This window comes from Meles meles, chromosome 2, assembly GCF_922984935.1.
Source record: "Meles meles chromosome 2, mMelMel3.1 paternal haplotype, whole genome shotgun sequence".
NCBI classification, from domain to species: domain Eukaryota; kingdom Metazoa; phylum Chordata; class Mammalia; order Carnivora; family Mustelidae; genus Meles; species Meles meles.
The window spans coordinates 96,586,471-96,730,649 of NC_060067.1; the positions used below are offsets into that span (position 1 = coordinate 96,586,471).

The 144,179-nt window shown below is 38.7% G+C and overlaps 1 protein-coding gene and 1 pseudogene across 3 annotated transcripts; both read right to left on the reverse strand.

Moving 5' to 3' along the window:
• Positions 1-10,448: 10,448 nt before the first annotated feature.
• Positions 10,449-99,814, reverse strand: UGT8 (UDP glycosyltransferase 8). Of its 3 annotated transcripts, none has more exons than XM_045998011.1 (6): positions 99,244-99,814; positions 65,008-65,831; positions 19,762-19,904; positions 18,194-18,270; positions 14,875-15,094; positions 10,449-12,751 (listed from the first exon to the last, which is right to left on the reverse strand). In XM_045998011.1, exons 2-6 carry the CDS (start codon positions 65,827-65,829, stop codon positions 12,388-12,390), a joined length of 1,626 nt encoding a protein of 541 aa, XP_045853967.1. In that variant the 5' UTR covers positions 65,830-65,831; positions 99,244-99,814; the 3' UTR covers positions 10,449-12,387. The 3 variants fall into 3 exon arrangements, with proteins under 3 accessions (XP_045853967.1, XP_045853965.1, XP_045853968.1); XM_045998009.1 differs by lacking the exon at positions 99,244-99,814 and adding an exon at positions 98,344-98,697; XM_045998012.1 differs by lacking the exon at positions 99,244-99,814 and adding an exon at positions 65,986-66,118.
• On the reverse strand, positions 56,670-56,846 carry LOC123937645 (annotated as a pseudogene).
• Positions 99,815-144,179: the final 44,365 nt, after the last annotated feature.

Sequence of the window (144,179 nt, forward strand, 5' to 3'; positions counted from 1 at the left end):
ACCTGAGGGGAAAACAGTGAAAGTCTGAAATAGTTATGGAGAGTGAGAAAGCCAAAATGGAGCAAATGAAATGATGAGTGTGCAGCGATGACAGTCCCACTAAGATGGAGATGGTGGTTCTTTAGTAGCATCAGTCCATGGGGCTGTTTGATCTTTTCCAGGATCATGTACCAATCCAGGCATGGGAAATGAAGAACGCAGGTGGTCGGCTTGATCCAGGATTGGACTTTTGTTACATGGGTACCACAGGAAAGTAGAAATAAGTGTTTTGTGAGTTCAGATCATGGATTTTTAAATTAGGGTTCAAAGGCTCAGGCTTATTATCCAAGAAAATGTTTCAGAAAAGACTTTTAGATTGAGATGAAAAGATGAAACAGTTATGGAACAAAATAACGATCAAATGTATGATAGGAGACTATCCAGAGAGTAGGATATTTGAGTAGAATGTTTCAGAAGTGGGGTATGGGTGACTTTAAAAAAAAAAAAAAGTATTTGCTTGGAGATGGTGACTGAAGACAAAGAAAAGGTCAATGACTTTGACAACATGAAGGAAATACGATACTCATTTGTCAGATGGTCCACCCAATATTTGGAAGTACTTTAAGAGCCACTAATCCAACTTCCTTAAAGAGAAACTTATGGTGTAATCTTCCTTAAATCTTGACCAAGTAGCTATCTTCCTAAGCACAAAATCACAACTCATAATAGAACCTCCTCTAGGAATTATTTAACTCCTATTCTCTAAAGTGAGTGTAAAAGTAGTCAGTGATACTTTTGTATTTTATTTAATGACTTTTTTGTGTCATTTGTATTTTTTACTTTTTTTTTCTTTCTTCTTTTTTCTTTTCAGAAAATAGTTGACAGGATTTGGAGAGAAGGAACTCTGGATTCCTTCTCAGTCAATCACTTGAGTGAAACCTCTAGAGAAAGGAGTGATGGAAGTTGTAATGAAACTTCTCTTAAGAGTTGACATTTAAATTCCTTTTCATTGAAGAGGCATGAAATCAATCTCAGTCCCACCCCCTCACCCCACCCACCCCCCATAACCCCCTCCCCACCAGCTACTGATGCCAGCTCCCAGGTTTGGCAGTATATTAGACAACTAAATCTTACTTTTTTTAATCCTCATTATGAATGTAGCCTTGGACTTAATATGCGACCAAACGTAATTCCAAATATCATATTTAGACTTACAAGTTGTAAATCTGTTAGAAGATCACACCATTATCAGCCTCAAGTAGGAAGGCACTCAAGTCTGCCGAATTTCCCCACTTTCTTTCCAAAAATGAATCAAGACCAAGGAAAAAAGTTTTACTTCCCTTCATCCCCAAGGAGGAGGAGTGTTGCTTACTGCCAGCTCCAAGGATATAACGGGCCCATTGAGCTAGAACAATCTAATTAAATCTGAGTAGTAAAAGGGGTCAGAAGACAGATGCTAGGGGCTCCAGGCACAAACCTGGAACTTCTCTTAAGACTTGGTCAGGACTCACTTCTTCGCCCATTGGCAGAGAGAAGTCATTGAATCTGGGACGAGAGCTAACTATTCAACTGATATAGTTGGATGTCCTGAGTGCGTCATTGACCCCACTTTGTTACCACATTTCTTGGTTTCTTTAGCCATCCTGAAGTTCAGTTTGCCTATCCTTCTCCCTCCACGCTTTCGGCAAGCTTAGAACCCAGGTGATCTGATTTGGGGACCCTGGGTTGGTGTTTGAAATGATGTTTTTGTGACATGGAGATTAATACCTGCTAAAGCAAACCCCAAACAAAAAACTTTAAGAAGAGCAAGTGTTAACTGGATAGTATGCATGGGTAGATTTAAAATCTCACAAAAGTTATATAACATTCAGTTTCTATATTTCCCATGTATTATTGTTACTATGGTAATTTCTCTTTTCTTACCATACACAACATTCCTCTGTAATCTCTGTAATCCCATTTAATTCATGACCACCAAGATAATCATAATCCTTATTCTGTCACTATTATTCTTGGGCACCCTGTCAGTCAGTATTCTTAGGCATTTAATTTTACCACGTTAGGTTAAAAAAATGTATAAATTATTGCCTTTGCTGAATCCATTCATTACCAGAACATACTCTCTCATATTTTAAAATGAAAAAAAAATTCTCATTTTACTTCAAACCAGCTAATAAGAAGGTGGACAAATTGCAGGTATTTCGCGGGTTTCGTAAGCCAAGCACAAGTAAATTTAAAAGTGTTATGCTTTGGCCTTTCTCTACAATTTAGTTTGATAGCGGAGCTTATGTTAAATAATCTGCAATGCAAGAAGCTTGCTCCTAACAGTTTTGAAAGCTGTGCCCTATGACCCGATGTCCAGGACTCAGGTATAAAAACAGGCATCCTGGGGAAAGTTATTGAATAGTTAATGCAATGCACATCGTGTCTGACAATTATAAAATGGAGATCCAAAGGGAAGACAGGTCAGTTAGGAATATTTTTTCTCAGCATGATGGTCATGTGTCCTTTACCACAGACACTCCTGTCAGAACAAATCGCCTGCGGGTTCCTGTGGAGCCACACTTTACCATGACTCAATGCCTGCCACCACACATCACACCTTCCAAAAATTACCTCCATCCACTCCTCCACCTGGGGAACTTCTCTTCTTTCTTTACAATTCAACTAAAACCACACCCGGGCAGAACTTTCCCTCATCCGGTAAGCTTCAATGCCACATTGTCTACACCTGCATTTCAGTGTACATTCCATTGCTTATTGAAACTGCTTACTTGCTGGTTTTGCCTCCTTGAAATCAGGGACTATGGCTTCTTAATCCTAGCATACCGAGGATCCCATACAGTGCCTGGCACTTTAGAAACACACAAAACAATGTTTGATTGTGTTTTGATAAAAGCAGTGTTTATAACAGTGAACTCGAGAAGATAATAAGAATTCCAACAAAGGCATGTTATTTAGTAGTGTTATAAATGAGGAAACAACATTTGATAATATGTAAACTAAAATAAATTTAAGAGATGACATCCAACTTAGCGTAAGAGATTTGGTAAGTTCAAAGCTGATAGCAAAAAGAGTAGGCATCTTCTGATGTAATATTAAGAAACGTTAGGCAAATAGGACATAGGAAATGAATGTAGTAAGCAAGGTAAGTCAACTACTTAGAATAAAAAGAACATTACAATTAGTCAAATGGATGTTTTCAGTAACATTTTAGGGGGAAATAAGATCCAACAGATATCAAAAACTGTAGTATACATGAAGGAGAATATTCCATTAAAATGTTTAAATAATAAATGAAACAAGTATAAAACAAGATACTTGAGTTTATAGTTAACTACAAGAGCACCATAAGAACACAAATAACAGAAGGATAATTATTAAAGTGAATAATAAGATAATTCAGAATATAATAAAGAGAGAGGACAAACTGGCAAAGGAAAGGAAGAATTGATTTGTTGAAGAGATATACAGCAAAAGCCAAAGTGGAAACTAATGATGACTGAAGTATGTGTGAGAAACGGAAAAAAATAAAATAAAACAACTACAATGAAGACACAGCACTGTTCTGAAGGGCAAGAGGTATTTGGATTGACATTCAAAATATGAGTTGAAATAAGCAAAGGCTTTCATTTTCATAGATCTTCAAGTGTTTTTCTATGGTTCTGACAACAATGCAAATGGATATTTAACTTATAACGAAATAGAGAGTCTTCTAGGAGAAGAGACACCAGAAGAAGAGCAACTTGAGCTATTTGATGCTGACAGTAACAAGATGTTCTCCTACCTTGAACTAATGAGAGCGTTTGGACTGACCGGTAAGGGCCTTCCAAGGCGGAAATGCCAGAGGTTCAGGGAACAGATAGCTTTGAATATTATAGCCCAAAGCTAGCAAGCCACCCATGGCTTACAATTTTTAGTTTACGAATTGGAATCTAAAAGGAAAGACTATTAGAAAACCTCAAAACTAACAAAAACATGGCATCCCATGCCATACACGATGATAAATGGAGTAACAGATCATTCAGCTTGATTGAATGAAGAGGTTAAGTCATCTGGAGGTTAAGAAAAAGCATTAAAATCTTCCTCTGTACTTACTTAAAGGATTTGAGGATGGCACTCTTAAGACGAAACTTTTTTAAAGCCTGAGTAGTAGAAAGTGATGCTGTAGAAGAAACTAGAAGGCTACCATTCATTTAATAGAATAAAAATACAGATGGCATTAAATCGTAGGGTATCTAAAGCATCTTGTAAAGTTGTAGCGTCTCCCCCCATCTGTTTGTTTTCTAGTTCGTTTTCAAAGAATCAATAATGGAAGGATTTTGAAAACATTTACCATAAATATTTAGTACTTTCTTAACCAATGATGTGGGGAACAGTAGACAGAAATATAGGTGTTTATGAAGGTGTCTGGTAAACTCAAAAATTTTTGACATAAAAAATAAGGGAACATAATTGAATTTAAATTAAAAAGAATAAAGGAAGTGTTTTTAGCTCTTAATTCTTTTGTAGACACACTGGAGCTGACATCTGAAACACGTAGATTAATAGAATAAGCTTGGCCATATAATTAAAATTCCATGTAATCAGATGCTAATTCAATCTCTTTAACAATTGAAGACCAATAAATTATTGAACTGCAGTCATATAAGCAATAGCCAGCAGAGAGAGGTTTGCCCCTTCCCATCTTGGTGTGCACAAACACCACCCCTCCCTACCTACTTCTCCTCATGGTAAAGCTTCGCTCTCAGGGATCATATCAGTTTATGTGGAAGCTGCACTGCTAGATTACCTACAACACAATAGAGCCCACATGCGTATAGAGAGCTGGGTATTACCGAAGTCTTGTATTTGCTAAATCCCATCGATTTCTCTGGGTTCTATATTCAAGATTTAAAGGTTCTTGCTTGCTTTCGCTCCTTTCCACCTTCTCTCTGGTGGAATCAATAAATAAGTAAAATTTTAAAGAAGATGGACTGCCATTCCAAAATGCAAATTGCATGGCTGGAGAAACCATCCATTCAATTCAGATAAGCCTCTCTGGAATATGACTGAAATATACCAAGTGGATGAAAATACATGATGAAAAGCAGACAAGGCATTCTGAGGCAGTTTCCTATCTGAAACTGCTGCTTCCTTCCCAGGTGGCTCTTGCTTTCTACCCACAACCTTGTTCATTGCTACAAGGGAGAGGAACCTGCTGCGACCCTAGGTTGAGCTACATTTTTGAATTCCTGCCACCTTTAAGTGACACCATTAAGGAGTCCTGGGCCTTTCTTTGGCTCTACCAGACAGCTGGCTGCAGTTATAGCATCTTCTGTTAATATCAGAGTTATGAGTGACACTGAATAAGGGAGAGGTCAAGAGAATGCATCCTGGTGCAGATCCTTCTAGGAGCACCAATAATGAACATAAAAGGCAGGCTTCCCCTGGAGAAAGGTAAGGTCTCTCTTCATGCAAACCAGTTGTACAAGAATTTTGACTAATTAAGTGGGGATTAAGAAGGGGTATGTGAGGCTTAACAGTTTCGAGATCACTGAGCTATGCCCGGAACCAGGTCATGGGGTCCCACAGCCGAAAGTGCTGAGCAGAGCCCCGAGGGAATGCGGTACTCACTCAGCCATGGCCTTCCTCCCCACACCTGTAAGGAAGCACTGCCTAAATATTTATTGTTTTGGATGGATCTTACATCCTAAAGGCATTCAGCTAGAGCATACAAGAGATTTTTCTGTTTTTTTTTTTTTTTTTTTTTTTAACATAGCTGGACATTTTCTCAATTTAGCCTTCTGTAGATTTAGGTTTCTTAAACTTCTAAATGTGTCTCCATAGTCTGTTAAAAACAAAACAAAAACATCATTAGCTATGTAAGCATGATCTGTGCACCATGCACCTGGGAATGGTAGGGCCACACAGGAAACACTGAACAGTGGAAAACCCGGGAGAAGAAACTAAAAGCTTGGAGGAGAGAAGTAGCGCGGGGGTGGAGGGGGAAGGGGGAGACCAAGTAAGGGAGGAAATCAGGTTATGAAGTACATAGTTTGAAATCTGGAACTGGAGGCTGACATACTCAAAGTTAATTGTTTTCACATATGCCAAAATCAACCCATCCATTCACTTGATCTATGAAATACCTGAGTAAGTTTCTTCCTTGCTTTCTTCTTCATGAGACACACCCCCCAATGAGAAACTGCCATGTGTCAGCTGAATTCATTGTTTGAGAGAAAATGCTACTCATCAGAGGAATCTAAATCTCAAAGTATTTTTCTTCTAGAATAGAAGATGGGACATTCCTGAAAGAAGATATTCAGAACAGTGGAATGATTTAATAAAAATTTCACCCTATCTTCACAACATTTTACCAAGACATGTTACGGAGTTACATCTTGAACTTGCTAGTTCTTTTGAACTCTCTTCAGTTTCAAAGACATTTTTGTTTCTTGAAATAGACTTTAAGTCCATATACTGGCCTTAAAAAATAGAGAAGGGATTTCTGGTTTGAGTTAATTTTTTAGAATCTAGTTTCTAAAGAACTGTTTGGTATAGTTAAATGCTAACTACACACATGCACACACATGCACAGTTAGTATTGGAATTATATATTAAGATATTTTTATCACTTCGATATATACATCATTAGTATTTTTTTTTCCGATTGGCCAAGGCTTCACTGATTTTGTTCACAATGGCAGTTTTAAGCACTCTACGACTGTCTACTCGTAAGTTGAACTTCCTGTTATATCCAGAGGACAGATTCAGGATCAGAAGCAGAACTGCACATTTTCATTGTATCATAGCCTTGGGCTTTTTTAGATACCTGGTCTCTAACCACCAGTTCCTTTGATTTGTGAACAAAATGCATTCACCCAGAAATATAATACCACAGAGTATCATCAACATGAAATTTAACATTATATGCAATTTACCTAAGATATTTATACTCAAAACTTCCAATTTCCTGCTAAAAGTCATACTCATAATCTTCACCCAAAATTTCATAAGGGTAACTAAAGCAAAATTAGCATAAATTTTAAAAATTTCCTTTTAAACGTATTAGTTGTTTGACATTCCAATGCAGTGCTATGGCAAGTAACAGAGTAATAGGTCCCTTCAATAGCAAAATTACGTTTGTATCTAAGATCTCAATAGCAAATTATTCTTGGTTACACTGTCTATTACTTATTTCTGACCTAAATGGAAAATTGATCTTAATATTAGGACTAAGGGTCCATGGCTTAGTGGAAATTACCTTTTAAAAGTAGGGATACTATATTGAATTCACACTAATGCTGTCTTTGTAATGAGGAATGATTGCTTACTCCACAAAACAGGTTACTGAAAGAGTAAAAACTAATTGTAGATAGAAACCAACATGGCATAAAATATTTTTAGTCATATAAAATTCAGTGAGAACTTCAGGTTTTATTAGTGAATAAACGAAAATGCTTTGTAATACCTGATATTGTTACTATTGGTGTTAGACTTCTTTGTGTAGATTTACACTATTATAATTGGTTTATTTGAATAACAATTTTACATGTAATTCTTATTTTTCAGTCCACTGGGATTACATTTTTCTCTTGAAAAAAAAATCTGCTGGTTTTTTTACACAAAGCAAATTGTCAGTAATCTTGTGGACTGTATGAATTCTTTCTTAAATTTTGTCTTATTACCCCTGGGGATAAAAATACATTATATGTTTATAAAAAAATAAAAAATAAATTAAAAATTTAATAAAAAAATGCATAGGAAAAGACAAACATTAAAAAAATATATATGTCTTATTTACCCAAAAATAAAGAATGTCAATTACATAACTATTGTGTGCCTTTCAGTTTCCATATTTTGACAAATAAGAGCAGCCATGCTCTTCTTCCCCTAGCTCCAACTTAACAACCCAAACACCCAAGTCTATGATAGGGAGCCTGAAACATTGTGCAGTTTGTAGAAAAGTGACAATATGAAGATTTTAATTGTGTGGATTCCTAAGACACTTATAAAATTTGTTAGAAAAATGTTTGTCTTCCAAAAATTTCACTAACATTTTTGCACAAAACATAGATTTTCAACACCAGCTGAAAATCTTACCCTTCCAGAAATAAGGAGAATGAGAAGCCCTTTACTGCACATTTTAGAGTATTTTCACCAATAGAATCCATATAATTCTTAAACTTTGTCACGTGAGATTTAATTTTTCTCTTTCAAATGTTTTTTATTATACCGGTTATAAATTAGCATTCTCTGTGATTTAATATTTAGAAACCGGCTGAATTACTTAGAAGCAAAAATGAAAATGAATTATACTTTCAATAATAGGACAGATTATGAACTATTCCTTGAAATGGTTCTGTCGCCTTGTTTTGGGTCTCTCATTTTTAAACCTTTTCTTTTCACAGTGGAGTCACTCAATTTTAGTAGCATTTTGGGCTTTGGTGAGGACTTGGGCTGTGGAGAGAGAAGACAGGACAACTCGGACAAACAGTGAGCCACTAGCACCTCAGACACCACGGGGGTGAAAAGACGACTCAGGAAAGGGTTGCTGAATAAATGAATGATACATATTTTTTCAAACAACACCTTTCAAAATCTCAAAGTGCAACACCGTGACAGAGGTTCGTCGATTCAGGACTAACAACCACAGATTTGAGTGCTCATTTCATGCTGGCCGTTATGCTAAATAGCCAAACACACACACAGTGTATTTAAAACATTTAGAATGGTGGCCAGTACAGAGAAAGCATGTGTGAGCGTGTATTCATGGTAAGTCCATGAAGTAATTATCACTAGCCAAATCAGAATTACAAAAGTTGAAGATTAATAACTGTTGGAGTTCGCTTCCAACATCAGGACCCAAGGACAACCAGAACTTGGGTTCAATAGAGAATTCTCTGGAAAAAAAAAAAAAATGATGAGGATGTTCCTGATTAAGCAAGTCATGCCCCAAGAGTTGTATTACTAACCGCCACCAAGCGAGTCGGTAGTGAGTGTGGGGTTCACTGTGAAGGGTCTTGTTGGCTACTCAGTGCTTCTACAATACCCCCATGTGTATCTGCTATAGCCATCAGCACTTTACACTGTAATTACTTATGTGTCCATATCTCCCACAAGACCATGAGCTCCTTAAGAGAGAGATGGACCTTGTCATTTTAAGTTCCCCTCGTATCTGGCATACTGTCCGGTGTGTCACGGGCATCCCCCGAATGTTGAAAGGAGGCCACTCTGCCCTGACAGTTCCTAAATTCTAGGATAAATAGATATTTTTTATTGAATTTACTTCAGTTGTGTTATTTCAGAGGTGGTGCTTACCACCTCTGGTAACATTTATAAATAGTAACAGTCCACAAAATGTTCTCCCAATAGAACGAACTTCCGTCAATTTCAGTGCATGTATTATACCCCGTAACATCCAATTACAATGTTTAACATGCTTAATTAGGGTGCAAAGCTGGAAGCAGGCCACTGAGGCAGGTTATCAGAATCTATCAGACCACTTGAACATGGATATTCTTACAGTCTTGGCCGAAGCAGAAAATGTGTGGAGTATAAAAACCAGGATGCTACATCTGACTCTGGAGTGTCTTACCACTACCAGTCCCTAGCAGGGAAGGAGGCAGTCAGAGGTAGATGGCAGATCATGGAGTAGGGCAGTCCTCTGAGGACCCAGTGTGGTGGATTCTCGCCCAGTTGGAAGGAGTGCTGTGTATCACAGCGTAGGGGTGGGTGGTAAATACATGGTTGGATAACGTACACGGGTGGTTCTTTGAGGACAGTATCCCTGAGCCTACAGAGACCTTATTAGAAAATGATCAATGTAGTACCTGCCAGTCTGAGATTGTCCTCACATTTTAATACAAAGTTTCTATGGTCTCAAGAAGAATCTCTAACTTTCAACTTCAATCACTAACCATGACTTTCACCCAAATATTACTTTCCTTCAATCCTGAACATTCAAATTCTGCCCCTACATCTATGTGGAGGGATATTAAAAGTTATGGTTCTAAAAGAAAAATGGGTTGATGTCTTAATTCTTATTTGCATTTGATATGATGATGACCAGCTATGAAAATATTTGCAGAGGCTCTTTTTAAAAATAAAATGAATAAATACCTTCTTGAAAACTTTACTTTATTAGAGAATCTAGCCCAAATGTGGAAAATTTAAAATCACTCTATTTACCAAAACTGGCTAACAATAAGCTTACTAGGAAAAAAGAAAAAAGACAGAGAGAACAACAATGATCAGTAAATGCCTACACTTAACATTCTTCTGGGATAATTTTAAGATCCATGTGGATGTACTTATAAGGTCAATCCCTCTATTTAATAGTAATAAAAAAATTCCCATATAACATTTTGTTTTTTTCACTCATATACACATATAAAAGTTGGGAAACATGTCTCAAAAACATGTTTATAATGGATATACATACTATTGTGAAATATAATCTGAATAAAAATTTTATTCCAACAACATTTCTCTATTTTAAATCATGTTTATTGTTTAAGTTTTTATCACAGTGGAGATTAATTTATGCTTAATCATCCATGGAGTGACTACTGTCAACTTCATCCAATTCCAAAAAAGTAAGTCAACTCATTCATACACTCTAAGTCTGTTCCCATCCCACCATTCATTGCCTGTGCCTTTTTTCCCTTTTAACGGCAACATAACGATAAGATTGTGAAAAGGTATAACTAATAGACTTATATGTATAATACTATTTCTTCAAGTATTCAGAGAGCAGTACGTCTGTCTGCATTGTACATTAGGAAACTATTTGTGACATAATTTCTAAGTAGAGGAGAGTGGCTCCTGGTGGGAGTGTAATGAAATTGTATGTCATAGTGTATGACAAGGATTTACAGCATTCTAGAATTTTCACAACTCTTCCCATGTTAGTGAATGTCATTAGGTGAATGTATGTTTCTACTCTCAGCTGTCAGACATGGGATCTCCAACTACGAATAAATAAGCATACACTCAACACGTGTAGTGCAAATGCTAAGTAAACAGAATGACATGGAATAAACTCATAGTTGCCAACTAGTGAATGGTTCAGCCGGGAGGTCCTGATTTTATGATGTCCGTGACGTGCGTCCTTATTCTCCAGTGAACACTGTCACTGTTCCATGTCAGCCACAGTGACTTGAAAACTCTACTGAGGTGGGGCGTGAAGAGGTGGGGCGTGAAGAAGTGAAGAGGGAAGTAGAAACTCATTTTCACAAGCAAGAGATACAATTTCTCTGTCACTTCTGTGAAACCGGTAAAGTCTATCTGTTAACAGAATCTCAAACCTCTCAAAGAAGGTACCAAGAGGGAGAACTGTAAATGTCCCATTTAATTAAATGTTGGCACCTACGTAATATGGATTGTGTGGCCCAGACAACAAAAAGGATGAAGAACATGTTTTTTAAAAGTTAAAATTTTGGAAAGATTAACACCTGAACATTCAAAAATTACATTATAAAAAAATCCATCAGTTACAAAAACATTCAAATAACGGCCCTGTTTAAAGATGCCACATAAGGAATAATCTTCAGTATTTTGAACAAAAGTCAGAGTTTTGTAGCTTTGTCTTAATTACGCATTTAACACAAAGTTATTCATTAAAATGAAATAGAAAAAAAACTACAAAATTCTTTCAGAGGAAAATTATTGGTAGGGGGAAAACAAAAGTAAAATGTGACAACCGATTTGTAAGTTTACTTAATTGCATGTATTTTTCCCCCAGAAGGGTCCACAGCCTATAAGAAAAAGAAAACAAAAACAAAAAGGCAAAACAAAACAAAAAAACTAACACAAACAAACAAAAAACCCCAAAAAAGTATAAAAACGGTGCCATGTATCTTTTCATTTTCTTCCACTGCATTCAGTTTTGAGGGAAAAGTGTTCTTTCATGGTAAAGTGTTCTGAGTTCACATATATTAAATTCTAGAAAAGAAACATTTGGAGCCTTTCAAATTCATTCTTAAATGAGTTGTACCTTCAACAAATATGCCAAGCAGCCACCTAAAAATTCTCTTAATTAGGAAACACACATACATACACACATGCACGCAAACAAACAAATCTTCTTCAAAGAAAAGAAACCATTCCTCATCTGGGACACACACGTATCAAGATTCAAAACTAAGGTCTGACACGGTCACTTAATTGATTTAAATAATTAAGGCTTCTAAAAGGTTCAGTGCCAAAACTCTCTGTATCAGTATTCGAATAAGATACATTTTTGCATTTTAGGTTTGTGCTTTTTACAGCCATCTTAATTCCATAGAATTTTGTTAGTAAGATCAGGTAACGGAGTTTTAGAATTGTTTACTGACATTTAACTTTTAGTAGTTGTTAGACTAAATTATAGTGATAAAAGTTGAATGACTGAACAGATTTGTTACTATTCTGTGGGCTGTTGGCTCATTTCACCTTCTTTTCATGTTTAATATGGCCATTTCTTTTGTACTTGCCATTGAGGATTCCATTATGGTAATGTCCATTAACTGTGCTATGCTTATTTCTAGACCACAAACTTTTGATTTTTCTGTAGATAAATTTTGTCACCCAGGACAAGAAAAAGTAGAACAAGGCAGCACCAAGCAAAAGCACAAAGGCTATATCCAGTAAAAAATACTGACAGAAAGAGATTTGATGGACGGCGGCACGTAGGTGATGGGCTCCGTTGTGACGAAGAATGTAATCTATCCAATAGACAGTCCGATTGACAGGGTGACCAGGCTGATCCTTGTGGATTTCTGAAAGCTTCTGGGCCCTCTGACGGTAGCTATGGAGCGGAGAGGGAGAACACAGAATCTCGTGTCACTATAAGGTTCAGTATTAGGACTTTCTCATTCTAAAAGTGAGGAAAGTAATAAAACCAACTATTCTTTATTAAGTACCTATTATGTGCCAAGCACTGTGTTAATGCTTTAAACACACTATCTTGTTTTACGACAATAAAATAAATTTTAAACAAGTGAGGAAAATGAACTCGGAGAGACTGAGTGAGCTGATTATGATTACAAAGTTGAGATTCAGATTCAAGTGTTTCTGACTCTAAACCCCAGTTTTGTTTGGTTTGTTTTGCTATACCATACCTCTTACCCATACATACTCCCTCTCTCCCTATGCTTTTAAATACTATTAGCCAATGAGTCTCAACCAAGAAGAGGTGTGTATTTATTAGATTCTAAACAATAGAGATGAGGAGAAATGCAGAATTTTGTCCCAACACCTTTTTTAAGCAATGAAATTTAACTTTGCTCTGATTTAAAATAACATTAAGTGAAGGTGTGAGGTTATTATACTTATTCAACAGAGGAAAAGGAGTTGAGAAACACCACTATGAAGCCATCCACAGATAACTGTCATATGGTGCATATATATACATATATATAGTTTTTCATTTATATATAAAATATATAAATAAAATAAATATATACATATATACATATAAAAATATATTAAATATATAAAATAGGTAAAATATGTATATATTTCATATATATGTGTATATGTATATATACATATATATGCATATATGTATATATATAGTGAAAATACCCTCTTAAATGGTTAATAGGAACTCAGAGTACCTCTGTATACTTGAAGACTGCACAACTGGGGTTTAATTGCAGTCTGACGTATGACTATAGTGTGGCCTCTGATTAGGCCCTGTTTGTATCTCAGAGAACACTGACAGAGGGATTGTATGTGGATAATCCAACCTTTTGCTTTTTTCTGTAGACCAAATCCAATCCCTGAAGCTCTGCAACTATCTTTCCCCCACCTCCAACAAACTTCACTTTGGGGCTCTATTTTACAAACCTTTCTTAAAAAGCCTATAAAATACTTAATCATTTTTCATAAAATCATGTCTTGAAAAACACTCAACTTTGAAAGAAGAGATACAGAACACAGAGGGATCCCCATACTCAGGCACCCCGGTGCTCCCAGTGCCAGAGCTGGGATCAAGACACTAGATCCTTTAAGAGGTCAGAGCAGGAAGGCTGCCTCTGAGCCCACTTAAGGCAGCATAAAGAACCTCAGTGGACCTGAATCCAGCCTTTTATATGGAAGCTGCATCATTTTCTGTGAAAGAATTTTTCTTATTGTCAGTTGTTTCTTAGACTATGACAATGTTTTTCAATCCAGTGTTTACCCATACCCTGCAGGTATAAACAGAAAAAGCATATAGCCCTCCAAATTCTACTGTCATATGAAATGCAAGATTAACTGAATGTCATATAAAAATGGGGAATACTGCTGCGTTGTTTTAAAACTACATGAGTCATCTCTCCAGACCCTTTGGGACTCAGTGGTTAACTGGGTTAACACAAGAAATCAAATATTTAACCAAATCAAATAAATAAAGATTCTGATTAGTCATGCACCTGAGTCAATAAATCTCTGTGTTTTGGTGATACTCGTCCTAGGGAAACCCAGCACCAGTCAATACAAAGGGCACCAGCTTTGGAATCAGATAGTCCTGGTTCAAATTTCTACTCTAATAGCTGTGCAACTATGGGCAAATTACTTAAGCTCTCTGAGTTTCAAGTGCCTCCTCTTTATAATGTCATTAATGAAAACAGATATTACGAGTATTAAAATGAGACACAGAACACAAAATTTGACACATTTTTAGGAACCCGATGACTGTTCCCACTGGAATTTCTCCCTCAATTTGGCAAATCCTGGTAGAATATCATTCAAGGTCATACCTGGCTGGCCGTATGATTGCTGTCTTTATTTTTCAAATTACATAAGATGTACAGAAAGCACCAGACACAAGAATCTAAAGGATATTTCTGTAACTGGTTTATTGACAACTTCTTGGTAATAATTGGTTACTGACAATATGCTGTGGTATTTATCTTTCATTTGCTTTCATATTAACTAAAAACTTACCTGGGATTATTGATAACTTTCACCAATGCTTCATACAGCTCTCCTTCAGTAACAGTCTTCCATTCTAGCAATATCCCCATGCCTTTTGCCTGGACCCGAGTCATAGTATCATAGTGGTCTCCAAAGAGTGGGATTCCCACTACAGGTACACCGTGATACATAGTTTCAAAAATACTATTCAAACCACCATGGCTCAGGAAGGCTTTAATATTTGAATGCCCTAAAGAAGGATTAAAAAAGAAAACAACTTACAGTACTATATATTATTCTAAGAGATCTTCCAGGAATCTCTTAAAAATCTACCCTATAATAAATATACATTTTAGATACAGATTTTAAAGGCATAAATTCACTGATTCCTCTTCTACATCAATTAAAATGCTTATTATAAAAAAACAATGAACTGATTTGTATATATTAGTTAAAAGCAATTTTTAAATAGCTAAAATTTATGGCTTTAACTTTTCCTCAAACACAAGTATCAACTGACTAGCCACATCTATTTAAGTGGCCAATAATAAATAGGAAGTCAATGAAAGCAAGAAATGCCAAGAATACCAGGGTGCAACCACATTCTACTAAAAACAGACAGCCACTTCTGGATACCCAAGAATTTATCCCTCTCTTTATATATATTTTTTAAAGATTTTATTTATCTGAGGGAGAGAGAATGTAAGAGAGCACCAGCAAGGGGAGCAGCTGAGAGAGAGAGTAGCAGACTCCTCACTGAGCAGGGAGCCTGATGTGGGGCTCCATCCCAAGACCCTGAGATCATGACCTGAGCTGAAGGCAGACGCTTAACCAACTGAGCCACCCAGGTGTCTTGGCATTTATCTGTATTAACAGCAGAACACACTTTGTAAAAAAAAAAAAAAAAAAGGTTAAGATGTGGGGCTGGACTCCTAAAGACCATGAAGAGTTTATGTGCTTATCCAAGGAGGAAAACTGTGCAGTACAAAGTATTTACAATATTCAAGTCATATCAGCTTCTGTGCTTCACAATTTTAGGGTCCAATTTCACAGTCTGGGGATATAAACAAGCAGGGGCTGACACATATAAAAATTAGTTGTAAGTGATGGAACATCATGTAACATCTAGTTGTCACGGAGATAAAAGAAGATAATTTATCAAAATTAATGAGGTATTTCCAAACCCAGATCTCCCCCTGAGCAGCCTATATTTCAAAAAGGGACCAAAAGCCTTGTGTAAGAAGTGTAGGACAAAGAAACACTGCACTTAGAAAGTGCGTGCCATGGTCAGAAAGGAACTACAGCTCACAGAAACAAATCTTTAAATATTCACACCCCAGGTACAGTACTGACTCTGGGTGTTGAACCTCCATCTCAGCTGGGCACTGGGACACTCCCACCCTATATCTAGCACGGTTAGTCACTCAGTGTCACCTCTGCCTATAGATGGCTTCTCAACTCAGCCCATCTAATGGACCTGCCCTCTCAGTGCATTTCAAACTTTCTTCTTAGCAGCAAAACCTTCTCTTTGAGTAAAACCTTACTACCAAGTCCTGCAGTGACAAATGAGACAATGCTGGTGGGTGGGAGGGCAGGGGGGAGTATGGAAGGAAGGAAGGAAGGGGAAAGACAGTGGTTCGGCTCCTACTTCTCATCCCGAAGGAATCTTCTGATCATGGTGAGGAGCCAAAAGAGGACCCACAAAGTCCTATCTGGTGATAAAAAGGACACTAATCTTGGCAAAGGCAGAGAACTAGGATTCTGAGGAACCCGGAAGAGCTATGAATTTGAGGAGGGCCACTGGGTGTGAACCACTGCATAGCTAGACCTCGCTGTACAGCCTCTCTGAAAAAACCCTTGAGAACAGCTCAGATGTTCTCAGATCATGGTATCACACTGTGGCCCTGAAGGAGCAGGCAGTCAAGATTCTCTTATTTCAATTTCTTGCTTCTTTCTACCTTCCATGGAATCTGAAGTCATAATAGTAAAGACATTAAAAAAAAATGAAAATGAGATACAAGTATTAAAAAAAGGTAAATTGCCCTGTTTCTTCTTCAATTTTGTCATTTACAGAATAATATATATAATGAACTAGATGAAAAAAATTATATAAGGAAAATTCCTTGCTGTTTTTCAGTTATAAAATTCAATTTGCTGGTTTTTAGGATGGGTCACTTTATTGCATCTAAAAAATACTTTTCAAAAGCCTATTTTTAAGAATATTATATAGAGCCACTTACATACCTCACCGTTTTTCAGTTACAAAATTCAATTTGCTGTTTTTTAGGATGGGTCATTGCAGCTTCTAAAAAATACTTTTCAAAAGCTTACTTTTAAGAATACTGTTTATTTTTTTTTTAAAGATTTTATTTATTTATTTGACAGAAATCACAAGCAGGCAGGGAGGCAGGCAGAGAGAGAGGGGGAAGCAGGCTCCCTGCTAAGCAGAGAGCCCGATGTGGGGCTCGATCCCAGAACCCTGAGATCATGGCCTGAGTCGAAGGCAGAGGCTTAACCCACTGAGCCACCCAGGTGCCCCTAAGAATACTGTTTAAAGACACTTACATAATCTGGTATATTTTAGTATTATTGAACAGATGATGGCCAATATTGCCAAAACTCAGTACCATTTTATCACTTCCTTAATATCTTAAAGCATAATATGGCATCATGTTTTCCCAGAAATTTAATGAAATTCGTTTTACTATCTATGCTTATTCAACAGTTAAATTACGTATTTCAAATATCTTAAAATAAATGCATAGAATTGTTATTTTAGTTTTCATCTGAGGGTCAGATTCTCAATAAATAAATAAATTATGTGTTTATTTAATAAAATGTTTCAAAAATGTCTGCTGACTTAAGGGGAAATCTAAACAGATGAACCAAACCAAGATAGGATGTTTATTGGCCTAAAGATGTTTCCTTGGCCTTTTGCTTCTCTTTGGTTTCAAATAAACGAGTAACTTTGAATTCTTCTGAGTTTTCAGATAAGTCTGTAATAAAACTCTCAACACAAATCTGTATTTTCATTGTTTTTACTACCTTTATCTGATTAGTCTAATCAGGTATAACTTTATTCACTGCCAGTTTATATAGCTTATTAAGTTTATTTTCCCAAGTGACTGGTCAAAAAATTTTAATTTATAGACCAAAGGATTATACTTGACAAATTACTTTCCAATAAAGACTTGACTTCTTGGCCTGAAATCTGAGATGAAGACACTGGATGACACGGCGACTCTTTCATAAACTACACACATATTAGAGAAGATGTCCACATGCAAAAATCACATTTATACAATTCAGATCCAAAAGCCAAGTAAGTACCTACATGCAGCTGACTTACCAAGCAGGTCATTTTGTGGTAACCATTCTATGAGCTTAGTGTTGTTTCCTAGATTCTTTGGTTTGGTTCCAGAAAACCTAAAATGTACATCATCAGACAATGAATCTTTCAAAAATCCAACTTAACTCCTGGTACAGACTCTGTGGTTAAATTATCAGATTTAAATAAATGTTACATGATCTTTTGTTGATATTTTAAGAAGGAAACCATGCTTTAGCAACAAGAAAATTTTGATATTCTTTTTCACATTTTCACTGATTGAGATTAAAAACAAATAAACGAACAAAAAGCACTTGGCTTATATTGAGATTTTCCTTCAGTTCTTCTCACCCAATTATAGTGGGTAAGGGGGTGGGGTGGGAAGCATCCAAATTAACCTGTTCTAGAAAGTCACTCTCCAGCAGGACCCAGAAGGAGAAACGCAAAGAAGCAGGGAGGCCCCGCTGGGCAGTGGATAGAGCCTAAGGAAAGGTGTGAGAATTGGAAGAAAGCAGGAAGTACTCTCCTCTAGCTTGGCCCCGGAGACAGGGGTTCTGTGGGCAAAGGATACAATTCAGTGGTTTCTTAAAGATCAAGATCTTTCCAAGATAAACCATGAACATGTTTAATGACTGAGGGAGTGGCAAGGGTCTGAACTGAGCAGACACAAACTGTCCTCAGCAAAGCAGAAGGATGCTTTCTGGATTTCCTAACAGAGGAATCACAATCGAACTGGCATCCAAAGAAGTCCTAAACGGTGGGGATAAAAATATGTGTCCATTTCATAGCTCAGATAGGAAAAGCGGGACCTAATCTTTACACAACTGTTATAAAGGAAAAACCTATAGTATTCAGACCCTACTAGTAATGGCTTGAACCTTTGGGGCCGATGTCGGTCACTGCAGGATCCCTGGATCCCAAGGGCAGTGGCAGGGACTAAAGAGATCCACGGTACATGGTGTTCAGGTCTGACGTTTACATGGTGGGCTGGGAAGTTCAGAGACGGACATCTGTTGGCAGGGTCTCCCAAAGGAAGCTGGGGGCAATCTATGGATCTGCTTTAACCAGCATTAACTGGCAAGTTACTGTGTTTTTAAAAACCCAGTCTCTTGGATAAATGAAATAAAAAAGCATGTATAAAGGACAAACAGTTCCATGAAACATTTTACCTGTTTATTCATGCACCCATCATTCTTTACCTCTTTCCAACACTGATGTGGAGGTACACAGAAGGTATCCAGAAATGCATGTAATTACAACAATTTTTTTTTAAATGGCAATAACTAAGAGAAGAAGAAACAGGATATAAAGCTGAAGGTAACATAAAAATGCACCCGAGACAAGGATAAATCATTCTGCATCAAATTTTCTTTGCAGGCTATATAGGCTTAATCTCTCTCTCTCTATCCATCACAGAGTCTCATAAATTAGTCCCTAGATTTTAACAGGCTAAGAAACAGAATGAGAAGTCAGGGGCATCCTGCTGTTCTTGCTTGGAAGCCAGTGTGCTGTGTGGACTGGGACCTGCCGGCTAAGCAAGGAGATCCCGAAAATCAGCAGTGAAGAAACAACTGGCATGATTACCTTACCTCCAGATCACTTTCTGGGGCAGTCTCCCCAGAGCTCCAGCCAGCTTGTTAGCAATGTCTTCGGACAGGTACTTGACACCAGCTCCAAAAGATACCAGGACAAAGCCATGTTCGTTAGCACCATTTACCCACCTCTGGAGATCCTATCAATCAAAATGCGGCAATTAATTTTATGAAAGGCCAACATAGTTCATAATCAGCATCATCAAGAGCCCAGTTTTTAAAAAGTATTCAGGTAATTTTCTTAAACAATTAGGGAGTAGCAGATATAAAATTTTTCTCTAAATAACTGCTTCTGTTTAAAACAGTTCATCTGACAACACTAACTGAAACAAGGAGGTTGAATGGCTAATTTGGTTAAGATCAACAAATAGCAACAAAAAATCAGTGTCTAATGGCCCAAGATCCCAGTCAGAAAACTGAAACATGTTTAAAAACACGGTCAGGGATAAATTTGTATGAGGAGGGCGCTGGGGCTGCTCAGTCCTTTAAGTGTCTGCCTTCATTTGGCTCAGGTCAAGATTGGATCCAGTCCTGAGTCCCACACTGGGTTCCTTGCTCAGCGGGGAGTCTACTTGTCCCTCTGCCCTGCCTGCCACACCCCCTTGCTTGTGTGCACTCTCTCCCTCAAACATATAAAATCTTTTTTAAAAAATTGTATGAGTATACAAGTGAAAGATGTGGACTGGACATAAAACAAAAACATGAACTACCACCCTCACTCCTACCCAGGAAGATTTCTGGTTAGGAGTGGGCTGGCTTTATCTCGGTCTAAGCTCTGTCATTTTCATCTCTAAGAGTCAGACTGTGTTATACGATAAGAAAGACAAGGAGTTAGCTGACAGTTCCACAGATCCATAGGCTTAATGAGTTGTACTCTTTCTCTAAATATTGCTCCGACTCACGGAGAAAACAAAGCACGCATGCTCTGTAGTGAGGCGTCCAGGGTTTCTGGAACTCTCTGAGTGGTTGCTCTCCTCACGGTGCGGGAAAATGCTAAATTCCAAACCTGTCCTTAGACAGCCAACAGATGCCGGCCCATAGCAGATCCGAGGTTAAGGAGGGACAACTCTAACACTGCAGGAATCACTCCCCTTTTGGAGGAAGACACATTCACAGATGTTTGCCAGTGTGGTTGACTTATACTGAAAATGAAAGCCGTTAGTTTTAAGCGATACTATCCTTGCTTTGTTTTATTCTGTAGGCACAAACTTGTTTTTATGGTACATCATCCCCTTGAATAAGTCTTTTGTCAAAGACACTGAGCTTCAGGTTCCCATATGAAAACTAACAGAGCCACAGCACTTTGAGGAACACAGAATTTCACTGCAAGGAAAACAAATGTTCTGTCTGTGGACAACACCTCTGCCGTAATGTAGGCACGAAAACGGGGGACAGGCCCACTCTGTGTTCACGATGGACAGAGTGAGCTGTTTCTCGGACCCTGCGGGTCTGTCATTCAAGATGAAGGAGTTTTGTCATCCATGTTCTTGGCATTTCACACCCCTTTCTGACACCCCGATTTATTGCCGGGCAGGGGGATGGTAACTGCACAGGAAGCACTGTCATCTAGAGGGCATCACCACCTAGCTCCATAGCAAGTATTTTTATGAGTATCAGCCCCCACCCCACCGACATCTTCCTTTCCTTTGTTTTTCTCCCTTTCTTTTATCACTTAATGAGATCTGTATTAACTACTCTATTGTACTCATTCTTAGCAGGAAAGAGAGGGCCACATTTTATGTCCAAAATGAGTTAGTAAGTAGTGTCACTGGATGACTGGGATGATGAGGGAAGGAGGTCACCCTTCCGGCTACTGAGTGGGTAAAACTGGTTGTGATTATTAATAAAGCTTTCAATTTACACTCTACTGCACTGACCAACAATATCCCACGTACTAAAAATATAACAGTGTTATCTGTGGATTCAAAATAAGAAACAAGAGCAAACTGATTTTAAATTTTCATTTTAGAGATGGTCCTAAGCCAGATGTACTTAAAACAATATGAACGCTGCACAGTAAATGACTGTAATACTATGTTTTATCCCTATGGTTTGTCTTCAAGTAATTTATCATCTAACTGTCCAGTTCTCTAAAGATTAAAATTTCAGGGTCAATGCCATTTTTAAAAAGCTTACATTCAGATATACCAATCCTTACAGTCATAATATTATTTAAATTTGCTTCCCAAGGACTTAAAATTCTTTGAGTTTGAACTGACTCTATGCAATAAATACTTAAGTTGTTCGTTCTTTGTTCTGCATGAAACAAAATAAAATCCATTAACCTATTTTTCTAGATTTTTTCCAGCCATACTCATTAACCATTTACAAGAATATATTCAAGTATGTAGCCTTTATTGATATGAAAGGGAGTAGAGAAAATTTACTCATTGTACTTCCCTTTAGGAAAAGCGCTCAGCATTTTTAGAAGATAATACTCCAGTTGGCTTAGAATGAGGCAAGGTGATTTCCAAATTGTTATTCCCTGGCCTGCCTGGAGGAAGAGGGGATGTGAAAGGTCAGAGAAGAAAACAGTGAGCTGACTAGGGTCCTGGACGGAAACCCTTCCCCATGATCTCTCATCTTCAGCCTAAATTCACAAAATGTTTGGTGTGGCTGATGTTTTATGGAAACACAGAGGGGCTGGGTTTGGGGTCTGGCTGACAAGGGAGACAGACAGCAGGAACAGCTGCACCAGACAGAGGCTGAAGGGATCCCGAATTTGCTGAACTCATGGTGAAGATTTGGGAACCGGAACTTCATGAAAAGTATGCCTGGCTCTCCGAAGGGTGGAGAGGCCCCAGGTGGCATCTTGTCTCAGTATACACAGGCAGTATTTTCTGGAATTTAAGATTCTGCAATTATAAAGTGAAACTGATTTAATAACAACTCTTAAAAAAATAACCTTCATAATAAATGTGTTCAATGTAAAAAAACAAAACAAAACAAAACAAAAACAACCCAATCCTGGATATTTAACACTGTCAAAGATAAAGGTATTTTAGAATGTCCTTGCTCCCTGACAAACACCAGGTAAAAATATAGAGTTAAAAAAAAAAAAAACCCTCATTTATAATATCAACAAACCATATACATCTAAGAGTAAAGTAAGCCTAACAAAATACACAAGATGTACATGAAGAAAAAGTTACTGAAGGCCAAAAAAAGAAAAACTAAGTAAGTGGAGAGACGTAACATGTGACAGGAAGGAAGAAACATCAATGTCCTGAAGATTTTGTTTTAATAAAATTAAGTTCAATGCATTCCCCACCTACATTCCAAGAGGACTGCTATGGAACTAGAGCAGAGTCTAAAATTCATCTGGGAAAGAAAATATACAAGAAAGGCTAGGAAGATTTTGAAAAAGAACAGGGAAAGAGAGTTTTCCTTGTAGATATCAGAATGCACTCCAGAATTTAGAGTCCTCTCTATGAAATATTCAGTTTTAGAAGAGACTGCAATGGAAGGGGCAGTAAGCTAGATTGCTGTCTACACAGAACTGAGCATTTCCATCAGTAGGCACAAGTCACCCATCACGGACGCAGAAAAAAGGAGGCTAGATCCCTCCACTAATGTAAGAGTTGCAGGAGCATTAGAAAGTCAAAATGAATTAGAATATATGAAGTATTTGAAAAAACTCCCCAAAAGATATTTTTACTGTTTCTGGGTGTGGAAGGCCTTCCTGGTCCAGTCACAAATTCCAGGAGTTATAAAGAAAACACTAAGAGATCTGACTACAAAACAATAAAACTTCTACAGTATAAAAGTAATTTTTAAAAGGAAAATAATAACAATAATAAAAAATAGATGCAGAAATATTTTCAATATACATAGTAAAAGATTTATATCCAAAACAAAATAATGAGAAAAGAATTTTCACAAACAACCTCAGGAAACACCCATTTCAGAGATGGAAAGCAAATGGCATTCACATGGAAAGATGCTTAGCTTCACACGCTAGCCAGAGAAACACAAATTCAAATTGTTTTCATCTCTTATTCTCTATAGTCTCCACAGTCCTCTGTTAGGAGTGTCAACATAAAATTTAATCCATTTTAACTTAAAAAAAAAAAAAGGAATGCAGTATTTACCCTTAAGTATTAATGTTTTGTAATTTTCTACCAACTTTTTTGTTTTGCTATAAGGATAAAATGTCTTTTCCTAAATGGCTTCTGGGTCTACTGACTTAGCACTTTTCCTACATTAAGATTATCTTTCAAATATTCATAGTTTTCTTTAGTAATTTTATAGTTTCTTTCTTTTTTTTTTTTAATCCTTTCATCATCCAGAATCTCTTTTTGGAGGAAAGAATGAGTTTGGGATCCATCCTTATTTTTAACCCTATGGAGAGCTAATCTTCTCAACACTTGAATATTTCCACTTGTCCTCATTAATGCAAAATTCCGCCCTCACAGCAGATTTCTGAGTTCCATTCTGTTCCATTCATCTATGTATCCGGTTATTCCTGTGCCTGGGCCAGAGACTTTTATTGACTGTTATAACACATTTTAATATTTGCAGTGTTAAGATTTCTCTCATTAATTTTCATTCTGGGGATTTTACCAGTTATTCCCGTATTTAGCATCTTCTTTAAGAACTCTTTTTTTTCCTTTAATTAGAAAACAGTGTATTATGTTAAGTTTTAAAAATCACAAGAGCTTTGTTTACAGTTGTTAAATACATCAAGGGACACACTACTGCAGCCCCCAAAGTAGTAAATAGTGCAGTATTATATTAGCGACTTTGATTATTTTATCGTTGCTAAGTTTGTGAAATTTATAAATATCAAGGAGAAACTTGGCGAACAAAAGGAATTTAATATGAACTTGTCATCGATCATTCTACTCCTATCTGCTCTCTACTGTGTTCAGTGAGCTCAAAAATAGCTTCAAGGTTACAGGTAACTGCATTTGTGGAAGCAAACAACCGACAAGCCCTAAATCTTCTTTTTGAATACCTCAACCGCCATTTTCCAGCAGTACCACTCCTTACACAGGTTAGGAGGATTTGCGCATACATGGACAAACACTTCATTTCACACACCGCATCCGTCAAAACAGCGCCATTTCCTTTCTGCTCAACGGCACGCTGCTCCACTAGATGGCGCAGCAAGCACGGAGCACGAGCGTCTGGCGTCTGCAGAGCGCTCCCCGGGCTTGGGACGGTCAGGACAGGTGCAAACCCAGAGCCTATCTCTATGGTATTTCGGGCTCCTTGCGTAAGGGAAGAACTCAGTCATTTTCCAAATCCAAAAGAGATCAAAGTTATCACAACAACGAATCAAATCTTAAGAAGGAAATCAGCAGTAGGCAGATGCTTCCCTCACTATATTACTATGAAAATTTCCATTCCTAAACAATTAAAATAATCGATTTAGATACTTATGTAGGATATAGATAGGTAATTTTTATTTTATAATTTAACATAATAATACAAATTAATTCTATAATTTTGTAGATATGATTATTTTTATTGAAGTTCTCTTTCAAAAGCTGTATTATATAGAGATATATCAATATGTAATACAGCTTATATCAATAATCTATCTATCTATCTATATAATAAGGCTTTTGAAAAGAGAACCTCACAATAAAAATTATCACTTTATCTTCTTGCTCAGTTAAGTTGTCTTGGTCCTTAATGGGAGAAAGTAGAAAAAGGATATGTGGATAACATATTCATCATAATCACTACTGTATGTTAATGTATTTGCTTTCTTTATCCATTATAATCATGACCTGGATATGCAATGATTTGTTTTCTAATACCGCCAGATTTCTTTTCACCAAATGCCTTGACTTGGTCATAGAGAGAATAAGGCCCTCTACCATGTTCCTTCTGTGGAGAGGTGTTCAGGACAAGCCAGGAGAAAGTAACCAGGCTCTGTGAGATGGGACAAGGGCTGGAACAGGAGCCAAGAGATGCACCAGAGTTAGACGGCGGGAAGCAAGTCGCTCCCAAAGCGTAAAATTTTTAATAATTTTACATCATGCTTTGACACGATGGAGATCAAGAAATGAAGGATGTGAAAAAATATTAAAAGAAGGAGTAGAGGGATGCCTGGATGGCTCAGTCAGTAAAGCATCTGCCTTTGGCTCAGATCATGATCCTGGAGTTCCGGGATGGAGTACCACATTGGGCTCCCTGCTCAGTGGGGAGCACGTTTCTCCCTCTCCCTCTGCCCCCCACTTTGCTTGCTCTCTCTCTATAGTTCTCTCTCTCTCAAATAAACAAAATAAAAAAAAAAAAAAAAAGAGGAGAAAGAAAGATGGTGAGAAACTTAGAGAAGACAACCATTGGGTAACTCCTTTTTATATGCCTAGCCACCTGTCCAAAAACAAAGAGAAGCCTCCTGTTAGCTGTGGTCAATGTGGAAACCTCCCAACCTCAGAACTGTAAAAGCAATTTTAAAAAGATAATCACTTCAGAACCCATGAAAGAACTAATTAAAAGTTGGCTAGTGCAGAGGCCTAGCTCTGGCCTGTCTAGGCTTCACCCTGAGGGCCGAGGAAATCTGGAGAGATCCCTAGGGAGATCTTTCACTGCTCCCTGAGACCTGGGGCCAGACTGGGTCGCCTTGGTTAGTTACTATCAAATCTGTCCTGATGGCAGCCTGTGACCCAAACCTACTCTCTTCTTTCCCACAAAATAGGAGCCTTGAGCCGGGACCAGCACAGTTGAGAAAGCAGCAACACTGCTTCCTTTGTCAACCGCGTCCATTCCGAGACGAAGAATGCCTGGACTGTGAGAGAATCCTACACAGAGATGACGATGGGAGAAGAGGGACCTTTTTTCTTGTTTCCAACACCCACATCAATAGGCCTCTTTTCCCATTTTAAAGTGCCCGACACAAAGAACGTTCCACTTTGGTCAGGTGGGCTGCAGAGAATTGGAATATTCATCTGCAAAACTCGGTAGGTAAGATAATAACGAACATCTTGATATAAATTTTTTAAAAAATATCGGGGGACCACAAACTTATCTTTGGCTACTGCTATGATAGCTAACGGAGACTTATTAAACAACAACAAAAAATGCCACTGAAGATATAAATATGAAAGTTACCATTCAAATGAAATGTACCAACCATCATTTGCACTGATCTGATTAGGAAAGGATTTTGTTCAAACCTCAGTTCCACAATTTACTGTGTGATCTCACTCAAGTCTATTCTCTCTCAAGCCCAGATTTCTCATCATTAAAAGTGCTGACGATATTCACAAGGTCAGTGCGAAGATTAAATGAGACCAAATATATAAAAAGTGCCATGTTAAGTAAAAATTACCCTGTTATTTTTCCCTAGACAGGATGTCTGATAAGCAACAGACTGAACAGGGACTGAAATGATAGCCACATTGACAAGAGCGGGGGAAAAAAGTCATTCTGCACCAAGATATTTTCTCTCAGTTCACCACGTTTGAGATTCTTCCAAAAAAATCTCGTTCAAACAAATAAGAAGTAGTACCAAAAAAAAAAAAGTTTTACATGCAGGATCAAATCTAGTTGTTCGTTTTTCAGAACATTCAAGAATTTCCAAGATTATCCAAAAGGCTTAAGCCACAACTAACCTAAAGAAGCACTACAGTGATGAATGTCAAAGGTGATGGTTCTACTTTTTAAAAATCTCAGAAGATGATTTTTTTATTAACACACTAACCATTCGGGAGAATGACATTAAGTACCTAGAAGCGTGTGTTCCTTTGCACTGGGATTCTGTAGCATCTTCTTTCTTTCTCATAAGGCTTTTAGTTTTTGCTATTACAGTTACAATGAAAAGTGGGCAAAATTTGAAACAATGATTTGACTTTGAAGAGAGTAAAGTTCTCAAGGTTCTGAAGAACCTCCAGAAACTGCACACAGTTGGGACGTCCCAGGGTTACGATCATGGCCAGGTACTGAGGCATGATGGAAAGTAGCCACTGGGTACATAATAATGAAAATCTCACCAGAAAAAGAAATCAGTCCCAAAAACAACATCTAAATCTTTGTTACAAAAAAAGTTAAAAATCCAGAGATTTCGGGAGAATGAGAGATATTTGAATATGCTTGTTTGCAACAGAGTGAGAATGAAGGGGAGGGATGAAGATGCAGAAAGAGGCGGCAAGTGTTTTTTGTGGACATCTGAGTGTATGGTGTACAGATGTGAGTTCCCCAACACACTTTCCTTCACAATCTGCTGTCAGCTAAGTGTTCTAAGTTTTGCTAGGGGGAAAAAAAAAAAGGTCATGGCTATCAAATGGTGTCCCAATAAATTAGGTGGGTTTCAAAGTCTATTTATTAATTCAATCAATACTATTGAGCACCTGCTATGTACCGTACCTGACATTCTTTTAGTTTAGGCACTTGAGACATAGCAAAGAGCAAATGAACATAAATTCTTATCTTCAGAGTTTACATTCCTAACGACGTGGCCATAACCTAATTTTCTATCCTTATCTCCCATCAGGTTTGGACACCTTATCAGCTCTTCATTCCTTCAGATGCAGCCTGCCCTCTGGTGCCTGAGATTTCCTCCTCACACCACAGTGATTGACCAAAGTCCTGACAAGGGATACTTCCTCTCTGTTGATCTCCTTTTCAGGAGGTGTTCTCTCTCAAGACACTTTCCACCTCACTTGTATGTGAATTTACACACAAGACTTTCTCTCTTTTTGGTGCTCACTACAAGAAATCAAGAAATTATAGTAATCTACATTCTTACACAGATGTTTAAGAATGTTTTATTTTTTTTTTCTTTCAGTTAGATAAACAAGATTATCTTTACTCTAGAATTTGAGCCAACAAAGAGAATGTTCAGCATTTTAAAGAAATGTCTCTTTTTTTTTTTTAAATTCAACTTTGGCTACTAAATTATGTGGCTTGCCTAGAGAAAATAAAGGTAGGTATGCCAGCCAATCTAGCTGTCTGTCTGCTTTCCTTACAAGAAAAACCCAAAACTTTTTTTGTGATTATCACACTGTTATGCCACAGAGACAGAATGAACAGGGCAAAATCCATGTCTAGGATGGAGGCAGATGAGTGAAACAGCTGTAACAAAGTGAAATGCATACAAGAAGAGATTATCATGGGGTGTTTAGAAGAGATGGGAGATGGGGAGGACCAGATGAGGATCTAAACCAGGGCTGGGCTGGTGAGAAGTGTAAGGAATAAATGTGTCTGAGTATGTGTTAGAACTGAAGACTTAAATGAGGGCTTGGGGGAAGGTGGGGTTAGCATGATTTTCAGGTTTCTGGTCTGGAATCACTGTGGAATTAACCAAGGGAAGAAACATAAAAAGAAAGCAGGTCTGTGCAGGGTAGAGGGGTTGGGGGGGGGGAGTGAGATGTGCTTACATCTGAACTTAATGAATTTGAGATTTCTGTGCCACTTCTGTTCCAAGTGGAACTATCCAGAAAGGAGTGGGAAATATTAAACTTGGGAGGGAAAAATCAGCTGCAGATATAGCTTTATACCTCAAGGGAAACACCTGAGTGTTATGGACAATAGGACTGGTGGTGTTCTCATTGTATCTTCCTCCCAAAGAGAATATGATGAAGAAATTACTGTAATTATTATTTTTTTCTTTCATTTATTTATTTGAGACAGAGAAAGAAGAGGAAGGCAGAGGGAGAGGGAGAAGTAGACCCTCTACTGAGCAGGGAGCCCTATGGACACGGGGCTCAATTCTAGGACTCTGAGATCATGACCTGAGCTGAAGACAGACGATTAACCAACCCAGCCACCCAGTTGGCCCAAAATTACTGCTGCAATTCTTGAGGAAGAGTGAGAAAAAGAGACTCTGGGTCTAGAATACCCAGCAAGATAAATTAGTAACACTTCTGTTCACAGCACTATTTAAAACACGGTCCACCAGTAAGTTGGAAGGTAAGAGTTGATGGTATGTGCCTACAGTCCTTGTCCAGGCCACCCCACAAAAGATCAATTTCATCCTCTACTCAATCTGGTTCCTTTGGGGGGGATTCCAAACCAAATCACAGTCTCAAAATGACCATGACTCTCATTCCAGAATGAGTCCAACTTAATCTGGTCATGGCAGTCCCCTGCTGGGCCTCTCCAGACCACCTTCACCCTGAAGAGAAGTGGCCAGGCAGAAAAGAAAAGAACTTCTGACTAGCAAAGTCAGCAACTTGCCCAAAGGGAGAGAATAAAAAACAAAACAAATCAAATTAAAAAATTTGTTTAAAACAAATTAAAAAATTAAAAAACAAAGTAAGTTTGAGGATCTTATCAATTTTGATATTTCTTAGAACTTGATAATTCCTGTATAAAATATCTCTATAACTCCCAGTTCAATCACATAATAGAGCTTAGAACTATAAAGTATGCCTTCACGATATGTCTAAAGTAAGTTGCCTCTGATTAAAATTAAGGTATGGGAAAAGTTAAATAGCATACAGCAAAAAGAACTGGAAAAAATTGCCTAGAAGCTGAGTATTCATTATTTACTTCTGTCAGAGAAGAAATGCAGTCATTTTACTCCTTGTACAATCTCATTTTATTAGAAGTTCTAACTATTCGCTCTCCAAAATATTAACAAACCTGTAATCACCACACTGAGAAATACAAATAAAGCTACTATTTTTTCTTTTAAATTTAAACTTCCCTCCATCAATTTCAGCATCTGTTTAAGACATTTAACTGCAGGCTGTTTTTTAAATGGTTACAAGGAATTGGTAAATAGTCTATTTGGTAAAAGCACTCTAGGGGACTATAAATTATTAATCATATGTGAACATTTTAGCAAGACATATGGGAGTTACATCGTCTGGTAGACCGGACCTTCCCAGCAATAAAGCAATGGCTGCAGCCCCATGTGTGCTTTCAGAGCTTGCCATTCCCCCGTCAAGTGAAGCTCTCTGTGTCTACTCCTCAAAGCTGGGACAGCTTGTGACTACTCTGATCAATACGGTAGAAGGAATGCTATGTGACATGAAAAGCTAGGTCATCAGAAAGGATACAGATGCCACCTGCTTCTCTCTCTCGGAACATGCATCCTTGATACCCAATCACTATGCTATGAGCTACAAGCAAATCCATGCCACGTGGAGAAGCCGCAAATAGGAGTTCTATATAAGAGCCCCCAGTAAGGTCTCAGTGGACAGCCACAGCCACTCTCAACAGCCCAACATCTGACTGAATGAGCCTGGGGATGATTCCAGCTTCTCCTTCTCAAGTCTTCCAGCCTTTGGGGGAAAGCACAGGCAAGTCATTCCTGCTGGGCCCTACCTCAATTCCTTGCCTACAGATTCTACAGGAATTAAAAAATGGTTGTTTAGGGTTGTTTAGGGTGGCTCAGTCTGTTAAACGTCTGCCTTCAGCTCAGGTCATGATTCCAGGGTGCTGGGATGGAGTCCTGCATCAGGCTCCTTGCTCAGCAGGGAGTCTGCTTCTCCCTCTCCCTCCACCTGCCACTCCTCCTGCGCTCTCTCTCTCTATCTCTGTCAAATAAATTAAAATCTTTTTTTAAAAAAAATGGTTGTTTAAATGTCACTAAGATTGCTCTTACAGCTCTAATAATGGAAACATCCCAAAGGATCTTTACTTGGTTACTTTCTCAAGAGTCACAGATGGATCTTAAAAACAAGGCTAACAAACTATGGAAAGAGCCTAGATGTCCATCAGCAGATGAATGGATAAAGAAGATGTGGTACACACACACACACACACATACACACACACACACACACACACACACACACACACACACACACACACACATATGAATACTATGCAGCCATCAAAAAGGATGAAATCTTGCCATTTGCAATGACATGGATGGAACTAGAGGCTACTACACAAAGCAAAGTAAGTCAGAGAAAGATAATTATCGTATGATGTCATTAATATGAGGAACTTGAGAAACAAGACGGAGGATCATAAAATGGAGAGAAAAATGAAACAGGATGGAACCAGAGAGGGAGACAAACCATAAGGGACTCTTAATCTCAGGAAACAAACTGGGGGTTGCTGGGGGAGGGGGATGGGAGGGGGGGATGGGAGAGATGGGGGGGGATGGGAGGGATAGGGTGGCTGGGTGATGGACACTGGGGAGGGTATGTGCTATGGTGAGTGCTGTAAATTGTGTAAGACTGATGATTCACAGACCTGTACCCCTGGAAACAATAATACATTATATGTCAATTTAAAAAAATGCTAAGAGATCCAATATGAAGTCGTAGAATCTCTTTCTCCGAAAAGACTGAGAGAATGGGAAGTAACTGTGGGCACTGAAAGCCTAGTTTGTGCTTTAAACCCATTTAAACTGCTTATTTAAGAAAATAAGATAACAAACTTGAGGCCCAAAGAACCTAATTCTAAGCAGTGGACCTACAGTCTACATCAAGATCAATAGAGAAAAATAGAATATCCATCTGCTATTTTTCCAAAAGAATTCTTACAGCCCTGTTCCCTTTTCAGGTATACTGATATTACCAAGGACTAAGTGCACTGCCCTTAGTTAACCTGCAGGCATATTCATTTATCCAAGAATTTAATAACAGTTAAACTTTTATTGGTCAATTTCTAAATGCCAGGCACTAGGTACCAGGAATACAAAAGAGCAAGATATGGTTTCCCACCCAGAAGTTCATAGTCCAGGTCAGGCTTCACTATCAGCAGCACATGAATGCTACCTTTGTCCTATTTCTTCCCTCAGTGCTGGGGAAATGGACACCCTTCAAATAAATAATATAATTTCAAACAACACATTTACATTAAGTTTCTGTAAATTATAGTTCAGCTTTCTCTTAATTTCAGAGTTGAATTCAGAATGGAATGGAATATGTCGCAACCAGCAATTAAAAGTTGTATGCAAATGGTTCCAAAACCAATTAGAAACACATTAATAGGTCAATTAAATAAAATGTCAAAAATTCTTTGACAACTAAAGAATCCCTTAAGTCAAAGAAAATCTTTTTTCTGATACTGTAATACTGGCGTTTGGTGTTTCTAGATTATAAATCTATAAAGAGAAGAATAGTAAATGCAGAAATTGGTTAAAACCAGTCAGATTCCTATCATTTCCTGGGTAAATCACTCAATAAGATCCTTCCACATCAATAATAGCATCAGAGTGCACCTGAGTCAGTTTCTCCCAAATATCTAAGAAAATGTGTATGAAGCTAGACAAAGACCAAATGTGCGATAAGATCACACCCTATGACCTCATAGGTATTTCCATTAGCTCCAGTGTCTTTCCATGCTGAGCACGAATACTGCACATGGACAGGAAGAAGGCAGGAGAGGTGTTTGGTTTACTTCTGTAGTTGCTTGGGTGAGTAATGATACAGACTGGAAAACTAGGAACCCATCTCCCCCTGACCCTCAACCTCACTCCCCTTTTAGATAATCTATTTCCACAACTATTCAGGAAGTGCAACGCCTCCTATGCAACAAAGTCAACCACCCAGAAGGGTATGGGCTATGGTGCACTGATCCTGGCATGAGTAGTTGTGTCATCTCAGGAAAAGCACTTCTGCCTGGGACAGAAACAAGCAGAGCCATGGTAACAGTGCCTGCAAGATGGTGTAATCTTTCACAGACTAACCTATATAAAGACAATTTACAAAACAAATCTCACCACAGCTAAGAAAGAACAGGAAGATCAGAAAAAGATAAAACTCCTAGCTGGTCTCAGCAAAGGCTGTATAAATGAAGGACAAACACCATAAGGCTGCATGGGGTTGTCATGCCTCTCAGTCCCTCTCCTGGTACTTCTCTTACAGGAGCACTCCATCAAATTATTCACACTCTCAAGTCAACTCTGCAGAACTAAAATTTGGATTCATTTGCTCTTCTCATTCACCAACATCATGACTTCCTTCCATTAATATAATTAACCACACTATGCTCCCAAATAAGTCTGTAGTAGAAGTCTACCTTTGAATAAGCAGCCCAAAATTTCTTTCTCAACAAGTTCTTTCTGTCCTTATCCCTAAACCCTCTCATAAAAGTTGGCTGCATAATCCAAACCAGTATACTAAAAAAGTCTTATTCAAGTACTCTCTACTCAATGCTCAAGTTCTTAATTGCATTTTTTAAACTTAATCTGTGAAAAAAAAATCTTCAGATTTTCATGGACAATCCAAGGCCAATCTGTTTCTCACTTTCTACAGTGAACCACATTAGATCATTCTACATTCTCATACCCTGTCCTATCACTGCCCACACTGACCACCTCATTCACTGGTTACCCTGCATCATGGTACTTTCATCTATCCCTACTGAACAGGAGCTACAAGGACAGATCAAATGCCACCTTCTACACCAACCCTTGAATTTGCCAACCTTAAGAAATTATTATTTGTGTCTCTCTTTGATAGTGCTTTATATCTCTTATTGTATTATTCATATATGGACTTACTATAAAATTATTTGTATACATGTGTCATCTCCTTTAGCAGACTATAAATTCCTTGACTATCAAAGCACCCAAAACATTGTACTGACCCTAAATCATGTATACTCAAACATCCATTAAATGCATAGCTGATAGCTTACATGAAATTTTCATTGTTTTGCTAAATCAAACCCATGCAAACATCCATCAACTTATACATGGATTTATTGCAAAGGTTCATTTGTAAATCTTTTTCTGAAATATATATACACTTTCACAAAGTGTTATTACTCTACATGGTATTTAGGATATTTGAAGTTGTATTTTAGGACTTCAGTATATCATAGATCAATTATTACTTTAAAAGATATCTGGAAGATGTCTTAAGAATCTAGTTGTGATGCATAATGACACTGTTCCAAAGGGAACTTTCAGACAACAAATTCATATTCTCTATTCTCATTCCTGGACACCAGTGACTGACAGACATGCTACGTATGTTCCAAAAAACCACTTCTCTGTATAGGTTTAGCAGTAAGCACTTAATGAGTTTATGAAACTGAGCTATGTTTGTAGCAGAGAGGGCATGAAGGAAACCCCTATCAGAGCGTGTAAGAATGAGAGCAATGAAACAAAATGAAACGAAAAGAATGTGAGCAAAAATGACGCATATATTGAAAACCAACCAGTATTTGTTTTAAACCTTAAAACTGTCCTGAATTTCTCACAAAATTAAAACATGGGAAATTTTATATCATAACAAGGAGACATGGATAAAGATAAAAACCTTAATACTCTAAGAAGATTCTTCAAATATTCTCAGTTGAGGAAAAATAGAATCAAGACTTGCCAAGTCAAATTGTTGACATATTTTTTTGATACATGGGATTTATTTTATTCTAGAAATATTTGTATGACAATCATCCACTAGATGACAAAGGAAAATTTGTATGACAATCAGCCACTAGAATGAAAAACAAGAAAACTAGATAAAAAACACTCCCTCCCCTTAACAGTTGTAACTAAAATGTTTGCTGGCAAAGATCTCAAGCATCTCACCTAGTTCCAAAAATCTAAGACCTGGCAAATTGAGAACAAAAGTATAGAAGGAACACTTGTCAGGAACAATAAAAAGGTAAGGAGTTTTTAAAGAATTGAGTTTCAGATAGAAAAGTTTATAGTAGAGACAGGAAATGGTAGAGTGAAAAAGAACTTTTTGAGCAAAGGGAAGGTCGTATTCAAGGTCAAAAAGCAAAAAGATGTTGCAGAACAGAAAGAGAACTTACGCATTTACAGAAGAAAAAATCATTTCTACCAGAAGAAAGAAATGAGCATGATCAGTTAAAGAGAACTCAAAGATTAACAAAAACTCCTGAGTTTATGAGATCATCCTGAATTCCGCTAACCTAGCAGATGATTCCAACAAATTCAGTAACACTTAAAATAGATTAAAATCAAAAACATCACCAAGAACTCAATCTTTTAATGGAACTAGAAACCACGGTCACAATATTGGACTGAATATTTCATAAAAATGTACGAACGCATGTGTATAATTTTAAAGTAAAAACAGACAAATTAATATATTGTATGGAGTAGTAGTATATATACTGCTTCAAAGCCTATGAACCTTTAAAAAATAGCTCATACAGATAAGGAATGTGAGAATGTTACCCAATGGGTGCTATTTGTAATACTGTAATATGCTCCAGGAAGAGAGAAGACACAGGTAATAAGGGCTCCAGGCCTGGCCAATTGCCAGTCATTCTGAAATAATACAACTCTGGGGGCAACCAAGGGTTGGAATCACAGCAAAGAATTTAACACCTGGGAAGAGGGGACTCAGTGATCCTAACAAACATCAGGTCCTCAGGGCAAATGCAGAATCTCCAAGTGAGCTCAATCAGGAAAAATCTCTGCATACCAATCCAATGCTGTTAAAAAAACAAAACAAAACAAAAGACAGACAAAAACACTGGCCCAAAACGTTGCTTTTAACCAACAGCTCATATACCATTTAAATCCGTGTTTACTAAATTTAAAGCAATCACATATAAGTCTGTATTTCTTGGCGGGGAAAACACCTAAGTGTACGAGGAATATACACCATACAGCCATAAAATAAATACATTACCCTGGGATGTTCATTTTCACCCATTAATAGCATCTAAATCCTTTTTTTATAACAAATAAAGGTATGTCATCGTAGAGGAGAAACTCGCTGCCTCCTAAAATCCACTTCCTCTGCTTCCTTAGTTACACTTCCAAGCGTTCACTGGGCATTACTGCAACCCAGTAAAGAACATTTTTCAGCCTTTTGAAGAAGCTGAGCATGAACAAGTGACTAGGCAACATTCCAGACAATGACACGTAAGCAGAGTGGGCCTTCCAATGGCTGAAACGCAGCAGTCATCTTGACCATGAGGATGAGAACAGCCTTCTGGGACAGTAGGACAGAGGGCTGGCCCCTGCTGACTGGTCAACACTGCCATACTACCCTGAACGGCCCACCTCTGTACTTCCTTTACGTGACAGAAAAATAACCACCATCGTGTATGGCTCCTTAGTTCGTTTCTGTTATTCGCATTCCTAATCCTAGGTGATGAAATCATAAAGAATGCAAAACAGAAGACTTCAAATAAATGTCCATTACTTCTGCTTGACGGGATGCTGCCTTCCGAGTATCGCACAGGGGACTGCATTCATTATTGTGTGGCGTGCAGGTCTGAGAAGTACTGTAACTGCAAAGTATGACTATAATACTAATTTTTAGGTCATCTGAGTTGCTTTGAAACTAGAATATTCTACCTGAACTATATTATCAATCCGGTACCTCAGGGACCAGAGGCTGTCCCTGAAAATCCAACATCATCCCAGCATTACAAAATTTGAAGACAAGCTAAAATTCATGTTCTCCCCCTAATTTATTTCACAGCTGAGGAAACTGAAACAAGACATTAACTGACAGGAGGTAATGTAAAAATTACTTTAAGTTCCTCAGAAGGATCATGTTACGTAAACTGAAGGTATTAATATCCAAGAAGTTCATAGAAAGTTTTTTTTCTTTTTTTTTTTTTTACTTGGTCAGTGAAAAGATACCATGTTGTATTCCATCCTCAAAGACTACATTTTACCTTTCTCTTTGCAGCCCACTGGAAGGAAGAGAAAAACAATGACATGCATAAAGAAATCTTAACAAATTCTGCAACTGCTAAATATTTTATGGTTTTTTTATTTAATTATTTTATTTCCTTTAATTCCTTTTTGTTGTTGTTGTTGTTTTTGTTTTTTGCTTTAGCACATAGGTATTAATCCACCCAAAGCACTGCTAATAGAATTTTTTTTTAAATGTGCTAACTGCTTCTTCCTTAGAAGTATATTCTTATTTCATTATGATTCATGACAAAATTCGATGAATAGTACATATAACTCAAATCTTGTTCTTGTATCATAGGCCAAGATTTAAAAAAATAGTAATAATAATGCTTTTCTCCCAATCTGTTACAGACAGCCTAATATCAGTCATTAAGTATCTAGATTTGACTAAAAAAAAAAAAAAAAGAAGAAGAAGAATAAATAAAAAACAGACTATCTGTGTGACTGAGGTTACATATAAATGAGACTACTCAGCATATTCATGACATAACCCTCCTTCCCCATCACAGGCAAGAAGTGCATACTCTTTTTTGCTAATACTATTCAGTTATTAGTAAAGGTCACAAATGGTGCCACATATTGACCTGCTCAGACTATGCTCAATATGCTGGCATGGCATTCCGTCTTATACAATGAAGATGAATAAAGCGAATCAAAACAAGGAAATCTTTCATTATATACTCCAGGTAAAGAATAGGCAAAGGTCTTTAGAAGAAAAAGCTGAATTCATTAGATTTGAGTCTTCAGGGTAGAAAACCACCCCAAGTGGCAAACAAAAGACACTGAACTGGCATACATTAACAATAAGCAAGGACCCCGTATTATGCAGAGGCTAGAACATCTGCTTGTGTTCACACATCTTCTGCCGTTCCGTCAATGGAAGGATGCCTGGCAAGCACTCAACACCATGCCTCTTCACGGGGAGTCCGCACCAAACAACATCCATTCGTATAATTTTCAAGGACCTCTGAATGCTTACTATCGTTCAAGAAATTCTACATTGCCTTTCCCAACAATTTTTGACCAATTTCTAGACCTTTTCATTTATTCGCTCATTAAATTCCCTCCTCTGTCATAGACTCTGAATTCCTCCCACAAAGTTTCCTTACTTTCCATCTTTTTTTTTTTAAGATTTTATTTATTTATTTGACAGAGAGAGATCACAGGTAGGCAGAGAGGCAGGCAGAGAGAGAGGAGGAAGCAGCTCCCTGCGGAGCAGAGAGCCCGATGTGGGGCTCGATCGCAGGACCCTGAGATCATGACCTGAGCCGAAGGCAGCGGCTCAACCCACTGAGCCACCCAGGCGCCCCCCTTACTTTCCATCTTGAAGATGGTTAGGACACCTCTGTCTGTGTGAGGAGTATGTAGTGGGTGTTTTCCACATCTTTAATTACAGCAGAAACTGTACATGACTTTAATGAACTAATAACCAGGTTAGGAACATTAATATATAAATACCTGAATGAATAGCTAGCAATATGATGATTCCCAGCAAAGCAGTGCATCAGAATGAGCAAAGGTGAGCACACCACTGTCAGCTATGGACAGACTGCACAGAGAAGTAGACTCAGCACTACATACTAAGCACCCAAAACCATGTCTTGCAGATATTTAACACTCAATAAACTTTAACTGAACCAAAAAAAAAAGGAGATAAAGGCCCTTAATACAACAATAGGACATTTTAGGCAGGTAAAGACTTAAAAATGTATAGACCACCAATTATAAGTTGCATGAGCACGCATATGTATGGAAGGCCTATAACATTACAAGTCCAGGGATACCTAAGAGATGAAATAAAGTGCCCACCTCAAGAGGCTGGGAAGAGGAGAAAATAATTACAATTCAAAGTGATGTGCTGAAATTGATTACGAAATTCAAAAAAGGATCCACGAAGTCTTTCAAATGGAGTGATAGTTAAAATCGGTAAGATTGGTCATTGAGTCAACTGCGAGAAATAACAATGGATACAAGTAAGCATGTAGGCCTGACTACAAGTCTCAGGTTTTTGAACTTGATCATTTATGTAAGGGAATGAAAGAATTTATCATTAGAGAAATAACTGCAGAGTGCTGTAGTACTTGAAGATTAATCCGTCTTCATTTTTAGGGTAGATTAGCGTCAGGGAAAAGGGCACTGTGCCTACAGAGGGAAGCAGGTCAGCAGGCTCTGTAATTGTTCACATGTGAGGTTATTGTAATTTGCAAAAACTGGGAGTGGACAGAAAATAGAACAGAAAAGGACAGATATCATTTCCAAGGAAGGAGCACCAGTATTTGCTGAAGCCAGAAACAAACATAGAAGGAGTTTAAGAAAGATGTATTTCATTTTTGACGTGCCACGGCTCCAAGAGTTTTTTCAGTACAACACTAAGAAAGAATGCCTACATTCGCCAAAGAGATTCCCTCTCTAAACTCTGCTATGTATTATGCTTGAAGGCTGAGTTTCCATCTGAGAAACTAATATAAAAATTATAAATGTGTTCATGCATCCCACGGAGATCACGGAGTAACTACCGCACATATATGCCAAATAACAAGCTCAGCACCACCAGAAAAAAATTAAAGCTTGACTGGTTTATTTATTTTTTATTTTTTGGATCTGTGAAATAGTATCAGACTCTAAAATAATGCCCTGAAGAAGATATTTAAGGACTAAGTATTATTAACTCACTCAGGAAAATACGGAAACATTTTTTTCTAAGCCCCACAAGTGCCTATTCACAAGCACTAAACGTTATATCATAAAACACACGGACTGCTTCTCCTTGATACCATATGACTTACCACTACTTTTTTTTCCAAGGATTTTCCTAATTGTCCTAAATATAATTCAAGAGGCTTAATTAGGTGCTTTATCATTCACCAATACCATGTAACTATTAAATTTGGGGCGCCTGGGTGGCTCAGTCGGTTAGGCATCCGCCTTCCGCTCAGGTCATGATCCCAGGGTCCTGGAATCTAGTTCAGCGTCAGGCTTCTTGCTCAGCGGGAAGCCTGCTTCTCCCTCTGCCTGCTGCTTCCCTGGCTTGTGCTCTCTTGCTCTCCCTCTCTCTCCTCTCTGACAAATAAATAAATAAATAATCTTGTTTTAAAAGTTTAAATTTACGTTGACAATATTTTTCTCTGAACATGAGGGCCTAATCAGCTAAGAGCTGCAATTGAGGTCACCGCCATTATCCTGCATCCAGACATTGTTTTTAGAACTTAATATAAATAAAACAATCAGAGAGAGTGTGACCATGCATCTTAAGTACGGGGCCCTGCCCTTCCACAGTATTTACCGGGGACCTTAAGCCAAATTATACAAACTAAAACACCATTAAAATAACAAGAACCAGAAAGGTCTTTTTGTTTTTCTTTCAAAACCCCCAAGGGTGATTGCCCATTTTGGAGAAAAAGAATCATTTAAAGGGACAACCGTTTCTAGTTTTGTTCTGATTGAAGTATGATACTCACCAGACACCACATACCTCAGAGGCCTATAGATAAAAATTCACAAAAGAAAAGCACCATATTCTGCATTAAAAGAAAAAAAAATTCTCTATCTCCAAGAGGAGAGTGTCTTTAAACAGGCAATTCCACCCTATTAATTTCTCTCTGACTTATCCTTTCATAGGCCTTTAAAACAACCTATTTTTTTAAATAAATATATTTTTCGGGGCGCCTGGGTGGCTCAGTGGGTTAAAGCCTCTGCCTTCGGCTCAGGTCATGATCTCAGGGTCCTGGGATCGAGCCCCGCATCAGGCTCTCTGCTCAGTGAGAAGCCTGTTTCTCCCTCTCTCTCTGCCTGCCTCTCTGCCTACTTGTGATCTCTCTCTCTGTCAACTAAATAAATAAAATATTTAAAAAAAAATAAAATAAATAAATAAATAAATATATTTTTCTCATGAGCCAACCTAAAGTCAAACAGCAAACTTAAATCCCATCGCTTACAAACTAAAATAGCTATGAAAGAGAAAAGCAAAATAAATAAAATGGAGTTTTATTTACTGAATTGTTGAGTGTTAGCTTATTCAGCTGTCTAAGCTGGGAGATTTATCATACAGCTGCTCATTCAAGTGAAGACACAGCAGTGTAATTTGGGAAGCAAAACAGTCATAGCCTCCCAAGTTGGTAAAAAGAATAGCTAAAGAATCTCATACTGCAAAGAACACAGCAATAAAATTCTAACTAAAAAAACTCTAACATAATCCTCATCCTGCTATAACTTAATAGCTACCAATTATTGGCATCTAGAATAAGCCCGTCCTGGCATTAAATAAGGTGCTTTACTCACTCTGCAGTCCTATTTAGACGGCAAAACATCACTACAAGGTAGAAAGTTTTCCATACATAGATGACAAAACTGTAGGCTCAAAATCCTAATATTTCAAGGATATAAATGGCTGAAACAAACAAACAAACAAACAAAAACTCCACCAAGGCTAATGCACGTTGAAAAACCTCATTATATTTCTGCCAGTCATTGCTGCATCTGACATTACAATTGTGTTAAATATGTGAGGTCCGTGTTCACAACTTTAGCAAGAGGAGACTATTAGCGTGTAGAGAGCACTAACTCTCAGAGCCATTTCGTTACAAAGCATAATGAACCCATTTCCTCCTCCTCCTACTGATGTTTATTTATTTTTCTTTAATGGGAATTTCAATATACTTAAAAACTATGAAATTTCCTCTCATTATCATTAATTTTAAATTATCAGTTACATAGCAGCATCTTTCAGTAAATAGGTGAATGGGAAATATGATGATTACTAATTTTTGCTTTTCTGTCAAACTGCATATGAAGATGAGAAGACTAATTCAGGCAATGGAGAAATTTAGACCCTATAATTCCTTCAAGTTTAACTGCATCTGTTTTAGGTTCAAAAGGTCTAATAAATCTCAGGCACATAAGGCTGGTTTAACATGCAAAAATACATTATTATAAGCTATCACATCAATAAGCTAAAACAGAAAAATCACATGATCGTATCAGAGATGCAGAAAAAATATCTGACAAAATCTAACGCACATTCATGATTAAAAACTCTTAGTAAACTAGGAATAGAGAGGTTATTTCCTCAACTTAATAACCTCCAGCTTATCTCAAACCTAATGGTGAGAAACTAGAAGCTTTCCAACTTAGATCAGGTACAAGGCAAGGATGTCTCCTCTCACTACCCTGGGTGGCTCAGTGGTTTGGGCCACTGCCTTCGGCTCAGGTCATGATCTCGGGGTCCTGGGATCGAGTCCCGCATCGGGCTCTCTGCTCGGCAGGGAGCCTGCTTCCCTCTCACTCTCTCTGCTTGCCTCTCTGCCTACTTGTGATTTCTCTCTGTCAAATAAATAAATAAAATCTTTAAAAAAAAAAAAAAAAAAAAAAAAAAAAGGGGGAAAAAAGTGAATTAAAAAATACAGATTTAGAAGGAAGAAATAAAACTGCCTTTGTTCACAGATGACATAATCAACCAACAAAATAACTCCCACAACTAGTAAGTGATTATATCAAGGTTTTAAGATACGAGGTTAATACACAAAAGTCAATTACTTTTCTAGATACCACCAATCAACAAGTGGAATTTGAAATTAAAAACACAGTACCATTTAAATTAGTATCACCAAAACTGAATTACTTTAGGTATAAACCTAACAAAACACATGGAAGATCTATATGAGGACAACCACACAACTCTCAATGAAAAAAAATCAAAGAGGGGCGCCTGGGTGGCTCAGTGGGTTAAGCCGCTGCCTTCGGCTCGGGTCATGATCTCAGGGTCCTGGGATCGAGTCCCGCATCGGGCTCTCTGCTCAGCAGGGAGCCTGCTTCCCCCTCTCTCTCTGTCTGCTGCTCTACTTGTGATCTCTCTCTCTCTGTCAAATAAATAAAAAAAATATATTTAAAAAAAAAAATAAAAAAAAAAAAAAAGAAAAAAAATCAAAGAGATACTAAATAAATAGTATTCCATGTTCATGGGCAGGAAGAATCGAAACTGTCAAGATATCAGTTCTTCCCATCTTTATCTATAGAATCAAGGTAATCCCAATCAAAATCCCAGCAAGTTGTGAGTATGAACAAATGATTTTAAAGTTTATATGGAGCATCAGAACACCCAGAATAGCCAACATAATATTGAAGGAGAAGAACAAAGTTGGAGGATGCTACCTGGCTTCAAAACTTACTATAAAGCTATAGTAATTAAGACAGTGTAGTACTGACAAAAGAACAGACAAATAGGTCAACGCAACAGAAAAGAGAGCCCCCCCCCCAAATAGACCAATATATAGTCAATTAATTCTCGACAAAGGAGCAAAGGCAATACAATGGAGCTAAGATGGTTTCTGAACAAATGGACCAGCTGGACATCCACATGCAAAAAAAAAAAAAAAAAAAAAAAAGAATCGAGACACAGAATTACACCATTCATTCAGAAGAATTAACTCAAAATAGATCACAGATCTGAACATAAAATACAAAATTACTAAACTCCTAGGAGATAATATAGGAGAAAACCTAGAAGACCTTGGGTATGGTGATGACTTTTTAGATACAGTGACAATGACAGAATCCATGAAAGAAAGAATGGATAAACCGAACCTAATTAAAATTAAAACTTCCATGAAAGATACTTTCAAGAGAATGAAAAGCCAAGCTATAGTGTAGGAGAAAATATTCACAAAACATACATCTGATAAGGGACTGTTATCCAAAATATACAAAGAATTCTTAAAACTCAACAATAAGGAAACAAATAACCTGACTTAAAAATGGGCCAAAGTTGGGGCGCCTGGGTGGCTCAGTGGGTTGAAGCCTCTGCCTTCGGCTCAGGGTCCTGGGATGGAGCCACGCATCGGGCTCTCTGCTCGGCAGGGAGCCTGCTTCCTCCTCTCTCTCCCTGCCTGCCTCTCTGCCTACTTGTAATTTCTGTCTTTCAAATAAATAAATAAAATTAAAAAAAAAAAATGGGCCAAAGACCTGACCTAACACCTCAACATTGAAGATATACAGATGACAAATAAGCATATGAAAAAATGTTCCACATCATATGTCATCAGGGAAACATAAAATAACAGGAGGTACTACTATACACCTATCAGAATGGCCAAAATCTGGAACAATGACAACATCAAATGTTGGCAAGGATGTGGAACAACAGGAACTCATATTCAGTGCTGGTGGGAGAGTAAAATTATACAGGCACTCAAACAACCTCATGGTTTCTTATAACACTAAATGTATTCTTAGCATATGATCCAGCAATCACATGCCTTAGTAATTATCCAAGAGAATAAAACTTACATCCACACAAAAACCAGCATATGGATGTTTACTGTGGTTTTATTCATAACTGCTAAACCTGGAAGCAACCAAGATGACCTTCAGTAAGTAAGTAAATAGGTATATAAACTGTGGTACCTACAGACAATGAAGTATTTTTCAACACTAAAATGAAATGAGCTGCTGAGCTATGAAAAGACATAAAGGAACTTTAAATGCATAATATGAAGTCAAAGACATCAATCTGAAAAGGCTACATATGGTATGATTCCAACTAGATGACATTCTGGGAAAGACAAAACTATAGATGGTCAGTTATTGCCAGCGGTTGGGTGAAGAGGAACCAACAGGTGGAGCACAGAGAATTTTTAGGCCACTGAAATGTTCTGCATGATACTATCATGATGAATACATACCATTATACACTTGTCCAAACCCAAAGACCATGCAACACCAAGAATGATCTCTTCTGTAAATTACAGATTTTATGTAATTATAATGTATCAATGCAGGTTCATCAATTGTAACAAACATACCACTCTGGTGGGGGATGTTGACAGGGGGAGGGAGAGGTTATATAAGGTAGGTGCAGAGCATCCAAGGAAATCTCCGTACCTTCTCAATTTTGCAGTGAATAGAAAACAGCTTGAAAAAATTAAACAATTTAATAATTTTTTTTCTCTGCCCTTCTCTTTCATTTTTCTATCAGTTTACTTCAATGGTAATCCCCTATTTTACGAATCAGTAAATACTGTCAATATATGTGGGTCTTATCTCATTGTAACCCCACTCATACAAAGGTGTATGAACAAGCCTCTGTCTAACAACAGTCAAAATTTGTATCCACCAAACATTCTTTCTTTCTTTTCTTCCTAATTAACATTATTATGGAATATTTACAGACCTAGTATTTTAGAAATAACTAAAATAATTTTCTCACCACTTGTATGAATTAGAACCTAGGATTATGTCATATAGGACCAGTTACCAGACCAAAATTTAATAAACTCCAACTCAAGTATCGCTTTATTTGTGGAAATAAAAGCAAAGTGAAATTGAGCAAAGAAAGAGACAGATCTCTTAGATGGCTGGAGGAATGAGGAAGAATAAATTAACAATTAAACTGAATTTTAAGATAACATTATTATCTCTGAAGATAGCAACGCCACCAAAGTAGGCCTTGTGTGGTTCTTTGATAGCAATTATTATTTAACAAAGATTCATTACAAATTATTAATTCGAATTTCATCCTTAGCCTTTTAAAAGGCTATTAATTTTAGGTATTAAATTTGGATTTTGCCTGTCAGGTTTTTGAACACAGCAACATCAAAAGCTTAGCAGAATTTCTCCACAGAAATTACTCTAAGATTGACAGTAAGAATTAAAGTGTCACAAAACCACGGCTTCACTTTTTTGGTGGTATCTTCTAGGATAGGTCTTTGAACTGAATAAAATCCAGCAATGCAGGTGTCCCTGTCTGGCTCAGTCCATGGAGCATACGACTCTTGATCTCACAGTCATGAACTTGAGCCCCATGTTGGAGCGAGAGATTGCTAGAATAATCTAGCAATACATGACCTATATATTTATTTTACTTTAATAGTATTTTTAAAAATATTCCATTTACTTTGGATAGCAGCTAATATCTACTGAAGCAAACAACTATAACTTTATTCGTGAAAAATATTACATAAGTGGGAACCTGAGGAATGTTTCTCTTCTAAGAAAAATTCTTGGGAATTTTTCTCCTCTCTTTTTTTAATATCTCTTTACATGAAAACTGTCAATCTATGAGATCATAATAGTGAAAGGGAAAATGCACCAAAGGTCACACAAAAGTCAACAATTTGTGTTTTATGCCTCCAATAAAGCATCCATTATCTCCATTCCAGTTCAGTGTTTACCCGTGATCCACTTTTCCTCTCACCAACTGTTCGTTTCCGGGAGACAACACTAGGCAACCAAGGGAAACTAAGTCTACCTGTGCCAGGTACTTAAAATTTACCTTATGTATTTTTACAACAAAATTATCTTTCTTATTTCATGGATAAAGAAGTTGAGGTTCAGAGAAATTAAGTAACTTGCCCGATAACCTAAAACCAGTAAATGACAATTAAAATACAGGTTTGCCTTGTGTTAAAGTCTCTGCCCGGTCTGGTACCAGGAGGCCTCCGTAGGTCAGTTCCAACAAAGATGGTTTCCAAAAGTAAAAAGTCAAGGAACCATAAAAGAAGAAAAGGTAAAGGGAAGAAATGGGCAACATCAGAGGGTACAGATTCATCGTTACAAATTACCTACAGACCAGCAAGGCTGCCTTTCCCACACCACTTTCTGACTCTTGGCCTCTACTGGGTGCCTAGGCGTAACGGGGATATGAAAGTCCTTGTTAAACAAAAAAGCCAGGGAACCAGAATGCCCCTAACATCAGATTTCGGGATGGCAAGCTCTTCTAGTTCCTTGAATGGAAGGCATGGTTAATATACTATTTGACCATGGCATTTAGAACAATAGCTAGCTCTCAATAAATATCTGGTGCCAGAAAAGACGGATGGATGAAATGAGTGAAGGGGTCGGAAAAAGAGGGTGGCAGAGCTCCAGAGATTGCTATCCTTCATGTCCACTTGGGGTTTTCTTCCGCAACTGGAACTAGCACTCGATGCCCAGCGGACTACAGAACTTCACAGACTGCATGTAAGATCCTTTGGGTTTTAGGGACTGTGAGGTTTTATTCTGCATTCCCAGCACCTAATGGAGTACCTTGCACACAGCAGGTACTCAACAGATATTACTCGAGAATGGATGGATGGATGGATGGATGGATGGATGGATGGATGAATGAATCAAAGATACCCATATGAAGAAGACTGGGCATTTTCTTTTATAAGAATAAAGAAATGTTCTCAGCCAAGATTCCCGTCAGGGGGTGCCTGGGTGGCTCAGTGGGTTAAAGCCTCTGCCTTTGGCTCAGGTCATGATCTCAGGGTCCTGGGATCAAGCCCCTCAGTGGGGAGCCTGCTTCCTCCTCTCTCCCTGCCTGCCCCTCTGACTACTCATAATCTCTATCAAATGAATAAATAAAATCTAAAAAAAAAAAAAAAAAAGATTCCTATCAGATTAGAAAAGATGTGAGAGACCTAGAAATCCTCAGTGTCTATTGGACGCAAGCTAGGAAACTCCTCTGTGGTTTAAGAGCGATCTAAGAATGGCAGTTGAACCTGGATAAAAGTGCAAATTGAAAAAGAGAATTCAGTACTCAAGCAAGCAGCTTGTGGGAGGGAATAACTTTCCAATAAGTAAAGAACATTTCACATGAACCAAAAACATCCAAATGATCTAAATGTTGGCCTCAGTGGCAGCAGAAGACAGGGTGTTCCCTGTCCAAAGAGATGAATTTTTAAATGGGAGAATGCCTACTGCCTCATACATGATGACCATCAATAAATTATGGAAATAACAACAAAAGACAGGAAAAGAGCGATGGAGGGCAGCAGGGTGGGAGAGAAAAAGAGATAACTGCCCCTCAAAATTTGCCTAGCCTGGGATTTTCCTTACTATTCCTTTCAAGTTTTAGTTCTGGCTGCTCCAAAGGATCTTGCTATAAAAGGCAAAGTGGTCTTACTCAGGAAGCATTTCCATAGCACACATCCAGAAAACTACAGTGGAACATTCTTAGGACCCCCAGGGAAAAAGCTCTTAGTGGACCCTGTTCCTTATCCCTACATTCTAATGCCAAACTCTCCAGGCACCTGTCATTTCCATAGTTCTTTCAAATGGCATTTAATGTGATTAGAAGTTAGTACCTGTCTTTCCCACCAGATTTAAGTTCCTTGAGGACACAAGACTCTTTTTTTGCTAAATCCTGTGTTCTCAGGAGCTAATGCAGTCTCTGGATTTAGGCAAGTGCTCAATGCATATTTGTTAAATAAATGAATAAATGACCTAAAATTTCTAACTCTTATGGTCAGATCATAATGACAAAAGAATTTTTGATGTTTTTAAGTGAATAAAGCAAGTACCACATGTCATTCTAGATCTATACTGTTTGTCCATTGGAAAATTGGTTTTAAGAAATCTGACAGAGTTTTAAGACGTAGTATTAATCTGAGAGAAGGGGTATATGAGGTTACATATTTTGGCCTGTAACTCCAATGGTTATTTTAGCCCAAACTCTTCATTTTGCAAATGAATAAACTGGGCCTATCTCCACGAAGTGTTTCTGAATCCCTTAACCTAAGTACAAATACTTAGTACAAATACTGTTGTGATTGTTCTGGGTCCTTCGGTTTACATGATCTCTAAAGCCTATTGTTAGTGAAAGTACTTATAAAAGGCTCTATGCATTTCTGTCCTTGATTACACAAAGAATATAGAACACATGGTCCCAATTATATTTTGTGTCACTGTAACAGAGAGACGTCCTCAGTTCTACACTAAATGGCCCCAGAGGGCTATGCTACATTCTTCCTGTGGTTATTTCGGAAGGGTCTCCTTTTTCTGTCACGTTACTAAACTGTCACTTTTCACTGTTTTCAGCATGCCTATCTCAAAAATTTGTTTGCTCTTTTAATCTTCAGCAGGCTTGAGAATAATATAACCAAGGTGTTTCTTTTTTTTTTTCCTTTGTTTTTTAGTAATCTCTATACCCAATATGGGGCTTGAACCCACAACCCAGAAAGACAGCAAGAGTCACATGACTGAGGCAGGCACCCAGGCAACTCTTCATCTTGGTTTCTCACCTTTTAAGATCTTCAGCAGATGAACTTTATTCCCCAATTTCATAAAATAAGGACATCAGGTCAAAATATTCCAAAGTCTAGAACATTCCCAAATAGTGTGATTTTTGTATCATTTATACATTTGTCATTTAAAAGCTAGTACTGAGATTTCCAAAGTTACTTTTTCTGAAAGCACGAATTAAAAATAAATCTAGGGGCGTCTGACTGATTCAGTTGGTAGAACTTGCTGTCCTCAAATCTTGGGGTAGTGAGTTCAAGCCCCACATTGGTCACAGAGATTAGTTAAAACACTGTATTTTAAATGTGTAAGCAGAGCTTGTTATTTCTCAACATTCTGAAATTACTTTGCAAAGCAAAAAAAAAAAAAAATTATTTTGTAAAGTGAATTAACTTAATTTTATTTAAAAAAAAAAAAAAAAAAAAGTGGCCCAAGAGGAGAGGAGTCCTGGAGCCTGGCCTGGTGTTGGGTAGCCGCCAGCTTTGCCAGAACACTGATGACCTTTAACCAAGCTGTTTCATAGATACATAATTAGAGTAAATGAACTCGGGATGGACAAAACCTAAAGGTATCTACTGTGAGTCAAGTATACAAACTTGAGTTCCTGGACATCTGGACATTTATTTTGGCTTCTCAAATGTCTTTTTGACTTGCTTTTTTAGCTCTTGGTTGGCATCCAGATAAATGAGACTGCCAGAAAAAAAGCCTGTTTGTAACTGGAGTTAGCAGAAAAAACGGCACCCAAACTCAGATCTCCACTAAATGTTCTCTTAAAAACGCAGCTCACTTTAGGTCAACAACACATCTTTTAAAATTCATAACGTATAGTCCCCACATAATACTTCAATAATCCTCTACTTTAATGTAATTCTATAATTCATAGGTCCTTACAAATATTATTTAAACTGATCTTTAGTGAACATTTTTTATATAGGCAAAGATCTTCTCCTTTTACAAATAAGAAAACAGCCCCTGAGAAATTCTTGTGGACAGTCGTCGTGATGACAAAGCTAGCAAGGGGCAGACATGGGACTCACACTCCTATCTCTCGAATCCCAGGACACTCGTGCTATGCAGGGACACGGGTGTGATCACGTGAGTCAGTGGAGCAGAGGTAGTCTACAAAGGTCACTAACAATAGCAACACTACTAGAAGTGTGTGCTTGTGGAATTTCAGGTGATCACAACCTTGGTACTTCCGCAAAGGTGTATTGGAGAATGAGGAAATGAGGAAACATTTTCAACAAAATCTGTGCCATTTAAACACTCAAAAAGTATTTGAAGATTTTCTGCACACCCTAGCTTCTCAATGTAGTTGATTACTTGTCTGGCCTATTTAATCCCCAAACCAGAAAAGGGGAAGTCAGGTTAAGCATGCCTAATCCCAGCACCATGTCAGGCTTGCTAACAGTCTTGTTACCGCTGAACTCAAAATGACTGTGAGACCAAGAGGTGGGAAACTAAAAATGCTGCATTTTCTCCTCCCCGGAAACAGTCTGAACCCTTCAGAGCATAATCCCCCGTATGCGTGAGCAACGGGAGCTGATATGAAAGAGACCCAGAGTGTGGTCTCCATCCCCTGGGCCTGTTTGTCTCTGCCTTTTACTAACCAGACTAATTACACTACTGGTATTGATTCTTCTGACTTGCGTCTTATGTCACTGGACCTCCGATTTCAGTATAAAATATTCACTACTCCAAGAAAGGTAATACGTTACATTGCTATCGGCCATTAACACAGCACTAAACAATTTCTTAGACCTGACCTTTGCTTCAGCTCATTGCATCTGATTATTTAGGAACAAGGTAGTTAATAAAAGAAAAGGAGATGGGGCTTTTGGAATATAAGGCAGTCGGAGCCACGGTGTTACAGAAGGGTTCCTGGCACCAGGGTTTAGATTAGGCATAAAACAAAGCAGAGGGGAGGAGAGCAGAACAAAGTTTCTGTGTGTTGGGGGGCTTGCGGGGTGGGGGCAGTCAGGCTGGTTGGGGACAGTTGCTGAACGGGAGCAGAAAGAGGAAAGGGAAGAACAGAAAGAGAAATCGAAAGGCCACATGTACACTGGACAGTTTTTACTAAACTGGCCATTATTTTAAAGAGATTACGTATCCTGATGAAAGGATGATATTGCGAAATTATTCCTAGCAGGTAAAAACATTTTGTTAAAGATTGCCTGCTTTACATACTCCACACAAATGCTTATTAATGAAACCAGTAATGTGTAAAGATTATTTATTTATGTTTTTCGAACAAAAATGGTATTGTATCAACTCCACTGGGTACGCTTTGTCCAGTTTGATGTTCTAATTAGCAATTCTTAGCATGATTAAATGCTAAATACACAGCTGTGTGAGGCTTCAGCTGGTAGTAACCAGTAGTGCCTAATACTGACTTTTTAAAAGAGAAAAACAAAAGTACTCAAATACTGGATAAAAAACTTTCGAGGCCCTATTCAGCTGAAAGAAGGAAAGTTATCAAAATAAACAGCAATTATACATAACATGTCAATAAAGCTAATAGCTATGTAGTATTCGTCAAGTCTGTTGAAAAGCTCTTTGGACTAAAAGAAAGTAAGCCTAGCCTAAGTCACTGACTGGTCAACCTCACATTATTACGTATTATGTGCATGGAGCTCCATTAAATCACCTTAATTTAAAAAAAAAAGACTTTAACTTTATTACTAAGCAAGTCTAGAGAGATAAACTTAACTATCTGCATTCAAACATTATTCTAGGAAACCCATATACTTTTTGAAAAAATGAACTTTTCTGCATTCACCTGAAAAAAAGTTGCGCATTATCTGGTACATAAATGATTTCCCTCTCTACTTCGTTTTCTTCCTGAAAACACCTAACACTTCTAAATAGCTAAAAATGATGGAGATTTTTCTATCTTCATAATAGAAAAGTGATCCAAATTACATGTGTCAGTATAAATTTCTACCCTTTAAATGGTAAAAATCATATAAATAGATCCCATTTGAAGTTTTATTTATGAAGCAAATTACCTAAGGAAGGCTTAACCAAAATAACTCTAAGTTTAAAAAAACAAACAAAAAATGCATTGTTTGGTAGGCATAGTAATAAACAGGTTAGTATTACATGCATCAGATAGATGACTGGTTATTCTCAATCTTATGTATTTCTAACCAAGCCAAGTTTTTACGCCTCTGAGCTTTGGCAGCACAGGGAGCGAGTTCCCTTCTTTTTTACTACTCTATATAAAATTCAACTAAGTATGAACTTTACCAAAATGAAATCCAATTTCCAATGGCTTTAAGCATTTCCTATTTCAATTTTTGCCTTTCAGAAGAAACACATTTTGCAAAATGTACTCACAGATTATCTATCATAAAAAGCTGAAAGAATTTTTCAAGTGAGAAGAAACCAAATTATGTATATGGTTTGATGCTTCTTAAAATTCTCCTTAAGATTACAGTTCAAGAAAAAAATTGTTCAATAAAAGTGGTAATTCAACTATATGAAAAAAATATACTTTCTGTATTGTATAAAATAAAACCAAATTATGGTTTGCATTTTTAATCATAAACTGTTTATAAGTCAAAAACTACTTAATACTATTTCTAAGGATTGCTATGATTTACTAGAAAATCAAAGTCTCACTACATATAAATTGTAAAAATTCTTTTCTATAGTTAACCCTGTCCATCCTCTATGAGCCTCTACCTTCATAATTCATAAGCTAATACTAAGACCACACCTACACAGAGAGGTCTGCTTGACTTTGTTCTGCCAACAGAACTACACCAGAAATAAAAATGTTTTAAGAATATAAACTGTTTTAATGTACGTATTTTTAATGTATGGTGCTCAAAACGTTCTATTTCACACCATCACTGAAGTGGGAAAAAAAAAACAAAAACAAAAAAAAAAACTAATCCAATCCCCACCCACTGACCTGACCACAATTTAGTAATAAAGAAACTGGGGCCCAGAAAGATAAAGTGATCTTTCCAAGAACCCCACTGGAGACCTTGGCTATAATATACTCTCCCGGTTCCTAGTGAGCACTCTTTCAACTTTACCAGTGGACTGACCCAGATGTAAGAAGATGTTAAAGGAGAGCCTAAATTTAATGTTTTGTTACTATTTATCTACTCAGCAAACCACCAATATTGTCCAGTGACCTAGGACCACCTGTATATGTTCCCAACTAACACCTAGAAAACCAATTCAGCAACAGTGATAACTAGTGGGCTGCTCCTTCTTGAAACACTTTTTTCTTAGATTCTAAAACACCACTTCTTCCTGGATACTCTTCACTTCTTAGGTCATGACTTCCCACAGCTCTTGAAGACGTGTCTTCCTTTACAAAGCCTCTACACGGTTGAGTGTGGTTGGCTCAAACAAAAGTCCTCTTTTCTTTCCATACCTCTCTAAGTAATTTCATTTATTCCCACTGCCTTACTTCAGTCTCTTGGAAGATAACCCCGACATCTGAATACCCAGCCCTGATCTTTCCTATCAGCTCTGCGCTCATATCTGCAAAATTTAACATTTGTACTCGTAGATCCCCAGTTTCTCAAATTCAGTACGTCCCAACTGAATGGAGGCTTTTCTTTCAAAACCCCACTCATCCATCAGTCTTTACCATTAAGGAAATGCCTTCTACTGGTTACTCAAGCAGGAAACCTGCCATTCTCTTAAAATTTCCTTCACCCAATTCCACTCCAGTTAATTCTACCTCCCAAATATACTCGGACTCATCCCTCCTTTCACCAGCCCACCTCTCTCCCCAGTGAAGGCAACATTCACTCAACTGGTCTTCCTGTCTTCTCTCTTCCCTTCTAACAGTATTTCTCCTCAAAGCAACCAGAGCAATTCTTTCTAAAGGCCAATCCAGTCATATTTAAACTCACTGAATAAAACCCAAATCCCTTAGAGCCTCTAAGGCCTTCTGTGAGATGATCTCTGCTCAATGGTCAACATTTCCCTGAGCCACCCTGCCCTAGTCCCTTGCCTTCAGCCCAGCCTCACGGAACTTTCTTAGGGTTTCAAAATGTACCTTGGGATGCTGTGTTCATTGTCAGGAATATTCTCCTTGCATGGCTGGCTCCAACTTCTCAAAAGACCCTACTTTATCTCCTGAGAAGACTCCTTCTTCTCTATCAATGCACCCTGGTGGGTTTCCTTCACAACACGTTAGTGATGCAATTATGGATCTTATTCATTTATTTACATCTTTTTAATCACTTACAGTCTAAGTGGCATAAACAGAGAAACAGAGAAACTTAATATCGCTAGCCCAGTACCTGGTACATTTTAGGTTCTCAAGAAATATGCACTGGCTGTGTAACAAAATAGCTATCTATCCCTTTCAGGAATGGCCATCCCTTTGCCATATGCAAAGGCTTCTCACTGCCCCACCCATGAAAAAGTTCTACAATGTCAGGCTGGCTTTGCCCTCATGACGGCCTGAAAATGGTAAGTTAATCGGTTAGCCTCAAAGTTTTGGTAGTATTTATCCAGTCACTTGAGCTGTTTTTCACTGATAAAAGCTCTGGGAATCTATAGGATAAAAACAATTTTTGCAAAATAAATTGGGCAAATACACTGGCTTTTACAACTAGAAATTACATTAATTCAAAAAAAATACATTTTATATATATATATATATATATATATATATATATATATATATAAAGGCCTATACGCGAGGAGTGTTGTGCACTAGCTATGTTAGTGGGTGGGATATAAAAGATGAGCCTGGGGATGCCTGGGTGACTCAAAGTGGCTGTCTTGGGCTCAGGTCACAATCCCAGGGTTCTGGGATTTGAGTCCCATATCGGGCTCCTTGCTCGGCGGGGAGCCTGCTTCTCTCTCCTTCTGCCTGCTCCTCTGCCTGCTTGTGCTCTTTCTATCAAATAAATAAAATCTAAAAAAAAAAAAAAAAATGAGCCTCGAGTGGCTCAGTCAGTTAAGTATCTGACTCGTGATTTCTGCTCAGGTCATGATCTCAGGGAACATTTGAGCCCAGAGATGAGCCCTGCATCAGGCTGTGTGCTCAGCGGGATGTCTGCCTGAGATTCTTTCTCCCCTCCCCCTGCAACTCATGCTCTCTTACACATGCTCTTAATCAAAAAAAAAAAAAAAAAAAAAAAAAAAAGATGAGCTGGGATCCCTGATCCCAAGTTTTGCTTCTTCCATTACTCTTTCTGAAAGGTTTTCAGTTTTTAGAACCTAGTGTTCTTCTTAAAGATCTATGCAAATAAGTATTTTCAACTGCTCTTAAAGAACTCCTCTAGCTCTAATTAAGTATAATTAAGTATAAAATAATTCAAATGACATTAGTTAAATACTTATTATAGTCAAAGAAGTATAAAATCTGGTCCGTTTACTTTGGTAAGTTTATTTTTACTCTATCATATATTTAGGGAAAAAAGCAGAAGAAAATCAAGGGGAAACAAATACTATCTTCAAAATGGCATAAAGTTTCTCCTCCTGCATATGAAAACCGTACTGTCCTGAAAAGCTACCCAGTCAAAAAGCCACTATATGAAAAATCCAATTATATGTAAATGCCCCTTTTAACAGGTACTCTTCTCTGAAGTAAACTTTTTAGGAAAAAGGAAGACATGCCTCTATGTGCTTCTCTTTCTTTTTCATTCCTCATAGCACCTTCATCTCATATGCACTCACGAGAATGCATGCTCTGTTAAGACTATTATATTTATATTGACAGATTCATAATTCTTGCACCTTCTACTAAAAGTGGTCTCTATAATGTTGCTTTACAAAAATACACCTTGACAGAAATCCAAAAGAAAAAACGGTGGAGGTACGTGTATCCCTTTCTGGTAGCACAACTGTGTCTGACTGTACAGAGGGTCTCAGGGGCTATCACTGCTTTGTGTCCAAGGTTTAAAAAAACAGGCCTTCTTCCACATATACCCAGGGTTCTGGTCTGCAGAGTTCCGTCATTTTTATTTTGGTGCCCAGTTCCCATGGCTGAGAACAGGTGACAGAGGGAGAGCAGGCATGATGAGCGCCCTGCAGCCCGCTCCCCTGTGCTTTGTGAAATGATCTTTCATTGGCACTATGTAAGGAGGAGTTTCCTGTACCACTTTGATTTCAGACAGAATCAGAGCCCACTCTGGATTAAGAAGTGACTGAAAAACTGTCCCATAACTTCAGTGCCTATTTCGCTTTGGCTGTTCATCCTGTTTTCTTGCTACAAAAATGCCCATCACAAAGCAGCTCTCTGTCCCAGGTCAACTCTGGGCATATCAGACAGGGACCAGTATTTTGTGTAAGTACATGTTCAGGATGTGTAATTTATGAGAGATGCCCTCAAAGTAAAAAGATAAAGTGGTTCTCACAGCATAAAAATATTTCCTGAGTAAGCAAGCGGACACAAAGACTGGACACTAAAAAATAAATCCTTTCTCATATTTTGTATTTATAGTATGTCAACAATGGGTAGTGAATATTTATAGAATGCTATATAGAGTACATGGCATTCTACTGGCTACTAAATTTTGGATATAAGATCACAGGTAAGAAAAAAATTTATTTTGGCATATAACTCCTTAGACTTTTACACTTGATCTTAGCCAAAAGGCCGAGAAGCGATAACTCCTTAGACTTTTAAAAACAGGCATTTACATCTTATGACTTTAAAATCATATCTTGCTTAGGGGGCGTGGTGGCTCAGTCAGTTGAGCATCTGACTCCTGCTCTCAACTCGTCTTGATCAGGGTTGTGAGTTCAAGCCCTATGCTGGTCTCTACACTGAGTATAAAGCCTAATTAAAAATTAGATAAAGGGGTGCCCGGGTGGCTCAGTGGGTTAAAGTCTCTGCCTTCTGCTCAGGTCATGATCCCAGGGTCCTGGAATTGAGCCCCATATCCGGCTCACTGCTTGGCAGGGAGCCTGCTTCCTCCTCTCTCTCTGCCTGCCTCTCTGCCTACTTGAGATCTCTTGTCTGTCAAATAAATAAATAAAATATTTAAAAAAAAGTCTAAAAAAATTAGATAAAATAAAATAAAACAAAACAAAACAAAACCACAACCTGCTTTGGTCAAATTCTGTATATCACCCTGAGACAGAATATTTTTAGAACGTTGTAAAGAAAAAAAAAATAGTGGAGATGAATGAAATTAGGGAAAAGAGCTGAGGGTGTTAGTTCTGAAAACCTTACCTATTATTAACATGGCTGCACAGGGACATTCTATTTAGGACTGTATCTTAAAGCAGTGACTGATAATTCAACAGCAGCACTGTAATTTCACAACACAGAGGAGTAAGATAATAAGCTCTCCACATGTACAGTGGAATCCAGGGCTTTGCTAGTTATTGAAATACACATGCACACGCAATTTACACTGAAAATAATTGTCTAGAAGAGAGAAAACCTGTAATGATGAGAAAAGAAGAAGATTCTCCAGCAAAGTGCGTTACATAATATAATTAAAATTTAGAGATCACACGGCCTGTCTACAAAGTATGGTTGGCCCCAGACCAGTAGCATCAGCATCACCGGGAACTTGTCATAAATTAGTATGCCCATCCCAGACCCACTAACTGACCCTACAACCACTGTCTTAACAAGAATGTCATGGCACGCTCATCTGAACAACACTGAAAAGAGTAAATACAAGTGGGGCAAGATACAGAGACATAGAAAGAAGTCAAGATAAAGATTGGGGTTGGTTGCTGAGTCTGCATTATAGATCTTGGGGAAAAAACTTAAATTTATTTATTTATATATTCTTGTAGGTTTCTAAGTTATCTAATCTAACAATGTAGTTTACAGGGTCTGACCGTGGAGGAGAATGTGAGGAGAGTCTCTGGCTAGAAGGCAGGCAGTTATTTATCTGCCCTAAGCTCCTTTAGGAATGCAAAGCACAGAATTAGGAAAAGGGACAGGGGTCTGTCCTTACAAGACCTGACAAGGTCTGCCTTGTACACATCTCACTGGCCATGTTATCTTCCTTCTATTTCTGTGGGAAAGAGGATGAGAGAGAGGACGAAGGAAAGAGAAATAAACATCCCCAAGAGAGAAGTAGAAGGACCAAGTGCCAATCCGTAAAATAAGTAGAGGGGAAGCCACAGAGACTTCCTCCACATCCCTCCCTCGCCCCGAAACCATGCTATTTGCCATGTGGAGAACAGCAAGGGAGAGTGATTCAGTAATGAGAGCTCATCTTAACTGACAAGAGTTACTGGAACAATAATAAAAGCAGCAAGTACAACCACCAGGTACTGCCACGACTCTAGTCTACCAGCCCCTCCGAGGTAAGCAGTGCCATCCTCCCTTTAAGGAGGCCGACTCCCTCATCCAAGAGTCCTATTAAGGCCAAGATTAAGAAGAGTCAAGACCATCTGGCTGAAAAAGCCCATGTTTTTCCACTTGGCTACTTCTGCCACAAGCTCCTGGAAAGTTGGTATTAAAAAATTCCATCAACAAAACTATGAATTAGGTAGTTTGTCTCCAGTGACACCGACTCTTGAGAAGCTCCGTGCTCTCTGTCAAAACCTGCACTCAGGAGCAGGTCTGGCAAACTCAATCGACAGCGGAGATTTTAATTTCAAAAACAGAACTGTTTAGTTTAGAATGAGAGCATTTGCGATAAATATCATACCAAAAACCTAAGTACCAACAGCCATTTAATGATGAAAATTATAATTTGTAAAGATGAGCGGTTAAAAATATTTCCCTTGACCTGGCCAGTGTTTGAGTCAATATCTAAATGAACAATTCTGTAGGGCACCCTAAAGCTTAAATCCGTAAGAGCAGAGGGAGGAAGGTGTTTAAAAATTGTATCAGACTCTGCAACTCCAATTACGTTTGGGTCTCCTATCATTATCAGGGAACCTCTGTAAACCCATAATGCTTACAGAAGCAACTGATAAGCTACTTAAAACTCCAGGGCTGCTCAGGAAATTATCAGATATCAGTGAGGTGAACAGTAAGTTATTGATGGTTCTAACAATGTCCGATTTACTTCTTGGACAGATTCATTTAGCAAGGTAATCTGGTTTCTCACCAGAAAATAAAGACAAAATATATGATCAACCTATAAAACTTCTGCAAGAAGTATCTGCAACAACATCTTACATTAATGAGCTCCCATTGAATCCCGCTGAATCAATCATTTCTGCACAGCTACCATGTTGTAGTGAATATTTAAGCTCAGAATTAGTAATGGGAATGAAATCATTAGTCTCGTCCAAACATTAGAGTTATCTGGGGCGCCTGGGTGGCTCAGCGGGTTAAAGCCTCTGCCTTCAGCTCAGGTCATGATCCCAGGGTCCTGGGATCAAGCCCCGCATCGGGCTCTCTGCTTAGCGGGGAGCCTGCTTCCTCCTCTCTCTCTCTCTCTCTCTGCCTGCCTCTCTGCCTACTTGTAATCTCTATCTGTCAAATAAATAAATCTTAAAAAAAAAAAACAAAAACAAAAACATTAGAGTTATCAATTTTCTGATTCCCACAAGCTACCAACAGCACAGCAGTACTATAAAGATGAAAACATTTTACGAAGTTCTTTGTGAGTGATGGTATTCAAAATAAGGAACCAGATATGAAAGATACGTATTTGGGGTGCCTGGGTGGCTCAGTGGGTTAAAGCCACTGCCTTCGGCTCAGGTCATGATCCCAAGGTCCTGGGATGGAGTTCCGCATCTGGCTCTCTGCTCAGCAGGGAGCCTGCTTCCTTCTGTCTCTGCCTGCCTCTCTGCCTACTTGTGATCTCTGTCTGTCAAATAAATAAATAAAATCTTAAAAAAAAAAAAAGAAAAGAAAGATATATATTTTGATTAAATGACACTTATTTAAAAATGAACATTTTAATCAATATATTACAATGGTTATAATCCCACCTCTAGCTTTACATTTCACGATAACAAAATTTGTATGTTACACAATATTAAAATGGCCTTAATTTTCCACATCTGCTGTAATCCTGGATCAAGTCTGTTAGCCCCAGCGACTCTGGTCCCATTTCTCAGCCTAGAACTTCATTCATTATTGGGGAAGTCCGCTTTCCACTACCGTGTGTAACAGTAAGTAATGGCTTCCAGGCTGAATAAAAACTGAACATAGAAGGCCATTGTTTCGCTCCTCGGTGTTACTCTTCTCATAACCTGATCCGCTCACAAGAAGTTAATAAATCCGCTGTTCAATGTCTCATTCTCCCTAAAACCTTTCTCTGTGAGGGAGTTGTGGCAATAACAAAATGAGAAACAGTGAGGACTTCATGACCCCGTCCTTGGCCTTGTGCTCTTTCTTATCTCTGTTTATCTCTTTTCTGTCTCTCTCCCCAGGACTGTTTTCCCTCAATTAAAAATGTCTGCACCAGGGGTGAAAGGAAGTTGCCCTTTATACTCCCAGTCCCACAATAAAGCACCTGGGAGGTAGGTGTACCAAATGAGTACCTCGTCACCCCAAAACATCTTTCAAGACAGCAACAAGCAACAGCCGGACTGATTTATACTACTGACCCTGGTCGTATGCACATCCGGAATACAGTAGGGACCATTTAGATCACCAGCTAAGTAATGTATGATGACCTTCTGTCAATATCAATAATATTATGTAGCAATTCTAATTCATTAAAATAACTTAGCCTGGAAAGGTTTAATTGCTTAGTGGCTGGGATGGTATGTGGACATAAATTTGAAATAAGCAGATAATGGCCATAATATTAACATTGCTATACTAGCTGAAACCTATTTTTTTTTTTTTTGGCAACTATTTCTACTTGATGCAGTTCATTTAATCTTAAACATTCATTGAATTCCTATCATTTTCCAGATACTCAGGGTATAAAGATGAATAAGTAGAGGATTCCCTCTGAGGCATCCACACTCTAGTTAGGGAGAGAGCCATGTGAAAAACTGATAGTTAAAGTACAATCTATTAAGTGCAAAAATAATTTGGGACTGTAGAAGCAGGAAGTGGGAGAGATCAGCTGCCTGGCAGGGTTATGCCATTTCGGTCAATGAGAAATCATTTAAAAATTATCACCTGAAATACATTTTAAAAATTAATAGACTCCTTAAGTAAATGTACATTCTTTAGTTGTATTATTATTCCCCTCTAGTAAACTGCTAAAAGCTACAATGGCTCTCTATTAGATACTATTTCATTCACATTTAACATTTAAAGGATCTAGTCAAATAGGATCTGTTTACAGACCTCCTTCCTGGCCGAGGCAAAGTTCTTTTTTAAAGAAATGTGTATTCATGTTCCCTGCCACCCCGCAATGATAAAGTACACATGATCCAATCCAGACCTCTTCTCCACTGACACATTTTAAGGACTCACACTCTAGGCACTCAGGTAGTAAATAGTGTAAGTTAGGCACACTGCTAACTCACATTTTAAAATGACTGTATTATTAAGGCACACAACTGCTTCGCTTTATGACAAGACAATACCTGGTAATCAAAAGCATTTGGATTCTGCCTATTGCTATTATTAAATTTCTAAAGCATAAGTGAGAATATGCATGATTTAAAATTTCTCATTAAGTCCTCATAATCTCTGAGATATCAAAGAAAGAACTGAAAAATACTTGTCTCTGCAGTTTTGTATACACTATAAACGTGTAAAATGAATGATATGAGTAACGAGAGATGTAGGCATCTTGACAAAATATCCATTCACAGCAAAATAATCCACATTTTACTTGGCTATGTCACAAACTAGCTTAATGGCCTTGGATGAGACATCCAAAGTCTCTGAATCTCCTATACAAATGAATGGACTATTTATTTGGGGGGGGGGGCTAAATTAATGGAACTGAACTAGATGCTCTCTAGAGTTTCTCTGGGCTCAAACATTATGAAAGCTACTAAAAGTGTCTTTTAGAAATTTTCTGTACCCTTTCATCACAGGTTTTGAAATGAAATCCCACTGTCAAATCATTTCCAGACATCTGGAAAACCTAATCCATTCCCAGTGTAAAATACCAAGGCAGTTAACAATTAAGCTGTTATTAGTGATTCATGTGTTCTCAACCGTCACTTGCTAGGCCCTATTATTTTAGTGTCACAACCATGACCTGTAAATAATACAGGTATTTGAGAAACTCATCAACTTGTATAATGCTGCGGTACAGTTTATCATATCAGACAAAACTACTAGAGAAATCCCGGTAGGAACTACATGTGTTCCTAAGCATATAAAGCCTCAGCACAGTAAGAAATATCTGAAAGGGGAGGACACCTCGTCTTTCAAAACATTCCCAGGTGACAAGCTTTGGAAATGGCATACTGAAATGAAAATGGTCCTTCACACTTATGACCTAAGATGTTTTCAATGGTAACAAAAGACTTATCTAGATCTACACATCAAACACATGCACATGCCATATTTGTATGTATCTGTGTGTGTGACCACACCAGCAGAATCAAAGTGGTCACCATAAATAAAAAGCACATTTTCAAGAGAATCATTACAAAGAGCCCACAGAGGAAAAAGGAACAAGGAGCCCAAAAAGTCAGTCAAGCCAGTATCAAACTAGAATTACACAATTCAGAAAACATTTTGATAATAACCTTACATAACGCTCCAAAACCACTCAAAAGCTACTTTCAGGGCACCTGGGTGGCTCAGTTGGTTAAGCAACTGCCTTCTGCTCAGGTCATGATCCTGGAGTCCTGGAATGGAGTCCCACATCGGGCTCCCAGCTCCGCGGGGAGTCTGTTTCTCCCTCTGACCTTCTCCTCTGTCATCCCCTCTCTCGCGCTCTCTCTCTAATAAACAAAATAAAATCTTTAAAAAAAAATGTTTTATTTTATTTCTTTTTTTAAAGATTATTTATTTATTTATTTGACAGACAGAGATCACAAGCAGGCAGAGAGGCAAGCAGAGAGAGAGAGGAGGAAGCAGGCTGTCCGCAGAGCAGAGAGCCCGATGAGGGGCTCGATCCCAGAACACTGGGATCATGACCTGGGCCGAAGGCAGAGGCTTTAACCCACTGAGCCACCCAGGTGCCCCAAAAAAAGATGTTTTAAAAGTAAAATAAAAGAGTGAAACTAATTAGCAGAGGGATCTACAGGGGAAAAGATAAGCTTGGGTTATAGGAAAAAAAGAAGCATTCTCACATGCTATGCATCTTAATGAAGGGTAGAGGATAGAAAAAAATGTATATTCTGTACTTAGGCTATGTAGGTCAAGTTACTGAAACTCAAGACAAATGGACAGGGACTGAAAATTTGTCAGAATGTTCCTTTTCATCATCCATTCCTTCTTCACTCCCAGCACTAAAGAAGGGAGACAGCCTCCAAACGCAAATCAAAAGGATCAATGCAGAAGGGCAGGGTTCTGGTTGAGGAAAAAATGGAAGACCTGGAGGGAACGAGGCTGATCTGTGTAACAATAGGAATGACTCAGAGTAAGCTCAGCTAGAGTAGAAGTTCCTTCTCAATCTGATTTTTCGTTCGCTTTAGGAAGGGGAGTTACTACATCACATGGTGACTCTGGCAGCGAACAGTTAAGGATTTGAAATGGGCTTGGATAAATTCATGAACGGCTGAGAGACGCTGAGATGAGTTCCTGTCCTTTACAGCTGACGTCAGAGAGCGGAGCCCGCCCAGACTCCGCTGACTGCCGCGGTGTGAAATGCTGGGGAGTAGGGGCGGGGGAAAAAGCCCCACAATTGGCAAGCTCTATTTTTTTCATGTGATGTGATACAATATATAAAGGTATTTTTTATTAAATGTACTTCAAAAGGATGAGAAAAATCTACAGACTGTATATTTCAATCACATTAATTCTCCATTCTGCCCTGTGACTGTCCTTATTTGATGCCTCTATGAAAAAATCTGGATTTGCTCTTCAACAAGGCCCTGACAAAATTTTTGATATGTAGTGACCAGAGATTTTGCAGAGCTGTTGTACGTCTTTTCAGATTTTCAAGCATAGAAACAGTTTCAATAATGAGCAAAATCACAGAACAACTTGTTGCTTCCAGGTAAATGCCATCAGATGTTGAGATTAAACCCAGAGAGCCAGCCGGAGGTCAGAAAACCCTAGAACAACAGATATGCAAGTTTGGCTCCTGTGAGTTTGAGTTACCTAACACAAAACAAACTAGGATGGAGAGGAGAATACAAGGGACTCGCTCACAGCTCAATCAGAAAAGGAATTTAGGTTTGACTTAGACAGGAGCAGCGTTTTGTTAAAGGGCAGTCAATTCCATCTTTGAAATGAAATCGCAATGGGGCAGGATTTCTTTAAAACAGTTACAGTTGTTTGCTAAAAATTAGTTGGCTCCCGAGTCTGACAGAAGGGACTGCCTCATTTTCATTGTTGGACATAAGCTTTCTAGTGGTTATGGCTTCTGAAAGGAGGACCTTTCTTCACATGGCTTCCGTTTGACTTCACTGAACCTGATCTAGATGTGGAGACTGGAGACTGTGCTATCTAGGGGAGAATAAAGAGAGTGAACTCCGTGTTTAATTAAAAGCAAAACCACTTAGGCTCATTAAAGCTAACTATCTAACTCATTCTCCTCACATACAGTTAGTACTTAATCAAAAGTCTATTTCCCAGCCCGTCTATTGACCATATGGCAGAACGGCCTCTCAACATCATAGAAACGCGCTGCACAGGCCTGGTGCGTCCACAGGGAAGGGACCTCAGGAGGCTCTAGCCACCACAGTCGCTGCTTTGGGGAGTAGCACTTATTAGCCAACAATAACCAATCCCATCTCTCCAAAAATCAAAGCTAACAAATTGACCTCCCAGTTTAGAAAAGATTACCAAGGAGTTCAGCAAACCTTACTTCTGGTAGTGGGCTGGCCGGTTTGGTGAGGATTCCTCCTACGTACACAACATTAGGCAGAGTGGGTCTCGGAAACTCCAGCGCCACATCTGTACACAGCATCCACAGACTGGACCCGTGGACCAAGTCGTACATGGACTTCTCCGGCAGCAGGTTGTACTTCTGCATTATCCTTTCGTATTTGGGAAGAACCAGAAAGCTGACCCCTAATCTGGAAATGAGGTAAACGCCGGTATTTTTCATCCTTTGCAGCAAGTTCATGTGGTCTGTGAGGAGTGAGTTAAACTCTGGGACATAAGCTAATGGGGCAGGAGCACCCACTTCCGCAGGGTACCAAAGCCCAGTTGAAAATACAGCATATTTAACCCCTAAGAGGTGAGCTATCACAAATCCACACATGTCATTGGGGTCCACCAGCAGCAGGTCAAACTTCTCCTTCTTCAGACCCTGAATCAGGGCACGGTTGCCAACCATCATATCACAGTTCTTGGTATAGTGATCCAGGATGTCAAACAGTTCGATTGCTGTCAATCTCCCAGAGAAGATATTCCGCATTTTGGACTGCAGGAAAGCATCCGAGGTGGTACTGTTGAAAATCCCTGGGTATCGCTGGAGGCTGTAATGATTAGATGGCGCGATGTCTCTGCCTTCGGAGAGAAGAAACACTGTGCGGTGGCCTCTCTCGTGCAAGGCTGAGGCTAGTGTCTTGAAAATGTACATATGGCTTTCAAACATAATTGGCGGCACGATGATGATTTTGGCAGCCTTCGCTATCCCCACAGCACTCCACAGGAGCATGAAATACGGAGTGTAAGACTTCATCACTGAAACAAAAACCGGAAAACGACTTAAAACAAAGTACAATCCTTACCATTCAAAACAATCACAGAGGCTTGTTTTTTTTTGTTTTTTTTTTCAAAATAGCTCGTGATTTGATACTTCGTCTGTGTAAAAGCATTCTGATTTTGTTCTAATTACCTGTTTATGAAAGATAATTTTTTTAAGGAGAGAACTGACAGCAAAGCTGGCAGAAACCAAAATATGTTTAAAGTGTATCCATTCCTGAGCACACGACTGCAGCAACGCCAGAGAACTCGATTGTTTTTTTGAGAACTACAGCTTTGAAAATCTGAAAAAAAAAACTTCTGTAAGATAGAATGTCCAAAGATTTTTTCTTTGAATAATCCCTCTATCTATGAAACATCTGTTTATCTTTTAGTTGAACATCAACATTAATTCCAGAAGAAGAGCCAAGATTTTTGGTATCTGGGTGCATTAGCATGTGTATCTCTTTTTATTTTTTTTATTTTTATTTTTTTTTTTTTTAAAGATTTTATTTATTTATTTGACAGAGAGAGATCACAAATAGGCAGAGAGGCAGACAGAGAGAATGAGAGGGAAGCAGGCTCCCTGCTGAGCGGAGAGCCCGATGTGGGACTCGATCCCAGGACCCTGAGATCACGACCTGAGCTGAAGGCAGTGGCTTAAATCACTGAGCCATCCAGGTGCCCCCATGTGTATCTCTTTTTAAATCATTTTATCACAGCAGTTACATTCCCAATTACCACCAAAGCATACCAAAGGAAGATTATGTTGGAAAAAATAGTCCTTTCAAGTAATAGTTCTATAGAAAAGACATTTTTCTACAGGAAAAATGATCTTTAATGTGAATTTCCCCTTTATCTAAATATGCTTATGTACCCTGACAGTCTCTATTTACGTAACCTCTATCAATTTGCCAATTCATTTCCGGGCATTAAATGAGAAACTTTCAACAGAAAAATTCAAGACACTTAACCGGATCTCTGTAAACGCTTATGGAAGAAGTGATGATGAACAAATATGTCCCAGACCACACTTCCTTTGTGTTGTATCTGTAACTCAGGGGCAGAGGGCAAGACAGATGATAACACCTATCACTTTTCCTACCCTTTCATGATAGTAGACTAGGTACAATAGTTAGTTATTCCCTGTCATTTTTTAGAAATACATGTCCTACCTATGGGGCCTCTACAGTATGCCACCTCCCTCTACCTAACCCAGGATAGTTTTTACTTAGGCTCTAAATTAGCCTCCTAGAACAGCAAAGATCTAAACAGCAGTTACCTATGCAAACTGGATCTTTTTACTCGAAGAACAGCTGAAATAGATTTATATGCACATCACCAAACCAGTATCTATTGTTACTCATTATCACGTATTAACCACCCTCCTCATACAAATTCCCACCACCTAAATGCAGCTTTAGCAACTATACCTTCTCAACATTCAAACACTGCAAGCAACTTAAAAAAACAAAAAAGGAAATCAATAGCAGGCAAATGAAAGATTCTTCCAATATCAAGATTAAACTACGAAATGTGTTCTACTTCTAGGTGCCTTTTACCTTTCTCACTCCAAGGAAATTTTCAAACTATTTCTAGATGAGCTGACACTATACCACTAAGAATAAACAGAAGTAAAGCACATTATAAACATATAATAGCCTATGTTAAATGTTGCTTGAATTAAATGAGGGCTTTAAAATAAATTTGGAGGGGTGCCTGGGTGGTTCAGTGGGTTAAAGACTCTGCCTTCGGCTCAGGTCACAATCCCAGGGCCCTGGGATCGAGCCTCACATCGGGCTCTATGCTCAGCGGGGAGCCTGCTTCCTCCTCTCTCTCTGCCTGCCTCTCTGCCTACTTGTGATCTCTTGTCTGTCAAATAAATAAATAAAATCTCTTAAAAATAAATAAATAAATTTGGAGAAAATACTATTCCTATAACAATCAAGTAAGTTTATTCAATAATTACAAGATCAATAAAGAAAAAATAGCCATTCTTAAAGAAATTTTTCGGGCCTTTATTCTACTGTACTGTGTCTCATTGTGTCACTGGCGCAGCCTTCCAATTCCAAGGAATTAAAAATCAGGATTCTCGGGGCGCCTGGGTGGTTCAGTGGGTTAAAGCCTCTGCCTTCAGCTCAGGTCATGATCCCAGGGTCCTGGGATCGAGCCCTACTTCGGCTCTCTGCTCGGCAGGGAGCCTGCTTCCTCCTCTCTCTCTGCCTGCCTCTCTGCCTACTTGTGATCTGTCTGTCAAATGAGTAAATAAAATCTTAAAAAAAAAAAAATCAGGGATTCTCAGTAGACATGTTCTTAATTCTAGGAATAAGATTTATGCAAACACGGTTATTGCAGGAGCCAGAGTCTGGGGCTGTGATTAATACTACCTGTCACTGTTTGCACGTCCACGAAGACAGACCGATTGATGGACCAGTCCACTGAACTGCTCCTCCCACTGGGTTTTGCATCTGGCTGAGCAGTGAACACACAGTTCATTCAGCTACAGTTAAAACCATTGCTTTATCTATCATAAATGACTAAGACACAAAACCAAAAATAACAGTAGGGAAACAAATCCTTTCACTGAGCTTTTTATTCTATTCTTCCTTTTTCATTTTAATATTTTATTTCAGTAATTACTACAAAGTAAAAAAATTTATAGGATTTTTCTTTTTAATGCACAACTGCTTATGTTCAGGAACACCACTGTTCAACAGAGCTTTCTGCAAATATGAAAATGTTCTAGATCCCCACTATCCAGCACTGAGCAGCTGAGGTGTAGTTAGTGTCATCGAGGAACTGAATTTTACATTTTAACATGTGGCTAAATTAATTTAGTACTAGTGGCTAAGATCACTTAATACTAAGTTAAGGTTAGAAAAAGCGCATGCATTCTGTATATATGGATTCTAAAAGTAACTATACAAACATACCAATATCTGTGTGACAAAGTATCTTCTAAAAGAATGTCTACTAGGTCTTCATGAAAAAACAGTGATTACCAATAAAGAAGCATCACTTGTACAAGTGTATTATTCTGTTGTTCAATTCAAAATTAATTATGAAGGACTATAACAGCACTTCAATCTCACAAACACCACTGTAGTGGAAAACAGAATGACTAACACAACTACCAACAAATGGTGAGGTTCTTGCTAGTCCAGACTTATCAGAGTGTGTCTACTGACAAGCTGGAGTTCATGAATATTAAAAACTTCTTCTCTGAGAAAGATAATGTCAAGAGGATGAGAAGACAAGCTGCAGACTGGGAGAAAATATTTAGAAAAGACACATCTGCTAAAGGACTGTCATCCAAAATACACAAAGAACTCTTAAAATTAAACAATAAGAAAGTAACCAAGCTGATTTTTAAAATGGCCAAAGACTTTAATAGACAACTCATAAAGAAAACATACAGATGGCAAATGAGCAAATGAGAAGATGCGCCACATCATGTCATGAGGGAAATGCAAATTAAAACCTCTATGAGGGACCACTTCACACCTATCAGAATAGCCAAAATCCAGAACACTGACAATGTCAAATGCTAGAGAGAATACGGAGCAACAGGAACTCTCATTCGTTGCTGGTGAGAATATAAAATGGTACAGCCACTTTGGAAGACAGGTTGGCGGTTTCTTACAAAACTAAATATACTCTTAACATACGATCCAGCAATTGTGCTCCTTGGTATTTACCCAAAAGAGCTGAAACTTCTGTGCACACAAAAACCTGTACATGAATGTGCACAGCAGCTTTACTCATAATTGACAATACTTAGAAGCAACCAACGTGTCCTCCAGGAGGTAAATGGATAGATAAGCTGGAATGGAATATTAGTGCTAAAAAGAAAATGAACTATCAAATCCACTAAAAGACAGGGAAGAAACTTAAATGCATATTACTAAGTGAAATGCATATTACTTATAAGATGCATACAGTAGTGTAAATTAGGAGGGATTTTAATTTAACATTTTCTACAATGGGCATGTGTTACTCTTCTCTTAATAAAAAGAATAAGTATTGTTTTTAATAATATGTGATGAAAGTACCTCATTAACAATAACAAAAAAGTGCATAAAATACCTTTAAAATGGGCTAAACAGGATGTTTGTTTACTATACTAAGCATGGCAAGGCTTTCCCTGCAGACATATACATAGAAATAATACTTAGTGTAGAGAAATAACTCTATTATTTTAGTGAAAGATGGTATTTGAAAAAAGTCAATCGTTTCCATATTTTAAATAGACTGGACAAATTTCCCCACGACATCCTACTAGATAATTGGTTTTATTTTATTTGGAATTTGACCAAATTCTATCCATGTTCACAATATGCAAGAAGAGGGAATACACTTTTAGAAAAGAAACAGCAAAGCACTGGGACAGCAAGGTAAATATTAAAGCATTATTTTTTAAAAATAATTAAAACCCTATGGATTTAGCCTAAGAACGCTACTTCAGATAAATGGGTAAGAGTAGGTAGCCTACAACAATTCCTTGAATAAATAGAAACATAACATGAGATGAAGGGAGCACAAGTAGATGAGGGAGGAATTACTTCTTTAAAATGGAGTGTTAAAATCTAGCTTTATATCTGAGAAACAAAAACCTCTGAATGTTTTATTTTAAACTTTCCCCAAAGCAAATCAGAATAGTGTTTATTTTTTTTTAAATACAGCCAAAAAATGTGTTGAACTTGAAATGAACTCTGGAAAGAGGAAAAACAAAAAACAAACAATCTGAGCATAAAGCAAAGAAAGATATCCTTATTACAGATACTATTAGGCCACATAATAGTAAAATATTTTTGGAATGTTTAAAAAATCTGGGATCAGAGGTTTCCAGTCCAAGATGACTGACTGAACCCAAATGTTTCTACTCCTTTCTTCCTAAAGCTTCTTCAGAAATGACAGGAAAGCAGAATAAAGGGAACACCTAATCTGAGAATTGGTATTGAGGAAACAAGGTGTGGGGGGAACTAGAGTCAGTGCAATGGATTTTTGACAAATCTCTAGAAAACAAATGCTAAGAATAGCTTATTGAGGAATGAAAGTGAGTGGAGGAAGTCATGACCCAAAACACACAGAAGAAGCTCCTGGAGCAGAGGTGAAAAGTGCCTCCAGAATGGCTGAGAGGTGAAGTGGACCAGCCCTGGAAGCAGGAGTAGTGGGTGGAGAAAGAAATCAAAGGGAAGGAGGAGCTAGAGCAGATTCCCCATCCATTAGATCTTCCCTTCACTCCCAGTTGCATTCGCTCCCCAAAGTAAAAACGCACATCAGGTCTCTAGAGAAAGAGGTGAACTGCCTGTAGAATGATCCGACCTGAGAACTCGGAGTAAAAGCCTCCTAATGCTGGCTTGCAGGAGGTGATGCCGGCTCCTCCTGGGTGCATCCTACCAAAAGCGGGGCTTCATTCGCAGTTTGAACCCAACCTCCAAGGTACAGGCAAGGAGCTTAAGTTTGCTGAATGAGCAAAACAAACTTGATTTTTTTTTTTTTAAGATTTATTTATTTGACAGATAGAGATTACAAGTAGGCAGAGAGGCAGGCAGAGAGAGAGGAGGAAGCAGGCTCCCAGCTAAGCAGAGAGCCCGATGCGGGGCTCGATCCCAGCACCCCGGGATCATGACCCGAGCTGAAGGCAGAGGCTTTAACCCGCTGAGCCACCCAGGCGCCCCTTGATTTTTTTTTTTAATAAAATTAGCAAAGACATCATTTTTAATGGTAACAGTTTTAGGCAGGCAGTGAAAATGTCAATAGGTACAAATGTTAACTACTCTAAATCAGAAATACCGACATGCGTGTACAAAGATGTTCCTGTACTTGCTTCTAACAGCCAACAGCCCAACACCACTAGGAATCCAGCAATAGAGGATTAATTGCATCATGGTATATCTTACCATGGAGCATTACAAAACTATCAAAACTATGTTTCAAACATTTTTAACATGAAAAAATTCTCATAACATGAACAAAATTTTATATATATATATATATATCACCTGTATACATAAAATGATTATATTGACTCATAAACTAAATAAGAAACTGTTATCAGTAATACATTTGGATTTTCAAGTTGAGGAGTATGTTTTCTCTTCCTACTTTTGTATTTACAGGTTTTTGAAGTTTTCTGCCAAAAATATTTAATATTTATAACAAACACATGCCATTCCCATGCCCCTTTTAGCTGGAGCTTTACTCCCACTTTCTTCTTGGAGTCAAATGTCTTAAAATACCAATGCTATTTGCTGGGATCCACTTACTCCCCAAATGGCTACAGCCTGGCATTGTTTCCACCACTACTGTGCCCAAACACTCATTGTTAAGAACACTAAATACCTCATAATAGTCACACAAATGCCCTTTTCCCCAACACTTATCTCACTGGACTTCTAACACTATACACGAATGCTCCTTTTCTCCTCCAAATTCTCTCTTAGTTCTGAGATGCTACTGTTGCTTGACTGTACTCCACCATCCAAAGAATGAAGAACACTCAGAATTCAAAGACTCTGAACAAATGTCACTTTGGGGGTGCCTGGGTGGTATAGTCTTGCAAGCATCTGCCCTTGGCTCAGGTCATGATCTGGGGTCCTGGGATCACATCCCACCTCAGGCTCCCTGCTCAGCAGGGAGTCTGCTTCTCCTTCTACCCTTCCCTCCACCGTCCCTCTCTCTCTCTCTCTCTCTGATAAATAAATAAAATCTTTTAAAAAAAAATTTCATTTTGCATATCAGCCCACCCTTTCTTCTCTATATTAAAAACTATCGGGGCGCCTGGGTGGCTCAGTGGGTTAAAGCCTCTGCCTTAGGCTCAGGTCATGATCCCAGGGTTCTAGAATCGAGCCCCGCATCAGGCTCTCTGCTCAGCAGGGAGCCTGCTTCCTTCTCTCTCTCTCTGCCTGCCTCTCTGCCTACTTGTAATCTCTGTTTGTCAAATAAATAAATAAAATCTTAAAAAAAAAAAAAGAAACTATTTCTTTGCTTGCATGCAAGATAAGGAACAGTGCCAATTTTAATAAGAGTGAGCACCTCTCACCACAAGGAAGCCAGTCAACATTTGAGTGCAAATTAGTTCAGCAAGGATATCAGAGCAGCATTTTACTTGACTGCTGCCTATCCAAAACACTCATTTGCAAAAGTGATCCCTCTAAGGCCAAACTCCTACAATACCAGAAAAAAACAGATTAGCTATATTGTTCCTGATCCTAAACCTCAATTGTTCACTCCAGCTGTTATTTATTTTAGAAAGACAGCGAGAAAGAGTGAGAGCGAGCTGGCGGGGAGAGGCAGAGGGAGAGGGAGAAAGACTTGACTTAAGTAAACTCTGTGCTTAGCACGAAGCCAGAGGCAGGAGATGGGAAGCTTACCGGACTTGGCCACCCAGGGGCCCTTATACTACAATTTTTCAAAGATAAAAAAATAGATTTCATGAACCCCTTATTCTCCCATTTTCTCAAACAGGAGTCTAAAATACCAGAGTCTAACCCCTACTTTACTAGACCTCTAGCAACCTCACTTTAAAATGCTATTTCCATCTGCTTATTAAAAAAAAAAAAAAGTAGAGAATCACCACATGAAAGAATCATTTCTCTGGTTTTTGCTGTTTGAGGTTAGATCATGAATAATGCTGAGCTGTGAAGCATAGGTGAGGATGAACTATATAAGCAAAAAATGGCAAGCACCTAAACTACAGGAAACAACGTAAGTTCTGACAGTCTACCAGCCCAGCAGCTCAGCAATTCAGGAGCAAAGCAGGGAGGGGGGCTGGGGGAGACCAACCAAGAAACAGACTCAGCTGTTCTCTATAGAGCTAACTGATGGTTACCTAATAGGGGGAGGTGGGTGGGTGGAGGAGAGGTGACCTAGGAGATGGGGATTAAGGAGGACATTTGTAAATGAGCACAGGGTGATGTATGGAAGTGGTGAATCACTATACTGTGCACCTGAAACTAGTATTACACTGTATGTTAACTAACTGGTATTGAGTAAAAACTAAAAAAACAAAAACAAAAACAAAAACACCTATCATTTTAAACAAGAATTGATCAAAGTGTTTTTGCATTAAAGGAAAAACAAAATAAAGGCTAATGGGAAATTTAAAATCATGTCTGTACATGGTGAATTGAGCTATTTAGAAAAATGAAGTGAATAATTTAGTTCTCAAAGCAGATTATGTAGTCTGGTAAACTGAACAGCTAGAATGCTCAGTACTTTTAAGTTTCTCTGGCATTGAGTATCAACATGAAAAAATGTATCAATCATAACGACAACCAGAGGTCAACCTTGGTACTACATGAAATGCTGTTTATTGTAATTTCATCTCTCTTCAAAGCACCTTTTATAAGTAAGCCTAAGAAAATACCATCCAGTAAAACGAAAAATAAACAAAAAACCAAATCAATCAAAGTAAAGACTAATTAGGAATCATTACTAGTGCTTTTAAATAAGTGCCAACAGCATTTTTCATAGAACTAGAACAAATAATCCTAAAATTTGTATGGAACCATGAAAGACCCAAATAGCCAAAGCAATCTTGAGAAAGAAGAACAAAGCTGAAGGTATCACAATCCAGATTTCAAGAGAATACTACAAAGCCACAGTAATCAAAACACTATAATACCAGCAAAAAAACAGACACATAGATCAACAGAACAGCAAAGAGAGTAGGGAAATAAAGCTAGCTACACCTACATGGTCCATTAACCTGCGACAAAGGAAGCAAGAACACACAATGGGGAAAAGACAGTCTTTAAATAAGTGGTATTGGGAAAACTTAACAGACACATGCAAAAGAATGAAACTGGACCTTCTGACAGGGAAAAACTAGACCTCTAGACAGGGAAAAACTGTACTCTAAGCTGGCCAACCAAACCAGCAGGGATTCCAGTCCCTGTCTCAAAGCCCTCCAGGTTCTTCTTTCCTACCTCGTTTCCCACACGTGCAAACAGTACCAAGTATGCAGAAGTAGAAGGGTATAAATTACCCTCCCTGCTTGTGCTCGGGGTTGGGGGGGGTGGTACTCAGACTTTTGGAGAACCTCCTCTGAGCCCACCAGTGTTATATAAACCTCTGATCCTCCAAAGTCTCCCAATGCCACTTGGTTCTTCCATCAGGATCCAGTCCAGGTTCTGTAACATTTGGTTACCTGACAGGGAAACCCAACCGTGCTGGCCCATTGTTGCCACCGGTTTGGGGCAATGGCAGGGCAGTACAGAAGGAGGGATCCTAAGGGAGAAGGCAGTCTCCCACCTGGTCGCCTCAGGCCGGCCCACCCCTCTGTTCCCACCAGACTCAAAGGAGACTTGGCAGGTGAGAACATGGTCCCAATGTCAGATTCCGGTAAGGCCTGGGGCCCCAGAACCCAGTCAGGTCCACCCATGAGGATGGAAGGGGAAATTGGTCACTTCCCAGAGACCTCTCAGAGGTCTCACAGGGGGAGAGGAGGAGGTCCCTCAGTTCAGAAACCCCCAAAAGAGGGGACAGGAAGGAATTTCCTAAAGGAATTCTACAGGTCAGGGCCTCCTGGAGTTGGTGGGGAGGAACAGTAAAAACTTCGGTGTGAATGCATGAGGGAATGGGCTGCTTGACCTGGCTTGTCAGGCGGACTGATTCTGTGCTCAACAGGTGGGCACCCTTAGGGTCCCAGAAGCCTACAGAGTCCGAATGGGCCCTAACCTGCTTCCGTGGTGACCTCATAGGGTCTAAGGCGAGCCCCTTTGGGGTGCCAGTCCGGGATTTATACAGACTCACTAAGACTAAGAGGCACTCAGTTCTCCTCCGGAGGGCGGACAGGCGGGCATCTGACTGGTCTCTCCCTTGGAGGAACAACCACCCTTTGTCTTTACACCAACGACGCAGGGAGGGTACACACAGGGGGCCAAGAGAGCCCCCTGCTCCTCATGGATAGAAGCTCTTCAAAACCTACACTCTTTAGACTGTATGCTCAAAATTTTAAGAAGGGATTCTCAAGAGACTATGGGATCAAAACATCTGGAAAAGGGCGCCTGGGTGGCTCAGTGGGTTGGGCCGCTGCCTTCGGCTCGGGTCATGGTCTCGGGGTCCTGGGATCGAGTCCCGCATCGGGCTCTCTGCTCGGCGGGGAGCCTGCTTCCCTCTCTCTCTCTCTGCCTGCCTCTCTGTCTACTTGTGATCTCTCTCTGTCAAATAAATAAATAAAATCTTTAAAAAAAAAAAAAAAAAACATCTGGAAAATTAGGCACATTATGTGAACTGGAATGGGCCACCTTTGGGGTCGACTGGCCCTAAGACCCACCCACTGTCCGGGTCATTTACAAAATTATAGTCGGGACTCCCAGACACCCTGATTCAATTCCCATATATTTGATTCTTGCCTTCAGGTAGCCCAAACTCTGCCACCATGGGTCTGATTCTGTGCTAATAGGAAGGAACAAAATAGGACATTTGTAACCCAAGTAAAAAAGAGCCCAAAAGCTGTAAGGAAGCAAAGCCTATCAGGGAGTCCCAGTCTGGGGGCATCAAGGGCAGCAACGAGGATGAGCTCTAGATAAGGATGAACCTGTCAGAAAGTGTGGGGACCACAGTCCTCTGACCCAGGGCCTAAAGCTGAGCTGCAGGAAGACAGTGCTCCTGCTTCTTCTAAGTGGCATGTGTGGGGAGATACTCGATTTAGCAGCTCTGACAGCCCACAGGAAACTTGATCCAGACAGAAACATGATGTAAAATAACAGCAGCTCTCATATTTATCTTTAAGAGAAAGTGGGGGAGGTGCAGGGGTGGCTCAGTGGGTTAAGCATCTGCCTTCCATTCAGGTCATGTTCCGGGGGTCCTTCAGGGCGGGGACTTTAAGGAATATTCCCAAGCAGCTGCTGAAACTTCCTTTGTTTCCAGGAAATTCCCTTCTTATCTGGCCCCTTGTTGGCTGGAAAACATGGCATCTGCTTGTCTGGAGCTGATGATGATCTCCCGACCTGGGAACCTTTTCTCTGCCCTCTGGCAGCACTCTCTCTTCTGTCTGCCCATCCCCCTTTTCCTGTTTCTGCACCACTTTGGGTGTGGCCTGCATTACTGGCTTCTGGACCATCCTCAGTGCCTCAGGCACCATGGCCCCTCTCTTCACAGTCAAGGAGCAAGAAAAGCACCCCCAGGACCTAACACCATCCACTCCAGATTTCTCCATATGTCTTAGGTAAAAATTGACCATGGGGAGGATCCAGGTGAAACATAATTCAGCATTTAAACTAAGTTTGTTGGTTTAGTTAAGATACATGTGTCTTTTAAGTTATCAGTGGTAAACAGGAAATTTTATTCTATCAAGGTTTACCAAAGGTCAAATAACCTCATGTTATCTCTGTTGAGTTGTTAGTAAAAAGATGACTAAAATGGTTAATTATCTCATCAAAGTTTTCATGGGTAATTGTTAAAGTAGCTTTCAAAGTCTTTGGTAACCTGAAACTTTACAAAGTTTTGGTTGGATGACAGATGGAATTAAATTTGTTGGACATCTATGACCTTTCCAAATGGGATAAAGTGCTAAAGCACTTATTACTGAACACAGGTCTGTGCTTTTGACCTACTGCAAAGAACTAAGAATATTTAAATCTGTTGGTAAACACGTTTTGTGCTTAACTGATTTCACAAATTTGCGATTTAAGAATTCTGGTGTATAGGGCGCCTGGGTGGCTCAGTGGGTTAAAATTTCTGCCTTCGGCTCGGGTCATGATCCCAGGGTCCTGGGATGGAGCCCCCATCAGGCTCTCTGCTCTGCGGGGAGCCTGCTTTCTCCCCTCTCTCTGCCTGCCTCTCTGCCTGCTTGTGATCTCTGTCTGTCAAATAAATAAATAAAATCTTTAAAAAAAAATAGGTATTAAAAAAAAGAATTCTGGTGTAACAGTTCACAATTGGTTACTCCTTAGTCTTCACTGGAGATTAAGGTTTCTAAAGAGTGCAAAATTCTGCTAACTGTAAGACTGATGGAAATAATGGAATCAACTCTGTATGTGGAAAAGTAGGAGATATGTAAGAAAGATAAAGAATGGGAATGCATTTTGTTGAAGGTAACAGAAGGTAATTTTGTCTTAAATGAGATGGTTGTTTGGAAACAAATGGCTTGGGACAAAACCTGAATGCAAAGGAAAGTTGTATAAGGTTTCTGATAGGAAATCTTTGGAAATGAATTTTAGGTGTGGTCAGGGTGGACTGAGATTGAAATGAATTTTAAAAAGACACTGGTATAGAAAGTTGGTTTTCTCTCTATTCAAAAAGGAAAGTATTCTCAATTGTTTGTCTGCTCTTAACAAGAAAATGCAAATAGTTGTTTTCTCTCCACCTGCTTAGAAAAACCAGTTTCTATGTTTTGCCTTTATCAGGTCTTCAACATCCCCAATACTATATGCGCTTTAAAACTTTTTAAGGTTTTAACAAACTTCCCCAGAATTTAAATAATGAACAAACTCTTGTTGACTATTAGGCTTGCTTGTTTGGTGTGTAACGTTCTGGTTCTGGCTATTGAAGTGTTATGTGTCATAGAATAACTGAGTTTCCTCATCAATCGTATCATAGTGAACTCTCCTATCAGATCATTAACCATGTCTATCCTGAGTTTTCGTCATTTATAATTGTCCTAATTCTCTAGTAAAGTGACTTATATCTTCAAAGAGATTCATATAAAGGACAGATACAGGTATTCAGTATATTTAAAAATCCTAAAACTGAAATGACGAAGAACTTCCAGAACTAAGAAGCACATTCAGACTGAACAAAAATCAGTAACATGGGACTAAATTAACTAAAAAGATTATAGTTTTGTGATCCTTGTTTGAAAAACACTGCTGCTTCCTTAATGTTCACTCTTCCTGATTAAGGAAACGTAAGATTTCTACGACATACAGAAACATGATAAAATAATCATTTGTAACCAAATTAAAGCATTCAACTTTTCTCTCTATCTGAACCCTCTGAAACTCAAAGGTCTCATTAAGTATACCTTCTTCCTAGGATATCATTATTTGAGGAAGACATGCATAGACTCAGATATGACCAGACAGCTTTAAGGAGCTAAAGTTGACTTTATGAAACCTAGAGCCGTAAAGCCCCTTGGAACTGTTGGCCTGACACCTTGCTTACAGAGGTCCCAGGAACCTCACCAGGTGAGTAAAGAATATCACTTCCTGGCAGGTACAGGAACCTCAGGATACTCTGGACACCTCATGAAGAGGCATCTGCCCAAATCTTAGAGGTACTGCAGGTATGTCTGATGGCAAGTGCATGGCTTGGCTACTGGCCTGGAGAGGTTACCGGAAGTTCAAGCTAGAGATTCCTTATAAATCTCCAGCAAAGCAGATTCTAAAAGATCTGTATGATCACTCACTGTTCTTGCTGAGTTTATGTAAATAATTAGGCCAGGTTTATTAAAACTGGACTTCTTTCTTGAGTAAATTAGTCCTGATTTGGCTATCTCTGGAAATGAGGGTTATTTTAGAGAGAAAAATTACGTTTAAATAAGCCACCTTTGTGGATGTAAATTTTAGATTTGACTGTCTTTAAGTGTTTTTTATTTATCTAAGCTAAACAAAGTAAACTTCAGAGATGCTGTGCAATAGCTCGTTTAGACAATCTTCTTGTTTTTATTCTGTGGGGCTAATAATAACAGGACCCCATGGCACATGATTAAACAACTGGAAAATGGGACTGATTCCCCAACAACTGTATAACTTATCACCTTGACCAGTTCTATGTGGCTGGGATAACGAAATCATTTCCTAAAAGCCAGAGCATAACCCACTCCAGAGGGCTGACTATGTGGAGTGACTATGGACTTGTGGAGATAATGGATGACCCCACTTTCTTTATGACTGGATTGGGTTATGCACTTGGGATCTCCTGAGACAAGTTTTCTCCTATCTGCCAGTGATCCTTTGTAATTAGAATGTTAACTCTTTACCTCAAACAAAGAGGTCTTCTTAATGGTATTTTTCAGTTATATTTATCCTAGAAGCCACCTCTACTGAGGTGCAATTGCAAACAAAGGCTTTAGCTAAGCATACATACAATAGTGCTCTTGGTAAAAGGAGCCTCAAAGCTCCCTAGGGGACAGTCCCTGACTGTAATGACTTCACATCAGGTCCAGAGTGTCTTCGAAACCAAAGGCCACTAATGGATGATGGAGGCCAACTTATTAATACCAGGTACACTGGTAGATATGCCTGAAATAATACCTAAAACCTGTCAAACTTTAAATCCAGCTATCCTTATGACTGGACCTGAACGTCATACTTTTGTAGAACATAACTGTTGGAGGTCATTGATCCTGTTTATTCTAGTCAACTGGATTTATTTTTTTTTTTTTAATTTATTTATTTGACAGACAGAGATCACAAGTAGCCCGAGAGGAAGGCAGAGAGAGAGGAGGAAGCAGGCTCCCTGCCGAGCAGAGAGCCCGATGTGGGGCTCGATCCCAGGACCCTGGGATCATGACCTGAGCCGAAGGCAGAGGCTTTAACCCACTGAGCCACCCAGGCGCCCCTAGTCAACTGGATTTAAAAGACTGCTACAGATATAATTCACCTCAAAAGCTCTATGGCAGGCCACCCCCCGTAGTAAGTAGGCTTAGAGGAGACCTCAAACAGATTGGAAACTTAGAAGCGTCCCAACATCTCCAAGCCCTGGAAAAAACTCTAAGACACATCTCCTGAGAAGCATTAGAAAGGACCCCCTCAAACAAACCATGGTGGACAGGCCCTCCCACACTGTTGTTCTAACCACCCCTACTGCTCTCAAGGTCTTGGATGTCACCCAATGGATTCACTGCTTTAGAGTAAAGGCGGCTATCACCAGTTGGATGAATCACACCAGTGGAAAGCCCAACCAGATCCTATGGACCGGCTCCAGCACCGCCTTCAATGAGACCCCATCCACTGATGGACATCTGTTCACCATGGTCCCAGACTATTGTCGGCACAATATCCCTTACCTCTGTTGTTGGACTTAACACTACTGCCCCTTCTGACTGGACTTTCTCCCAGAAACTTGTTATTGTTATTGCTTGTTGAACAGCCTTTGGAACCTTAAGATGGATTGCTAAGTTCACAGAAAACACTGTTACCAGGTGAGCTACGCCCCAGATACTAGCCTTGCAGGGCCATCACAATAGGTGATAATGATGCCCTCTAAACTAGGTATTTAAAGGGGCATCAAAGAGGGGAATGATAGGGAAAAACTGCACTCGAAGATGGCTGACCAAACCAGCAAGGGAATTCCAGTCCCTGTCTCGAAGCCCTCCTGGGTTCTCCTTTCCTACCCTGTTTTCCGCACATGCCAGAAGTACCAAGTATGCGGAAGAAGAAGGGTATAAATCCCCCTCCCTGCTTGTGCTCGGGGCTTAGACCTTTGGAGAACAACCTCCTTTGAGCCCACCCATGTTAAATAAACCTCCAATACTCCAAAGTCTCCCAGTGCCGCTTGGTTCTTCCGTCAGGATCCAGTCCAGGTTCCATAAACTTTCTTACACCAACCACAAAAATAAACTCAAAATGAACTAAAGACCCAAATGTGAGACCTGAAACCATAAAACTCCTAAAAGAAAATATGGACAGTATTCCCTTGGAAATCAGCCTTAGAAACATTTTTCTAGATAGGTCTCCTCAGGCAAGGGAAACAAAAGCAAAAAATGAACTACCAGAACTACACAAAAGTGAAAAGAATTTGCACAGCAAAGAAAACTGTCAACAAAATGAGAAGGCAACCCAGGAAATATGAGAAGATATTTGCAAATGATATGTCCGATAAGGGGTTAGTATCCAAAATATCCAAAGAACTTCTACAACTCAACACCAAAAAAAAAAAAAAAAACCAAAAAAATCTGATTAAAAAATAGGCAAAGGACCTGAATAGGCATTTTTCCAAAGAAGACATAAAGATATAAAGATGACCAACAGACCCACAAAAAGATGCTTCACATCAGGACTCATCAAGGAAATGCAAATTAAAACCACAGCGGGATATCCTCTCACACCAGTAAGAATGTAGTATCAAAAAGACAAAAAGATAACAAGTGTTGACGAGGATGTGGAGAAAAAGGGAACCTTATGCCCTGTTGATGGAAATGTAAATCAGCACAATGCACTGTGGGGAACAGTACAGATTCCTCAAAAAATTAAAAATAGAAATATTATAGGATCCAATTATTTCATGGCTGGGTATTTATGCAGAGAAAATGAAAACACAAATTTGAAAAGATATATGCACCCCTATGTTTACTGCCAGTATTATTTACAAAAGCCGAGTTATGGAAGCCACCAAAGCGTCCATCCATAGACAACCAGATGAAGAAGTGTTGTATATGCATGAGGTACTACTCAGCCATAGAAAGGAATGAGATCTTGCCATCTGCAACAACATGGATGGACCTAGAGGTATTATGCTAAGTGAAACAAGTCAGAGAAAGACATAAACCGTGTAATTTCACTTATTTAAGGAATCTAAAAAACAAAACAAATGAACAAACAAAAAACAGACTTTAAATAGAACTGGTGGAGGTCAAAGCGGGGGATGAAATAGATAAAAGGGTTTAAGAGGGACAAACTTCTAGGTATAAATAATTAAGTCACAGAGCTGAAATGTAGGACACAGGGAATACAGTCAATAATACTGTAATAACATTGCACACACTGAGTAATGTGTAGAATTATCCAATCACTATTATACACCTAAAACTAATACCACACTGAATGTTAATTTTACTTCAATTTAAAAACAAAACAAAACTTGGGCACCTGGGTGGCTCAGTGGGTTAAAGCCTCTGCCTTCCGCTCGGGTCATGATCCCAGGATCCTGGGATCAAGCCCCGCATCAGGCTCTCTGCTCTGCGGGGAGCCTGCTTCCTCCTCTCTCTCTCTGCCTACTTGTGATCTCTGTCTGTCAAGTAAATAAATAAACCTTTAAAAAAAATAAAAATAAAAAAACAAAACAAATCCAATTTCTGTATCCTCTAGCACAATTTAAGCTCCAAAAGTTTGGAGATTTTAGTGAAAGTAGGTAACTATTTCATTCCCTTTGCTAATCTTATAGTAAGAGCTCAATAAATATTTACTGAATAAATTAACTATAATTGTGATTTTGAACCAGGATATGTAGCTAGACCACAGGCATTACCACTAACAGATCCATTGTTTTCTTTAATCTTCAATGAATGAAATGCAATTTTATCAACTGCCTTACTTCTCAACAAAATTCTAAATCAAAAGCTTTTGCCTGAGGAGCTAAAGTTAGTTATACATCTCAATTACAGAAAAAAATTTCTAAGGTAATGGGTATTGCAGTTGAAGGAAGAAAGTAGCAGAGTATAGACTGCATTTCAGCCCTTCCTAAATTTAGGGATCTTTCTGCATCTTATTTATTAACTTCTTACACATTCAATGTATAAATGACCATTACATTAAATAACAAAAGAATGGGACAAGAAGCTGGAGTTTGTTGGATGCCATTATAGGCCCAGGAGAGACAGCAGCGGCATGTATTTTTATCCTCTTTCCTAGTAAGGGAATCCTCTACTTTCCCTTGATTCAGCCAGGAAGACCAAAGCCACTTCCCAGCCTCTCTAAGAGCTAGTCTGAGCCCTATAAGTAAGTTCTGGTGAAAGGACATGGAACAGAAGCAGAAGCGATACATGCAATCTCTAATTTATGCCTTCAGAGGTTTCACTTTTCACCTTCCACCTTCCTGGCGGCTGGAAGGAGAACATGGTAATGATTAACATCCTGAACCACACCGGCAGAGGTATAAAGTTGGAACAACAAAGATACTGGCGTGACAAGGTAGAAGCCGGTATCAGACCGGCCTTGCTCAGACCCTTGAGGACCCTTCTCCGAGAAGCAACTCTACTACTTTTTTCAAAGCCACTGTTATCTCGAGTCTCTGTGTCCAGCACTGGGGTGAGTCGCCATCCTGCCTTGTCCAGACCTGAGGGGATTTCCAGGATGTGGACCTTCCAGGGTTCTTATCTGGGCAAACCGGAATAAGCTGGTCACCCTCGAGCTGGGGCCTTGCATCCTCACATAAAACTATCAATAAACAGCAGATCTTAAAGAGTTGTACTATGTACTGTGTATTCCCTGCCTTACAGGCTTAATGAGCATGACCTCATGTTATAAAGACCCTACACCAAGGAAAAAGAGTTGTTCCCATTTCACAGACACGAAGACTGAGAACCTCAGCAAGATCTAGCATTTGTATACTGCAGAGGTTCACATCCTCAACCACATAACCCACTTTTGTCTCACAACATGAAGAAGAAAACCAAGCTGAAAAAAAAAGTTGTAACTGTGGGTAAACTGGGAGGAAACTCTGCTTTATTGCTAGAGAATTGGTCAACAGCCCAGGCTTAAGCATTTAGTTTCACAGGCAGGCAACAGCTCGTGCTCTGAATTCAACCACGGCTGTCTTCTTGCAACTAAACTACAGAGAGGAAGGAGTCCCCTAAAATCACGCTGTGAAATGGGAACACCCTGACTGGAGATGGGAGGCTGGCAAGGTCGACCACTTCCCCACATTCATGGTTTTGGGTCACTCACGGGAAATCACAGATACTTACTACCTATTTGTATGGAAGTGTACGACGTAACTACAGAAGTACAACCACTATATGCTAAATGCAAAGGTAGAACCCGGGTTCCATTTCACAGATTTAAAAAATTAATCAGTAAATTCATCCAAAGCTACTTGTCAAAAGCTTTCAGTCAAAATTTCTAGCACAGTCACTTTCGCTTTTTTTAAATATTGCTTTTGCGTCTAATAACAAAATCAAAAGGCACAACAGAAAATATTCTATTATTAATACCACATTCCTGACAATGCCATGTCACCTTAAAGAAAATGAGACCAATATAAATTTCTAAAGGTACCACACAGGCAGATCTTTCTTTATACACACAAAATACTGAAAGGAATAAACCAGTAGCAATACCATTCAAAAATGTTAATTCTGCACTTGGGACTTAGACGTGTGCCAAGGGGCACACGAAAAACCTCCTTGTGAAGGAGAGATTATAAAGAATGTTTCTGTTGTCCTTTGTTGTTCTTACAGCAGTCCAAGTTAGCTGCACTTAACCACTTTTCTACACTGCCAGTATCTTGTCGGGCATCTAGTACAGGTGGTAAAGCTGTCATGAGAAACCCAATGCTATTCCCTTATCAGTGGAAGCTGGCCCAGGCCCTCCTGGGCACTTCTCCGGCATCATCAGGTGGGAAGGGAAGATACAAACAAGCAAAAGAGAGGAAGGAACAACAGGATGATATGGATACCAACAGACAATGCCACTCAGTACCTTGCATAGAATAGGTATCAAATTACTACTCAATACTAGTGATTAAATATAGCTATATTACACACACAAATTTAATTATCTAATGAAATAGTCCTCAAATGTTCATGTCCAGAAAAATCACCTATGGTGCTTACTAAAAAATGTGGATTCTGGGGTTTCTTCATCACACAGGCTATTAGGAAGTCTGGGGGGAAACCCCCAAAATCTGCATTTCTAATAAGCATCTGGAGATATTGGTGCAATTCAACCACCAGACTGAGAGACAAGGTTCTAATATTCAATCCTATGTGCATCAAGAGAAACACAAGTGATTCAAAGGGCATGTGCATCTGAAATAGAAAGACCAGAGTTAAAGCTCAGTTGTGCTGGGTACTCAGAAAGCATAACACCCACTCAAGATCCAGAGGAACTCAGAATAAAGAAGCAAGCAATCCCAAAGTATATGTTTTTAATATTCTGTTATGAAGTACTTATACTATCTTGGGAACACATGAGTACAGTTTGAGTGATTTATAAGGACATGATGGTACCTTTCAACTTTCAGTATATTACACATCCAACTTTCTCATTACCACTTAACCCCACAAATTATAACGTAATTTGAAATATTGTGAATTAGTAAAGTATTAACCAGTGTCACACTAGATAGGTAATCTAAATAAATGTCATTTTGTATTTAAAGTTTTGTTTTTTTGGATATATGTCATATTTGGGTAACCTAAGACTGTCATTTCAGGCAGCTCGCATTTCAAGTTGTTTACATTATGAAAATAGTATCATTTGAAGAGACCCTATAATGAAGTCTCAATAATGCAAGAAAAAATAAAAATATATATGGCATGCATCTATGGATTCCCCGATCAACAGCTTTTGTAATTTGGGCCAAGTCGTTTAATTTTTCCGTGCCTCATTTCCTTCTCCTGCCAGATAAGCTATGACATTAGGTGGTCTTGGAGATCCCTTACAATTAAAAAACTTACTGAAAAAATGGATTAAAAAATAGGTTTAATGAGACTGATATATGATCTGGTTCATAAAAGTAGTCAAGACCAGATAAATAGACGCTAAGGGAAAAAAATGGAGAAAAGGAACTCACCCCAATTTTAAGCTTTATGTTATCAAGAATTTTTAATGCAAAGGCAAATTTCATAGGGATACTATTAAAATACAAATTCTGACTCAGTACAGCTAGTGTGTGGCCCCAGATCATTTACTTCTAAGCTCTCTGGTGAAATGGAAGGATGCAGGGACATGGACTGCCCTTTGTAAGTGAAGATCCAGGGTAAAGCCAAGGAATAGAATTAAGAACAATTAAAATCTATTTAATAACATGGTCAACCAGTCAACAATACCATAACCTACTAGAAAATGAATTATTTTCTAATTGCACATACACAAAAGATAATTTGCTTAAAATAATGGGAGGACCTAATTTACTTATATAATTTTTTAAGGGACTGTTATGTGGTAGGTGAGCCAATCTTTGAACATATGGCTACATTCCAGTGGCTCTCAACTCTGATGATACCTTATAATCACCTGGATGCTTCTAAGAACTAGAGATGCCTGAGAAACCTACCAGCCCCTAGCTTATCAATTAAATCAGAATTTCTGGGGATAACACATTGGTCTTAGCATTTTTTTTCTTTTGCTTTTTTATAATGCCTTCCAAGTAATTACAGTACTGAGAACCACTGGGCTGCACTTACACAAAATCATAGCAAAACACACAAAAGTAAACAACTAATCCAACCCATTATTTAAACAAAATGCTTCATTTAATAAATGAAGGAGCAGATTGTGTATGTAAGAAAGTATTAACAGGAAAGCATCTTCAAATCGAAACCTAATTTTTCTTTGTCCCTAAAATGATCAGAAATGTTTTCATCACATGGAAAAACTGAACTGATTTCATTTAGTATCAGGGATCAGTGGTTTTACAACTTTAGCCTGCATCAAAACCATCCAGAGAGCTAGTTAAAGACTTTGGGCGGTGTCCTCCCAATTTCAAATTCTAGAGATCTGGGCTGGGCCCCAAAATCTTCATTTTTAACAAATTCCCAGGTGATGCTGATGCTGCTGGTTCAGGCCCCATTTCCAGAATCACACACAGAGATAAAGGCTTGCAATTTTAAAAAATGCAATTGTCTTTTTTAATAAAGAAAGCAGTGGCATTAAAACACTTTTTATCTTTATCACATACCCAGTTTTGTTTTTTTTTTTTTAGATTTTATTTACTTGTTTATTTATTTGAGAGTGTAAGTGGGGAGGGGAGGAGAGGGTGAAGCAGGCTCCCCGCTGAACTGGATATGGGGCTCAATCCCAGGACCCTGGGATCAGGACCTGAGTCCAAGGCAGATGCTTAACTGACTGAGCCACCCAGGCACCCCTGTCACATACCCAGTTTTAAAATACATATGATATATATATATGTATGTGTGTGTGTGTGTGTGTGTTTGTGTATATATATACATCATCACATCACACAGGAATAAGTGTGGGTTTCTTTTCATCTCAAGATCAGCCTGGTACAGTTATCTCCATGCAACTGTATCATGTGATCACACTCAACAAACAATAAGGAAATTCTTTGTTTTTATTCCGATCTCATCTTTAAGCAAATGAAAAAAGTCTCATAAATGAGACTGCTTGAGACTTTAAGTTCTTATAGGTATATTCTTTCTTAAAAGGAAACTGATGTTTGGTTAATGTTTTAAAATGTTTCATTAGGACTTTTTATAATTCTCTTTTATTGGGATTCTAAATCATGGAATACCACAGTGAATGTGGAGGAGATCCAGATAAAATTTTCACCTTCTTCCAAAACAAGACAAATCCACATGTGGGGAAACAGCTTTCTTTTTAAGATTTTATTATAATTTTTTGAAGTAATCTCTACGTCCACAAAGTGGGGCTCGAATTCACCACCCTGAGATCAAGAGTCACATGTTTACACACTGAGCTAAACAGATGCCCCAGGAAACAGCTTTTCAAGATATCAATACATGACATTATTAAGGTTGCAGAAATGTACAAGGACCCCAAAATATCACAGGATTGTTTCTCTTATCTTAATAAAACAATCCTTTCATTACTATCACTAGTTTAAATGGATTTTTAACAATTATCTACATTAACATTATTAAGAGTCACAAAAAAAAAAAAATTGCCAAGTAAGGTCTTAAACACATTTTAAAACAGAAGACATCTGTGTAAAAACATAACCAAAAACAAATCAAAACAAAAAACAAACTTCTGGACGTTTCCCTGTTCACAAACAACAAACTTTCCCAATGCTGTCTTATTAAAATACCTGCATAACCACTAAGAGAAGGTTATTATGGGGTATTAGATGAAAGAGTAAAGTTATATTTTCCCCAGAAAAGGAAGATTTTGGTAGGTCCCATAGAAAGACTGAACGCATTGCTCTGATGTTTCCCTACTAACAGATGAAAATATAATTTTACCTGAAAATATAATTCATCTGGAATAATAAATGGCATTCAGTATAATGAAGCAAGTCAGAGAAGTCTTTTGTACAGCACTGCCATTGTTATTAGGCTTGGAAACATAAATATACTTAATACTGGTACTTAATACATTTATTATGAAACGATACCAAATATTTTTAAAATATGTTTTTCATTTAAAAAAATGTCAGAGGCCCAATTTCAAGATGAGAGATAACAGAGTCCAAATCCTCTCATTTGTAAAGAAAGGGACAAGCTCTCCAGGGGGGCGGCTGCCTAGCATCACCTGGCTAAGTCTGTAGTTACTTGCTGGCAGAGTGGGACGCAGCACTTGGGTTTCCCGGGTCCCAATCCACCCTCTCGTACCTCTACCATATAGACTCTCCAAAGTGGCCACGGCCCTGTGTCAGATAACAGATCAACTTCTTCTTAAATTCTGAGATATGCAAATCAAAAGCAGTTTCTGAAAAGCCTTAAAAATGACCTTCTTAAACCTTTATACATAAAACTTGTACGTTTTATATTAGATTTTTAAGAATCGCCATGTGTTTTTGGCTCTAAGGCAGAAGAGTTCTGTCATATAATAGGCTGCTTGTTCAATGAATGGCTGAATTAATTCGTGTAACGTTACAGATGCTTACTATACAGAACTCCAGGAATCAACATGTCTGGTTCAAAATGTCTCCCCTGCCATAACTTTAGGGCAGAGAAGTATGAGTAGGAAGAGGAATGCATTTAAGGAGTATCAAATGTAAGCTGAAGTATTTTTACTAGTAAAAATAATGATGAGAAAGCATAAAGCAATTAAGGTCCTTATACAGGCTGAACAACTACTATGCAGGGTGATTTGGATAAAAGGACCAGCTCCTACGTTAGTGACACCTGCTGGCCTGCCCCCTACGCATTTCCCTGCATCCCTCCCACCAATTTTAACCCAATCACTAGGATCCCTCTCCTGAATTCCCCACAAAAGGCAGGGACTTGATCTTCAGATAGGCCAGCAGATGTAGGAGGAAAGAGAGTGGACCAGCAAAAGGAAGGAGCAGCACAGCCAGAGGAACATGTTTCTGTGTATTTTGCAGTTACGAAATCTGAACAAAAATGATATTCCTAAGCATATGCTAAAGTCTAACTGATCAAAATAACATAGTTACCTCCCAGTGCTCTCAAGAATTAAAAAAAAAAAAAAAAAAAATTTAGGGCGCCTGAGTGACTCAGTGGGTTGAGACTCTGCCCTAGGCTTGGGTCATAATCCCAGGGTCCTGGGATCGAGCCCTGCATAGGGTTCTCTGCTCAGCAGGGAGACTGCTTCCCCCTCCGCCTCTGCCTGCTTCTCTGCCAATCACAAGTAGTGATCTCTGTGTGTGTGTGTGTGTGTGTGTGTGTGTGTGTGTGTGTCAAATAAATAAATAAAATCTTAAAAAAAAATTTTAAACAGGCAAGTGGAAGAGTCATCATTTCTTATAAATAGCCTTACCAAACTGTTTATTTTCTTTTTAGTTTGGCTGAAGAGATTCCTCAAAATGTGCTCTTCTTCCTATTCCCTCTCCTACTGCCCTGCCCAGAAGGAGACAGAAGAGGAGACATTTGCAACCAGAGAATTTTGCCAACTACCAAAGGAGGAAATAAGCAGAGGGAGAAAAGGGCTCTGCTTGGACTGGTGCTTTGAATTAACTGGTATAAAATGCTTATCTGGGAGTGAGGAGGAAGGGAGCAATTCAAATGCCTCCGAAGTCAGATCTTCCTAAGGTGTGTCATCATTTGTTTCTCCAACTGCTGTTTTATGACATGAGGTGTGCTTATATTCGGATATAAATGCAAAATAAAAAACTAAATACACGTAATTATCTGTTAAGACTCTACAAAGAGAAAGACTTCAGAGTTAGCCTTGCAAATCTGCATCATCTATTTATAAATAAAACCTCAATGCCTGCACACAAATAGCCAACCAGCCCAGAGGGTCAAGGGGAAGAAAATCTTCAATGAGTGGGTAAAGCGTCTCTGGTGAGATCTAAAGAAAGACTTATACAGCAACGGTCATTTCAAGGACGTCCAGGTCTCAGCAGATGGTGAGCTGCAGCTCCAGGGCCCTGCTCTAGGAAAAAAGGCTGTGTTCCAACACCAAATCCTCAGACACCGTGCTAGCGACCTCCAGAAGTTACTGAAGTCCCTACCGGACAGCGCACAGGGGTGGAATGAGGATCAAACGATAAGAGTGTATGAGTAGGAGATTTATAAGCTACAAAAAAGCTGCATGAATATAACATTTTACTGTTGTTCAAGGGAACTATGTACTTCCAAGATAGTTAGTGTTAAGAAATAGTTATCTAGGGACACCTGGGTGGCTCAGTCAGCTAAGCTGCTGCCTTCAGCTCAGGTCATGATTCCAGGGACCTGGGATCAAGCCCCGCATCTGGCTCCTTGCTCGGCAGGGAGCCTGCTTCTCTCTCCACCTCTGCCTGCCATTCTGCCTGCTTGTGTGCTCATCCGCGCTCTCTCTCTCTCTCTGACAAATAAATAAAATCTTTAAAAAAAAAAAAGTTAAAAAAAAAAAGAGAGAGATGGTTATCTACAACATTTTCCCAGGAATATTCCTCGGAAGCCTCAGCCCTGACCCAGTAGAGCGTTCTCGATACTGGGTATTGAAGACCACAGGTATTCACTTGCTTTAATTAAACTCATTCTCAGATCAAAGCTTACACAAAGCCTGGAAGGGGCACTGAAACACTGGTCCTCTTCCTATCGGTTTTTTTTGTTTTTGTTTTTACTCCCCCTCGCTATTGTTTTTCCTTACCTTCTGTTCATGTTGTTCTAATTCCCTATGTTTTATTCACTTCTTTCAGTTCCCTTTACTCTCACTCTAAGCTCCATGAAGATATATTCTCACAAATGCCCCCAGAGTATTTTCAAAACCCTGGAGAAAATAAGAGTTAGTGATCGGCATTAATATTCCTTAAAATAGTTTCACCCTTGACCTTATCCACAAATTTCACTGTGCTACCCCCCCCCCCCCCATTTAAATAGCGGAGCAAACCTGTTTGACTAGTTTTCCTCTAAGCCCCGCTCTCCCTGATTGGCTGGTGAGTACAAATGAACACCAGGTACAGAAGCACAAATGCAAAAGCTATGTAAAGCACAATGGCCTTTCTTCCCAAGAGCCCACAGGGAAGGACTTGCAGGTTGTGCCCTGACTGTTCAGTCTTGGAGCAACACTCTCAAAGCTGAAAGGCAACACTCTCCAACCATTCACTCCACTGCTGGTTCAAAACCAGAAAATAGAAACACAAATCCTTCTTTGGATGCCTCCTTTTAGAGTAAGGAATATTATGATGAGGCTCACATTAAACCTTTATCTTAAATTCAGAAGTTTAGGAAATTCTGGTGGCTGCAACTCTGTTCAAAATATGGTACAGAGGTGTGTCAAAGTTTGCGACTGGTGTGGGGGTGGCGTGTATTTGCTTAAGTAGATTAGGAAAATTTGAATTTGCCAAACAGATTAATCGAAAGAAGATTCTTTTTATGGAAAGATTTACTTCGATACTGCTTTAAATAGCAAAGTCTCTGGGTACACTGTTAGGCTTAGTGTGTACATTTGTCCATATTTTCTTACTGTAAAATATTTCACACATACAGAAGAAGTATTATAAAGATTAACAAACATCTGTATACCCATCACCTTTATTTAAATTCTATAAATATCTGACTTATAAGAACTGATTTTTTATACAACTTTTCAGGAACATACAAAAATAGAGCATATTTGTAACACTTGATCCTACTTCCTTTTAAATTTTTTTTTTTTTAATTCATGGAGACATAGTATTAAACTGAAATGTCTCACTTGAAAGAAAATCAGCACCATAGTTATTATTTAATAAAGCTAGTTATAGCCAATGTTATAGCTAAAAAAAAATATGACTCATTGTCTTGAAAATATGTCAAGGGTTAATTAAAAAAACAAAATTGGAAAGTTCAAAGTAATTTTACACAAATTTTGTTATTCCAAAATCAAGCAAATATTTACCAAATCGGTTATAATGTAAATTTTTTTTAATGAACTGGAATACCTACAGATGTATTTCTGTTATCTAAACCAAGCCGGGGCAAATATAATCAATACAGTGATTATTCTGATTATTAACAATACAGATAAATAGCACAAAACTAAGCAAAATACAGTCTCTCTGAAATGTTCCTAATCACACATTCTTTCCAAATGTTTTAATACTTATATAAATTTCCAGCCAAGAAGTAGGAACTGACCTATGCTGTCCTAGATGCCCCACCATTCGTAAATCCAAAGGTTCCGTTTTTGTTTGGCTCCACACCCCCAAATGCTGACCTAAGGATGGCACACACGTCCAAGTCAATTTCAACTTGGCATTTGTCATCTCCATAGGCAGTGCTGAGCAGGACAGTATCTAGTCTAAAACCGAGTTGGTGAATATACAGTATGGAAATGCACAGACCACCCCGCTTTGCAAGAATGAGACGAGACACTGTGAGGGAATTAGCGCCAAGTGGACAAAAAGTACCAAAATTCAATCTCAAAATAGAGGTCCTGGTAACAAAAAGTGTGGCTAGAGAAGTTCAAGTAAAGAACATCATCACAGAGATGAAAAACCACGCACATTAAACACGTAAAAACTACAGACATAATGATTCACCTTAAAAATACAAACATTTAATTTCTTTTTATTCAAAAAAACCTTTATTAGAAATTCTAAAAACTACATATACTCTAAGTGCTATATAAACAAATCACACGTGGTGAATAAAGGTGTATATTGAAAGACACATACTAATTTGAACTGAAAAAGATAAATCAGTATCATTTATAACCAATTAATCATTAATATGACTTGTAACCAATTAGTAAATAATATGAATTATGTTCAGCTATTGATTGGTTCCTAAACCAGTTCCAACATGTAAACATTTTTTTTCAAAATCCTTACAAATTACAGGGTGAAAAATATAAGCACGTATTAAAATAGAAATCTAATTTTAGATGTTTATCTCTAATATAAAGCATTACCTCCTCCAAATAGAGAAAATCCTAAGGAAAAAAAGTAGCTATTTTTAAATTCTGCCAAAGTACACTTAATTTTTTAAAAACACTTGGAGAATCAGTCCTTCTCTTATTACACAAGTTAATAATTGCTTCCCACAGTGTTGACTTTTAAGACCCCATAAGACATGGAGGTGCCTTCTGAATCATCTATTTATTAAATATTCTGTTCAGTTTTAATATCATTTGTCTTTGTTGTTGTTTTTGTTCCAACTCTTTTAAAATGATGAACCTATGCCCTTATTAGATTATCTAAGAAACTAGAACTCACTTATAATGCCAGAAACAATTTAACATTTAAAATGTCTATGATTTGATTTGATTACCAGATGCTTTTAAAAAACAACCTGCCTGCTTTAGAATAAGGGATAAGAATAAGAACCCTCCAGGCTGGTAGAAGCAAGGCTTGTCCTGAGGATCCCAACAAAGCCCCAGAGCTCTTGCAATTCCCACCCTCTCCTCAAGGAATGCCTTCCAATGCTCTCTCTGCTCCCTTCAAATTTTCCAGTTGCCTCTCTTCTACTGGCTTCCTCCCCAAAGGCTATAAATCTGATCAAGTTTTCATCTTAAATATAACTTTAATCACCCTCCTTGAATCCTGACAGCAAGTACTGCCAAAAGCAATAGTCTCCACAGACCAACTAATCACCAAATCGAAGTTCTGCTTTTCACAAAAGACAGCTAGCGTTTACCCAGCACAAACCAATGACCTTCCAGGCACAGAGCATGCCAGACTTTGTCTCACTTGATCCTCAAAGTAGCCACTTGGTGTAGGCACTTTGATCCTCTTTTTGTAGATGAGAACAGTACCTTAAGTTCAAGGTCACAGAGTTTAGGCAGGAGCAGAATCAGGACTGTCTGGTACCCCTCATTTTAGTACTTGATCTTACCTCTTGAACTTCTTTCCTCCTTCAGCTACTCAAAAGCTGTTCTATCCTCATTTTCCTCCCACCTTCATTCTGTACTTCTCATTCTTTACTGCTCCCTATTTCTCAGCAAACTGTTTGTTACATTTTAGGATTTCCCTAGGCTTCTATTTCCCTCTTACTCGTTGTACTTCCCCTGGAAGGCATCTCAACTTCCTTTTTTTTTTTTTTTCCCCAACCACCCATGTACTGAAAACTGCTCAGTCAATCCATCCATCCATCCTTCCATCTATCTATCCATTCATCCATCTATCCATCCATCTATCCATCCACTTCCATCTATCCATCCACTTTTCTACCTACCTATCCGTCCGTCCATTCATCTACCTTATTTATCCAGCCAAGACTCCTCTACTCAGAACTTCTGTGCAGTGATCCATTGGACACTCCTCTCCAGTTGGACATTCTGTAGGTACTTCATACTCTTTCAAAACTGAACTGAATCACCTCTGCTCCTCTGACCTGCCTCTCCTCATAGGTCACACACGCTGATCCTAGAGATTCCCCTACCTTAACATCTGTGACCAAAACCTTTTCTTCATCTCACTGCTACCACTACGGTATAAAGTCCTCAACGAGATCACTCTGGTACCTTCTAAACTGCCGTTCCTGTCTCACATTCCTCAGATCCATCCTTCTAGACGGCTTTAAGAGCTATCTTTGCATCATATCATTCCTTTTTTGAAACAAACCTGAACAGAAAATGGTCCATATTCCTTATGATGGCAAAGAGCCCCCCATGACCTTGCCTGTGCCCATATGGATTATGAGGCTCCGGGTTTAAGAGGTTAGATAGATTGAAAACACACTAGTTTCAGTAAGTGCACGTGCACTTACTGAAACTAGTGTGTTTTCAATCTATCTAACCTCTTAAACCCAGAGCCTTTCCACGGGCTTCTGTGTCTGTATATCCCCAGAGCACAAGAACATAGTATGCTTTTAATAAAAATTTGCTGAGGGGCGCCTGGGTGGCTCAGTGGGTTAAAGCCTCTGCCTTCGGCTCAGGTCATGATCCCAGGGTCCTGGGATCGAGCCCCACGTCCAGCTCTCTGCTCCGCAGGGAGCCTGCTTCCTCCTCTCTCTCTGCCTGCCTCTCTGCCTAGTTGTGATTTCTCTCTGTCAAATAAATAAAATATTAAAAAAAAAAATTTGCTGAATAAAAGGAGGAATGCTTGTGAAATGTTTTAGTTTAGGAAGATGTTAATTACTACTACTGTCCTCCAAAACTAAATTAAACTAATTTATTCAAACTAATTTGATTACGTAGCTCCTCCACAGGGAGTTTGCAAAACAGTATTGAAATGATTGACCTCACTTCAATAGGTAATCGAGATTATCAAATCACACGTTTTACACCACAGTAGGAAAATATTACCAACATTCCATCTAGCTAGCTAGTTTCAAAGGCAGAAAGTGGTGTTAGAAAACATCACTGGACACATATTCCTAAACAAAGACAATCTGGGCCTACTCTAAGAAAAGTGAACTTTTTTTTAAGGGCCACTGCAATTTCTCAGAAGACTAAAGATTTTTCATAAAACTGAACTGTCTGAAATTAAGACGCCCTTCTAAAGATCTCATACACAAAATATTCTGTAAAACAATGACATTAAACCCATACATACAGAGGCCATCCTATTAGTCCCATTGGGAACCTCAGCCATACAGCTTACAATCCATCCTAGAAATAAACCATGAGAACACCAAGTACCTGACACAAAGCCCACAGGCTTTATACTCTAGCAATTGACCACATCATTTCACAGAAAGAAAAGACAACAGATAATATAGCAGCAGGACTCGCTCACAGCCTGACGCAACAGAGATAGCTGATAACAGAAAGAGGACCCAGAAAAACCATAAAAAGAATAGTACTTCTGTCTCCAATCTAGTATTTCAACAGGGCAGACTGAGACCATTTACTATAAACAAAACCAGCTCTATACACCTCAACAAATAGCACTATTCAATTCTTGATGAATTCATGCTCATAAAGACAAGCCAATTAAAAAAATTAATTTAAATCCAGGGGAGCAAGTAAGAGTGTAAGATTTAGAAATTATTTAATAGCTGAATTTTTAAGTTTCAATAATTAGTTGATCATGGGAGGTGTCAGCTAAGGAGAAAATGCATTTATGTAAATAAGCAACAACCCAGAGACTATCAGTATCAGTAACTGTAGTATTAATATATATTACAAAAACAATCAAGAGTTCTTATTCTCCTGGTATATTCTGAAAATCTAGTTGAATTAAACAGCACCAACTCAGTATTATTTGATAAATAAATATAAATAACTTTGAAAAGGAGTCTGCAAATCAGAAATGTGGTTATTTTCTTCCTTTGTCATCCATATTGAAGTGGTAATTAAGCTGATAAGGTATCAAGAAATGTTTTAAGTAATTTAAATTAAATGTTAACTGTCAAACTCTTTCCACAAAAAGATAGATTTTATAAGAAATAGATTTTGTTGTAAATATCTGTATTTATTTTACTGGTTTATTTATCCTAATAAGTGCACGAAGTATTAATACAACATGCACAAAGTTCTGGAAATTTAAAGAGTTTGAATCTCTACAGTAGTATTACCCAGAAAAAGTCAGAAGTATTGTTTCTCCTAAGTTATGTCCAGCTACTAAAACACTATTAAGCTTTTACCAAATGTTAAGGCATCATGCTTCACTGTAGTTTTTGAACAGTTCTACCGCACTAAATCACACACTAGATGTCACCTTCATTTTCTGGGTTGCAGGCAAATCAAATATACTAGAGTATTTCCCTTTAGAATTACCTAGAATATTTGGTGAACCGAGTTACATTCCTAAAGCAAAATCTCAAACTAACTACCAAGAGATAGTTTTTACAGAAGAAAACTAAATCCACTGTTTCCCCCTCTGGCACTAAAAAAAAAAAAAAAATTAAAATGCTGACTTATGATTAAGCTTAGTTAAATTCTAGAATCCCTTATCATATAACACTGAAGTGCATAACTCTTCAATTAATTTAAAAATCTCCAGAGAATAAAGTGTGATTAATCCTAATATGAGCAGAATACCAATTAAAAAGGACTTTCCATCCTTCCTTCAAACGACAGTGATTTCTTCCCCCTAGGGATATAAAAGCACAGAAATTCTGAGTGGAGAACTTTTTTCAAACATGAAATTATCAGAAGAAACCGCAGCACACCTGGCATAGATAGCCAAAGAACCGCATCTTTAGGCTATTAATCTTGAAAAACTCAATATCGAAGGTGACAGCCTGAGGGGACTGTTTCTAGAGTAATGTGTGTGTGTGTTTGTTCCTTCGTTTGTTTTTGGGTGGAACCCACCTGGAATAAAAGGCTATCTCTATTACTAACACTGACTCATAATAGAAGTGACTCCGGGTCAGTACTGCTTGAGAACACTGCCCACCACCCGTCCTCTAGTGATACGCCCGCTCCTTCTTAAGAATGGCTACTGAACATGATCTAGCGTTCCAGTGAGTTAGTCCGCGGGACTCTCAGAAGTTAGCCCACCTTCTTCCCCACCCCAGCGCCCCGTGATGCTTTAAGGTGACTGGCAACCAGCAGTACAGGTACAGAAGCGGTTCCTTCCCTAAGGAAGTGCTGCAGAGTAGTACATTCACCGCACTCAACTTTATCAACGCAAAATTGAACCAGCGAGCTTCCACAAACGTTTGGGTACACCCCTCCCCACCTCTGCCTGTTCTTTTGCCCTGTCGCACTGCACATACTTGCGCCTTCCGATGCGGTTCGTCTCCTACAACCCCAAATCACGCATCCCTGGCTTCCTCGCCGCTCCTCCAGCCCGTGGAAGGCGCCCTACTTCCTGCAGCACGTCCTTCTCGCAACTCCTCTCTAACCTCGGCAGCCCGTAGGAGCTTCTCTAACGCAAGGGCACGCCGCATGGTTCTCTCAACCGCGTGTGAACCCGCGAGCGACCCCGCCACCACTAATACATTCCGGGGCGGGGGGAGGGGTCACGCGGGCATGTGGGCTCCAGCAGATGCTCAAGGGTCCCAAGAGAGTGAGTGAGAGAGCCAGAGTGTGTGAGTGAGTGTGTGTGTGTGTGTGTGTGTGTGTGTGTGTGTGTGGTGTACGCGCGCGCAGCCCCGAGACATTCCCCACCCCCAACACACCCAATTCCCGTTTAGAGAGAGGACGAAGTAGAAGACTGTTAAGAGAGGTCCGAAACTTCCTGGACCCCCATCCCTGCAGGCAGCCGGCACTGGCCTTGGAGCTCCCTGATGCCCATCCCTCCAGGGTCAAGTGCAAAGTCCTCCGCCAGATCCGCGCCAGGTTATCCCCTCCCCTCTCGAGTTCAACACGCATGAACTCAAGCAGACCCTCAAAAGGGTGCCATATGGGAGAAGAAAGGAGTACGGGAGCTACCGGGGGCAGCTAAGAAAGACCTCCTTCACGGCCCCTCAACCTTATTAACCTTTCTCCCTACCCCCACCCCCACTCCCTGTGTCGCTCTCTGCCCAACCCCATCTATCCTTTCGATCCCAGCCCCCCGCGCCTGGATCGCAGCCATTCGCCCGGCGCTCACCTTTGGGAGCAAACAACGCCCATCTCCTCCTCCCAGCCCGCCCCCCTTCCGCCCACTGGAACGGCGCGGTCCCTTTACTTACCTCGTCTCTGGGCTGCTGCGCGGAGTTTGAATGTGTCTCTGCCGCGTAATTGTATCCGGGGACAGAAGGGACCCGTGTTTGTGCGCTGGATCAGGTGTCGCCGCCTTCGGTGGTTTGGGGGCGTGAGGGAAGCTGTAGAGTTAGTGTGTTAGCTTAGGACGGACTCACTGGGCTCACAATTGATGGCAAAGCTTTAACGGTGCCCTCCCTCTGGTCCGCAGCGCGCCTGCTCTTCCGCTGCTTCCCGCGGGTGGCCGGGCCCCCCCAAGCCGCGCCCCGCCCAGCGCACCGCTAGAAGAGCTGGAGCGCGCCCCTCTCCTCCCGCGTCCCGCTCAGCCGGGCAAGACGCGGATGCCACGCGCTCAGCTTCACATCACACGCCTGGGTCTGTGAACGCCTTCTGCTCCCCCGTCTGGGGCATGGATGCGGACGCGCCTTCGTGCGACGCGCTCGCGGGCTGGTCGAGGGGCAGGTCCTGGGACAAGGATGCACGCCCGGGGAGCAGCGGTCGGCTGGCAGGCTGGGACGCTCAGGAGCCCGCCGGTCGCACCCGAGCCGGGAACCCTGGGACTGGCACGTGGCCCCTCCCCATGTTCCCCCTGCGAGGCGTGCCCTGTGCCCTATCTGCCACCACCCCTTTGGACCCCGTGCCCGCCTTTTTTTTTTTTTTTTTCCGCCATCACGCTATTGCAGTGGGAATCAATGTGGTGGTAGCGCTCTTTCTCTCACCTTCCCAGCGTCTCAGCCTACTGCGCTCCTCTAAAGCCCATTAAAAAGTTGAACTTGGGCAAGGAGCTAGAGGAGTTACGCGAAACAAAGCAAGGTGGGAGGGTTAGGTGATGAGGCACCTGCCTCATGAATCCGAAAGCGTTAAAACAAAACAAACCACCACAAAAACTCGAGTTTGGTGGTCCCAGAAAAAGTAATTTGGGTTGCTGCGCTCAGTAACATCCCTTCTCGCAGGCTCATGCTGAAAGGGCCATTTATGCTTTGCTTGGTTGAGTCTGTGGCGACTTTATCCTTACTAATCTGTGTTTGCCAGCAGCAGATCCTTGCCAAGTTGGCGTTCTGGCCAGGAAGCAACTTTGCCACCCAGGCCTGCTGGAGCAGCCTTCTTGTGGCGCCTCAGACCTGAGAGGCCAAGCGCCTTTAAGAGTCTGAGGGTAGATTGTGAGCTTCCTGGGAACCAGGAAAACCTAATAGTGTTGTTCGATTTTCTCTAAGCCCCATAGGCATTGTATTCAATAAATGCATAGATGACGTTACCAGAATTGTTTGTTACGACTTTCAGAAGAGCGAAAATCATGTGGGACATAAAACTCCAGAAGCTAAAATGTTTCCAGTGCACACAAACGTTATACACTGAAACACTGGAAATCAAAAAAAAAAAAAAAAAAAAAAAATGCCAAGTCAGGTCATTCTTTAATTGCTCCGAGCCGAATTTCACGAATAGGTTGGGGCACTGCACTTGGGTAAGAAATCGGAAATTGTTTTCTTGTATATGTTATAACTTAATGATAAATGGGAAAAAACACTAATATACACCATTGTTCTCATTAATGCTCCTATATTTAGTAAGTCCAGGATCTAAAGTCCACGTGCTAAAGAATGTTCACTGATGTAGTGAGTTTCAAATGCCGAGTTCAAAAAGGAACACACTTTCTTTCTTTGCAGATTAGAAATTTGAAATACTGTGAGAAACACTAGGAGTATGTTCTCGGTCTTTGTACCTGGCAAAAGATTACCATCCCGTATATTTACTTTTCATTTAACTTGCATTAAAAGAAAACGTAAAGATAATAAACATTAAACATAACAGATAATGATCTGACACAAGAGAACTTAAAAACTCTTTTCTCTCAAGGGTCAAGCTTCAAACAACTGTTCATGGAATTGCAAGCTATTGTTTTGGTAACACATGGAAACTCTTGGTTTTAAAAAAATCATTAGAAATTAAGCAGAGGGGCGCCTCCATGGCTCAGTGGGTTAAGCCTCTGCCTTTGGATCAAGTCATGATCTCAGAATTCTGGGATCAAGCCCCACATAGGGCTCTCTGCTCAGCAGGGAGCCTGCTCCCCCCCCCCCCCCCGCCTCCACCTGCCTCTCTGCCTACTTGTGATCTCTCTCCCTCTGTCAAATAAGTAAATAAAGTCTCAAAAAAAAAAAAAAAATAGAAACTTTACCTTTTATGAAAAACCTTTTTAAAATTTGTGTCACATTCCTTTGCTTAATAAAAGCATGTAAACTAATCATAATGTGAGATTTTTGTCAGACTTTTGGAAGGAAAATGTATTATTGTATTGTATGTGGATACGTCCCTGTATATTGTTTCTGGGGTCTCTGTAGTGCCTTCTATAGTCTTTATCTAATGATTATTGAATTTCTCACAGTCTGCACTCACAGGACATTCTATAGCTTAAAACGAGTTAATTCAATCATTGTATAAATAGTTGAATTGCATTTTTGGAGCTTATAGTTATAAAAGAAATTGGTGAGAATCTCTTTTTTAAAAAAATCTACCTGCACTTGGCACTTAATATTATAGGCTGAATGACCAGATAAATAATGAAAGCATTTGCTACTTCTCTTTAACACATATTTCCCATATTTAATTCATCCTCCAAGTTTCCATTCAGATACACACAAAGTTCTCCCTATCATTTTTGTATATAAAATGCTGAATTGGACAGCATTATCTATAGTAAGGAACTTCTAGCCAATGTGAAGTATGACAGTAAAATTCCTCATTATTTCTATAAGCATGTGTATCAGTATACTCAACTGTTAATTTTTAAAAAAATGCTTTTTCTGAATCTTTAGCCAGTTGGGCCTATATGATTTTTTTTTAAATAAATAGTAACCTATGAGAGATACTAGCTTAGCCTGGTGATTATTAACCATAAACTCTGGAACCAAACTTTCTAGAGTTGAACTTCAATCAGTTATAAATGACACGATTTTGTGATCAGTTGACCCTGTAATAATATAGACCATATAATGTAAAGTATAGCAGAATGGATTTAGATTCAATCATGGAAGAAATATGGGTGGTTGTACATTCTAACACCCCTTTGCTAACATTCCCAAATATTCTAATATATTCCAGTGGAGTACCATATGACTTAAAACATCACTGACTTCACAAACAAGACTTTGAATTCTGCTAAGACCCCTTGAAATAGGATTGTGGTTTTTTTTTGGAGCCGAGTATATACAAAGACTCATTAGCTCTAATTTGATGCTGCCCCCCCCATAATAACAATAATGATTTTTATGGCTTCTACTTGAGTTTTTAAAGTGTATTCCAGGTGCAGTGCTAAGTAGTTAACAAGAATGATCTCATTTAGTCCTCATAAAAATTCTAGAGGTAGGTACTATTATTATTTTCCCTTTTGAAGGTAAAGTAGCAGAGAGTTGGAGAATGAAACTTACTCAAGATCACAGGTGGAAAGTAACAAAACTGGGAACTGAAGTCTGTTTGAGTCAAAGATGATGCCCTAAATTACTAGGACTATTCAGACCAGATCTCATAGTACAGTATAAATTTTGGTCAGAGAAATAGTTGAAGTAGGTGAATGCAACCTGGCCATTTGGACAACCCTCGAAATTCAAGAAGCACATAATGAACCCAGCCTGTCTTGCTCTGTCTTGTCTTACACCCCAGAACAACTGCTCAATATGCATGCCATAAGACAAAGATGCTTCATGATAAAAGGGGTGTAATTTTCTATGTATCCAATTCTTAAATCTTTGCCATTATTTTAATTCCTGTTTCCTGTGGACTCTGACTTGCTGTATTTATAAGAACACTAAACCCGAGAGCAAACAGTATGAAGATCATGCACAAAGTCCCTAAGATAAAAACAGTCACATCGTCACATCTTCACCTCTCCCTTTTTGTTCCTTCCTTTTTCCTTTTTCTTCATCTCTTATTATCTTCCAAACATCTTGCATTCAGTTTCAATTATACACTATATACAAATGTGCCATACCCCATGTTTTTATATGCATAGATTATTTCATTTTTTCTTCATTTTTAATATGTGCAAAGTAATTTTTTCATAATTCAGTTTTACTATGCATCATAGACAATGTTAGAAAATTAATCTATGGATCCAATTGTAACAGAGAAGAAGGATCAGAGGAGCAAAGAGGGATTTCTGGAACTGTGAAAATGATGGAGATAGCTAGAGCACCTGACAACTTCCAGATTCTCATCAAAAGATTTTCTGTAACTGTATAAAAGAGTATCTCATATAAAAGGCAAGCCAAAAAAGCTTATACTCTTAATAATTTTGATTATATGACAGTAGATATTGGCTTATTCTATATGTCTCTTTAAAGCAATATTTATTTTCATGCTTAGATAATGTCTTCAATGAACCTTTGCTCTCTAATCTAGTACCTTATAAGTTAAATCTTTTAAAATAATTTCCAAAACTTCATGATGAACCCTGTTCCAAGTTATTTGTAGGAAACTTATGGGAGTAGCAAATCTTATGGACTTTAGCCTTTCAGAACTGGAAAGTTTGCTATACTGGATTCCTACGTAGCCCTATATTGAGTTTCAGTGACACCAGCCAAGATTTTAAAGGAGAGGAAGGTGGTCCTACATAACATCAAAGGTAATTAAGGCTGTGTCCACAACCACTTCCTTTCCCACCCATTTTGCAGTTGTTTCTTATCCGCAGCCTTTCTATATTTAGTCTATAATGCTTCTTTGTAATGAAGAGTTTTATTATATATTGCAATTATAGCACCATAATTTATTTGACCTAAATACACTGCAAGCTCCAAGCAGTACCAACCAGTTCTAATAATTCTAGCACTAGGTGAATGTGGTCATGTTTACCATATCTGCTTTATGCTTTTATAGATGCTAATCTATATCTACTCTATATCTAATCTACATCCGTATCTTTTTATTATCACTCCTCTATAGCAGTACTCAGAGCCACTGAATATAATTCTAAAATATCAAAACTTCCTAACCAATATTACGTCACCCTGGAATCATGGTCTATGTGCTTCCCAAAGTAAACATGAATTATCTGCATAGTCAACTTGCATTTATTGGGAAGGTTAAAGAGGACACCCAGAAACCATAATTTTTTTTTGATTTTTTAAGAACTAAACCCTCTGCCTTTTAACATAAAGAACTAATTGTATTATTTTCAAAGAAGAAATAAGGGACTTGCTTTGGCAGATTGGTATAAGCAGTTATGTATGACTCATTTCATGTGGTTATCTTGGAATCGTAGTACTTCAAAAGTCACTTTCTCAGGCCACACATCAGCTGGCAGATAACACTGTTAAGTATATGCTTGTCCATAAGTGCTAGTTCTAAGCTTGACTGTCCCGAGGTCTGCCAAGAAAGCAGATTTCTGTGTCAATGTAAAACAATAAATACAAGGACTTTGGCCCTAGTGTTCAGACTTATGTTACCTGTGTGTGTTTTACTTTCTAGTTGGAATCCCATTTTGAATATCTCTATTCCTGCCTTGTTTTCCATTCATTGCTTCCCTTACCTTTGTGTATCAAAGAACTATGCTGTAGTAAATAAACTCTCTGAAGGAATATCCCATAAAAAGGGCAACCCGGTAGGGAAAAAAACTACTTCAGTGCGAGCATACTTCGATAATGTGAAGATAATCAAGATTGTGTGGCTCTTTCCAGGGTTATCACTAGAAGTTAAGGTTCTTACTGTAAAACAGACACAAACTACTTTTAAAATTGTTTATAAAATGTGATGACTAGGTACACCTAGTTATATTTACAAATTCCCTTTCCTTTTGTACCATAAATAATCCTATCAGAGCTTCTTCACAAAACCATTTGGTTAAATTCTTCCTTACCATGAAAACGCTATCTAGAACTTCAGATACCTGTTCTGACCCTGATCAAGTAGAAATTTTTATAAAACATGGACAGAGTAAAATGGCTTTCTAAGTTTATGCTTTTACATAACCTCTCTATTTCAAATAAAAATTAATGACTCATAAAATAGAGAAGGAAAAGACACACCAATTAGACATAGAGGAATTAAGAAACGAGATAATCATCCTCCTGAACTAGAAAGAGAACAGAAATGCAAAACAGGCAGCCAAGCTGGGGGTAAGGGCTGTCACTTCTGGGACCAGACACAGATGGTGGTCTTGGGATTAAAAGTGCTTGAAGCAGACAGACCCCAAGGTAACCCCATGATTCTCACCTCCTGGCATCATGTTTTCTGTAATTCCCTCCCTTTGTGTGGGGTAGGACTTTGTCTCGCTTCTAGCCAATAGAGTATGGCAAAGATAAAGGGGTATTTCCTATGTGAAGGCCCCAAATCTGGTGATGTTGAGTTAATCAAAAGGGAGATTATCCTGGGTAGGTATGACTTTAAAGGTATTGTGTGCAAACCCTTAAAACAGGAACTGGACCCTTCCTAAAGAGAGAGCCTCTCCTTGTAGGCTTGATGAGATAGATAAGCAGTCATGTTGGGGAAGTGCTCATGGCAAAGAGCTATGAGCTGCTTCTAGGACCTGAGAGTGGCTTCAAACCAAAAGCCCTCTCCAGGATTTGAGGTCCTCAGTCATATAGCTGCAGAGAAATGAATTCTGCCAGCAACCGAATGAGCTTTAAAGTATGTTCTTGCCAGTCTGAGGGCAGCGGGGCCAACACCTTGACTGTAGCCTTGAGAAACCCCTAGTCACAGAACCCAGCCAACCCATGCTCGGATTTCTTACCCGTTTTGTGGGTAAGTGTGTGTTGTTTTAACCTACCAAGTTTGTGACAATGTGTTATACAGCAATAGGTAACTCATTCAGCACTCTGTACAGGAAGAGGATAAAGCTGGGTTCACGCCTTGAAACCAGGGGCTGGGCCAAGATTCCCACACTCCCACACATGTCAACACAGTCTGAATAAAAAGGCTGGAAACCTGGCTATACAGAAAACAGTGGCTATATGGATGTTTGAAAACTCAAAGCTAGGAATCATATCAAGTTGCTAGCTGACGGTAGTGGTTGGACCTTTGATATCCCCAGTATCTACCCACCACAGGAGCTTGAAAATGCTGTTTTTAAACTTGGTTCTGGATTGGTGGCCCAAGAGTGCCAGGTGAAAGCAATTGCAGACACTGAAATTTAGGCAGGAGAGGCAGACCAACAGAAAAAAAATCCCTTTCCAGTTAAAGTGTATACTTTAAAAGTTCAGACACATGAAGAACTCTAATGTTAAGGTAAGCAAACAAACAAAAATCATAGTGCTCCAACCCTGAATTCTTTGTAAATAAAATTAGTCTTATGGAATTATTTGACAAAGCCTTAAAATGTACTTAATGAAGGCATAAATCTATTGAAAGTCAAAATAAAAAATTCCTTTGAATTAGTAAGGCAAAAACCCATCTCAAGAAAAATTGAAACATGAGGAAAATGGAAACCTTAAAAATCCATTCTATGGAATAAATCCTACATATTTTAGTAAATCTTAAGACTGTTCTGAGAAATTACCTCAGGATGTAGGAGAGAAACACACACACACACACACACACACACATTCTCACGAAAGTTAAGAGACCTGAAGAATATATTTACTCAATGATACATGTAACTGTAATTTCAGAAGAGAAGGAGGGAATATCAAAAGAAACAATAAATAATAACTAAGAAATTTCCAGATTTGAAGACTAGATCCTCAAATCTTAATCCTTAACTCCTGTCAGGTTGTTAGTAGACAAAGCAAATAGCACCTACCAGAAGAGACAATGTAATCAATGACTGAACTCTGAGGAGATTTTGTAAAATTTTAAATTCCCAGGTCCCACCCCATATCTACCAAATTAAAAACAAATACAAAAATGTATATTTTAGAAAATCCCCAGTATTCCTCCCCTAAACTCGTAACTCCAATTATGTAAAAAGCATCAGCTAATAACCTCCAGTAGAGGGACATTACAAAATATCCGGCCACTATTTCTTGAAGCTGTGAAAGTCATGAAAGATAAAGTCTAAAAATCTTATGACAGCAGAAAAGAGCCTAAGGACATGATGACCAAATGTGATGTATTCTGAGTGGGGTTCTGGAGAGAAAAAGAATATTTGATAAAAAGTAAGAAAACCTGAATAAAATATGGATAGTTAATAATCATGTATTAGTATTGGTTCATTAATTATAACAAATGCACCATATTAATGTGAGAAGTTAGTAAGCAGAAATGAATGTGGGGCCTTGGGGCCTTACTGGATAATATCAAGTTTTCTGTAAATCTAAAAACCAGTCAAAATTTTTTCTTACTAAAAATAAAAGCTCCCAATTTTATTTTCATCATCAGCCAGATTTCAGAATTATTTCTTTCACTCCCTCGTATTATAGATGAGAAAACTGAGGCACTTCAATTGTAAACATTTGTCTAGTTGTGATAATTTTTAGAGATAATAGAACTTATTAAATTATGGTTGCTGTAAATTGTGAATATGCATTTCTGTAAAATATCTTTGAATTAGAGGGCCTGGATGACTCTGTTGGCTAAGCATCAGACTCTTGGTTTCGGATCAGGTGTTGATCTCAGGGTTATGGGATCGAGCCCCAGGTGGGCTGCCCACTCAGGGCCAAGTCTGCTTGGGATTCTCTCCCTCTCCTTCGCCTCTGCCTCTCCCCTGCTCAACTCCTGGGCATGAGATCGCACTCTCTCATAAATACATACATACATACATACATAAATACCTAAATTAACCCTGACTTAAATTCTGTACTTATAACTGAACAACAGCAATATAATAATTGTAGCTTAATTACAATAAATGTTTATTTTTAAGACCCTTGAAATGGTAATGAGATATGGAGTGGATTGCCCCCATGAATATTAGATAGTATTAAAATTTATTGCTCAGGGGGCAGCGGGTGGTTCAGTTGGTTAAATGGCTGCCTTCAGCTCAGGTCACGATTCCAGGATCTTGGGATCAAGCCCCACATCAGGCTCCCTGCTTGGCAGGGACCTGCTTCTCCCTCTCCCTCTACCTACAGCTCCCCCATCGTTCCTCAAAGAATAGAAAATTCTTTCTTGCTTCCTCTTTTCTCATTAATCCCCCCCTCTCAAGTATTTCCTTAAAGCATTCTACCTTTCTTCACACCCACTTTCTGGTAGTTTCACAGAGGAAAATCCCCTCTGCACAGAAAAGTTACAGTCTTCCCCTGGCACTTGTATTAGCATAGTGTGTGGTCAGAACTGATTTTGCTATTTGCTCTGTCTGCTAAAATGCCTCCCTTTATGTGAACAGGCTCATGAAGCAACCTTGGAACTTTGGAATTTCACTCCCGTACTGCTACTTCCTAGGGGCATGTGAACTGATGTATATCACACAACTTAGCAATGCCTCATTTCCCAACTTGGAAAGTGTCAATAAAAGACCTACTTTTCAGAGTTGTAAAGATTAAATGAGGTAATATGTAAGAGAACTTTCTGAAGTCTCTGGCACTTTGTAAGTCATCAAATCTTTGAGAATACTTTCCACTTCCTAAGAAAGTCCTAGCTACACTACGGGGGGGCGGGGGATGATTAGCAGTCCAATCCGTTTTTCCTAGACTGGCTAAGCCTTGACAGTGAATTCGGATCTAGCCCACTCTAAAACTGAGGCCAGCACTGGCCTTATAGGTTGTTGCTACTGAAATTCAAATAGTTGCTTAGGCACAATGGAAGTGAATAGACTGTTCAACAACCACTTTTCTTTACAAATTCAATTTTACTGTCATTTCTGGGAAACAACGTCCTTGTATGCACTTCTGCAGACTCTGGTATCAAAGTGGAATGAAGGAATAATATGTTGTTCCATGAGTGCTGCCAGTAGCTAAAGCACAGCATTACCCTACTGTGTTAACATCAAGTTCTGGTAATTCTCAGCTTAGTGAGCTGGCCTTCTGAAACATCTGGAGCCAATACCTCCATTTCCCTACAACGATATTTCAAAGATGCATGTTTTACAGTCTGGAGGTTCAAGACAAGGTATTTTTTATACTGCTGATTGTCAATTAAACACGGACCATCCAACCTCGATGCTGTTATGAATATCGAATTTGGTTCATATGCTTAGAAATCCATACACACTGAGTTTTTGTGACACACTGAGAGAATCTTGGTGAGGAGGCCCCTAAAGTTTTCACACACATACTGGTTATGAAATATTTAGCTACATTCATTCATTCACTTATAAAGATCTATCCAATACATTCTCTTTTAATACGAAGTTGATAAAACATAGGTCTTTGCCCTCTAGCTCACAGCTTACTGAGGGGACTGGGGAGGAGTAGGGACAGACAAAAAGAGGAGCAACTCATTGCTACAAAGGGAGGAAAAAAACAATAGAACCAATAGAGTAATATGGGAACACAGCCTGAAAAATGTCTGAGAAGGCTCTCTTGAGAAAATGACCTATAAGCAGAATTTGATAGCTAGTTTACTGTCAAGCTAATGACAGCTATCATTAGAATTTAATCTCCATGAGAAAAGAGACTGTTTTGGGTTTTTTGTTTTTGTTTTTTTTAATTCACTGTTACATCATCAGGGCCTGGAACACTACCTGGTTCAGGTATGCCAGAACTCTTGTGTTAAATGAATAGATGAATGGCTGCGTAGCACAGAAGTCCCTGCATGAAAATATTTACTCCCTAGATAGCTGAACTGAACCAAAATATATATGACAGCTCCTGACACCATTGATGTTCACATAATTTCAAATACAGTGATAGTCAAACTGATTAAATATGTGACTCCAGTCTTGGATTCCAAGTTTCCGGGGAGGGCGTGAAGAATTTTAGGTAATAGAAAGGCTCTGATAGTAAGAACAAACTTCCAAGAAATAGTCCGAAGTTAAGAAAGAGAAAAATAGGCCTTCTTCTTCTGCTACAATTCCCCCCATAAAAACACATTTACATGGTCCATTGGGATGGACCAAAATTCAACAAAAGATATAGGATACGATAAAAACCCACACAAAACAACTTCTTGAATCAACTGAACAGAAACAGAATACAGAGTAAACTGACTGCAGATGTTCAATTATCCCTTTAAGATACAGCCCAAACTGTCTCCATCGCGTTGTAAAATCATCACTCCAGCAACACCAGTCCCCAACAATGTACATATGCTGTATGGGAGAAATTATATTAGAAATACAGAGAGTTATGGAACAGACTCTTCCCCACTTCCACTTTTAAAAATTCTTCACAATCATGAAATTTAAACCCCATTGTGAAGCATTCTTGAAATCATCTCTCCTTCTTTCAAATACCAATAGCTCTTTGGTCAGATTTTTACCTTGACACTATGGTCTGTAATTTTTTACAAACCTGTCAAATTCCTACTAGAATGTGAGATCCTTGTGCACATAAACTGTATCTTCTCATTCTTGTATCTGACCCCACATTTTCTAACTTCCCCTTACATATACAAATAAACATAAACCTTTGGTGAGTGCTGAAAGAAAACTATAACCTGATCTGTTACAGCTGACCCTTGAAGAGGGCAGGTTTCAATTTGAAACCCCAAATACAAATTGCCTACTGTTGACTACAAGAGTTACCAGTACCATAAAGGGTCAACTAACACATATTTTGTATATGTATTACATACTATATTCTTATACAATATACAAAGTAATCTAGAGAAAAAATATTAAGAAAATAGTAAGAGAAAATACATTTATAGTATTATACCATACTTATGGAAAAACCCTCCTAAGTGGACCTATGCAGTTCAAACCTGTCTTGTTCAAAAGTCAATGGTACTTGAAATTTTCTAAAATAAGAGAAAATCCTGACACAGGCTTCATGGATGGCAATGCAAGATATAAAAAGCAACTATGGAAAATAAATAGAAAATGAATCAAAAATTTGTCATGTAAAAATCATATTGAGAATACTCGCTGATACTGGTAGACATATATTTTATCAAAATTAGGAAGTTTATGTTAGATATTTTCTGTTTCTGAAAGCTTAGAATCAATAGCACTTACACATCATCAAAATGCCTTTTAATGATCATCCAAGAGCTGTTCTTCATCCCTTGTATCAGTTAAAATGCTTTCATCTAGAAAACAGGGCATCACCCATCTGGAGTGGCCTAAACAGTATGATCTTTATCTACTGTAAGAAGTCTAGAGGCTGGTGGTCCCAAGTTTGGTGCAGGGACTCAATGGTGCCAACAGGATTTGGGCTCTTTTGATCTTTCTGCTTTCATGGTTGCAATACGGAGGCCAGAGCTGCACATCCAAGGAAGAAAGCAAAGAGCTGACAGAAACAAGGGCTTTCTCCTTGAGTACCCCTCTTTTATAAGGAATATCGTTCTTAGAAGACGTTTCTCGGCTGATTTCCCTTTTTAATCGGCCAAGATCAATCATGGACAAAGAGGAGAGGTGTTACTACAATGTGCTTACATGGGTTAAAAATCACCCAGTAGAACAGGTGCATCACTGCCTTAGCCAAATAAGGATTCTGTTTACCAAGACTGAAGACAAGTAATTCCTGAAAAGGAAGCCACCAGTGTTTGTAACAACACAAGATAGCCTCTACAATTTTTGTGTCATACCAGAAATCTGCTAGCCTTGGTTTTTATTAATTTATTTTATTAATTAATAAAAAATACCTGAAAATTCTGTACTGCTTTAGTATTTAGTTTCGACTAATCTTTCCAAAAACTTGGGTGAAGTGGCAGTAGAGCCGTGTTAATTCACAGGATCCGTAAATAACTTTAAATAGGAGAGAGAATCATATTTTAATTTACAACACCTAATCAAGTAATGTAAGTTAAAAAGAGATCACCTTAACAAAAATACCAGAACTAAGACATAAAAAATGAATGTTTTCTTACAATGTACTTTGGGAAACTGTACATTTCTAAAGTAGCCATTGGTCAAAGAAAGCTAGAGCTAATCTTGCAGAGTTGCTATTAGGTCCTGTGACACAATTCTTAGGAGTATTTTCCATAATAAGAAATCCTTGTCTTTTGTGAATGCATTTGCTTGTTGGAAATAAATGCCATTCTGAGCCACGCCTGGGTGAACTGGTTTAGTCATCTCTTGGTCAAAAAATAATATGACTAAGAAACATCTGGTATGTTTTATGTGGCTTGTTAACATGCTATAGAAACAATTCCAAATGGGACATTCCAAATCTACTTTGAGAAATGGGAAGAGTTGAAGTACATCCACAAACATAGTAAGATGACATTTTTCAGGTAGTTACTTTTGAAAATATTTTAAAAATCAGTTAGTATATGTACACTCATCTTGAAATCAAACCAATTTTAATAATATTAACCTCAAACATATGGCTCAATATAAAATGTATATTCTTTTTTTTTTTTTAAGATTTTATTTATTTATTTGACAGAGATCCCAAGTAGGCAGAGAGGCGGGCAGAGAGAGAGGAAGGGAAGCAGAATCACTGTTGAGTAGAGAGCCAAATGCAGGACTCGATCCCAGGACTCCAAGATCATGACCTGAGCCAAAAGGCAGAAACTTAACCCACTGAGCCACCCAGACACCTCTAAAATGTGTATTGTTGAAAAGATATCTTAGAAGTGAGATTCTCAATTATTAAAGACATTTATCCTAAGTGCTAAGGACATAATAGGCATGCATGCTGTTGGATAGCTGAGTGATTCAGTCAATCTCAAATAAATAATAGGTTGAGAATACTCATTTGGAAATGGTAACTTTTAAATTATAATCCCGGACGCATGGGTGCCTCAGCCGGTTAAGCCTCTGCTGCATTTGGCTCAGGTCATGATCCCAGGATCCTGGGATTGAGTCCCACATCAGGCTTGCTCAGAGGGAGCCCGCTTCTCTCTCTGCCTCTGCCTGCCACTCTGCCTGCCACTCTGCCTGCTTGTGCTCTCTCTCTCTCTCTGACAAATAAATAAAATCTTTAAATTATAATTTTATGATTATTATTTGGTAGTAAATGTAGTCCTATTAATATGGAGTATTTGGAAACTCGGCTTATAGAGAAGTAGCCTACTTAAGTGTATCATAACAGAACCTTTATTTTCTACTCTGCCTACTACTGTCATGATCAAAGCTGTATTTCTGTGAGAGAAGCTTCTTTAATATAGAGTTAATACCTAGGCTTTTAGAAGTAAGATAGATTATGTAGATCCAGGACTGCAAATCTGAGGATTGATTTAGTCTGCAAAGTGGTCTCAACAACTAAACAATTACAAAGTAAGTAATCAAGGTAGTTGGCACAGCCCTCCCCTGTAAATGGCTTAATTATTGAGTTAAACAATTAGAAAACCACTAAGTCATTTAGAACTTCAGCTGTCTATGTCTGACCAGTACTATTTATGGAAATTAACCTGAGATAGCAGCAGTGTAGTTTACCAAACAGACTGGTTGGTTTTAAATTGAACTGCACCTGTAAGAAGGGAAATCAGTTCCCAAAGACAAGAGATAAATCAGTGTATCTGAGAGTGCCTTCTAGATGCAGAGGTGCTCCTATCTTTAACTTAGTACATGATAAGAATAGAAAAATATATCAAACACTTAAAGATGATCAGGAGTTTTGAAAATATAACTGACATTGTATTGGTTTCAATTTTGTTTCCTGTTGCATTTCCTTACTTGGTTTTCCCAAAGAATTATTTAAACTTTTCCATTTACATAGTCATACAACACACACATATATATGTTTACATATAAACGTATATATATATGTGTATGTGTGTGTATGTGTGTGTGTATATATATACTGTAACACGTCCCCTCTGGGCATCTCAGAATGATGTAACTTTTTTAAGATCTTATTTATTTATTTGAGAGAGAACGAGTGAGAGCAAGCTGGGGAACAGACAGTGGGGAGGGAGGGAGGGAGAGAGGGAGAGAACCTGTAGCAGACTCCACGCCAAGTGCAAAGCCCCCTGCAGGACCCTGAGATCACAACCTGAACCAAAACCACGAATTGGACACTTAACCAACTGAACTACTCAGGTGCCCCTCGAAATGATGTCTTTTTGTCACAAGGACCCTAGTTCATACCTTTCTTTAAACTGTTTCCCTAATACAGTATAAATGCATAAGGAGCTAGAAACTATACTAGATTGTATATTCCTAAGGAACTGTGCTTTACCCCTAATTTCCCAAAGAAGATATTTAGCAAATACTTACTATTGGTTGATTTAATCTGGAGTAAGAGGTAAGTATCCTTCCTTCACCGTCTCTTTATTTGTGTGACTTTGGAAAAAATCACATTTCCTTTCTGAATCTTTTTCCTCATTTGATCACTGAAAAATTTATAGTTATTCTGCCTATGCTGTGTTTAGTCCCATTTTACATGTGTATCCTGTCTGCTGAAATTGAGGTATCAAGAATATCTGTGTTTCTAGTTATTCACTCCCATGCCAGTTTCTGGTCAGAACGAACATTACACACATATATAGACATTTGTATTTCATCATCCTTTCCCTCTTGACAGAGAATATTTTAAAACTCCTCTGTTGCCTTCTTAATGAAGTTTAAGACTGCACAAAGTGTAAAATATTATTGTTAATATTTATTTGTACATGAATGCATTTATTTAAGGCTAATTAATTTTATGCTAATATTATGCAATGTATTGTTCCCCAGAGTACACCAGACAGCTTTGAAATCATTGCCTCCCTAATCATGTGTAGAATCCTAGGAGGTAGACTGATGATAAATACTACCTGTATTATTTTTAATTCCCCTATATTTAACATAGACAACTATAGCATATAGATAAGTCTAACATACAATCATAGTGATTCACTACTTTCATACATCACCCAGTGCTCATCATGACAAGTGCCCTCCTTAACCCCCATCACCTGTTTCACCCGTCCTCCCACCCACCTCCCCTCTGGCAACCATCAGTTCATTTTCTATAGTTAAGAGTCTGTGTCTTGGTTTGTCTCTCTCCTTTTTTTTTTTTTCTTTGCTCACTTAATTTTTTTCTTAAATTCCACCTTATCTAAGAACCTGAACCAATTACTCAAATGCTTAAAAATCCATTTAATATCTGTCGAGGATTTCCGTGTCATTTTTTTTTTAAGATTTTGTTTATTTATTTGACAGACAGAGATTACAAGTAGGCAGAAAGGCAGGCAGAGAGAGAGGAGGAAGCAGGCTCTCCGCGGAGCAGAGAGCCCAATTCGGGGCTCGATCCCAGGACCCTGGGATCATGACCTGAGCTGAAGGCAGAGGCTTTAACACACTGAGCCACCCAGGTGCCCCATAAAGCCTTTAAAACCTAATCTTTAACTCTCAGCGAACTCCCTGATGGACATGCTTGTATATAGTGCACAATAACATTGTACAGTATTAGATAAAAATTGCATTGTGCTTCAGTGAACTTGTTATAAAATTTAAAAAATGTAGTGAAATAATGTATGGAGATACATATGTATGAGTGAAATCATACAGTATTTGTCTTTCTCTGACTGACTTATTTTGCTTAGCATTATACTCTCCAGCTCCATCTATGTCATGGCAAATGATAAGATTTTGTTCTTTTTTATGGCTGAATAACATCCTATTAAATATTTTATATATATTAAATATATAATCTTATATATATTATCTATGTTCTATTATATAGATACAGGTACAGCTATAGATTTATAGATAGATACAGGTATCTTTATCCATTCATCTATTGGTAGACACTTTGGTTGCTTCCATCATTTGGCTAATGTAAATAATGCTACAATAAACACACAGGTACAAATATCCTTTCAAATCAGTGTTTTTATACACTTTGGTAGTAGTGCAATTACTGGATCATAGGGTAGTTCTATTCGTAACTTTTGGAGGAAACTCCATACTATTTTCTACAGTGGCTGCACCAGTTTGTATTCCCGCAAGAGTATAAGACAATTCCTTTTTCTTTACATCCCTGCCAACACATGTTTCTTGTGTTTTTGATTTTAGCCATTCTGACAGGTGTAAGATGCCATCTCACTGTAGCTCTGATTTGCATTTCCCTGATGATAAATGATATTGGGCATCTTTTCCTGTGTTTTGGCCATCTTTGTGTCTTTTTTGGAAACATGTCTGTTCATGGGTTCTGCCCATTTTTAATCTGATAATTTGTTTGCTGGGTGTGGGACTGTACAAGTTCTTCATGTATTTTAGAGACTAACCCTTTGGGAGGGATGTCATTTGCAAATATCATCTCCCATCTCCCAGAATGGGAGATGATATTTTATCACAACACGGCCATACTCACACACGTTGTCTGCGGTTGCCTCTGGCTTCAACAGCAAGGGTGAAGAAGTAAGTCTAAGGTATTTGCTATCTGCCCCTTACAGAAAAGTCTGCCAGTCCCTGAAAGGAACAGACCGTAGTGTGAAAATTGGGCGGCAAGGCCAGATGAGCAGGGCGGGAGGGAGAGCCAAGGCCAAGCCAAGCTGAAAACCCATGCGACCGGCAAGGCTGGGAGACATCAGAACCGTCCGGCCGTCCCCACCCACGAGGAGCAGAGCCATCAGGGCACAATTCAAAGCGAGGCCGAGACCTAAAAGTCTAGTGCAGAGAGCAGGCTTGAAGTGAGGGAGAAGGCAGGGGTGATTGTTTTCTTTGCTGTTCAGAGTCTTTTTATTTTGAGGTATTCCCAATAGTTTATTTTTGCTTTTATTTCCCTTGTCTCAGAAGGCACATCTAGAAAAATACTGCAACAGCTGTGGTCAGAGTCATTTCTTCTTGTGTTCTTTTCTAGGATTTTTATGGTTTCAGGTCTTGCATGTAGGTCTTTAATCCATTTTGATTTTACTTTTGTACATTGTGTAAGAAAGTGATCTAGTTTCACTCTTTTGCATGTAGCTGTCCAGTTTTCCCAACACCATTTGTTGAAGAGACTCTTTCCCATCGGATATCCTTTCCTGCTTTGTGAAAAATTAATTTGAGCATAAAATTGTGGGTTTAGTTCCAGATTTTCCATTCTGTTCCATTGATCTGTTTATCTACTTTCATGTCAGTACCATACCATTTTGATTACCACTGTTCTTTAAGATATATTGAAGTGATACGCCAAGTTTTGCTTTTCTTTTTCAAGATTGCTTTGGCTATTTGGGGTCTTCTGTGGTTCCATACAAACTTTAGGATTGTCTGTTCTAGTTCTGTGAAAAATGCTATTTTTTTTTAAGATTTTACTTATTTTTTTGACAGAGATCACAAGTAGGCAGAGAGGCAGGCAGAGAGAGAGAGAGACAGAGAGAGGGAAGCAGGCTCCCTACCGAGCAGAGAGTCGGATGCGGGGCTCGATCCCAGGATGCTGGGATCATGACCTGAGCCGAAGGCAGCGGCTTAATCCACTGAGCCACCCAGGTGCCCCTGCTATTGGTATTTTGGTAGAGATTGCATTAAATCTGTAGATTGCCTTAAGTAGTACAGACATTTTAACAATATTTGTTTTTCTAATCCGTGAGCATAGAATGTCTATTTCTGAGTTATCTTCAATTTTTCTTTTCTTCTTCTTCTTTTTAAAGATATTGTTTTTTGACAGAGAAAGAGCACAAGCAGAGGTAATGGCAGGCAGAGGGAGAAGGAGAAGCAAGCTCCCTGCTGAGCAGGGAGCCTGAGGCAGGGCTGGATACCAGAATCCTGGGATCATGACCTGAGACCAAGGCAGATGCTTAACTGACTGAGTCACCCAGGCATCCCTTCAATTTCTTTCATCAGTGCTTTATAGTTTCCAGAGAACAGGTCTTTCACCTCTTTGATCAGGTTTATTCCTAGGTATTGTATTATTTTTTGTGCAATTGTAAGTAGGATTGTTTTCTTAATTTCTCTTTCTGCAATATAAGATTAGTGTATAGAAATGTAGCAAATTTCTGTAGGTTGATTTTGTATCCTGCAACTTAACTGAATTCATCTATTAGTTCTAGTAGTTTTTTGGTGAGGTTCTTCAGGTTTTCTACAGAGTATCATGTCATCTGCAAATAGTGAAGGTTTATTTCTTCCTTACCAAGTTGGATGCCTTTTATTTCTTCCTGTTGTTGATTGCTCTGGCTAGGATGTCCAGTACTATGTTGATTAAAACTGGTGAGAACAGACACCCTTGTCTTGTTCCCATCCTTAGGGGGAAGCTTAGCTTGTTTATCTGAGATTTTTCTTGCTTCTCGAGGTAGGTCTGTGATGCTATAAACTTACCCCTTGGAACTGCTTATTCTGCATCTCAAAGTTCTTCAATCATTGTGTTTTCATTTTCATTTGTTTCCATGTACTGTTTGATCTCTTCTGTGATTTCTTGGTTGACCCATTCAATGGTCAGGAACACGGTATTTAACCTCCATGTATTTGTGTTCTTTCTAGATTTTTTTCTTGTTGTTACTTCCCAGTTTCAAAGTGCTGTGATCAGAAAAGATGCATGGTATGACTTCAACTTTTTGAATTTGTTGGGATTTGTTTTGTGGCCTAATATGTGATCTATTCTGGAGAATGTTCTGTGTGCACTTGAAAAGAATGTGTATTCTGCTGTTTTAGGATGAATGTTCTGAATCTACCTGTTAAATCCACCTGGTCTGGTATGTCATTCAAAGTTGCTGTTCCTTATTAGGTTTCTGTGTGGATGATCTGTTGATGTAAGTGGGGTGATAAAAATCCCCTAATATTATTGTATTAATATGGATTATTTCTTTTATGTTTGTTATAAACTGCTATGTATTTAGGTCCTCCCCTTTTGTGGGCATAAATAGTTACAATTTTTGTATCTTCTTCTTAGATTGTTCCCTTTTTTATCATGTAGTGTCCTTCTTTGTCTCTTGTTACAGTCCTCGTTTGAAGTCTGTTTTGTCTGATATATGTATTGCTACTTCAGTTTTCTTTTGACATCCATTTTACCTGTTAAATATTTCTCCATCTCCTCACTCTCAATCTGCAGATGTCCTTAGGTCTGAAGTGAGTCTCTTGTAGGCAGCACATAGGTGAGTCTTATTTTTTTATTCTGTCATCCTGTGTCCTTTGATTGGAACACTTAGTTCATTTACATTCCAAGTAATTATTGGTAAATATGTATTTATGGCCATTTTGTTAGTTGTTTTGTGGTTGTTAATAGCACATGTATTTTATAAAGTAATAATGGTCTAGGACAAAGTAGGATTTAATAGACCAGAGAATAAGAGATCATTTTATAAAGTAATAATGGTCTAGGACAAAGTAGGATTTAATAGACCAGAGAATAAGAGATCATTAAAAACAGATCTGGAATTGAACTAAGAGATCTAGGTATCCTGGCCAATGATATTTTGTACAACAAATAATACCATGTGTGAAAACTACATACACAAATTAAATTTATATTTTATAATTGTTACTTCGACTGGAAAAAAGAAGTCGGGAATGTTTAGAGTCATTTCACACTACAACAATAACTCTGTCAAAACATTCATAGCAATAGTTCTTTGATCTCTCTAGCAGTCAAAACCAAGGACCAAGAAGGAAAAAAATACGTAATGCAAAAGCTTTTAAAACATCACCCCATAACTGCTGTGTGCTGGAGTGCACAGCTATTCATATACGGGATTCTGACAGTACATATATGTAGAGGTAGATACAGGTATATAAACTCGATTATTACTAAACTGGATTAATAGACATATTTCACTTCCTTTCCCAATCTCTGTTTGTCATCTCTGTTCTGTATGTCATGTTGCTCAGCTGATTTTTCAAGGCCTCAATATATCATAGATACTAATCTTACTCAGATATACCCTGAGCTATAATAGTATAAAACTGTGTAACTGTACTCTCCAGCAAGTATATATGGAGCTTTGATGACCTACTCAGCACTCCAGAGTTCTCCAGGACTGAAAACAACAACAAAAAGACATTCTCTTAACCCTTTCAAGAAATAGAACTGAATAAACATTCTCACTGTGGGCTCTGAAGATCTCTTTTTTTTTTTAAATTTATTTTTATTTTTATTTGTTTATTTACAGCATAACAGTGTTCATATGTTCTTTGAATGCTAGCTTTACATTGTCACTAAAAAGGTGCCAAACCTTTTGCTTGTAAATGTTTTTAAGATTTATTAATTTGAGACAGAAAGAGAGAGTATGAGTTAGTGGAGGGAGGTGCAGAGGGGTACAGAGAATCCTCAAGCAGACTCCTTGCTTAGTGGGGAGCCCTACATGTGACTCGAACCCAGGGACCCTGACATCACGACCTGAGCTGAAATCAAGAGTCAGATGCTTAACCAACTGAGCCACCCAGGTGCCCCTGCTTATAATTTTTTAAATTTTAATTTTATAAAGTATGTTGAGTGCCTATTTTCCCTGCAAACTTTGCCCCGCTAGCCCAAGTGGGGTACTCAGGTATCAGGTTTTTTTGTTTTTTTTTTTTTCAAGATTTATTTATTTATTTATTTGTCAGAGACAGACAGAGAGAGAGCACACAAGTAGGCAGAGAGGCAGGCAGAGGTGGAGAGAGAAGCAGGCTCCCTGCCGAGCAAGGAGCCCAATGTGGGACTCGATCCCAGGACCCTGGGATCGTGACCTGAGCCGAAGGCAGAGGCTTAACCAACCAACCAACCCACCCAGGCGTCCCTCAGGTATCAGGTTTCTATTCCTTGGAAAATATCCTCTGAGATCTTGTTGAGTTTAGTTGCTCATCACTGTTATATTCCTACATGCCCCCTATCCTGGTCTTTATACTACTATACTGTTAATTATTTAGTTGTCTCTATCCTCTGCTAAACTGTAAGTTCTATAATGACGGGGACATGTCATTATAGACATGTCATTTCCCACATAATGGGAAAACTGTGAGTTAATGAATAACAGTAAACAGACTTTCAGAATTCTGTTGCTTGAAATGCGCCTATTAATTTACAGTTATGTAACTGTAAGTACAAGTCTTTCCCTGTACTGGAGGCAAATAAGTTGAAAACCACTGATCTATAATATAGTCAGAAATTTTACTGAAAAGAAATCAGGGTACTATCTTCCTATATAATACAAAATTTAATACCTAACATTTGTTCACACATTTATCTGAGGTTCTATGTGAAGCAGCTTACTTCATATTGAATTTACTACCCACAAGTACAAGATGTCAACACTGTTCCCATTTTAGACCTACAGCAAATTGATTTTATCAAGGATTAGTAACCAAAGATCACATAGCTAGCTAGTAAGTGATGGGGTCAGGAACTAAATTAGGGCAATATACTAGGCCCAGGTCTTATCTACCATACAATACTTAATCACTATGCTACCTGCCCAAGGTATTACCCTATCTCCAAGCTTCAAACAGTCTTTCTTTCCTGTGATTTGTGATTCTGAAGCTGAGAAGCCACATTTCAGCTTCTCCAGCTGGACCTGTGTTGGGTTTTGCCAAGACAGGGCACCACAGGCCTGGAGGTAGAAGAACAGGGAGGGGACTCTTTCTGGCTGCTTCCTGCGAGCTCCCAGTAGGCTTCTCCTCTGCTTGTGTGTGCCATGGGCATCATCCTTGCATGCTTCCCCACTCCAGCTTCAGAAGTCCTTTCTCTAGATGCAAAAGAATCAAGTTTGCAGTAGTCCAACATGTGCAGAACCAGCTTCATTAAATTCCTCTCCTCAGGGTGTGTAGGTCCCTGTCCACGGGGCCCTTCCCCTTCTAAATTTCAGTAACTGTATCTCTGTTCCCCCAGTATTGGAGATGATGGCTGCTTCCTGAACTTGCAACCTCTGAGAAAACAAGAATTCTCCTTCCTGGACCTAAAGAACAACTTTATATTTTGGTAGCATTCAAGCTACTGGTGTTCTCTCTTCTGACTGATCTTGACCCTTAAGGTCATACATACAGCTATTACATGATAATCAGGAACTAGAGTTGGGCCAATCTACCAGCCACTGCTCTTCCCTACCGTGAAGTAATACTCTTAGCACCATGCTAGCCTACATGAAATTTACTGACTTGTCAACATTTTCTAAATAATAACAATAAAAGAAGAGCAAAGAAATACATTAACAACAAACAAATTAAGTTCAAAGCTTACAAACTGTCAAATTGGAATCTATTGGTCATGCAATCACATGGACTTCTTTAAATAATCTTTTCTTCTAATTATATCGTAGATAGGTATATATTCTGCTAGCTGAATTACCATCTATCCATCTAGATAGAGAGCTGTGTTATATAGCTAATCTTAATTACATAGCTAACATCAAGCTAGAAAACACTAACTAGTCCGGCTCCTGATTTGGGTTTTCAGGTACTTGATAGAGTCAAGAATCATGACTTGTCACATCTAAAATGGAGAATCAGGGGTGCCTGAGTGGCTCAGTGGGTTAAAGCCTCTGCCTTCAGCTCGGGTCATGATTCCAGGGTCCTGGGATCGAGCCCTGGCTCAGCAGGGAACCTGCTTCCCCCTCTCTCTCTGCCTTCCTCTGTGCCTACTTGTGATCTCTGTCAAATAAATAAATAAAATCTTTAAGAAAAAATAAATAAATAAAATGGAGAATCAGATGTTGTATTTTTCCTATACAGGATAAATGCCATAGGGAAAGCTGTGAATATATCTGATATATCCATGTTTGAAGTTACCATACTGTTGCCACTGCTGCTGTTATTGTTCTCCACATGATTCTAACTCTAAGTTTAAGTGAATTTTTCTTCAAGTTCTCATATTTGGAAAATATTTAACAATATATATGGCCTTAATTTGATCACCAAATATTTTAATCCCTTATATGCTAGGTATAGAATTAAGTTCTAGTTATACAATGGCTAACAGTGGGCGCCTGGGTGGATCAGCCGTTTAGCGTCTGCCTTCAGCTCAGTTCATGATCCTGGGGTCCTGGGATTAAGCCCTGCATCAGGCTCAGAATCACGCTCCTCATCAGGCTTCCTGCTTGGCAGGAAGCCTGCTTCAGTCCCTCTGCGTGCCTCTCTCCCTGTGCTCCCTCTCTCGCTGTGTCTATCCCTGTCAAATAAGTAAGTAAAATCTTAAAATACATACACACACACACACACACGCACTGGCTAACAAGACAGACGATGCAGTTCCAGCACTGCCCCATAATCTAGCAGGTTAAATATATGTGAAACGGGTATTTCATAAAAAGTATTTTATATTTAATTTTAGGCCATTTGTTCCTGTGTTGTTTGGGGAGTCCTGGTGAAAATATATACCTTTAATATACAACTAGATGATAGTAATCAAAATTTTAAGATTTTTTAAAAAATGAATTCATTATCTCAAACTGATGAAATTACATGGAAAACTCAGCAAGATTGAGAGCAACAGAGATTTATGCACTGATAACCTTACTTTCCCTGATTTTAGGCTATGCTCCCAAATCTAAATGTCACTACATAACCAACTGTATTTTTGGAGTAACACAGTGTTCATTGACTCATAAGTCATATCCACCTTTCGTTAAGTACAGCTCTCTCAATCCACAAATTAAATACTTTCAAAAGCTTTCTTCAGTATTACTACAGAATGGCTTAATCCCACTCTGAAAGGTGCTGTAACTGGGAGGAAATGAGAGCAGGATTAATAGCTGCTCTTGAGCTCCTACCATTTATTGTCGTCTCTTGTACTTCATTCCAGGCAAGTTTGAATACCACAGGCTGCAACTTCTGCAGTCCCAGAAATCCCTCCGAAAGCTTGTTAGAATGACACATTTCTGAACTCCACCTTCAGGTCTAGGGTGTGGCTCAAGAATTTGCGTTTTCAATTTGGTTGAGAAACTCTAATGCAACAGAATCCTTGCTTTGAAGATTAGCTAGGTGCTCCAGAGTGAGAGTGAATCAGAAGATAGGTGTGATATGAGGTCAGATCTAAAACAATGTAAATTAAGTCCACAGGGGTTTGAAGGTATATTGAAAAGGTGAACATTGTCACTGGAGATGATCATCTGATCACTGTTGTCTGAACTTGCCTGGTGACTGCAATCATCTTGGGGACCTTTGTAAAGCAGTTCATCCTTGGCTTTGTCTCCCAGGTTAGTGGTCCCCAAATTCATCTGCCCCAAAGAATCACCTAGGGAACATCAAAAAATCCAGATATCCAGGCCATACCACAGACTGAATCAAAATCTCTAGGATTCAAGTGGGGCATGAGTTTGTTTTAACTTTTTCTTGAGATTTAATTGAGATATAATATTATATTAGTTTCAAGTGTACAGCATGATTCGATACTTGTATATACTGCAAAATAATTAGCACAATGTCTAGTTAACATTCATCGACGCACATAGGTACAATTTTTTTTCTTGTGATAAAAACTTTTTTTAAGATTGATTTATTTAGGGGTGCCTGGGTGGCTCAGTGGATTAAGCCGCTGCCTTCGGCTCAGGTCATGATCTCAGGGTCCTGGGATCAAGACCCGCATTGGGCTCTCTGCTCTGCAGGGAGCCTGCTTCCTTCTCTCTCTCTGCCTGCCTCTCTGCCTACTTGTGATCTCTCTCTCTGTCAAATAAATAAATAAAATCTTAAAAAAAAAAAAAGATTGATTTATTTGAGAAAGAGAGAGAGCACCATGGGGAGGGTGGGTAGAGGGAGAAGCAGCATCCCCACTGGACAGGGAGCCTGATGCAGGGCTCCATCTCAGGACCCTAAGATCATGACCTGAGTTGAAGGCAGATGCTCAACTGACTGAGCCATCCAGTCACCCCCAAAACTTTTAAGATTTATTTGCTTAGCAACTCTGAAATACACAGTGCAGAGTTATTACTACAGTCATCATATCATACATCACAATACCTCCCATGACATATTTATTACTTTATAACAGGAAGAACTTTTGACCGCCTTCACTCATATTGCCCACCACCTCCCACCTATCTCCTCCACCCTCTCCCACACCCCTCTGACAACCATGAATCCGTTCTATGTTTTTTGTTTTGGGGAGTTGTTGTTTTGTTTCGTTTTTTAGATTCTACATGTTTATGAAGGCATATGTATTTGGTTTTTTTTTCTGTCTGACTTAGTTCATGGCCATAAGTACTTTTTTTTTTTTAAGATTTTTATTTATTTATTTTGAGAGAGAGAAGACAGACAGAGTGAGAGAGAGCACGAGAGGTGAGGTCAGAGGGAGAAGCAGACTCCCTATGGAGCTGGGAGCCAGATGTGGGACTCGATCCCAGGACTCTGGGACCATGACCTGAGCTGAAGGCAGTTGCTTAACCAACTGAGCCACCCAGGCGCCCCCATAAGTACTTTTTAAAGCTCCCCTGTGATTTCAGCATATAACCAATGTTTGAGTGACTATGCTAGAGACTGATTCTAGCAGTGACCAAGAATCAGAATTTTTAGCAACAACTCCAGGTAATTCTTATAAACACCAAGTTTGGAAGTTATTAAATTTGATCTATAAGGAGCTATTTGGAGTTATTTAAAGAAAGAACTATCCACATTTGACCAAGTATATAATATACAGTGTCGAAAGGTTGGTTTCTCTTTATTTGGGACTGATGATTCCTGTATTTTCCAGCTCAGACTGCTTACTTGTGTCACCAACAACTACAGTGAACATACACACACATGCACACGTATATACATACACATACACTCTAAATTTCTACTCTTATATTGTGAAATAAGGACTAAACACACAGATGACAAGTCATGACCTTAAAGGAGATTTACTGCTACTTCACTAATGTAATGAAATATTACTTCCCTGATGGGTGATTTTTAGGGTGTGGTGTTAAAATTACTTTCCCTGATTTAAATTTCCTATTCATCTTCATCAAGACCTTTAAAAGTCGAAGTGGAGTAACTTGTTCTCAAGGAGAAAACGTTCCACCCCACCTTCCATAAACAGGAACACAATGTATGTTCCACTGAGCACAGCTGAACTGAGAGGTTGTGTCTTGAACCCCATCCAAGAGGGTGGACCATTACTTGCTAAAATATTTCAGGGATATCCTACAACGCCGACACCAGTACAGCACTGTTGCTCGATTTCAGGAAATCTTACCTACCAGTGCCTCCATCATGTTCTGCAATCACCTCAAAGAATCTTAAAAACTTACAGCTGAACTGAATAAGAGACCTCTGTCCTAGACCAACTCTCCTGTTTGAAAGAAAAGGCAACTAACAAACAAATAAATGCACTGATTTGCCTCAAGGCTCCCAGGGAGTTAATCCCTGATTTCTGGACTCTCAGCCCCGGACTCTTAAACCCCCCACAGTGGCTGTCTTCTCTTCCACCCCATTCATCTTTAGGCTACTTGTTATCGAAGACTCTGAACTGTAGTAGTTTAGGGGGATCTGACACCCCTCCTCATTCACCTCTGAGAAGTCAGAAATCAGACATAACACTGGGCTAAGTGGATGAGGCTTTTGTTGTGATTCAGAAGAGTTTAAAAAGTCTTCCTTATACTGCAAAAATAAAATTTAAAGCCTTCCTTTTGTGTCCTTTGGAGAGTTTTTCTATCTTTCCATTCCCTTGAGTCTTTTAGTGGTAAAAGCAGGGCCTGAGTCAGAAAGAAAAATACATGAGCAACTTATGAAGCTGTGTTCTAGCCTTTAATAAAGAGATTTCACATAACACTGTATGGTAACTACACTAGAATTAAAATTTTTTTTAAAAAGTCATTTCCCTTTCTTTTGGACTCTGTTTCCTTATTCCTGCTAATCTGACTTCCACCGTAGCGACTCTGACATTAAGGACCTCGTGAACAGAGTTTGTGTTTGTGAAAATGGCCCGTTTTTCAATCTAGTCAAGAATATTCCAACTGTTACGTATTCTTTGGTATCCTAGAATTCTCTATGGGAAATTAAAATTAATTTTAGTGCATTCTGTATCTTTTGGAAGACAAACTTTTATCTTAGTACCAACATTCGTGTCTATGTTCATAGGTGTGTTCTCATGAATTGAAGGCCGAATAACAACACAGGATGCTATAGCAAGAAAAGTTTTGCGGTAAGTAGTTCAAGTAAAGAAAAATAGAGGGTAAGTGATTCATTGTAGAACACATGGCAGGACAGAGTCCATGGCAGATTGCATTTTCACTAAAATTGGATATTATGTTGTTTTGGATCTACTTCTTTGCGCAGAACGATTTAAAATAGTGTAATTATTAGCACAATAGTTCATTTCAGGAAATCTTACCTAAAATTTTCCTCTCATGCAGAATTACTTCACCTGTAAGTGAAGTAGTAAAAAGGGCAAAACGTAATTTTTTGTTCCCTTTTCTATCAATCATTGGATAAGATACTTTATTCCAATAGATTTCATAATTGTCATGATACTTATCTTTAAATGAGTAAGAGTTCTATAGTTATTAAATGATCTCATTCAATTATCATCTGTATATCACTTGAGGTCAGTTTGACTGAGTATGAGATATGTTTATACAGACCCAGTCAAAAGTTCAAGCTCTAGAGTTGGGATTCCTCGATCTAAATCTTAGTTCTCTAGAGTCTGGATCATTTTACCAGACAAGTTACTGACCATGTAGCTCTTAATTTCCTGATCTGTAAAATGATGATAACAAAATGTCTACTTCATAGGGTTGCTGTGCAGATTAAATTAGTGACACATGAAAAACACTTAGAATAGTGTTTGGTGTATATTAATGCTCAAAAAATGTGGTGGTAGTAGTAGTATTAAAGTATCAAAACATTTAAAAATGATTTTACATCTTTCTACCATTTCTTTCTTTTTTTAAAAATTAACATATAATGTATTAATTGTGTCCAGGGGTACATGTCTATGATTCATCAGTCTTACACGATATTCACAACACTCACCATAGCACATACTCTACTTTCTATCATTTCTACCATAAATCCAACACTAGTCATGTAGGTTAATTAAAACAACATTATCTTTTCATTATTTTTCAGGGCAAAGATATCTGTATTTGATTTAATTTAATGAGTAAAGAAGGTGTTACCTTTGGAGATAGGCTAGAGATGGTCAATAATGATTCAGGTTGAGGAGTGAGCATAAAGAGAAGGATTAAGAAACAAATATTCATGCTAGTTTGATTTGAATGGGACACAGGATTATGTAGTATAAGACAGAATCAAAAAGGTAGTTTGTTTTCATTCATTTATTTATACATATTTAATGAATATTAAGTAAGTACCTAGCATTGGGTTGTTTTTTTTTTTTAAGATTTTATTTATTTATCTGACAGAGAGAGAGAGAAAATGAGCAGGGGGAGGGACCAAGGGAGAGGGACAGAGGAAAGGGGGGAAGAGGGAGAGGAAGAAGCAGACTCCCCACTGAGCAGGAGCCCAACCTTGAGATCATGAGCCAAGCTGAAAGCAGATGCTTAATCAACTGAGTCACCCAGGCTCCCACATCGGGAATTTAAAAACAGGAGTACTGCTTGTCTACCAACCATATACATGTATCATTACATTTATTCCCAGTGTTTGGGGGACTCAAGAGGAAAATGAGCTATGGGAGTGCCAGATAAGGCTCCTCAAAAAGGGTGATTTATCAGATTGGTCTTGTAGGTTATAGTTTCTTTCCTATGTGAGACAGGGTTGGGAAAAGTACACCAGGTCACAGAAAGACAGGAGGGAGAGGAGGAGAGAAAGAGAGATAGCTCTGTTATCTTTACTTGTAAAAGACTTCATTTAACCTTAATTATTCTGTACAGGTCCTGTCTCCAAATTCAGTCAAATTGGGGGGTTAGGCTTCAACACTGGAGTGTCGGGGAGAGAACACAGTCTGTAACAGATGGGTGAGGTTTTGAAAGAAACATGGACAGGAAGGGAAAAGGAGTAAAGGAATGTAAGAGAATATAGAATAATGAAGTTGTTTTATTCTTTGGTGTTTAACTTAGGCAAATTGGTCAGGAGGGTTCAGCTACAGCTTTAAGGTTGTGAAATAAATTCAGAGGAGTTGCTATTTAATTTTGGAGTTATTTAATTATGCTATTTGATTATGAACTGTTTCTTAAATTTATCAGATAAGAATCAACTAGAATATTGTTTTAAAATAGAGATTTCCTTCACGATTCTGAGTCTCTTATCTGGGTTGGGGTTCTAAAATTTTTAACAAGCCTCTTGAAAAATTTATATATCTTCCAAGTGTAAGCAACTAGAAAACAGGGAGTTAACTGAGAATAAAAGGATTGGAAGATAACAGTGAGGACACAGCATAAAGATAATCTAATCACATAAATTTCATAAAGATTATTCATAGCCAAAGGACAAGTGCATTTGGTTGAATAGATCTTGAACTAAGGATTGGCAGAAAGGCTGGGCTCAGGTCAAGGGCAAAGGGAATCTGAGTGTTTTTGAGTGTGCAGCTGAAATGTTGATCCATGCATTGCAAGCTGAACAGGGATATAGGAGTGACGCCAAGAAGGAAGAATAGGCTCGGGCAAAGAAGAAAGATTAAGGGGCTATTGTCCTGAAAAATAATGAGGGTTGTGTTTCCTGGGGGGGAGACGTAAAAGAACAGGAGTATTTAGATTTCAGAAATCAGGACTTCGGCAGTATAGTGGATTCTGAATTTCTGTAGACATGAATGCCATGAAAAATGGCATAGCAGTTCTTTACCTCGAATCCATGATCAGTAATGCTGTCAAGGTGTTCTTTTTTAAATGAAAGCTGGATCATCCTTCTCTATGTCAAACACTTTCCTAACTCCCCACTGTCTAAGGTAATTCCAAAACCCTTACCATGGCATTTGAGATCCATTGCTGCCTGCAAATATTACATACCATCAGCACCCTGCCACGTGCATACCTCTGTGAAAACATTCATTTATGTTTTCCTTTGTGTTTTTTATTGTGTTTTGCTTTTTTTTTTAAGAAAGATTTTATTTATTTGACACAGAAAGAGAGATCACAAGTAGGCAGAGAGGCAGGCAAAGAGAGAGGGAGAAGCAGGCTTCTCACTGAGCAGAGAGCCCAATGCAGGGCTCAATCCCAGGACCCTGAGACCATGACCTGAGCCGAAGGCAGAGGTTTAACCCACTGAGCCACCCAGGCGCCCCTGTGTTTTGTTTTTGATTGGCAGATTCCCTCTGCCAAGTGTTCCTAGTAAAACAGCAAATCCATTTTTTTTAAACTTCTTCATGAAGGTTTTTGTAAAATATCCCTCCTTCCTATGCCCAACACACATTAGTTCATCTTTTTCTCCACTATTCCATGTTTATACTGTGCAACAGGAGTTGTTGTTGATGTTAATGCAGTAAGGTAAGTAAGGGTTATTAACCAAATACCTGCAGAGGGTGTACATTTGATATAAATGCCGCAAATAGGTAAGATGAAAGATGATGTGTGCTCAGGTGCTGTTCTGTAACCAAGTCTAACACCTACTCATTAAACTGCCTTTAGAAACATTGCTGGTGTAACAGAAGAATCACACAAAATACGTCCGAAGCACCTATCATCCTCTTCTGCTACCTGAGTTCACAGCATAACTGACATGACAGGTCAGCACTGAGAAGTAGCAAAGAAGAAAAGCAATCTAAATTTCAGGTGGAAGGCAATTACATGGATAAACAGTGTAATGAGATTAATTCAGTATTTTAGGAGAACAATACCTAGACGATTCTCTGCTACATGTGTCTCTTACTCAAAAAGGCTCAAAATAAACTAGTAATTCAGAATTGTTACCCAGCAAGGAGCTGATAGGGTGAACTTTGTTGGAACTGGGATGTAGAGACCTACGGAGTCCAGCTGTCTCTTTGTTGGCTCTCCCGTCATATTAGCCTTTACAAAGCTGACAGAGACCATGTGAAATTTCCCCCAAAGTTATAAACCTTCTTCCATGATTTATTTACCAATTTATGGACTGCTTGGAGTCAGCTTTGAAAAGAGACCTTTCAGAGCTTGTCACTGGAAGCAGGTTTTATAGAGTTCTTTCAGCCACATCAACAAAAGACAACTTTAATTACCTATGTTTTAATGGCTCCCAAGTCCCTATATCCACCCAAGATTTCTCTCATGAGCATCAGAGAGATATATATATCCAACTTCCTCCTGGAGAACTGAACTATTAGGTGACACCACAGGTATCTTAAACTTCATATGCTCAGAAGTGAACCTATCACTTACCCCTTCATCACCAAAACAAAGAAAAAACACTGCTTTTCTTCACGATCCACTTAGCTGCCCAGTGCAGAACCCATGAGTCACCTTGGAGAACTCCATTATTCTTCCGCTCCGTATCTAACCAAAGGCCAAGTCTTATCAACCTATCTCCCCGACTATCCCTCAAGCCCACCCCCAATGGCATAATTCCAGTTTGCTCAGATAACTCAGAGACTGACTTCTCCTTTCTAATCTATTCTTTTTAAAGATTTTATTTATTTATTTGTTTATTTATGTATTTAAGAGAGAGCGAGCAGAGAGAGAGGAGAACAAGTGAGGGTGGAGGTGCGAAGGGAGAGGAGAAGCAAGCAGGCTCCCCACCAAGCAAGGAGCCCCACGTGGAGCTCAATCTAAGGACCCTGGGATCATGACCTGAGCCACCCAGGGTGCCCTTCCAATCTATTCTTTACACTGTAGGTAAAACAAGCTTTCTAAAATGCAAACTGTAACTTAAAGCATTTTCTCTGTCTTGTACTATTTTAGAATGAAGGTAAGAACTCCTTAATATAGTCAAGAAAGGGCGCCGGGTGGCTCAGTCAGTTAAGTTTCTGCCTTCGGCTCAGGTCATGATCCCAGGGTCCTGGGATTGAGCCCCACATGGGTGGGGGAGGGCTGGCCCTTGCTCAGCGAGGAGCTTCTCCCTTTCCCTCTACTGCTCCCTTTGCTTGTGCTCTCTCACTCTTTCTGTCAATTAAATAAATAAAATCTTTTAAAAATGTATGGTCAAGAAACTCTTGCTTAGTTTGATTCCTGGCTACCTATCTAGTGTCTTTTCTGCTATTCCCTGCCTTCAGCCCCAGACATTTGATTCAACAAATATTGATTGACTACCTAATACATGCCCAAAAGTTGAGTGAACAAAATGGGCAATGAAAGATAGAACATTTTTTAGTCATATAAATATAGAATTACACACTCTGTTAAGTCTTATGTAAGAAAAGCAGAGGACATACTGAGAGGGTATTAGAAAGTGACATCATTTAGATTGGTTACAGGGACCCTAGTCTTGATACTCCAGCCATAGCTTTCCTAAAAAAAGTTGGTTTCACACGTGTGGGACTCTTCCTTCTCCACCAGCTCACTCACCGCCACCTCCTAATCTACATCTCAGCATATATAGCACTTCCTCCAAGAAGCCGGCTCGAGACCCAAAGCCTGGATTTGGTATTTCTCTGTCCTCTGCAGTTTTCTTATCATTTGTATCATAGTTGTACAGCTTTCCTAGTTCAGTGGTACAGGGACTTTGCTTTGTTCACCTTGGATCCATAACTTCTAGAGCACAGTGGCTATTAGAGTGGGTCTTCAACAAATGTTCCTTGAATCAATAAATGGAAGAACATTGCTGCCACTGACAGAATCAAAGAAAATTCTAGGGAACTAATGCTCATGAAACATTCTGCCATTTACTACTGCTGCCCAAAGATTAAATCTTGTAATCTTTCTGTTGTCCAATTTACCCAAAGATCAATCCCATTTGTATTAATTATTTGACATATGGTGCCCACAAGTTCAAGAGGGTAGGAGACTACAAGTCTCCTGAACAGATGCATCTGAAGGAGTTTTTACTTGGGAACTGTAACTCTTTTGTAAGTAGAGTCTTGTTCTGTCTTCAGCTCTTTTATCTCCTGGCACTATCTTCAACCTCACCCGATCCATCAGGGATCGGCAGTTTGTTCCTCATCAGTTGCTTGAGCTCCCATTAACCAACCTGAAATGTTGCAATAAAAATCCACTACGGCCTGACATATTAGGCAGGAAACACAGGTAACTTTGCAAAACATCATTTGTAAACTGTTGAGGAGGCATAATACAGACAGGTGGTAAAATTTAGGAAGTCTGCATCATAAATGGGCTAATGGGTGAGGTTGATTCTTTGAAAAATAGATGAAATTCATAACCTAATGACTTCATTTCTGATTGCAGGTGTGTCTTAAATAGATCACCTGATGTAAATCAGGTTACCTACTGAGAACAGATTAAACAAATTCATACAAATCAGCCAGTTTTCATCCCCTTAACATCACTTCTTGTTTACTGGGCTTGGTGGCCACTGGGTTGCCTGGTGATCTGTAGCCGTGGCAATCTCCCAGACCACTGTGGAATAATGTAGCTGATAACCCTCCCTCTTCTGGCTTTTTCTCCTGAGCAGAAGATCCAGCTCAGCTATATGATGAGGTTAGGAAGAATGACCCACCATTTCATCTCACCCTACTGCTCAATCTATAGAAGACCTGTGATGGAGCTCAGAGTTCTGATAATGCATATAATTTCTTGCTAAGGGAAGTGTGAGAAAAAAAAATATGTGATAAGGTAGGGGTGCTTGGCTGGCTCAGTCAGTTAAGCATCCACTTCAGTTTTGGCTCACGTAATAATCTTACGGTTGTGGGATTGAGCCCTGCGTCAGGGTCCTAGCTCAGCTCCAATTCTCCTTGAGATTCTTTCCCTCTTTCTTTCCTCTCCCCCAGATCACGCTCACTCTCTCTCTCTAAAATAAAAACTATTAAAAAATCTTTAAATAAGAAAATATGACAATGTCAAGTTTAGCTTTGAATTCAAAGATGTTACATAATACCAACTCCAAATGCTATATTATTTATTGCCTGAACAACTTATCTCTATGCCTTTATTCATGCTATTTCCTAGAATGCCTTCAATATCATATTTTATGTATTTTAATTCTACCTACTATCCTAACTCAAATGCCAGTATGACCACGAAATCTCAGATTTGCCTAGCTAAAAGTGATCTCTCCCTATCTGATTAGAGCTTAACTGCTGACACTAAGTATATACATTTGAGCTTTCCTATGGGTTACACTTCTTGACGGCTTTGTACTTGGTAGGTATTTTCAAATATTTGTTGATTGAATAAATATGAAACTACATGATTTGGTAGAGTAGATGACATCAATTTTTCTAGAACTTTGAGTTAAACCTGTGCATTTGGGAATGTCAGCATTCTCTCTGTCTGTTGCACTAAGGAGCTCATATTCAAGCTTATAGTTGTGAATATTTCTCTGACCACAGCTGTCCTGTCAGTCCCATTTCTCGCCCCATACTATTAAACAGCTGTAGTTATTGAACTGGCTAAGTTTGTTCCTGCCTTGGATGATTTGTAATAGCTATTCCCCGAGCCTAGATTTTCTCTTTCTCTACATGGCTGGTGTTTCATCATTCAGGTCCGGGATCAGATACCCCTTGCCAGAGAAGCCTTACTCAACTGCCTAAGTTCAAGTAGTCCAGTCATTCATAACACTGTATTTGATTTTATTTCTAGTACCTATTACTAAATGTATTTGTACTGTCCATTTATTTGTTTCTTGGTTTCTTTTCCTCCCTTCAAGACACTGGAACATCTATGGGAGAAGAAATCTTGTTTTGCCATCGTACAGTTAGCTCCAAGAAGAACGTTTGAAAATGCTCAAGAGCAGGGCGCCTGGGTAGCTCAGTGGGTTAAAGCCTCTGCCTTTGGCTCAGGTCATGATCCCAGGGTCCTGAAATCGAGCCCCGCATCTGGCTCTCTGCTCAGCAGGGAGCCTGCTTCCTCCTCTCTCTCTGCCTGCCTCTCTGCCTGTCTCTCTGCCTACTTGTGATCTGTCAAATAAATAAATGAAATCTTTAAAAAAAAAAAAAGAGAAAAGAAAATGCTCAAGAGGTAACTGTCATATGAATGAGTGAATTAATTCCAAATATAGCTGCTTTTACATATATTTTTAGTGAAAAGCATCAGGGTATCCAAAAGCACAATGTTTTATTTGCTGAACTTTCACCAAGGAGGTGGCCTGGCTTAAATTCTCTGCCTAGCAGGAACTTGAGTCATGCCATCTATGATACCTGATGAAGCATACTGGCAACTCCATAAAAACAGGGAAGGGCCTGGACAGTACATGTATTTCAGGCACCTAGCACAGTTCATAGCTTTACATGGAACAAAGTGAGTGAAGGATTAAATATGCGTAGCTTGATTCTCAAACTTTGATTCTTTACCTTAGCATTTATCCAATTCTCAACAATAATAGCTATCATTCCTAGAATAGCTACTCACTAGATAGGTACTTAATTTTATCATATTAATTCCATTAAATAATCCTTTGAAAAGGATTGTCATTATCATTTTATTTTTTTTAAACATTTATTTATTTAAGAGAGAGTGAGAGTGTTCATGAGTAGTGGGAGGGGAAAAGAGAAGGCATTTTAAGCAGACTCCATGCTGAGCGTGGAGCCTGATGCCAGGCTCTGTTTCACCACCCATGAGATCAGGACCTGAGCCAAAACCAAGAGTGGGATGCTCAACCAGAGGTGCCCCATCACTCGGTTATATTTTTAAAATAATTTGTTATACTTTTACATGTTTTTAAAATTTCTTATTTTATTTTTTACATTGAACAGAGATAATAAACTCAATGATATATGACAGTGCCTAATTTTTTTTGTAATCATGGTAAAATAACTAAGTCTACTAAAAGAAAAATCATACATAATTTGATTTCATTTATATAAAATTTTATGAGTATTTAAGATGGGATTTTAAGCTGTGCTTTTTCCTCCATATTTTGGGTATTTTATTTTTTTCAATGTCTATTTTTTATACTCCCAAAAGCTATGAAGCTATATTACATCATATTAAAGTGTAAGAAAAATTATAGTAGGTTAAGTGTACAGCAAAACTTGATTTGTTTTGATATTAAGAATGGATTCATGCTACATACTCGTTAGTTGTTATGAGAAGAATTAGTAATTATTTAGCAAAGCTGGAGATACTGGTATTCAAATGAGCTGTTAAGTACATTTAAAATTGTTTTAGTCCAATAAGAACAGGTAATGCGGCTGATTGAATTACAGTTATGGCTTTGGGAATTAGATCTGCATCCAATGGCAAATAATCACTTGCTGCTTGCTTCATCTTTAAAATGGGAATGACAGGGGCTCCTGAGTGGCTCAGTTGGTTAAGTGTGGACTCCTGATTTAGGCTCAGGTCCTGATCTCAAGGTCATGGGTCATGGGATCAGAGTCCCATGTCAGGCTCCATGCTCAGCAGGGAGTCTACTTGAAATTCTCTCTTTCCCTCTAACTGAGGGAAACTTATTCTGACCTTATTCTGAAGTAGTTTAACTAATCTAACTCCAGTAAACTTAATTAGTTTATGTTGTCAGATTTGTAGTCTTATATGCCTCTCTGTGGCATAAAACATACAGAACTCTTACATACGGAGTTATATGCATATTTATTCAATACAATGCAAAGAACTGAAGCACAGCTCTGTTGTTTTCATTTTGTTTTAGTTTTTTGTTTGTTTGGGTCATTTTTGTGATAACACTCCTTTTTTCTGCGACCTTCCAATTGTTGGCAATGACATTTTTCACCACGGATCAAAATACTGAAGGTCCCATTGGTTCCTCCTACCATACTCCCACTATCCTTACTTTTCCATCTAATTTACCACAGTCCAATGCTAAACCTTTAGAAATCTGAACCGGGGATATTGCAATTCTTATATATATGTTACCCACTCCACCCCATTTTGTATGTTGTATCATAGTCAGACAAATCTTTCTAAAATAAACAACTTTTTTAGGATTAAATTTGCATGTTTTTATCAGACATTCTAGGCCATCTGCAACATGGGCTCAACCCACTTTTCTCTACTTCATGGGCTCTACATTACATTCAGACTACACAAATTTCCTTTGTTTAGTACCATTTCTAGGAAAAACTTTCTCTGTTCTAAGTCCATAGTACCCTTTAACACTCAAATATGATCTTGCCCCCAAGTTTTCTCTGATCACCCCATCTAATTTCTTTCTACTTTAGGCAGGTATCTTCCATAGAATTCATTCATTCTGAAGATATATTTATTGAGGGGCGCCTGGGTGGCTCAGTGGATTGGGCCGCTGCCTTCGGCTCAGGTCGTGATCTCAGGGTCCTGGGATCGAGTCCCGCATCCGGCTCTCTGCTCCGCAGGGAGCCTGCTTCCTCCTCTCTCTGCCTACTTGTGATCTCTCTCTCTGTCAAATAAATAAATAAAATCTTTAAAAAAAAAAGATACATTTATTGAATACCTACTATGTACAGACACTCTTCAGGGTACTGAGACTATATCAAGAAATAAAATGAACAAAATTCTTGGACTTTATGGAATTTCTGCTCTCCTGGACAGGCATAATATACAAAGGATTTGCATACTATGATATGTGATAAATGTTACTTTTTTTTAAAAAAAGATTTTATTTATTTATTTGACAGACAGAGATCACAGGTAGGCAGAGAGGCAAGCAGAGAGAGGGGAGGAAGCAGGCTCCCTGCTAAGCAGAGAGCCCGATGCGGGGCTCAATGCGGGTCTCGATCCCAGGACCCCGGGATCATGACCTGAGCAGAAGGCAGAGGCTTTAACCCACTGAGCCACCCAGGCACCCCAATAAATGTTACTTTTTAAAAAGTTAAGAAAGGGGCGCCTGGGTGGCTCAGTGAGTTGTTGCAAACTTTCTGAGAGGAGGGAATGCCTGGTATATTCGAGGAACGAGCAGTAAACCAGTGTACTGAAGCTGACTGGTAGAGAAAGAGAGGTGGGAGAGGAGGGAGGAGAGGCAATAAAGGTGAGAGTGGATAGTAAGTCATTTAAGCACTTTAGCTTTTACTCTTAATGAAAATTTTAGTCACTGGAAAACTCTGAGCAGAGAATATGATTTATCTACAATCACAGATGACAACTACACCTTCTTAGACCTAGAAGGAAAAAAAATAAAGAGATTATCTAGTCCCCGCAGGCCACACAGGTTTAAACTCAAAAGAACCAGTTTCAGTTGAGGTGCTATGTTGGCAAAGACTCTGAGTCAAAAACCTTCTATCAGGGGCGCCTGGGTGGCTCAGCTCAGGTCATGATCTCAGGGTCGTGGGATCGAGTCCCACATCGGGCTCTCTGCTCGGCAGGGAGCCTGCTTTCCTCTCACTCTCTCTGCCTGCCTCTCTGCCTACTTGTGATCTCTCTCTGTCAAATAAATAAATAAAATCTTAAAAAAAAAAACCACCTTCTATCATTAATTGGCAATTTCTGCTCAAATATGGGGCTAATGGTGCCAGGCACCTATGGTCTTTGTTTAGTCTAGCCTTCACATCTTCACATCCAACACTACTGTCTAAGTAATGGCAGGACTTCTGATTCCGAGATTAGTGAATCTTCATTGTGTCTTGGTCCTTCCTTGTGTCAGTTTTTACATCTAGGAAAATAATCAATACATCTCTCTCCTGGAAAAGCTGAAAAGACACTAAACTCAAAAGCTGTATGGAGATGAAGATTACCAATGCAAATTTATTTCCTTGTATCTACAAATCATTATAATTTATAAAGATTTTTATCTTTATCTTATTTAAGTCTCAGGATTCTTCATAATCTCATAAAATCATCCTGAGGCCCTAAGCACGGGAGAGCAGGCCCTCCAGGCAGCTCTTAACTTGATCTGCGTTTGTGTGAGATGACTGAGATTTCTTTCTCTTTCTTTCTTTCTTCTTTAAACAATCCCATCTAAAAAAATTAGCTTCAAGTATTACCAAGTTATTTCATCACTGTTACTGAAATACTTCTTAGTACATTTGGAGCTAAAGTAAGGAAGCGCCAAAGGTTCCAAATGTTTAAGCTTAGAACTTGCCATTCTTTCTGTGCATTGTGGGGAAAAGGAGGAGGAGTTTGTGCTGAGCTACTGTGATGACTAATGAAATTTTTATTCCTTTCAATAAGAAGAGCTTTAACAATTAGGCTGTGTTATAATGAAATGTTCATTTGTCCAAACTCTGATTCCTGGTCCATCAATACCTCTTTGTAAGAGGTACATCCCTAAAATATGCCTTTGTCTCGTACGGAATGCAACCAGAGGCGTTTAGTGCAAGGACTCTCAGTAAGGCAGCCTAAAGTGAACAATGGGGCTTCAGAAAAGCTAAAATTAAAATGTATATATATATATTTTTTTCCTGTACCATGCGATATTCATTACCTGACTAAATGATTATCTAAAAAAATGAGTGAAACTTCCTATTTTAATGTGATCATAAAGAAATGTTTAAAAATCCAAATTACATGTTAAACATATTTTACATTTTCATTATGAATGTAAGGACATCTGGAAACTACGTTTTTGTTGTATATTTTTAAAGGAACTTCAGTCCAAAACTATCTGATGATTTTATTTTTTTTTAAAGATTTTATTTATTTATTTGTCAGAGAGAGAGAGAACAAGAGAGGGAGCACAAGGAAAGAGAAGAGCAGGCAGAGGAAGATGCAGGCTTTCTGTTGAGCAAGGAACCTGATGTGGGACTCCATCCCAGGACCCTGGGATCATGACCCGAGCCTAAGGCACACTCTTAACAACTGAGCCACCCAGGCGTCCCACTATCTGATTATTTTATTTTATTTTAATTTTTTTAAAGATTTTATTTATCTTTTTGATAGACACAGATCACAAGTAGGCAGAGAGGCAAGCAGAGAGGAAGAGAGAAGGAAGCAAGCTTGCCGCTGAGCAGAGAGCCCAATGTAGGGCTCGATCCCAGGACCCTGAGATCATGACCTGAGCTGAAGGCAGAAGATTTAACCCACTGAGCCACCCAGGTCTCCCACTATCTGATTATTTTAAATAGCCCATGCTCTCCTAGAAATATTTTCAGTTTTATATTTTGAAAAGAAGTGTTCACTTTTCTCCCTTATGTTTCTAACACAGCTAGAACCAGCTGGGATCTATTTGAATTACTTTCTTGTTCTTGTACTGCTTCATCTCCTTCCATTAACATTTAACATCTAGAGAGAGCCAATGAAAATATGGGGTCTGTAGTAAATATGACCTTAGTCACAGTGGGCTCACATTTCCAACATGACAAGAAAGAACAGTGTATTTATAAAGATATACACAGTGCAAAGAATAGAAACACGATAAAAATCTTGGGGATTTATCTCACCTCTAAGACAATTATGGTTTGTTTCATAGCCTGAGGTAATTCCAAAATGCCACTGATAGGGCCAAAGGAGGACATTTTATGAGAGATGGCATTTCAGAAAGTGAAGAGCTGTGGAGATACTCAGTCTCATGGATGTGGAGGTTAGTAAGGCAGAAGTGGGAGCAGATGACGGAGTAAAGGACCCACAGTTCAGCTCATCTTGTGAAATGAGTGAAAACACTATTATATAGTCCAAACCCATGGACCTACAGAAGCCTGATGAATCTTTGGTCCCCATTCTACTGTCTCCATCTCCCAACCCATCTCAGAGCATCTAAAGGGATATTGGAATCACCGGGCCCCTTTTTTTTTCCCCTCTTGGACAATTACTCATGTTCTGTTTTCCTGCTCCCAGAATGAGATCCCACTTTTCCTGCCTAACTAATTTCTAACACGCATACACAAAAATTTAGTTAAAGTCACCCATTCTCGAAAACTTCTCTTGCCCCTAGGGTCTGAATTAAACACCCCTCATTTGAATTCTTATGATACCTTGGATGTACTTCTATTCTTACATGATTACAAAAGTACTTTCCACATATGGCTATGTGTACTTTTTGATTTTTCTGTTTCTCTTAATAGGTTACAAGCTGCTTCATAGTAAGGAGAATTTATCAATGATTTATTAAAATGTATATTACTAGTTCCAACCACAGGTTTTAGAGAAAAATAGGCACTCAATACATGCTTATTGAAATCCTTGTTCCTTCTGAACAATGGAGAAGTGATTATATTTCTCATTCCATTTTTTGCCCCTTTCAGGTTAATTGTTTACTGTTGCCAGGAAGTTAGGTGAAGAGAAATAAGAATCTAGGTACTATGTCTTTATAAAAGCTTATGTAAAAGTTAAGTGACTCTAAAATGATAAAATGATTTGTTATCAACATACAATATTTGTTAGTAACATCATTCATTAAGAGTTAATTACAGTGAAAAAATATGGCAGGTCAAAACTAGTCTGTCTTGGGGCGCCTGGGTGGCTCAGTGGATTAAGCCGCTGCCTTCGGCTCAGGTCATGGTCTCAGGGTCCTGGGATCGAGCCCCGCATCGGGCTCTCTGCTCTGCAGGGAGCCTGCTTCCTCCTCTCTCTCTGTCAAATAAATAAAAGAATCTTCAAAAAAAAAAAAAAAATTATAAAAAAAAAAAAAAAAAAAAAAAAAAAACAACTAGTCTGTCTTAGCAGAGTCTTTGTAAAGTGTGTGTAAAATATCATGCCAGGAAGAATTAACCTAAAAGAACATGTTTTATCTTTAGAAGTAATTTGCTTAGCAACATTGATAGAAAAAGTCGTGCCTATATATAATAATATATATGCTCCTGAGATGCTTCTAGCATGCAAACCTGTCATTTCCTTGCCTACCATGATGTTGAAATCAATGTGCATTCTTTTAGGCTAATATTGTATCTATTAGAAGAGATAACAGTGGAATGCTGTCAGTTCTCACTTGTTAATGCCACTAAGAACTCTTCGCAAGGACAGGAACAAAAGACAAGTTGTGCGTTAAAAAGAGAAACAAACAAAACCACAGAATCTGAAGTTTAATTTCATTATAGTACTAGCAAGAAAATATTTGAGAATTTAAGAGACAGTCTCAATTCTTTGGGAGCTTTAACTGGTCCTCTGGAATATAAAGGGGCTGAAATTTTGAACATGACAACTCCAGGTTCTAAGAAATACTTACCAGCTACATGTTTATAATAATTGAAAGAATAAAATGGAAAGTCCACACAAAACCAGAAGGTTCTTGGATGGGATACTTCAATACAGAACAAAGACATCAAGGAGAAACACTTACCACTGGAATATGAGATAATGCGGTTAGGGTTGATGTCTACTCACTTCACCCATCTCACAACTTTGCAGAATGCTGGTAAGAGAGAGAAAGTGGAAAATTTCAGAAAACTGAGTGACAAACACAAAGGTGAATGGCCCCGAGAGCAATTAGAATCTTGAAAGATTTCTGAATTAGTACATCTGAACTAACTGTGACTATAAAGGAAGGAAATGGGAAGAAAAAAAAAAAGGTAATGCTGATGTAGTTCAGATTTTATAAACATATTACCTCAGGGACTCGGGGTTTTAGTTACAGAAATCTAACAAAGAGTTGGTTTTACATAAAGTATAACAATAGCAACCATGATTAATAAATATTATTCTATTGATAGGCACTTGGTAAGTACTCCTTTTATCCCACCATCCTACAAGGTCCATATAACTTTTATCAGCATTTCACCAATAAGGAAACAGACCCAGAAAGGTGAAATAACTTGCTCAAAGTACATGGGAACGTGAACTTGGAGGCCAGGCAGTCTGACTCCAAATCAGAGTTCAGCTCTTACCCATTAAGCTCTACTACATTGTTAAACATTATCTTTAAAGGGTCCCAAAGAGCTCTATTAATGAACAGTGTTTTTAGAAGTGATGATCTTGGAATGAAATTAAGCAATACGGTTCCTAAACTCGCACCTTAGATTCAAGCCCTTGCTTAAATACATGTCTTAATTTTAAAAGCCATAAACAGGCAATTGCTTTGGCCACCTTGGCCATTGCCTATTTCAACATGACCCTAAGTCAATATTTCCATAGACTTACCAGAAGAATTCTCTTGGGGAACAGGATCCTTTTCCTGACTACGGCTTCAGGAAGATGTTCCAGAGATTAATGGAGTTTCTCTGTCCCAGCAGCTTGCTTAAATTAGATAACATAGCGATGATATGAGGTAGCAGGCACACCTTAAGTAAGTCAGTTAACTCTCCCAGCAAGGTCAAATGCACGCCTACATGAAGTCCGGGTCTGTCGGTCTGGCTGGATTTGAGAGATCAGGAAAAGGACTCCTTCTCTGGGATGTTTCCTTACCTGCTTGTATTTCTGCCTAAAATCTAGCCTCTAAATTTGATTACTTTGAGCTAACCAATAGATCTGTGTTCAGAACAGTTGCCTTTAGAATATATCATAGTGAATGATGCAGTCATCAAAATTAGCTGCCTTTGTTTGTTACTCCTTTTAGTTTCTGGGGTATAAAATAATATGAAAGAGAGAATGAGAGAAGTGAGAAATGAAAAAAAAAAATGCCATACCAATTTTACTTTGAAACTTTGCTTAGAACTATCTGTGTTTCCCAGGGGAACAGCTTGGAGCACGATCAAGATATGGGGGTTCTGAGCAGAACTTGAAAGTTGGCCTTGCACACATGATGTGGGTCTCCAGTCAGGAAGATCCTGGATTCTCAGAAGCCATGCCAGACTGGGAACAACTTCCCTCTTTTTCCTTTGCCATGGAAAAGGAAATGCACCATACCTTTTCCCAAATAGATCGTTAAATGAATATGTACTTTTTGAAGGTCAGTTAAGATACTGTGGGTTCTTATATACTTCACCCAGCTTGTATGTATGGCCACAAATGCACCCAAATGAACTTGACAATAAAAGCATCATACAATGAAAGGTGGTTGATCAGCTTGAAGAAAGCTGGGCAGCCTAATAACAGTAGCTTGGTGACTGGATGGTATCATAAACGTGAAAACCAGCAGCAAATCATTATCTACATTGCAGTTACAGAGAAAGAGATTCACAGTATAGGCACTGTGTGAAATGTAACATTTCACTAGTGGCAGAGAATGACTACAGCTTCCTTTCCTCATGATTTGATAATGTTTATGACTTAGAAGAAGGACAGTAATTTTCCTCTGGGAGGGTAGTTCACTAACTTTAATTTTTGATCATCATTGACCTTAAGAACTACAAAAGTAAGAACTGTTTCCTAGTATTTTATAATAAGACAACCTATTTGGTCAATGAAATGATGTTAGCAAAGCTTAATGAGGTGAAGGACTATGGAAATAAAATGTAGTATACACATGTGTGTGTTTAGTTTTTCCATACTTATAGGCTACATTAAAAAAGGATAGAGTTGCTGATAGAGATCCAATAGACCTTTAGATACTCTCTGTGTCTACATAACTGGA

Coding starts and splice junctions, on each gene's coding strand:
- UGT8 (XM_045998009.1), bottom strand. Junction 18,271..19,761: donor CCCCAGAAAGTGATCTGGAG/GTAAGGTAATCA, acceptor TGTACATTTTAG/GTTTTCTGGAACCAAACCAA. Junction 12,752..14,874: donor AAAGTTATCAATAATCCCAG/GTAAGTTTTTAG, acceptor TCCGCTCCATAG/CTACCGTCAGAGGGCCCAGA.